The sequence below is a fragment of the Hippoglossus stenolepis genome, chromosome 15 (genome assembly GCF_022539355.2).
Source record: "Hippoglossus stenolepis isolate QCI-W04-F060 chromosome 15, HSTE1.2, whole genome shotgun sequence".
In the NCBI taxonomy this organism is placed as follows: Eukaryota; Metazoa; Chordata; class Actinopteri; order Pleuronectiformes; family Pleuronectidae; genus Hippoglossus; species Hippoglossus stenolepis.
The window spans coordinates 23,211,382-23,355,560 of record NC_061497.1 but is presented as its reverse complement, the minus strand read 5'-3'; the positions used below and the strand labels follow the sequence as shown (position 1 = coordinate 23,355,560).

General features: G+C 43.5%; 1 protein-coding gene across 1 annotated transcript; it reads left to right on the top strand.

The window, feature by feature from the left end:
• Nucleotides 1–35,001: 35,001 nt before the first annotated feature.
• LOC118121717 (polypeptide N-acetylgalactosaminyltransferase 10) lies at nucleotides 35,002–84,723 on the top strand. Its single transcript, XM_035177784.2, is given in 15 exon segments — nucleotides 35,002–35,237; nucleotides 53,136–53,238; nucleotides 56,274–56,384; nucleotides 56,387–56,411; nucleotides 59,011–59,177; nucleotides 69,921–70,106; nucleotides 71,749–71,932; nucleotides 75,311–75,428; nucleotides 78,881–78,988; nucleotides 80,776–80,997; nucleotides 81,852–81,968; nucleotides 82,674–82,823; nucleotides 83,441–83,675; nucleotides 84,076–84,236; nucleotides 84,342–84,723. Coding segments are annotated over 13 exon segments (1,815 nt in total). The 5' UTR covers nucleotides 35,002–35,078; the 3' UTR covers nucleotides 83,606–83,675; nucleotides 84,076–84,236; nucleotides 84,342–84,723.
• Nucleotides 84,724–144,179: the final 59,456 nt, after the last annotated feature.

Here is a 144,179-nt window from a genome sequence, read left to right as displayed (position 1 = left end):
GCTGTGTAGTTACCTCAGTTCCAACCACACGTAGCATCGCCACAAATATATAAATTCTTCTCAAGATAAAACCTAAAAGGAGGTAATACGACTCTTTGGTTTCTCAATTCCCTGTAGTCTAGGATCTGATGCAGCTTCGTTTCGTGCCTCAAGTTGCTTTAAACAGTAAATTGCAATTTAAAACGATGATCTGCATTTGCAACTGCTTGATTCACACAAAAGCCCTTTTCCTCGAACAATAACCTGGAGTTTCCTCGATTGCTAAACACACTCATTTTGGCTTATAACACTTATAACACACTCAGGTGTCTTTAATTATGTTTTTATTGTATATTCGCACGGTGCTTTCTGCAAGATTTAAAAACGCGAGCTGTTTCCACTGCAGTAAGTTCCTGTTGTCTCTGCACCTGAAGTCAGCGTGCACCCTCAAACACACAAAGACCTTTCCCATGTGTTTACTATCTTCTGTTTAAAGTGATCCTGACACGTCCAACCCCTCCACCTCCCATCCTCCCTGACACACATCCTGCTTTATTCAGATTTCCTGACCGACTCTGTCCCGAGGAGTCGGTTAATGGTGCATCGCTAACTCCGGCCCAGTCATCCTTTACATGCCGCTCCCACCAGAACCCCCTCACCCTGAATATCCATCACTGCCTGTGTGGCGGCAGGCCGTGCTCATAACATATTTATGAACGTGGCCTCAGGGAGGCTTGTGCTCCGAATGCTGATGTGACGTTCACGTGTCGCATTGTTATCACTTTTCTTTCCTCCTCAACAATAGTTGGACTGAGATGTTCTACAGACCAGACTGAATCTACTGGATGAATTTCCGTGATATTCCGTCGTTCTCATTAGAAAGTTGCTCCCGGGTTCTTTAATTTTTGTTAAAATGTATCAAGCTATATTTGGTGTTGAGGCTTTTTGAGAGCAGCTGCAGCGAGTGGTACATCTGACCTTCTACAACCTATTTCCTCAAACTAGCTGCTATTACCCGCTGCATCATTTCTCCGTGTGCCGGGAGAGAATCAGTGTTATTTTGTTGGCTTTTAGTTTTGATTTGCTGCCCAGAGGAGGATTCATATGTGAACTGTGTGAGTTGGTATCTTCACTGCTCGAAATGTGTCTGGACATTGTGTAGAAGCTCGAACAACAAGAAATAACTTGTGGTTTGTTAATCAATAGAAACAGAGTAAAGCACAATAACGTTAAATGCTCATATTAGGTTCATCATTTTAATTTATGTATCACTTGAAAAGGTTTACATCAGTATAAACACTTTCAGTACTTGTTTCAAAATAAAAGCACTCCGGAAGATGCACGTCTTCATACCGTAGTGTGCTGGCATATCGTCTTTTAGGAACTTCAGAGGAGAGGAACTCCCTTCACCTCAGACTTTGAGCTTTTTAACTTTGTAGTTAATTAACATTTACATTCACAAAAAAACCTTTATATCACACTATGGGAAGAGACTGAAAAATGTATATCATTAGATAAGAGTACTACTACTACATTAAAGTTAAAAAGAACACAGAATTTACCACACAGATACAACCAGTATATAGATAAATATAGTAAATATAAAGTGCCATTAAGTCATTTGTGCGCACGTCAGCTCGTGCACATCCTGCTCTGCTCGCTGGTTGGCCATTGATAAAGCAGTGAAAAGAAATCACAGGTTTGCACGTTAACTGTTATCAGCAACATTCAGACGTCCACAATCACCACACTGGTTTCACATCTGCTCAACTCGCTCGGTGTGACTAAACGAGAGCAATGTAAATGTAAATTTGAATACAAACATAAATGAAAATGTCTCGCTAGGACACGATTCCTCGGTTAAAGAGCTCGTCGCAGCGTCTTTTAAAACAGCCCGACGGGACGTCGATGAGAACGGAGGCAGATAAGAAAAGCATCGCAGGTGTGGAAATTCCGTTTGCTAAGAAGTGTGCGGTGGAGCTGAGGAGAGATTGGATAGAAAGACGTTAACACAGGCGGAAAATTTCATGGAAAATCATTTGCACCTCATTTAAAAACAGCAGGAAAAGGACCAAAGGGAAGTTTTTCAGTGCTGAGATTATAATTAAGGTTGATTCACCTGCAATAACAAAGAAAAACACAACTAACCTCTATAACACATGATAACAACAGTAGAAAGTGCTCTTCGTTAAACTTTAGATACGATCATTCTGTAAAACTTCCTTTTATTCGTGAAATACTTTCTGGAAGAGGAAAGTCCTGGTGACCTGCTGAGAGATAATCAAGTCTAGAAGCAACTTTTATTCACAACCAATTTGCATGGACTGGATTATGATGGCGTTTACTATTAATGTGAATCGTCTGTCGTTAATTGATCAATCAATCAATCAAACCATCTTTGAAAGCGATCTGCTTGTGTTCTTCAGGGAATCACTTCCAGTTTTGTGTTGACTTTCACGTCAGCCGCATGAAACTGGATCCGTTCATTGTGCTCCTAGAATAAAAAGCTGCCGTTTACCTTTCACCACGTTATGTAGATGTCAACACTATTGAAAGTGGCAGTAATGAGTTGCTGTGTCCTACGTGGATTCTCTCTAATGTTGAACCTGTAAACTGAAGCTCTTTATAAATGAAGGATGAAGTCCTGCACAAAGATGGTGTTTCAAAAGGCTGCCGCTGACCCGCGGATGAAAGAACTACAGGTCTGCCATATTGTTTGACTCCGACCTAATCAAAGGCTGTGAATTCTGCTTTGATCAGAGCATGTGGCTTTTCCTTTCAGATCCACGGCAGATATGTTAATTTAAGCAGCAATCAGACGATGTTGAAGACGGCCGCCCGCCGAACAAGGACAAAATCTTTTTGATGTTACAATCGGCTTTTTTCACAGCCACAGACGAGGCCAACATTTAACCTTGGAAACATCGTCTCTGACGTCTCTTCTGACATGTCTGTCTTCTTTAAAAAGGAGAGACACGTGGTCTCAGAGTGACCATTATCCTCGGGGAGATATTTTATAAAAACTCAGCCACAAGACTTCCCATCACAAACTCCAGTGAATCTCCACTCTGATTCTGAATTGTGAAATTTAATCCTCAAAGATGAAGTAACATGAGGCCACTGGTGCAGTCTGGGATCAGATCTCACAATACATCCTGGCAAAGGCCTGAAAACCAATGACCAACGCATAACCCAGTTTGTTTCTGACCATTGGGAGAAGTTTGACGGTGCATGTTACCAAACTGGCCAAGAGAGTACGGTTATGTTGACGTAGTGATCGGAGCTAATTTGCAGAGACCATGAGGAAGAGCTGAGCAGAAGGAGGGACTGTCATGGTTTAGTATTTTTCAGTGTTTTTCCGCCTCTTTCTTAAGAGTGCTTTCAGTTTAATTATTTCCTCCTCGTGTTTCTTGTAGTCGTCGTTGTCGTCTCTGTGTCAAATGTTTTCCCACTCCCTGTGTTCTGTTTCCTGTTTTATTTTGTAGTCTCTGTTCCTAGTGTGTTTTCTTTCTTCACTTCCTGTCTTTGTGATTGTCTGCACCAGTCCTCATGTGTTCCACCTGTGTTCAATTGCCCCTCCCTTCCCTGTGTGTATATAAGCCTCTGTGCTTCCCTTTGTCCTTGTCGGTTCGTTGTCTAAATGCCTGTCTTAATCTCCTGTGCTTTTTGTCTCCCTTGTCTCCTGTCCTCCCGTCCTCTGCATCTCCTCGTAAGCTTCTGGTGTTTTCCCCCCGTGTGCTTTTAGTTTTTTCAGTTTTGAGATTCCTTTGTTTGTTGTTTTGTTCCTGTTGGACATTTTTCCATTAGACACTTTTTGTTTAAACTCTGCGTCCTGGGTCCATCTGCTTCACCGCTCCTGACAGAGACAATATGATAGTTTCAGTAGAAGGACTTGTCTTATAGACGTTTTCCTGGGCATTTCATTTTTATTGACATGTTGACAGGTCAGAACCGAGCCTCTGTGTGCCGGTGAGCTGGCGGGCGCCACTGAATGACCCTCCTGAGTCAAACTGAATCAGCTGCACACTCTAGAACATTTGATCTGCAACTTACCCATGACTCCGACTGGTTGCTCTCAATCTGAGATGATTTCATTCTTGAATTGTACTAAGACAAACAAGTGGTTGAGCAGAGACATATGTTGAGACTGGTAGAAAACCAGAGCCCGACATTAAGGCAGGAATATCTCTCTTTTAAAGTACAGGTGTGTGATTTGGCCTTAAACCAAAGTCCCTTATCTTAGGTGCTCACTCTTTGTCTCCCAGACATAAACTTGCAGAGAGTGCAACGCTGAAATAAATGAGTGGAAGTGAAATGTCACCGAACGGCACCTGCAGGAAGACACACGGCCGCCTGCTAGCGTTTGTTTACTTCAGCGCCATATGTGCCGAGCGGTGCGTGCAGCTCTCAGCACTCATATTCACACACATATGCTGATGACGTATGGATGCACAGTCACTTTTCCCCGGCGCACAAACACACGAGCAAATACTTCTGCCTCTAAACACAATCACATGCATCAGGTCACACGCTTCATGGCATTTGAAAAAGCAAAGGGAGACGGTTACGTTCTCACCATCGTTTACGCCCCAAATCAGCAGGAAAGGAAATCCGATGAGCACACGGTGGTGGGAGCAGTGATGGATGGCAGCGAGCGGAGCACGTGACGGAGGCGGAGAGGCTCCAGAGATGGAGATGACGAGGCTGCATGTTTGTCTTCCCTGCTCAGAGTTTGTTTTGCACCAGATGCTGCGTGACAGACAGCCCCTGCCTTTCACCGAGATGGCTTTCGTCATTAATTAAACATTAACCGCCGCGGCACCTGAACGTCAGAAAGGAAAAATCTTGGAAGATGCCTCATGACAGATGCCAGAGTTTGTGATGTGCCACGGTTCCATGATGTCACGGCAGGGAGGGAACGAAGCAGCTGTAAGAATATAAAGAGAGAAACTCAGTTGGTTCGATGACGCCTGAGAAACAGATGGCACATGACGGAGAAACACACGAAACCATTCATCCCCTATAGAGCTGAGGAACAAGGGAAATCAGTGTATACGCTGGATTTATCTATTTTATTCCTGTAAACTATAAAACAAACTAAATCAAGCTGTTTTCAGGAACTCGGGGGAATGTTCGCACAATGGGCTCCGTGTCAGCGGGGTGTTCAGGGAAAGGGTGGCGCAGCAAGCTGGAGGTAACGTATTCCACTGCGGAGATCAGGAGTTTTTGTTTACAGCACATCGACACCAGCGTTATCCCCAAAAGCTCTGGAATCTCATCATCTTTCCAAGTTGTCATCTTCAGCTGCGTCTTCCACGTGCACAGCTTTTCTTTTTCATACATTCGGATATTTCAGTTTTACGTCTGTTGCTTATTATTAATGTCGTCAGCTGGCTCGAGGTGAACCCTCCGGAGAATCTCCTGCTGTACTCTCACACGGGCTCATTCGGACTTTACCCAGAGGTTTTACTCGAGGGGGCTGGGGGGAGAAAGTCCACAGCTCAAGATGCATCAACCTGCTTCCCTCAGCCAGGAAGGAGCCATCTTGAGAAATTCAATAATTTCCTTTGAGCTTTTATTCCACTAAAGGAATCAAAGAGTGCGTGCGGCTGCAGGCCTCGATGTGAATGCAATCAAACCCTCTCTCACAATGCCAGTGATCAATCAGAGCAGCACCAGCCATTACCCAAGATGCTTACATGGTGTGAGCACACATTTGTTACACTTTTACAACTATTGCCTGGGCACTGCTGCTTTTATCCTGGACCCTTGCTGCACTGTAGCAAAAAAAAAATAAAAAATCACATTTTCTCTACATCAATGCATTAATGCCTGCAGAGAAGAGTGGTGTTTTCTAACAGAAGGTCTGTGTCTGGAAAGCTCGGATGAAAGCAGAGTGAAAGAAAGAGTCAGAAAGACGGTGCAGCTCCACAGGGACCGTTAGAGGAACGACTGCGTCCTGCTCTCAGAGACCTTGAAAACCTTTCTGTCTAATTGCTGGAGGTTGCTACTGAAGCCTTTATCCTGGAAAAAGAGATGGGATGCTTACAACAGCATACACTGACTATAACATACAGTGGAGAGAAAGATGCAGTGAAACCTTTGGAGACACAATTACAAACAAAAAACACACAAATCATTGCATTGATCTTGTCCAACAGTTTTTCGAAACACAAGAAGCTATAGGTTGGAAAAAGTATGAGAACCTCATCAGCAAAAGCTAATTGGAGTCAGGAGTTCTGAAAACTGGAGTCAGAGACGTGGATTTGAGCTGAGCTCAGCAGGATCTTCACGAGGTCGCACACGTCCAAATGAGTCAGGCTGCAAACGTATTAATAAAGAGAAATTAACATGATTATAACCAAGATTAACAAAGAGCAACACAAGCTAATGGGCCAACACGCTCATTTGAAGCTAGCGGCTCTTTTGCAGCTGGATATCTTTCGACCGCTGCCAAGCAAACTGTTTGGTGTGGTTTCACCGTGATTGCTTTGAAACGTGGCCGTCCCTCCCTTCCACCTCTCCGGTGAGACCGGTGACATCTCATTTTAATTGTGCAGAAGAGGAATAAAAAACCCCAAAACCTACGGAAAGTGTGTTTGTGCGAATCGAGAGCCTTTTAGAAACAGTAGGAGAAAAGATGAAAGGAAGGAAATAATTACTCCAACACAGTTTACAGCCTCACACACTTCTCTCCAGACTTGAATTATCCACATGTACATACAGTTTGTGTGTTTGCAGTGTAAAGACATTACATTTGCATTTTTTTTATCAGCCTGGGAACATGCATATTTATAATTTATCTCCAATACGTGTGAGTACGTGATCCAGAAAGTGACGTGTGTTGTTACTTTGACTGAACTGTTGTAGTGCTTGTTAATGAAATAAAAGGTTCCTCCTCCGCTCTGCTCGACAACAGAGACGGAGCTGATCGCACTGTGAGGTGAGCAGCGAGCCCAACTGCTGATACAACTCATTCAGTGACACCCTCTGCCTTCACGCTGCCATTTAGATGATTGATTCTGCGTATCTCAACCAGCTCAGCGATGCATTAGGGATGAATGGCTGCTGTGACGTAATGCTCCCGCGTGGAGGCTGTTGGCAATCAGCTAATTCTGCAAACAACACAACACCTGTATTCTGCTGGTTCTTCCATCACCAGACAAAATGAAAAAACACCGAACGTCATGTTCATCACGATTTCACGCAGGAATTCGTGCTGTCATGTTTTTGAACATTTCCCCCAACACGTGTCTTGTTCTTCTTGGCGTCGGCCGGGCCTCATCACTTTGTGATTTCCTGCCGTCGTGTGTTACGCAACATTACATTTTATCTGGACCGTCATGGCTGGCTGTCACATGGAATATATTTGTTGAAGTACCTCTCGGTGCGAGGTATTTGTGGGTTAAACGGCTGCACGCTTGAAGGAGATTCCTGTAATCTGCTCGGATATAAATGAGATGCAGGATGAAGCACAGAGCCCCGAGGGGACGATGACATAAATCCTCTGTTGCCGCGGTCACAGTCGAGTGATTTGTAGTTGAACCATCATTGTGTTGCAGGCACTGTCAACATTAGTGTTTGTATCAAAACACATCATTCCTTCGAGCACCGGGGACAAACGGACGTGTCCTATTTTCTCTGTGTTCCGCTCACATGGTTGGAATCCCTGCAGGAGACATTCTGATGAAACTTGAGCATCTGGCGGTGAAGGAGACAGACTCTGAATTAACTGCTGGGCTCAGCAGCCGAGGACCAAGTAACGTCTCAATAGGAAACTGTTGTGCAGGTGTAAAGATACAAAATGTGCACAATCTTTTCGTGTTGGCAGTTTGTTTGGATTTTTCTGAACGTTTCCAGGTATTAAATCTCCTCCTGTGCAGAAAATATGCACCTGCATCTCATCTCATTTGAAGTAGTTAAAGTCATTCAGAACGTCACGGTACAACAACAGAAAGTGATTCTGCAGCAGTGAGGAAGCAGTTGTAAGAAAAGGTCTAAATTTGAGGTGTTATTATTTAGTTGTAACTCTTTCTCACCAAAATTAATGGGTATTCGCAGGTTTTTTAAATTTGGGCGAGATGATATTTTCCTCCTGGAGACCAGTGACACTGTTACGGTGGTTAAAGATTTAAATTTTTTCTTCAGTCCCTCTTTCAAACTCTGAAAGTCTTGTCAGTGTTGCATCTCGCACAACATGGAGAAAAAAGTCGCTGTTGCACGATGTCCCCAAGATTTAAAAAACAATAAAAGAAGAAACGTTCATGGCTAAATGTGCAGCGTCATCGCCTGGAAGTTCAATGTGTGTCATGACGTGGAGCAGGAAGAGGTGCAACGTCAGCATGTAGGCTTCCAAAATAAAGAAGAAAAGGAGGAAGAAGAAATGTGCGTGTTCACTCGATAATTAGCCGATAAAAACCTTTCACCCGGGAGTGAATGTTGACAAAATCCAGATGTCAGAGGGTTTTGTGTGTTGCTTTTGTGTTCGGTTAATTCCTTCCCACTGGATTCGTCCTGAACGTTTCCAGGTATTGAGTTAATCTTCATGCACTTTCTTCTTACGCACATTTAGATTTTCTGCACAACACTGGAAATACAAATAAAACTACAGCAACAGAATTCAGAAACTACATCATCTCTCATATAGAGCACACCTCCGCCACGGCTGATGCTTTATCTCAGCATGTTGAAGTGAAAACCATAAATCCAGGATCTTCACCTTTATCCTGATCCGATACAAAATGAATGGATTCTTCATGGAAATCGTTTTTGTAGTTTTTAATCCCGCAGACAGATGAAAACACAACCTCCTCCTCCTCAGAGGCGACCGCCCTGTTATTCAAAGCTGTATTTTGTATCCGTCATAAAACGTATGTCACACGTCTCACTTCGGCTCCTCAGGCTGTCGCCTCCTGTGACTGAATACATCTGGTGTTCTCCGCCATATAAGTCTGGCATTAATGTCATGATTAGCATTATGCTGAGCCGGTAACACCTGAGCTGGTACAACATTATCAAACAGACTGAGATCACTGATCCTTGCAAGACACAGGCGGGGAGCAAGGTCATTACCAAAGTTATGAGCAGACTTTATTGCCGTTAATTAATGTGACTTTTCAAGCGATCTTTGGCGAGAACACATAAGGGCTCAATCCATTATCCCAGAGGCATTGTGGGAACATATCAGCATATTAAGTGAGTGACATTGTAATTTATCATCAACACTGATGAGCACCTGCATCTCACAAAATATCTGAAAGTCACACGAGAGACATTAAACTACAGTTTGAGGAATTCGTTATTAAATCAGAGAGAAGAGAAGAGGAAGCATCATTAACGTGAAACTCAATGAATCGTCTCGTGCTCCTCCTCAAAGCCTCGTTATTTAAATTTAAACTTCAGTCTGTAGATCACTGCTGAGAAGCCTCCAGGCCCAGATGGAGGCAGGTGACTCAGAAACGTAACAACAACAGGTCTGTGTTATTTCTAATGAGCCGATCGTTGGAATAAAGAATAAACGAGACAATTGTTGAAAAGATGAATCTCCTCCAGTAAAGCTGATGAACAGTAACAGGAGATGAAGTAGTTCCTGGTTCACAGAATGAACATTAATGACATAATTAACAGGTTCTTCATTGATATCATTAATATATAGTTATTAACGTCACAGGAACTTGTACAGTAATTACTGTTTAAACTTTAAACATAATGTTGTCTTCAGGTTAGATAAAAAGTAAAGCACGGAGGAGTCTGACATGAACAAATGTCCCTGAAGACGCACACACTTGTGTTGTTAAGGGCCAAGACGTGTGATACATTCAATATTAATAAACTTTGAATTAACAGGCGACCAGATCTCTGCAGCAGAGGCAGATGGGAGTCGTCAACCTAAGTGACGCTGTGGATCACGATCACAGCAACGATGACCGATTCTCCGGTTCAGGTTCTGTGTCGAGCTTCATCGAACTTTGAGTCCAGCAGCAGATCTTTTATTTAAATTTTTCTCAGATAGAAAGCAGCATCACCGCTGGACACTGAGCTAGTTTCCATTTCAAAACGACAACGCGTTAGTGTGGACGTAACTGTCGGGTCTCAAATGAAACTGAATTGAACTGAGGTGAGGTCACCAGTCACAGTCACACCAGCAAATCTCTCATAGGTTTTCTTTTTCCAGCTGAGGACAATAATATGAGCACAACACCAAATCACACATATAATTCTTAAATTAAAAAACAAATGTGTGGTCTGTTTTCCAACTGATTAGCATTGGAAATCTCTTGCGATGCTTTTTAAACAGTGTTAAATGAAAAGCTCTGCAGCGAGAATCCGAACACGTCCGAAGACTCGAGCATAAAAGGCTGAGTTGACGTTTTTGGAGACAAGAATTTCCCTCCACCACAGCACAGCTCATTTATTCCTGCTGCTGCAGTCACCAGAGTCCCTGCTTATACCTTCCAGTGAATTGACGTACGTATAATAATAAGATAAGTTTTTATTACCTTACTATAAAATGTGTTTAGGGCTTTTTCCCCCTGTTTAACACATTAACACCGTGATGTCTTTAGATGATGGTCTTTGGAGCCTCTGAGGAAGAATGAGTCAAGGATGCAGAGTTTGGCCTTGAAGGCGTCCGAGCAGCAGATAATGGAGGAAGGACGGAGAGGGAGCCGAGGACGCAGTGACAATGTCTTTATGGAGAAGACAAAGGTTTCCTTCAGAGCCGTCGTCACAGCTCAGGAGGCTGTTTGCACACTTTGTTTATACGTCTCTAATGTAATAACTCCCAGCCTGAATCAACACGTATATATATTTCTCACGACGTGTGAGATTAAATCCTCTCGACGACAAACAGCGCCTGGTTTCATTTGTACAGAATCAACAGCACGACAGCGATATGTAAAAATGAAAGAAAGGTAAATCAACAGGTCGCGTCTGGAAATTCAGAGACAAGCAGAGAAGATCAGGCTGATTGGAGGTTCGGGTTAAAGGTCCAGTGTCTAAGATTCAGGTGAAAGAGATTTACTGGAAAAAAATTAATAAGAAATCATCCTAGTAATGTTTTTACTAGTGTGTTTTATCTAAATTATACAAATTGTTGTTTTCTTTACTCTAGAATGGGCCCTTGATATATAAATACTTTATATTTAAATACTTTATGTACATCGGGAGCGGCTCCTCTCTATGGAGGCAGCCATGTTTTTTTCAGTACCCCAGACTGGACAAACTAAACCTTTTGAGTTTGTACAACAGCTGAAGCTTCCACAGGTTCTCTTCCATGTTTGGAAGGTGAGGGTGAGGTGAGCTGCAACATGACACTTCACCTCTAGAGGTCACTAAATCTTACATCCTGAACCTTTAAATAGAGTAAAACGTACAGAGAGACGGATGACGACGTCACCTCGACACAACGCAAGACGTGACGCGCACACTCAGGACATCAGGGATAAAGTGACCGGAACGATCCGGAGTCGTGATCCGACATCATCGATTAATAACTAAATTAATGTGACAGTTTGAGCAACAGACACACACACACACACACACACAGACACACTCCTGCAGACAGAAGTTCTTCCCGCAGATTATGCAGCGCTGTGTTCTAACGGTATTGTTGCAGAACACACTGAAGCTCTCAGAGTTGCTGCTGCTTCTGCTGCTTCAGAAACATCTTCACTCACCTAAGAAAAGCGCACATGAAGACCTGCACTCGTACTGAACACTCTGCAACAATCACCGCTCACATCGCCGCCAATTTTCACCTCTTTCCTCCCCCACATGAATAAATCCGTCGGCCCGTCTCCCTGAAAGTGGCGTCATCATCCGGCTTCCTCCAGATCCGCGGCGGTGGAGCACTTTATCATCCCACACACACACACACACACATTAACTGAGTGAGAGGCCGACAGGGACCAATTACCATCTCTGCGCCAGACCTAAACCCCAGAGAGTCCAGGGCTGTCTCCGGTTCGTCATTATGCACAAGATCTTTTCATCAAACTTGCTTGAGCTCAATTCAAGAAAACTCATAACTTCCTAGAAGCGAGAGGAGGAATCGGGGGGGGACTTCAGCCATTAATCGGCACGAAGCCTGTGGAGCAAAATAGAAGCTTTCAGGTGCAAAGAGAAGGTTTTTCTTCTCAATTAAAAGTGTTGTTGTTGAGTCAGACGCGACTCGAGTGTGAAACCTGCAGTTTTTTCACGATCTCATGTTTCTTTCAATGCTCCTTTCAGACGGGAACAGAAATCTCAAGATCTTTCAAACACAGGAGTTATTGTTGCAAACTGTTTCGTCAAATACTTGTGGGGAATAAAAATCAATGCGCCATCAGTAGACGTCTTCAGTTTGTGAGGCCACGCAAAGAGTTTCACCTGCTGCTTTATGTGTTGCCGTTCAAGGGCTCTGTGCTCGTGGAGGTTTCAAATGGCAAAGAAAACATTATTAATGAAAGAAATTTCCAACAAAAGGGTTGGATTCATTTTGACAGTGTCTGTGTTTATTCGCTCGATATCGAGGTTCAAATTTCAGACGGTGGAAAGACGAAGCTAAATCCTGAATATGAGATGTTGCTCTGTCCTTGGACACGCAGACAAAGAGCCTCCAGGAAACTCTCAATTCTTGCTTATCCACAAATTCATTTTTCATAAAAATTGAAGATCTTCAACCTTTTGACAACAGCGGCCGTCTCAAAGACTGTAAATAAAGACAGATGCCACGTCTCCACTTCAGGTCACTATCCAGAAATGGACGCTGGGCGCCGCCATCTTGCACCAACGTCATTTGGAGCCGGAGGGGCGGAGCCGCAGTGTCAAGGTGCCGTCGATCCGTGATCATGTATTTTTATGGCATCAAATAACAAATTAGAAATGCATTCGAAAGAGCTTTTACCTCAGTCAAGGTCCAACAGCTCCTTAAACCAATGATTTCTCATCTATGTGTGTTTGTACGACTCTTTGTAGACTTTCATTAATAACACAACTTAAAAATGTTCTTCTTAGTGCAGCTTTAGGGGATGACGTCCCCCTCAGCCCTTCACAAAATCTCATGGAAAGCGATTTAGAAGTTTTTGCATAATCCTGCAAACTAAACAAACACATTCCAAAGCAAATAATCTCCTCGTGGGAGGTAATTAAAACCAAATATATCAGAAACATGAACAAATGAACAAACTTTGATTTTTTTAAAGTTTGGTCCTTGTCCCATAATTAACATGGAGGAGGCGGGGTTTATGACCTGTACTGCAGCCAGCCACCAGGGGGCAATCAATATGCTTTGGCTTCACTTTTGGGGGCTGTAATGTCGTCCATCTTTATTTACTAGTTCATAAACTTGATTTAATTTAGTGCTGCTTTTATAAACGTCCTCATCATTCAGACATTGATCAAAAGAAAATGTATCCTTCCTGTTGTCAGGTGGGATTTTGGGATGTGAGGTTCGTGAAACGTTATTTTAAAGGACATCAGCTGCAGGCGACTGTAAAAGCACGACTGCTGTGCTGACACTTCTGGTGTTTCTCGCTGATTGTTCCCACATGAAGCAGAAAGTCATTTCGGAGAAAGCAGGAAGCCGGCAGGTAAAGCAGCTGAAACTCGGCTGCTGGCGACGCTCACAGAGAATTGTTGAAAAGGTCAGAGGCTTGTTTATCAGACGCCCGCTGACTGAAAGTAATCAGTTGATAGTTATGTTGTCGTGAGAATGGACAATTGAAACTGAATATTGGAACCAGAATCAGTATCACAGCATTCGACTCAATTCATCAGTTCATAACTAAAACATTATGTATCACAATATATTTCTCATGGATTCATTCAGTGACATTCCTCCATTACTAGAATGAAAAGAAATCAGGATTTTTGTAAAACTTAAATTTGAAACAGTTTTCTTTCTTTGTTAAACGTGTGCGATGTGTTTTTAAACCTTAAATCTCCTCCATGTTAGCAGATGGGACATGGACCAAATTAAAGTTCGTCTAAGATGGTTCCCTTCATTTTAGGTAGTTCTTACCACACAGATGTATGTTGAAGTGTTTCTGATAAGTTTGATATAGTTAAAAGTTTGTATTAGTACACAAATTAATTTCCTTTATGTTAAGTAGTGTCGTCAGATCAGGAAAAAGATCATTTAAATGGAGTTTGTGTCTCTCACCATTTGGGAAACCGTGACAACGATTATATTTTGTTCAGTTATTTGTGTTGTTAACCTGAATAATTCTGCATATTCAGTGTAAAAACCCCGTAATAATCTTGAATTACATTATTATAACATAGAGTTGCTGATACAGTGAGTAGCTGTGACGTGGAACTGAAGTGAAAACCCGGTCGGTGTTAAAGTTTAGCTCCAGCGCAGACAGTCAGGATCAGATCTGCAGGCAGAGATACAATCACAACTGTACAGAACATTGGCTCCAAACCTGTTGAGCCCGCTGCTGCTCAACTGAACAGAAATAAATTGACAGATTACATCTGTAACGAGATCCGACATTCAAAACCAAAAGCTTTTCATTATCCTCTGATTCTCTTTCAAACTGTGAGGAAAGACAAGAGGAGGAAAGTCTGCGTCAGAGCTAAAAATGGAACATGATTGACACACGTGTGGATGAAGTGAGACAAGATGAAACCCTCACTCCGGAGTAAACAGGAATCTGAATGATCAAGATGAAAGGTGAGCAGATGTTTCTCCCTTTTCACTTTTAGAAATCCTCTCTTCCTCTTCTCTTTTCAAAGTTCCTGTTGCTTCTCTTCCATTCCGACACTTTCCACCATCTTTCACTTTTCCACCTTGTTCTATCTCGATCTCATTCCTGCTTTCCTGTCTTATAGGACATTCACTACGTTTCATCTATTGTCCCCACGAAAACAGCTCCTCCTGACTTTTCAACAAGGTTTTTTCAAATGAAATATATTTGTATGGGCGTCTAATCACAGAAAGAGGGTTTTTGATTTGTACCTTGTGATCCTTGTTCCTTGCGTGTTCTTCCCATCTCTGGGTTTTCATAAGGTTCTCCAGCTTCCTCCCATTGCCTTTAGCTGTGAGTCTGCACATGGATGTTTGTCTTCATCCACACTTATTAGTTTCCATCTTAAAACTAAGATCATCTCCGTCCACACAAGCGTTTTAGCTGCATGTCAGCACACGCTGGACCGGTCACCAGTTCATCACAGGGCCAACATACAGAGAACATAACTCACAATCACATTTACGGTCAAATTTAGAGTTTCCAATTAACAACCATCAACAGTCGGCCTGTCTTCAGACTGTGGGAAATCCACACAGACACGAGGAGAACATGCAAACAAGACCTTTCCCTGCCCTGGTGACAGTTGTAACCGCTGCATCAAACGATATGTCTGTGATTTCTACATGCACGTATTTGGAAGGTGACAGAAAACTTCCCTCTACAGACGACTCTCTCTCGTCTCTTTAAAAGAGAAGTCTGACGGAGGCGGGGACACGTCGAGGGTTTTCCTCAAACTGTCTCTTCCGCCTGTCAACTCTGCCGATTGCATTTTCCTGTCACTAATGCACGAGCAAGCTGCAGCGGGTAGATCCGCTCGTGTAGGTGAACCCAGAGCTGCCTTCCCTCCCACTCTGTAAGCTGCTCTTTCTGTGATGCATGCTGGATGAGCTCCAGAGCTCCAGAGCCTCTATTCCTCTTCCTTCCACCCCCAAACCTCCTCTCTCTCTCTCTCTCTCTCTCTCTCTCTCTCTCTCTCTCTCTCTCTCTCTCTCTGTCTGCCCCCACGTTCCCTCTCTCCATCTGTTAGTCAGATGAAAAATTGGAGAAACACTGTTATCACCATTTCCAATAACCCAAAATAGACCTGGCTTACTAAAGTGACCCCGTCTTCACCTTCCAATCGGAATCAAGCCAGGAAAAATTGAATTGAGTCGAGTATCTCCTTTTCTCTGGTTTTCATTTTTCTTTTATTCCATCTCATTTTTAAAAAGCTTTTACTTAAGATAATGTATTTCAGTGGTAGTGACCTCATGCGGTACCAGGAGGGGCACTTTAAAAGCAAAACCACATTTGTTGTTGCTGTTGTGAAACGGTTCCTTGTCTCTTTTTGAAAAGCTCCTCACCCGCCACATGACGCCATGAATTAAAGATAACTGGACACAGAGATAAGAACATGACACGAAACATCATAACTCAAAGTATCTGTGAAACCACTGCCAACAAAAGATCAGAGCTTCTGCCGTCGAAACAAACTTTAAAACAGGAAGATCGTGAAGTTCAAGAAGCAACTAAATGAAAAACATCACAGGGTCGATACTTGAGCACGAAGCTGAACACACCCCAGTGAAGCAAAGCTCATTTATTCTATATTATAATAATGTCATTTAATAATTATGTCATCATGACTTCATTTATAATATATGATGAGCAATAGGTTTATCTAAATAAGTTGTTCCCTGACTGATTCTGAATGTTTTTGGGGCGTGAAATAACACATTAATACAATGTATGACATCATTATGACATCATAGTGACGTCAGAATGATGTCATCATACATTCTCTTTTGATAAGGTGATGTTTCTGGTGCCGGTTCAGCTCGGGTCTGTGTGGAGAAACACTCCAGGTCATTCAGAAAGTGGATCGAGGATGGATTTCACTTCTTTGTGACGCAATTATATTTTCACATCGAGAAAAGTTCAATTAAATTATTCAGCGCGAACAAAGGCAACGACGTCCTGTTGAAAAGTTAAACTAACTCTGACACACACACACACTGTGTTTACATGCACACTCATACATATTTACCACCTGCAGTCCTCGCACAGAAGCAATGGACCTAATCTCTGCCTCATAGTGTCGGGTGTAACACGGCATGAAAGATGCATGCACGACATTTTGGAGCGAGGTTACACCCCACGAGGGAACGACTTTCATCCTGTGCTGCTCTGATTGGATTGTTGTTCCCCTTTCAGAAGTAGTGGATCTCTCTCTGCAGAGTTTGGACGCGGAGTGAAGGTCGTCCCGTCGCCACCCAGCCGAGCGTCGCACTGTTTTAAAAAGAATTGAGCTCTGATGGGCTTTGGTGCAGAGGGAAGGTTATTTTCTGGTTTCTAAATAGCTTTGCTGAGTAATGAAGGTCATTCGGAATCTTCTCTGTGACAAGGCGCAGGGTTTTATCTCTGAATTGCAAATGGGAATGACTGTGGAATTAAGGTTTCCCCCCGTGGGTCCATTATAATGTAATGCTAGAATAAATGTAATACGCTTCCCGAGCACCTGAATCTATCTGCCGGCTGAATTGAATCCATTTAATTGAAAATGTCTGTTGAAATGTTTTACTGTCTAAATATATATTGAAGTGCTAATGTCTTGTTGTTGGGCCCAAGCAGTTTGTATATTTCTTTATATTTCTGGATCAGAAGAAGAAGAAGAAAACGTCTGCACACAAACTTTATTTACTTATTTAAGAGGAAATGCTTTATTTTTATTTTTAGATATAAAACAGTTAAAATTCATCAGCTCTTCAGCCGCATAGTCACAACACAACTATTTGTATTATGTTTTAAGGAACTGTTGGAGTCAAAGTGCAGAACAACAGGCAAGAGAAACACAAACAATATGTTTATTCATATAGTGTAAATATAACAAACTGAATTATTCACAATGGTCCCAAGAGTGAAGCTGCAATACGTCATAAACCCGGCCTCCTCCATGTTAGCAGATGGGACATAGACCTTCTTAAGTTTGGTTTTAATTACACAAGTACATACGACAAATGATATCTAGACTAATTGTGTGTTCATGTGTTGTCGGATTAATGAGAAACATTTGTTGCTGACTGGGAAAATTCAACAACTTAGAAAGTTGGCAAAATGTTTGGTATAGAGTGTTAGCGGGAGAAGCAGGAATCAGAAAGTACACAGACTCCATCAGATGAAACAAAGGCGAAATCAGAAGTAGAGTGTCATCTGAAACCAGCTCTGTGTAAATTAACCCTTCATTAGCAGCAGATTGGAGAAAATAAACGACCTCATCCTCGGCGCGACCTCGTTTCTGTGTCCATCAGTGAAGTGAAGCTCCTCGAATGGCAGCAAACATCATTCAGAAAGACTCTGCCACTTAAAAACTGCAAACTGGTGACTGTGAAGTGATTCGTCCATTTCATTGCAGCAGAAACCAACAGACACAGACGCCCCCTCATACATCTCTCCATGATGGTCCAATTAAAGTAATGCTTTCTGCCGTAATGTGCTGCTCTTGCTATATTGCAAAATGAAACAATAAAACAAGAATAATGCTTTTTGTCAAACGCAAACAAATCTTTTTCTTGGCCCCAACACTGCCGCGGCTCAGCCAAATACTTGTTGACTGCCAGGGGATCTGCAGCTCGTGGTAAAAATAAAGCTTGAAAAGCGGAACCCAGCGGCTTTGTAACGTTTACAGGCCACTGCCCTCACTCGGAAGGAGAGAAAGATGAAATGAATCATAAATTCTTGGACAGATGAAGCCGTTTTACTGCAAGCTTGCAGAGCTGCGGCTGAACTTTGTGTCAACCCTCAGATGTGAGGCTGGAAATCGAGATGGGTCTCAGATGCCATGACGTTGATTAGATAACAACTGAGCTGGGAAACATTTGTACTCTTTTATAGCGTACTTAGTTTTATGGCACCATTTAATTGTAGTCTGTAGACATTTCCCCTTTTTTTAATATTGTGAATCTGTTCCTGAAACAGAAGTATTTCTTTTGAGCTGCTTTCAATTTGCACCGTTAACGCCAACAGACTTTTACCCTCGTAGATATGGGAAATAAAAAGTAATACTGGCTCAGTCTTTTCTCTTATTCTGCTCTACTCATTTCATTTTACTCCTCTGCCTCATTATGTCCAGCGCCTCCTCTTATATTTGCAGGCTCCAACAGAGAAGACCGACTTTGGCGGTCGTAAAAACGGTCGTAAAAAAACGGCGAATACGAGGTAAATTATTGAGAATAAAAAAAGACGGATAGAACAAAAAGGCGCAGTGCACATGGATATGATCTGTGCATCATCCTCGTTCCTCCGCCTCCTGACTCAGTGGTCAAGGGGATATGGAAGCTTTTCAAGTGGCCGGTGCAGAGCTACAGCACAAAGAGTAATGTGATCATTTCTACTATAGAGTCAGAATAAAGAGATACTGCAGAGACCTGGTAAACAGTGTCCATAGCAACAAGCATCATCATTATCAGCAGCCCCCGTCAACAGGGCAGCTGCAGCATTCTATACTGTACATGTAAAACTATACAATACTATGTAGAAAGACAATATTAACATTTTAAACTGATACTAATTCATGATCGTCCTCTAATAGTCAAAGTGAAAATAGGAAAATGACTTTGTAATTTGAGTCCTGGACCAAAGGATCATTACATGTATTACAGACTAATCAATCTGAGCCAATTGGCTATTGTCTTAATTAGCCTCTGGGAGCAACACCATGGAACCATGGAGATCTGAGCCAGGACTGGTCTTCAGTAAAGTGTTTACGGTCCGACTGGTTTCTGACTGGTTTCTGACTGGTTTCTTTGAACACGCGAGTCGAACGTTTGTCAACACAAAACACAAACGGTGATACTTTTAGGTCCAGATGACACAAATTAAAAAGCAGATAATCAATCGTTTTCCTCTTTTACTCTGAGCTGCTCAAACGCGATTGGTCAAACCAGGAACCAGAAGCGTCCAGCCCCTAAATCGTGCCCCTCCTCCAGAAGCTTTTTGTGTATTCAAATGAAGACACTTCAGTCCCTCTGGTATTATTTAGATTTGCTATGAGAGTGACATTATTATCTTAGACGAAAAGAAAAACAGGACTTAAGCTGCTTTCAAGTGATATTTGTGACGTCATATCATCAATGAAACATGTCAAGTAGATAAAGAGCTTTTACAAATGTCCATTAACGTGTGGGTGGAATAAACAACATGTCAACACCAGGTCACTGTGTCGCTGCTCGTGCAACATCAGGATTATTGGGGACAAATAATCTCCATGGACTCACTCCAGTTTAGCGATTGGTCTTTGAACTGAAGTTGTAAAAATGTTCTTGTAAGCTGAATCATTTCATATCAGCACATGTTCCACTGACGTGACTAAACGTTCACATGGTAAAAGTTGTTTAGTCCCAACACACTTTAAGGATATTTCTCTGGCTCCTTTTATTTCAGCATATTTCTTTTCACATATAATATAAATGTCTGAATAATTGTTCTAAGTCGTGAAATTCACTCTTTCTGAGGTTTTCTGGTTTCACACGCCGGTTTTATATTTTGTTCCCAGGCAGAGAAGTCAAGTTGTGTTTGACCTCGACCCGAGTAGAGAGATTTCATGTTGAGAGGTTCAACAGGTTATTTCTGAGGAGGAATCAGCCTCAGAAACCGTCGGTTTGACTCTAAAAGAATCTGCAGCAAAGTGTTTTCAACTTCTTGTATCACGTCTGCAACTTTCTTGACTTTTCTCTTTGGATCTGGGGCTTGTACGAGTCTTCCCCTCTGTGGTGCTTCAGTCCTTTCATGCACACGCTGTAAAGACCTTTCTGTTTGAGTGTGTCAGTGTGGAGCCACAACGGCACCGGAGCCAATGAGCGGCAGACGTTGCATCAGTTTCCCTCTCTCGTACATCAAAGCTTTCGTTTTGTGCTTTTACTGTAGATGGTTACAGTCGCACTTGTCCTTACCTCAGCCATTTTAAAACAGCTTCAAACTGTTTCCTCTCAGGGAGAAAAAGAAATGTCGGATGTTCACCGTGCACAGTCTGGAGACAGAGAATCAATCCTTCCCTGACGATCTGGTGCATGTCTCATGATTGCTTGCCGTGCTATCACCAGCAATTAGACAACATTGCGTTCTACATGTTGCAGACGTAAACGTGTCAAATGAACATTTGCATGAATCCAGGACTCTGGGGAGAAGCTTGTTATTTACCGTCTCTATATCAATGCGAAATTACATCCTCTCAATGCAGGTTTTCTGACGCAACACAAACCCAATCGCTGTCGGCTGATTACCTCTCCACTCGCACTCCTCTCGTCGGCGGCTGGAGGTTGAGATTCGTCTCTGTGCCCTCGGAGCCGCTCCGGCTTCCAGTTATCAGTCATTTATTCTCTAATCTCTCCATCCAGGAGCAGGAGCAGCCTTGGTCTGGATCCATATTGGCAGAGGGCTGAGGCGGCGGCTGGCGCTTTATCGCAGCGCAGAACGTGGCCAGGTTACACACCAACACTCCAGGAACAACACACACATGCAGCAGCAGGCGCACAGATGTACACACAGCAGCAGCACTGCAGGCCCAGGCCAGATCTCACACTGCGCGACACACTCACACATGCGGTTTGAAAATGTACATGGAGATGAACATGCACACACACGAGTATGTGAGCTCACAGTTTGGCCCAAACACCAGTTGAAGAGATACTGGAGCACAACACAGACCAAAAGGAATTAGATAATAGACTGAGGTTCATGTCAGAATCTGTGCAGGCAAAACAAACAAGATAAGTCAGAACGGGGGGGGGAGACACAGAGACAGAGCCGAACATGTTGAGCACAAAATCCTCATTTCATGCATTTCAAAATCTACCTTCACATATTTTTCTGCATCTCTGTCCTGTGCTATCAAAGCCTTGTGTATTTCCAAGTTCCATTGAAGAGGATGTGAGAAGTGAGGAACCTTGTGTGGCTGCTGCCTCTGTCACTTTGTGAAGCTCCACATTCAAAGTGACACAGTGCTCTTCATGTGTCGGGTTAGAAGTCACTTCCTCTGTCAGATCCACGCAGCTTTCAAGAACATCCAAACAAAGACACATGTCGTCATGGTGACATCTTCCCCAGGATGAAAACACTGATGTTGTGAACTATGAGTTAATGATGTGTGTTGTTGACTGGAAAGACAGAGAAGAATTCAGCACGTGAGGATAAAACAACTGTGTCCAGGTGCAACTATGAGGTTGTGTTGCTTTAAATGTCGCTTCCACTATGAATTGTTAAGATATAGATATTAATTTAGCACTATAAAATATTTATAAGCACATATGAGATAATAAGACTTTGTAATATTGTGTTTAAGCAACGTTGAAGCTTCCAAGTCCGTTTTATTTGAAGAACCTGATTTGCTTATCACTCGTGTTGAGACACTTTATATGAGCAGAATAAAAATAACTTCCTTTACCTTCTTTGTATTCACCTGAGAACCTGACGTGAACATTTCCTCTGACAGGAACATTTCCTCTGATGTGATGATGTTGTGTTGTCCTGGTGTGGTTCTGTCTCCCCGGCTGCTCGGAGTGGATCGGTCAGGATCCGCACCGTCCAGCTCTCTAATGTATTATCAATTACCTGACTCCTGCTCGCTCTCGGCCAGATGAACTGATGGATTGTGGGTTGACGGTGAAAGCTCCATTGTTCAGGCCGTCGATACAGCCCAGCTATAGAGGCCAACCCGGCATCACTGATCTATGTAATGTACAGTGTGTGGTCACTTAGGGCAGAAGACACAGGGTGTAAGGTCGGCTCATTAATCAAGTCCAATAATCTACTGCGTTATCAATACGTGGATTGGTGGCCGGTCGGAGACAAATCTGTCAATGCAGCCGAGGGTTTCTCCTCTAATGGAGAGGTTCCTAAAGTTCTTCATATGTGAAACACAAACTCCAAAAGATGTGCACGTATTTATTCTTAGCTCCAGTCGATTTCCTTTGTTTGCTTCAACCACCTCAGTGGATAATGGAGATTAAACGTCTTTGGCACAATATTTTGAGGGTCAGGAGCTGAAAAGGTTGGGAATCAAACCTTAATTATGGCAGAACATTGACTACGTTGCCTGTGTGACGCGCCCAAAACAAAATGATGAAATAACAGGGGCTTAAACTTCTGGAATCAATTCATGGAGCAAAATTAAACTGTCGATCAGTTAAAAAGAAGACATTTAATAACATCAAACACAGCAAAAACTAGGGCTACGTTGTAGCACTAACGTGCCCGAGCTCGTGCATTTTGAAGCCTGTTGCGGTTAGTGGAGAGAGCGATCAATGACCAAGCACATGTCTCTGCGTTGCAAATGCGTTTTGGGGCTCTGATGTAGCGTGAGCAATTTTGTGTCAATTGGACAATGTTACAACAAATCAATTTTCACACTGATCAATAGGTGGCGCTATGACCCTGCACTGATATTAATATATGGAGCTGTTCAGGTCAGGATTGTGATCATAGGTCAGTAGTTCGGGGCCGGTTGGATAATGCAGAGGGGATTTAGTACTTCCTGTTTCATGGTGAATCAGTAGGTGGCGCTATGACACTGAGGAAATATTGACACATAGAGCTGTTCAGGCTTGGACTATAATCATGTGACAGAAGTTTGGTGGTGATAGGACGATGCACACTGGAGTTATGACAACATCGTCTCCTTTGGCGAAGGATGATCCTTCACCGCACCTCAATGTTTACAGGTTTGAGGAAATGTCACGATTCTGACCATGGTCCAATGACTTGTCTCAGCTCATTTGAGCTGTTTATTGTTAAGCAGCCAGGAGCAGTGCATCAAAGTATAAAACATGTCACTTCCTGTCGCCAGCAGGTGGCGCTGTGACGATGAGTCAATATAGATTACATTTTCACCACTTTTGAGCATGTTGAAGGCTCAAAAAGCCAAATCATTTGGGTTAGAATAATAATAATAATAAGAAGAGCCAACATTAACTTCAATCTAAATTAAATATGTTGTAAGAATTTAGATATTATTGTTATAAATCATTGTTATTATAGTAATTGTTAGAGACAGACTGTTTCTACAGTTTCCGCATTTGTCCACCAGGTGGTAGTGTTGTACTGTTGTTGTACTGATTAGGCCGCGGAGGGGGGGGGGGACCGGGAGAAACGGCTCCGAACCACGGCCACTAATCACGCACTACATTCCACGCCATCACGTGCAGCGCTGTCCGTATCACTACGCACAGACCGATCTGTTCAGGGCAAAAACAAAAAATCTCCATGTTGTTGAGATGACGTCATTTAAAGTTGATATGATCGAACGTGTAACGTCAAAAATAGGCGACTTCCTGTTGCGTTGTTCCATAACGCTCCGCCATAACTTTTGTTTGTATTCAAGAAAAGCGTTCTGTTTGTATTCTAGAAAAAAACATATATATAAAAAAATATACCACTAAAGCCAAAATGGTGGGCTTCCTGTTTGGTCATGTTGTTGTGATGACACTCATCTCAATTGAAGTTGATCAGATGAAAGCCCTGGGACAAGTTCGTCAAAGTAAAAATGTGGAATATGGCCAAAATGGCCACTAAATGCAAAATGGCGGGCTTCCTGTTGCGTTTTTCATAATGCCCCTTGAGACTTTTTTGTTTGTCTGGTCACGATACACCTGGGCTACGATTTTTGTGAAGATTGGTCAAAGAGAAACCTAGGGGCTGCGTTCCAGGGGGCGCTGTTGAGCCATTTTGCCACGCCCATTTCAAATTACTCCAGAATACGTACATTTTCACCACTTTCTAATTTTCTGCAAAGTTTGGTAAGAAGTTGAGCATGTTAAAGCCTCAAAAAGCCAATTCATCTGGGTCACTATAATAAGAATAATCCTTACAATTTCAAGAGGGCCTCCCACCGTGCTGCAACATATATGTATATGGGGACACATATGTAAGAAGAATGTAAGTATTGTGCACAAAGATATGCATTTAAATTTACATTACAGAGGTAAATGTAAATTGTGGCATCGTGCAAATGCCTCCACTAACGTTATCTGCTGAAACTGTAAAGATGCTGGCGTGCACAGGATGAATTACATTAACGTCTTCACTCATCTCAGCCTCTTTCAGTGGAATAAGTATGTAAAGCAGTAAATCTTTCTCTGTCAATCAAAATGGAAACGATCGCTTTGCTCCGCTTTTCATGGAGAAAAGGAAATCGCAGGGGAAATAAAGGCAAAAAGAGGAAAATCCCTCATTCATGAATTCGTTTTGACCATCTCTCTCCCTGCGTCTGAGTCGTTCATATCGCCGCTTAATGTGGTTTCACGCAGGCGAGGATTGGAAGCTGTTAAATCCCAAAGAAGCTTCGCAACGACAGATACTGTGGGAGTCGCTCCCAGCTTCAATCAGTGGGGGGGGGGGAATCTGCAGGTGAAGCAATGATGTGAAATCTTCACCAAAGCAAACTGACACATTTGTGAAATTAAGACGATGATTTTTAGATTTAACTTCTAACTTTTGACTTTAAAATCGTCATATTTCAACACTATACAGAGGAAGTTAAACACATTGGCGTGAATTCAAAAGATCTGGACCCGAAGCTGCGGCTGAATCTCGTGTTTATTATTATTCCAAACGCGTCATTTAATCTGTTTGTCTTTCTCCGAGCTCGTCGGCTCCATCCGCCCGGGGGGAGGGTTCACATCATGTACACAGCTGCCTGTCATGTACGAGCGCCGCCGTCCAAATCATTTAGTCAACAAGGGCGACAGCGGCCGAGCAAACACAGCCGCCGCACACCAGGCACCTGCACCAACCAGAGCTGGACTGAAGTCTAGATGAGAGGGTGAAGAAGTGAGGAAGTTCCTGAGGAGGAGGAGATCAGTGCAGGTCTGCTGCATTATTAGATGGTGGATGGATGGATGCTGGATGGATGGATGGATGGATGGATGCACAACCCTGAGATTCAAAGTAAAAAGTTGGATGATGGATATTTTCCAAAGCTGGTGCCGTCCACGGTGCAGTGGAGGGGAAACGAAGTGCGGCTGAACTTTGAGTCTGAGGAAAGACAAAGAAAGAGAGGGAGGGTTGAAGTGGCAGAATGATGATGACAAAGCAGATTCATGTGAGAAACAGACTCAGACCAGCCTCCTGTTTTTATTTGGCTTTTTTAATATCATGATTATATTCATGCTTCATGACTCAGACAATAAAGAACAAAAATAACATGTCAGGGAGCTTCTGTATCTTTATTTATTTCAGATAAACACGTCTCATTAACACTCACGTTTGATTTATGTTTTACAACATTTCTAAAATTGGTTGGGAATCAACTTGACAGCTGGATGGAAATGTAGCTGCGTTCCTGGCGTTTGGCCCCGAGGGCGTCATGAGTATTGGATGAGATCCTGCATTATTTGAGTTTTATGGATAATAGATTCCAATCTGTAAAACACTCCGCTCGCTCTTTGACTTGAAATATCTGGTGTGTCAAGTTGATTACAAAGACGAGGCTGTCGTAGGAGGTCTGGAGCAGAAAGAGTCACTGGAGCGGAGCTGTGTGATCTTTTCTTTTTATACCGACATTCTGCTCTGCTCTTTTAAATTCAGACTTTATAATGAGACGTTTCCTCCCTGTTCCTCTTCGCCTTCAGCTCTCACGCTGCTGTTTTCATATTTTAAAAGAAGAAACACATGGATGTGTCTCAGAAAAATAATCAGGTTTAAGAATATTTTTGCATTATTACTGAAACAGGTCGGGAGAATGTGACGAGACGACTCCGGATTTCTCTTTCATTCCAGTGTTTGTTGAATTTTCGATTTGGGAGAAATGTTTAGTAGTAGTTTATAGAGTAACACTAAAATGTAAATTTTATTTTAACACATACCAAGAGAAAACTGAGCAGCTTTATCTCTGGATGCTGCTTTTACGACGGAAAATATTTGGCAAACTTTCATTTCCATGGGATAAAAATGTTGGAATCCATCTGCTTGGTCCTTTATCTGCAGCGTTTATTGTCCTTAAAGGTCAACTCGCTAGAAATGATTATTACCCTTCATCTTAGGAGGAATTCACGGTCCCCAAAGTACCAGCACATCAAGGCTGCTGTTTGCTGGGAGGCTGGCGACGGTATTAAAGGAGGAAATGAGCGGAGTGGACAGGCTGGCTGTGTTTATTGGACAGAGAGCAAAGCTTGAGGAAGGAGCTGAGTATATTTGTCCGATAGGAAATCTGCACACCAGTGGTTGAAGAAGCATCAGAACGAGACAGACGGACAAACAGTGGCAGAGTGTGAGCGAGAGGCCGACAAACAGAGCAGGATCAAAGTCTCAGGGTGGGAAACACTGATGTTTTTATGTGTGTGGTCATAACTCTGAAAATGGAGATGGACGGCTGGATGCGGATCAACTTTCAGAGAACAGACAGCAGAGAGAACCAGAGCTGGAAGTGAGGCAGAGACACTCTCTGTCGTTCCTAATGGAGACGGATGAAGACGTTCACATGCAGCTCAAGGTCGGTCAGCGTGGGAGGTGACACTCGGAGTCTCGTTAGGGCCGGTACCACTGAGCTGAAAGCAGGAGACGCTCTCAGTGTGACTGAGAACATGTTGTTTAAGTGCAGAGCTACAACACGACACTGGGAGAGGAGCACATGTGTAGTGATGCTCGTATGTCTCACATCACTGTGAGGGATGGAGACAGTGGTCAGAGCAGCAACACCAGCAGGTAGCTGCGACATGTAGCATCGTGACGGTGAGACCGCTCATTTAAATGCTTCCTATCCCTGAAAAATGATTCCAACAATATTTTATTGTTAGGATGTGTCGAGGTTGGTTTCTTCAAGGTGAAGAAAACACACTAACATGCAATATTAATATCACAACTGCAGTGTGATGACGTTTATTGTCTTGGTGTGGGGAGAAGGTCGCTGAAATCCTGAGGGAACAAGATACTGTTTATGTTATAAAAACTAAAAATGTACTTATTTAGTCGTATTCACCCCTCAGAGGACAATGCCATCGTGTCCGACCTGCGTCTGATCTCGAGCACCACATGGATCTTCGTCTTCTTGTAAAGTTCTTAACTTGAAGTCGCTGTATATTTTCCTGAGGATCAATTAAATGCAGCTCCACAAAAACATTGTGTGAGACGACCCGACGAACGTTTGGTGCCGATGTAAGTTTCTGTCGAACAGTTCAGGTGTTTTGTTGGAAAGTACGAGATCGTCTCTCCTGCACCTGAAGTTTCTGTCTCGATATCATCAGTGTTTCTTCATCTCTGTCTCTGTGAAGAAGTGACACTTTACACCAGTTCACCTTGACAAGCAAGCAGAACCAGTTTGTCACTGATGTTTCTAGTTCTGGGTTTTCGGGGAACGTTGGTGTATGAATCCGAGCTGGTGAGTCAGACTTGTTTTGAGTGATCTCCTCTGCACAGTCATGAAAGTCTAATCACTGGGAGTAAGCGATGCATACTGAATTCTACTTACTGAACAGTACAGGCCAGTATTATGTAGTATTTACATATTTATGCCTTGTGCCGTATAAACATCTTGAACACAACACAAGCGTGTGAGTGTCTAACTGGCTCGAAGCGATAAAAGGAGAATAATGGACTTCACCCAGTTTGGATCATGCAGCCACAAACAAGAATGATAATGTTGCTCCGTGTTTTCATGATGTGTGAAGACTGTTTTCTTTAAAGTTTACAAATCAACATAGAAGGCGAGAATATTTAATCGTTGTTTTTCTGTCTTGTAACCAAGTCGCCATAAAGTCTGCTGTTGCATGTTTAAGGTTTCAGTCCTCGTTAATCTGCCGACCTTCAAACCTTCACTGTCAGGGGTCGTGAGTCCAATTCTGACTGATCATAATGTGACGATCAGTAGTTATCATCTCACATCCACAGGTAACACCCACAATCCAGTTATAACTACTCTGGTCCCGTCTCTGGTGTCGGTCCCAGGACGACAGATCTCTGAAGGATCCGGTATTTCCTTGTTGGAGCGTCACAGAGGTTCCAGGAGTCGCCGGTCGCCAACAACCGACCGTCCGCACTGACTCTTGTTTGTGTTTTTTGTGGAGAGACTTTCGACTCTGTGTGTAAAAAGGCTGAAGCCGGCTCGAGGCAGAACGTAAGATGGAGTCGTGGCCCAGATGTCGTCTGTCTACACCCAAAATATGGAGTAATTCATCAGACCACAGCCGATGGGTCTGGATTGGTTAATCACTAAACTCTGGAGAAGCAGTGAACAGTGAAATACAGGACGAAACTGAAAATCTGTTTCCATTCTGTTGGTGCATCGTTTGGGAGAGAACGTGAATTTAAAGCCACCGGCTGAGCCTTTGATGCACAAACTAAAGGAAACATAAAACAGAGGAAATGGTGACATCACTGCAGAGACGAGCACAGCACCAACTGCTCGAGGGTCCGAACTGACTTCAGAGAGCGACAGAAGCCAACAGGAGGTCGGAGGAAGGCTGAAAATGGGCACAGCAGACTTTAAACTGGGATGATGGGGCCTATCGACTGTCCCGCAGGTGGGATTTGGGCCCAGTCGGGCTTCAGGGCAGCAACAGACGTCACCCAGAGAAAAGTAGAGGTATCACAGACACTGCCAGGTGGTCCTGCACCTCAGGAACGGAGCAGAGCTGCAGCCACAGCGTTCAGTGCAAATACAGAGAGAATAAGGAGTGAATAAAATGCAGAGGAGAAGATTTACAGAGGGCACTGGTCCAGGAACAGCTCTGGGAACGTAACAGGCTAATCCGTCCTTCTCGGCCAGTTACACCACGAGTCTGAGGGAATACTGATGGTGCATAATTAATTCATACACAAAGACAGCGGGCTCCATTATAGTCAACACAGAAGGATCCCTGCACGGAGAAATGTTTGATTTGGCCGGAACACGGCACCAAACACACGTGTGTTCATTACAAAGTCCAGCTGGAAGAGTTCGGTTCATTAACTGAATAAATGAATGAATTCAAGTGACAAATCTGATTCCAGTCTGTGGCTTTCAGAGCTTTCCAGGGTTGAATCTGGCAACGGACAACAACCGGTTCTGTCCAAATAAGTTCATTCATTTACCACAACAACAAAGAGAATTATAAATACATCAAATAAAATGAAACAAATAAGAAAAGAGCCAAAAAATGACTGAACTACAGTGATTAGCATGGATGAATAATTGACTTCCAAGGAGTCCCGGCTACAATAAGATAAAATAATGTATCAATCAATCAAACAATCAATCAAAATGTTCTTTCTACTGCCCATATATATATTACCCAAACACAATTTGCATCATGCAGAATTTGTCATGTGCCGATGGACAATGTCCACAAACACACAAACACACACAGTTGTGTCTCCGTCACTTCGGAGCACTTTACATTGACTTACATTCATTTCCTGTGTGAATCTAAAAGCTTTAAAACAACCCCCCAACTTAAAAGTTCATGATTTACACTTTGGGGACTTGACGTCCTTAAGGAGATGAAGAGAAAGTCCCCAAAACGTGACTGTGTGAACCAGAGACTGAAAATAAAGATGGACGACGCTTCTCCACTTCCTGTAATAATGAACAGGTGAAGCCATCTTTTGGCGTCTCAGCCTGTTTTCATATCAACAAATAACCAATTAAACCCAAACTGATCAGAAACATGAACATTTGAACAAACATCAGTATGATAAGAACTTCCTGAAATGACAGAAAACATCTTTGACAAACATTTAGTTAACAGATACTTTTAGATTTTAGTTTGGTCCATGTCCCATCTGCTAACATGGAGGAGGAGGGGATTATGACCCCCCCCCCGACACACACACACACACATAAGAAAAACATTAAAGTTCCTCCTGTAAGTTCTATAAATGTTTAAAACGTCCTCACTTCCATTCAACTCTTGTCAAAACAAGTCTCTAAAATGAAAAGGCCTCCTGTGACGTGAGGAGAAGTCAGAGCTTTAGAATCCATCAGCGTTCGGCGGGTGTCCGTCAGACCAGCGGCGGCGTCGCTGAAGCTGCGGCTCCGTCGTGACCCTCAACAAACAAATCAAACAATCTCACCACTCGGCTCCGTCTGTCGCTTCCAATCCGTCAATCACACACTTCACTCTGAGAGGATTCTCCCCTGTCGCACGGATTCCAGACTTCTTTTACAGCAGCAGCTCCAGAATAGATATGAAGAGAAAACCAGTTTGTCCTCCTGTGTTTACTCGCGAGCTCGCTGAGCTGAAGCTGAACAATTACAGCCGATAGAAAGTTAGACGACCCAGCTTCACTTCCACTTTCCTCTCAGAAAACCTGCCTGAGATGAATCCGCTCAGTCTGTAGTCGGGGAAACGATCGTTTCTCTGGTGAAGTGTAACCTCTTGACCTTTGGGGACATGAAGAACAGGAGCTTTCACACATCGATGGTGTGGACGGACTGTTCCTCCGGCCACTGTAAAGACAGTAAGAAAGGGCAGCGACTGAGTTTCATTACGTGAGGATCCTGGTTTTCTAAAATGTCTGTTCTGTTACTGATTAAATGCTTTTTCCTCCTCTGTGTTTGATGAAGTGTTAGATTTATGGTCTGTTTGACTCTAAATGATCATAATTCACTAAATGAACATCAGCTGTTTGAAGAAGACTTGAAACTAGAGACTGAGACAGAAACTCCTGAATGTTTACTGACGTTATAAAGTGAGAAGTAGAGTCACTTTCTAGAGACTTCTATAGAAACATCTAACAATATATATTAATACAATATGAAATATTTAATGTCTCTTGAGGTAGAAGCTGGAAATGAAAGGATTTCAAACTATATGTATTCATCGACAGAGTTGAGCAAAGGGCCGAGTCACATCTGAACCTGAACCCGCTACAGAGGAACACGTTTCACAACATTAGAACATATTATCATGAATATCCAAACATAACATAAGTCATTATTTAGTTCATCTGTCTGTTTCTTCTGTCTCGGACACAGAAGGAACATTAGGTTGTTCTTCGTACTTTACTCTGAGGTCATGTGAGCGGAGCCTCGCTCGGTTTCACTCGCTCAGCTCGGGGGTGACAGTTCATGTATTAGTTTTTCCTTTTCATTTCAGATAAATCAAACTTTGTGAAAGTAATTTTCCCAAAGTCTGACTGTCACTTACAGAGAAGGGACCGCTGACCCCCTCGTCTCGACCTCAGACGGCTCCGTGATTCATTACTGTTTCAGGCGCCGGCTGATTCGACCTCTTTCCTGCGACCTCTGACTCGCACAACGAACAAATCCTGATTTCTAAACCAGTCAAGCATCAGACTAATCTCTGCGAATGCTGGACTTTGACAGGCATGCATATACAGAGCAGGAATAATGATTGTGGGTTAACTGAAGATTAGCTGCATTGTTCAACAGAGTGGACTTGAACCCGGGTTGTGTCGCACTCTCCGACTCGCTGCTAATCCTGAGAGAGAGAGAGAGAGAGAGCAGCTCCCTCCATCTGCACCAGCCCGAGTTGTGACAATTCAATCTGTTCTGCGTCTCCCTGCATGAATTATGGATAAACCCTGCAACTTCTGATTGTGTTGGGGATTTACACTTTATAACTCCTCACTGTGGACGTGACAGAGGCTGGAATGAAAAGAGAAATCAAGGTAATTCACGGAGCATAAAGCAGATGAAATGCCAGTATTATTATCATCTGATGGCAGCCGCGCCGATGGACTCTTCTGTGCTGAAAGCCATTAGCAGAGCTCATTCAGAGAGGGCCAGGCCCTGACACCCCCAATAAGCAATTACTGGAGCGTCATTCTGTCTCAGTGAACCGAGCTGGAAAATCTGCTCCTCCAGGTCAAATAAACAGGAAGATGTCACCAAAGACTCTTTAGCTGGCGAAGCAAACACGGGAGAAATACATGCGAGAGCAAAGTTTGCAGAGAACATCTTAATGCACAGCAGTAAAGTTTAACTATGGGGGGGGGCCTTTCTGTGCGGACAGACACACAGACTGAGGTTAATCTCTCTTATTAACTGTATCTGTCCTGAGATCCGGCCGAACACCCAGGATGCACCTTGCCTCTCGCCTCCAGCTCCGATACAGATTACCAACCTTAGCTTTAAACTATGTCTCAAATGATGTATAGTACTAATTAAGACATATATAATTCAATATCTAAATATAGATAGTGGTGAACTTTGCAATAATTTTGTAATTCGCAAAAAACAGATGATTTGTCTTTCTGCAATGTGGAGCCATGGAAACTATCAGTATCAGCACTGAAGAAGCAAAACATAACTTAAATGAAAGAAACCACTGTGGATGTTACTGCTCCAGTCTACTGGTTAAACTGGTGTGTTATGCTCCAGAAGAGTTGGACAAAACTATGGTCTACTGAGAAAAAAGTTCCAATGCTGAGATGCCAAGTTGTGCAGATTAAAACACATAGAGTGAAACAAATTATAGAGTTTTAATCTTTTTTAACGACTCTCATAACCACTATGAATTCTTGTGTTAGGTTATATTCTGTTATTTATACAGAAGAAAGGATGAACTGAGAGACACCAGATTTAAAGCGAGATCATTCGGGGGAAAGAATACTTTCTTTATTTAGCAGAAACCATCCAGTTCTCGGCTGTAATAATATTTAACATCCAGATTCTCCAGTCAAGCACCAGTGTTAATTAAGTGAGAAGAGAAGAGCATGGTGACAATACGCTGTATAATCAAGTCATTATATGTATTTCCTCTGTTTGCCAGTGTAGCCTCGAGGAAAAGCTGCAGAAGTGAGACAACGAGGACGGGAGGCAGCGAGTGAGACGAGGACGGGAGGCAGCGAGTGAGACGAGGACGTGACGCAGACTGAAAAGTAACGTGAACAGAGAAAGACACAACGACGTGAACTAAACCCGCAAAGATGAAAAGCAACATTTTAACTGCAAAGGTCAAAGCTGTAAAAGTGCTGATTGGATTCATTTGTCTCAACTGCTGCACAATAATGTAAAAAATCACGATGTCCTTCTTTAAATCTAATTTAAAGCCTCTTCATTTTGATTTGCACACCTCTTGGACATTAATGGACGGTTCAGAAATAGGACAAAGACAGTTTGAGGTCATTAATAATAAAAGTCCTGAGATCATCAGAAATACAAGTGTCTCAGCAGAAAGTTCTACTTGACTACTTAACCAGAAGAATCAGAGCTTGAAGCATCTCAGTCTGATCATTTCTGGAGCTGATGGACAAAGGACAGAAGCTCAGATATCGTGTGGCCATCACATATCATTTCACATCATCTATTTTAGAGTCTGAATATTGACTCACGAAGTTTCATTTCATATAAACATTGAGACCAGATCCTCTCTATTATCCCGCCAGGTCTCAGTTTAAAATGAAAAACTGCATCAAGCTGCTGTCGAGGAAATCAGAAAACAATAGGAGTGTCAGTGCTTTACCCTTCAAAACAAAAGCATGGAGAGATGGAGAGGAGAGGGGGCAGGAGCTGCACGAGAAGAACATTGTTGACTGAAGAGTTAAAACTGTGAAACAGTTCAAGAGACTTCCAGGTGTCAGAGTCTCTTATGGCCAACGTGATGAAACGTGCACAAACAGAAAGACGACAACAGAAGAACACGATTAACAAATATCATAATGAAGAAAAAATTAAATATGAGCTTTGCAGAGTCTGACACAGTGTGAAATCCTGTTGGTGACTTCCTACAGTGTAATTCAGCACAGGTACACAGTATGAGGCATTTTAAATGATAAGTTCTCATTCATAATTCACTAAATATGAAATTATATTTTACTTTTAAAGATTTAAGAAGATGTATGTCCCCTCTCGAACACTGAGATCTTCTGCAGCAAGTCTGTTAGATCTTCCCAACAACAGCTGGAAGAAAAGGGAGATGCAGCTTTTGTAAATTTCGCTCCAAACTTGTGAAACAAAGTGTTGTTAGATATCAGAGAAGAAAGTTCAGTGAATATCTTTGAAACTAAACATTTCTCTTTGCTTCAGCTTCAGTCACCAGATCGTACACTGACTCCTGCGCTCGGATATTTCTTACCACTTACCACTCTAGAGGTTTCTCTCTTATTGTGGGAACAGTTGGTTTCTCTCTAATGTTTTAGGTCTTTCCCCTATATATAAAGAGCTTTAAGATAATATATATAATGATCTGGCGCTATACAAATAAAATTGAATTGAATTATTCTCTCTCTCTTCCTCTCCAAACTACCCTGTGAGTCCATGTAGTCTTATTTTGAAAGTCCTGCCCGGACGTCGTGTATGATTGTATGTTTCCTGCAGCTTGAACGCAGCCTCCTCCTCCTCCTCCTCCTCCTCCTCCTCCTCCTCCATGTCTACAAGTGGAAGTTGTCTGGACTCGGACTCGTCAGTCTCCTCCGCTGCTGCTGCTGCTCCTGTCGCTGCTCCCTCCCTTGGACATGAGGCGGAAGGAGAAGCGGCTGCTGCAGTTCGCCGGGCTGCTGCTGGCGGCTCTGCTCTTCCTCCCGAACGTGGGGCTGTGGTCTCTGTACCGGGACCGGGTGTCGGACAACTCCCCGGACACGGTGGACGCTCCGGGCGGATTCCCCCCCGTGCAGGTGAGAGGAGCTCGGTTCTGATCCGGTTTCCTGTGACCTTCAGCGGGTCTGGAGAGAAACGCAGATTCTCCAGGTTTCTTCCTCATTGGCTCATTAGTCGATTCCTGCTTAATTCTCCATCACATGGAACAAGGAGCTCATGGATGTGACTGCTCCTGGGTCAGTGTTCACACGGAGACAGTGGCAGAGCGGGTGTGTGAGTTTGATTCCTCCACACACCCACTGTATGTACTGTACAGTTCAGCACCACGGAGAGCTCCTCTGTCCGCTGCTCGGGTTCAGCACCATGGAGAGCGACAGCGCTGCCTTTACAAACCTGCAGGAAGAAGTGAAGAAATATAGATATAGATATAAAGATAGAAATATAGATATAGATATAAAGATAGAAATATAGATATAGATATAGATATAAAGATAGAAATATAGATATAGATATAGATATAGATATAGATATAGATATAGATATAGATATAGATATATAGATAGATATAGATAAAGATGTAGATATATAGATAGAGATAGAGACAGAGACAGAGATATAGATTCAGATACAGAGATAGATATAGAGATATAGATAGATATAGATTTAGATAAAGATGTAGATATATAGATATAGATATAGATATAGAGTAGAGATAGAGATAGAGATAGAGATATAAAGATAGATAGATAGATGTAGATATAGATATAGATATAGAGATAGATATAGATATATAGATATAGATATAGATATAGATATAGAGCTAGATATATAGATAGATATATAGATAGATGGATAGATAGATAGATATATAGATAGATTGTATACATTGATTTTTCTTGGGTGTTGTGTATTTGTAGATTCTTCTTTATAGTAAGAAAACGCAGACGCTCTCATTTAGTGGCCCTGGTTTAATTGATGTTACAGCCCTGATTTGAGGCTGTTGCCATGGGGAACAACTGAGGCTGCCACTGTTCTTTTTGCATTACTGGTAAATGTGGATAAATTCATCATGTGTATGTATGAAAGGTCAAGAATAACGAGAAACAGCGACTGCAGGTTATCGTGGAAGAAAGAAAGTGATGTTAAACTTATTTTGTTTGACACACGGAGCCAATTTTCACACTGAAGCAGCTTCTATCAGCAAATATCTTGTTCCTATAATTCATTTATTATATTGTATGTTAATTAACTGACCATAAGTGACCTTACGGCGATGCCACATAAAGAAAAATGGCTTTTACAAATAGTCAGTCTGCATGTTAATCATTTGCTTTGAACACAAGTCACATCCACAGGAGGAGTGATGTCTGTTCATACTGTACCTGTGAGACTAAACACCACTGAACTGCAAATCTGATTCGCCACCGGAGCGTGAAACAGCCACTTTTCCACTTTAAATGAGCGACGACAAATGATAAAGGTTTCAATTAGTCTGAGGGATTAAATACAGATTCAGCTGCCTGAGGTCAAAATACCAATATTTCAAAGGAAGGTGATTTAGCACAAATTCATGAATATGTGTTGTTGTTCAAATCCTCATCCACCGGCACAAATAGGTCAAATCTTTCCTGTTATGATTTTCCTCTGACTGACTGAATCTAACTTTACCAAATGGTGCAAAGGGTTTTTCTGACCAGTATTTATTCTTCTCAGATTAACTGCATCGGAAATTGTTGATCAATTCTGATGCAACAACTTCTAAAACCAGAAAATCTGAGTTTTTAGATGGAAACATCGACTCTGTCAGAAATTCACCTATTTCTGTTTGTTTGTCGAGAGGAACATGATTCTTTGTGCTTCTCTGAAAATCAGTAAAACGTACGATTCATCTCTGTCGCCCAAAGATCCCTTTGTGGTATTGATTGTTGTTTTTTCTAGAAAATTTGAATAAATCGCTGCTGTGTAGTGACTTGCAGTTGGACTTCGATGCAGAGCAAATTTCATTTGATAATATCCTGAGAGAATATTTTGCATATGTTTCCTTGAAAATATTAACAACAACATAATGGCTGATTGCATAATGTATCTTCAGTACAGAGTTGGTTTGGAGCAGAGTTTTTATGCTCAGGTTTCTGAGTGAGGTCGGATTTATTCAGTTTAAATTGTGGTTTCAAGTGATTCCTGAAGTGATGATTGTTGACGATAGGTTTAAACAGATGATGGATCAGGGTCGGTCTGACAAAGGTTATGTGCAGATGTAGAAAGTCCACAGATGGAAGAGGCCGATGCAGGCGGAGAAGTCGACAAAATGTCAAACCTTATTCAGACGAAACCGTGACCTTTAACCTCACCCTGCATTTCAGGTTAACCGGAGCTCAGCCGTAGCTGTGACACCTGATTTGTAGCTTCTGCAGTACAGACGCCTGCTGTGATCACTGACACAGACGGTTTCATGGCCTGGACACTGATAATTACACCCAGGTGGCATTTTATTGTGACAGTTGTATTTTCATTGAGGGATGATTTGAAGCCGTCTTTCTGAGAGGAGTGATCACAGCGGCCGTTTCTACAAAACGTCCAAAAATCAACGGTGGAGTGAAGAATTAAATCAACATCACTGCAGAGTGGGCGTGTGTTGATGTGTAAACACTGAATGGAGTCGTCTCTTGTTTTCATCCCAGCATGTGCAGTTAAAGGTAGTGGTGACCTATAGATGCATGATTTAAGGTTGGTTGTGTGAAAGAAGATATTGTACTTGATCATTTTAAGCATTGAATTACATTTAACAGCAGGTTTCGTCTGAGAATTACACGTCTATGTTGGGTTGTGTTTTATATATTGAACGTTTTAGAATCACCTGAACACTGTAACGATGTTGTAAAGTTGAAACTGGGTCCTGAAGGGTCTCTCCGGGTGAGACGCCTCCGACGGGTCGTCAGACGTCTAATAAAACACAGGACAGGTTTCTCTACGCTGCTGGAATCTGTGAGCGTTCATCTTCGGTTCTTCTTCTTTCTCGTAAACTTTTATTAGCGAAAGACAAACGGAGAAAAGGACGACGAAGGAACAAGAAAGCAACAATATTTGTGACTCTGTGTTTGAGTGCTCTCTGTGGGCTGTAATAGCTTCTCTGAAGTAGATCAAAATCAATACCCTAATCCTATTCAGCCTTTTCCCACATACGTCTTGTTCAGACATTTGTAGCAGATATTTTCTGCCCCTTGTTGGTTCCTGTCTTTTCCACTTGTAGGAGACACAGTGCTTAAACCGTCAGAATAAGATCAGAGCGGATTAAATACCAACAGGACGAGCTGCAGTCTCATTTATACACAATCTCTCCAACTGATGTTTTAGATAAAATAGAATTTGAGTGAATAACATATTGTTTTGGGGATTTATTTATTTACCCCGGGAGGAGGAGGAGACTTTTCTCAAGCAGCTTCCGTGTTTACACTCGTTTCTTTGCAGATTTCTGTAGATCTTTGCTCTTTGGAGCAGCGGTTAGCAGCTCTTTCTTCTGAGGACTGGTTATAGATCCGTTCACTGCTTTAGAACAGTCGGCAGTATTGGTTTTACTGTCTCGTCAGATCACACCGATCGATAAACAACATGTTGAAAGGATGAGGTTCATCGGAAGAATGGATCCTCTGAGGGCAAAGATGGGGGGGACGAATAATTAGATGAATGAAAAGCACCACATGTTTGATCCCGGTGAACTTGGAAATCTCACGCCTCGGTCACTAATGTGAGACCAGGTGTTTTTGAATGTCTGTGGCTGCAATTTAAATTTTCATGGTTTGGGGACCGACAGAGATGAGCAGCTGCACTTTGTGTTTCCTGAGCGACTCGGGGCTGAGTCTCCATTTCACTATTAGAGCATAAATGTTTCATATTTCCAAACTTTGCAGGACGAAAAAGTGAAGAAGCAAAATGCTGCTCCTCTTTATTTAAAAATAAAATAGTCTTTATGTCCCCCCTGGCAGTGTGTGTGCAGCAGTGTGTGTGTGTGTGCAGCAGTGTGTTGTGTGCAGGAGTGTGTGTGTGTGCAGCAGTGTGTGTGTGTGTGTGTGTGTGTGTGTGTGTGTGTGTGTGCAGCAGTGTGTGTGCAGCAGTGTGTGTGTGCAGCAGTGTGTGTGTGCAGCAGTGTGTGTGCAGTGTGTGTGTGTGCAGCAGCAGCAGTGTGTGTGCAGCAGTGTGTGTGTGCAGCAGTGTGTGTGTGCAGCAGTGTGTGTGTGTGTGTGTGTGTGTGTGTGTGTGTGTGTGTGTGTGTGTGTGTGTGTGTGTGTGTGTGTGTGTGTGTGTGTGTGTGTGTGTGTGTGTGTGTGTGTGTGTGCAGTGTGGCTAAACGCCTTTCACACTGACAGTTCTTTGTGTTAAATCAATCGATCTGCTCCTCTTAACCATATTGAGAATTGATCGCTGGTGGAGGGAAGGAGCCACCTGTCTCACACTGCACGTCGGGGGTCTGGTTATCGACGGGCACATGGACAGTAATGGAGGGAAGCTGGGAGGAGGAGGAGGCGGTGAAAGCCACGTTCCGCCCGCGTCGAACGTAAACCAGGTTCAAGTCCCTCGTCTGCAGCTTCTGCTTTTCAGACTCACACGGAGGGAGAGAGAGACTCACACGGAGGGAGAGAGAGACTCACACGGAGGGAGAGAGACTCACACGGAGGAGAGAGAGAGATTCACACGGAGGGAGAGAGAGAGATTCACACAGAGGGAGAGAGAGACTCACACGGAGGGAGAGAGAGATTCACACAGAGGAGAGAGACACACGGAGGAGAGACTCACACGGAGGGAGAGAGAGACTCACACAGAGGGGAGAGAGACTCACGAGGGAGAGAGAGACTCACACGGAGGGAGAGAGAGACTCACACGGAGGGAGAGAGAGACTCACACGGAGGGAGAGAGAGACTCAACAGGAGAGAGAGACTCACGGAGGGAGAGAGAGAGACTCACACGGAGGAGAGAGAGACTCACACGGAGGGAGAGAGAGACTCACACGGGGGGAGAGAGAGACCCAGGAGGGAGAGAGACTCACACGGAGGGAGAGAGAGACTCACACGGAGGGAGAGAGAGACTCAAACAGAGAGAGAGAGACTCACACGGAGGGAGAGAGAGACTCACACGGAGGAGAGAGACTCACACGGAGGAGAGAGAGACTCACACGGAGGAGAGAGAGACTCACACGGGGGGAGAGAGAGACTCACACGGAGGGAGAGAGAGACTCACACAGAGGGAGAGAGAGACTCACACGGAGGGAGAGAGAGACTCACACGGAGGGAGAGAGAGACTCACACGGAGGGAGAGAGAGACTCAAACAGGGAGAGAGAGAGGACCACAGAGCTGCCGGTCATGTGATCAAGAGCTTCATCTGTAGCTCTGAAACAAACACACAAATACAGTTTGTGGTCACAACGACAGGATCTGTGTTTTTACTCAGATGTGACTCTGTCTGTCCAGAGTGTCCATGTTTCCAATAGAATAATCCACTTTATTCTAAGGGTGGCACAGTGGTACAGCGGTCAGCGCTGTCTGCCCACAGCTAGAAGGTTCCCAGTGTGTTCTGCGTCTCTGAGTCTCTGTCCCTGCGTTTCACTGGCGACATGATTTCATATCGGGCCTCGCTCTCGCTCTGACTGGCTCATGCTCCCCTGTGAGAGGTAATGGATGGATGTTTATTTTTAAGATCTTCACAAAAGAAAGTGCTTCAGGACCAAACGATGTGAAATCAATCACCCGGGTAGTTTTCTCCAAGGAGCGTTTTCTGAACTTCCGCCTCCTTCATTTAATTTTAGACGAATAGGATCCATGGTTAAGGTTATAAAAACATTGTTGTCATGGTTATAAGAAACCAGGAGACATTATCTGAGTCATCGGCTTTGACTCAACCAGTATCCTGACTTCCTTTCTGTTTCTTTACAACCTCTGCTGTTCACACTGGACGGAAATTAAACGCACAAATTGCAGGAGGAAACCTTTCAGGAAAAAGTGAACATGAGTTTTTAAACACTGTTGATTTTCTGGTCTCTCTGTGACAATGAGTTTCATCTAATTAACCGTCATAGGTCGCAAGAGTGAAACTAAATTAGCTTCAATTAATGAGGAAAATGAATATTCTCAATAATCTGTAATGAAGATCCTGCAGTAATTACAAGCGATGACTCAAGGTCTCAGTCTTTTAGTAAATATCTGTTTAACGGGTCGTTTGATGTCTGAAACGTCTCCGAAGTGAAAATCATCGTTCGCACCTCATGGCAAAGCTTTTATTTTGTGTTCTCCACAGTCGACCTACTGAGGCTGATCCTTCGGTCATAAAAAATAAACTAATAGAAGTTACACAGTGATTTACAAATGATTGTCCTTAAATAAAAAACAGCCTATTTGGCTAATCAGCCTTTTTTCACCGGAGCAGATCAGAAAACATTAACTTTGAACAGTCGCACTTCTGTGAGGTCGACGCCTCCAAGCGTGAAACACATGAACCACAGAAGATAATGAAGCAGGTGAGGTGCCAGCAAACAGCAGCTGATATACATGTTCACATATAATGATGATTATAGGTCAGAACCAGAATCAACCACAGAAAACCTTTCAAACAACAAGACAAAATAAAATCAAAGTTAAAATCCCAGGCTGAGACACAGTAAAACCAGCAGACACCAAACTGGAAACCTCTCCCTCTGATCCTGGCACAGGAGATTTCTAAGGATTCTCAGCTCAGGTGAATCTCATGGAAGGTCTGAAGGTCTGGATCAGAGCCGAGCTGCAGCAGAACCAGGAGAGAGGAAACCGGGACAAAGCAGAGACACATCAACACCTTGTAACACTCAGAGGAATCCTTCTGCTGATGAAGCTCAGGTGTTACGGCTGAAAACTCCTGAACAAGAGACTGGATTTTGTTCAGCTCAACCTAAAGTCAAGGTTAAACACACGCAGGATCGTACTCCATGCTTCTGAAAATAGATCTATTGTAATATTCAATATTATACAAAAGTTTTCCCCGTGCAGTGGGAACTGGCAGCAGCCTCGTCTCAGAGTTTTTTATTGTCTTAAAGTATTTTTAGCATCGTCTCAGGAACAGTGGGACCGAACTTCATCTGAACACAGTTGAAGATGAAGTTGTTTCCTGTGCAAGTGGCACAATGTAGAACGAAGCGAGAACCCGTTCTGATCTGGACGTCTTCGACTTGTCTCCACCTCAGCGTGTCTCCACCTCAGCGTGTCTCGGAGACGCCCGTCTGCTCGGCTCTGCCTTCAGCTGGGACGGGACAGGAAGCTACAACTCAGCACTTAATGTCCACGGAGCAGCCTTCCTTCACCGCGGTGTGTCCTCTCCTCCAGACGTGATGATAATAAGAAGCTTATTTGAACAGCTCAGGGGGGGGGGTTGAACCGGAGCCAGCGGAGGCTGCGATTCCAGCAGTTTCAACACAACTATAAATTCCCACAGAAACGTGCAGCAGGTCCACCACACCAGGGTGATGTCCCACTATGTCTCACTTCCTGTTGGCAAGTGGGACATTAGATTCTGCATGTGCAAGATTCCTTAAAGGTTCATTCACCCAAATTACAAATATCTATTTTCTTATTTACCCCAGTTTGCATCTGGATATTCTCTTCTTGTTCTGGGCTTTGAGATGTTTCTCGATAAGGTGCAGGGTGTGTACAGATATAGAATAACCTCAATTCAATGGAGGTGAATTTATTGTAAGGCTGATTACATTGCATCTTAAAATCTCTGTGTGTTTTTTCTCCAAAACAACATCCTGGTTCCTCTGGGTAATACAACTGAATGTTAATAAGTCCCAGGAGTTTTCATAAAGGGAATATTTCTTATTATAGTAAACATGATAGCTATTTACACAAAAGCAGGACGATGCCAGAATCAGGACGTGGGAGTTTCTTTGCTCCATCACGTCTCGTCAGGATCGATTCATGTCGCTTAATTTGCACGTTTGCATCTCGGCTCCGTCCTCTCATCAAAGAGAACTGACATTTCCTGTATCTGCACCTGCAACTTTGACATTTGAGCAAAGCAGCATCGAGTCTGATCCCTGTGCTTCATGGTGATTACGGTGGGAGCCATAAATCAGGTGTAAATATCGATTTATTTACTGAACCAGCTTTTTAAAAACAAAACTCTGCTCAGCGGTTGTGTTTGCATGTGCATCAAAGTGTTGAGCATCGGTAATATGGGTTTAAAAGCCATATCTGCATGTTTCCTGCTGTATCCATCAATTTATATCCCTCGGCTGCTGGGGAGTCTCTGTAGTCGGCTGCAAGCGGCTGATAGCAGGATTGCTTTTAGCTGGAGGTGTGTTTGTGTACCGCTGTGCTGTTTGCCCTCCTCCCTGTGTGTTAGTGAAGGTCTTTTCTTTTTATTTGTGTACACACACACACAGGCGTGAGTGCATCTGTCCTGCCGGTGTGTTCCTCTTAGTGTTAGTTTGTTTACAGTGTGTGAACGTACACAAACCCTGGAAGCTACAAAAGAGACGTAAAGTGCTGCAGAGAGCTTGAAAATAAGCTGACACACTCGAACTACACCTGAACATATCGCTCAAACACATTTTCACTCGTCAGCTGCCGCATCAGCCTCCAGTCCTCCGGCTGCAGGGTTTGCACTCGACTCTGGAAGCTGGCAGCAGAGCTTCTTCTTCTCTTTGAGCCACTGGAGAACCAGTGAGGTCGGTGAAGGATGCAGGCAGAGGAGGCCTGGCTCCCAGTCAGCGGTCCAGCTCGTCCCAGAGGTTTGAGGTCAGGGCTCCGGGAAGCAACTTCTCCCAAACCAAACTTTGAAAACAATGTCATTACTTGAGGCAAATGGTCATGAACTGTATTTATATGGATTCTTATTGACCACTCCAAGTTCTTTACAGTACAAGTTGCATTCACCCACTCATGCACCCACTCATGCACACACTCATGCAGCTCTTCTACCCGTCAGGGGAAATGTGGAGTTCAGCATCTTGCTCAAAGACACGGGAGGATTCAGGGCTTGAACCAGCAACCTTCTGGTCTGTGGATAACTCTCTCTACTTTTTTATGGACCTGGTTTTGTGCATTGGGACATTTTCATGTTGAACGAATATTCCACCAAAGTTTTACCACATAGTTCTAAATTCTAAAATAGCACTTTATTCTCCGACTAAAACATTATGTGATATTATTTATTTGTGTGTGTCCCTTGTTTTTGTGTGTTTTATTAATCCACAAATTCCACCTGGAAACAGAACCTTGCCCTATTTTATTAAGCTTTATTTACAATAATGAAATCATTAATTAAACAGTTAAAACCCTTACGATCATATTTACTGAGCCATTTACTCATCACATAAATTTATATGTAAAATTCTTCAACACAGCATTTTTTTCACCTTCTTGTCTGTGTAGATATTTGACAGTTTTCCCACAAACTAAACAATAACTAGAAAGTGTGAATAAGGTCAGTGTGTTGAAAGTAAATGTCGGAACAATGTTCCTCTCACTTGCTGAGGAGTCAAATGATTTATAAATGACGCGATGAGAAAAGGTGGAGCTGGATTCAGCAGCTTCAAAAGCAGCAGCTGCACTTTGAGCCTCTCGTGACTTCTCATGTCTCTCAGCGCAGTTAGAGGAGAGAACAATCTAAAAACACATTCAATCAGAATCCATCCCATAATGTTTTCATGTGTCTGTCCTCCTCCGTCTTTTGATTCAACAGTTCAAATCAAAAAGGTGCGAGAGTCTGGATTCATGTTCTCTGTCTGTTTCTTGAAAACAGCAGGTGGTCTCCACTTCCTCCAAGCAGTCACATCAAAAGCCATCGATATCGGGGGCAGTAAGTCGGATCCTTCAGGAGGCAGAAGACTCCACGAGTCCTCTCTCTGCTCCTCGCTCTGCTCCTCTCTCTGCTCCTCGCTCTGCCCCTCGCTCTGCTCCTCTCTCTGCTCCTCTCTCTGCACTCTCCCTCTCAGCAGGACTCTGGATAATGACTCCTTTTGGGAGATAATGGTCTGTGCCGTGGCCTCGCTCGGCTCCTGGGGTTTAGAGTGCCTCTCTGCTCCTCTCTCTGCTCCTCTCTCTGCTGGGGCCCTCGCCTGGAGATCCTGCTCCTCCAGCTCGTGTCTGGCTTGGGGGGGATTAACATGAATATCACAACAGAGCAGCTCAGCACATGCTGCACATGCTGAGGAGCAGCTTCCTCGACCCGGAAACAGACACTTTCTCAGTTTTTTGGATTGTGTGTCTCATGACTTCAGAGCGATGAGCTGATCTGTGTCTGCTGGCTGGTTACAGGTGAATAATCTGCTGCCACAGCGTCAAAGGTGGATGTGTCGGGACTTTCTACAAAACTATCAAGCTGATAACACTCGTGTCACATGGGAACGGACAACAAAGGATTTATCAATCTTCTAATTCCAGAAATGTCTGAGGGACACATATCTCGTGAACCGTTCATGTTATCAGCTTCACACTTGTTGTATTTATTCTTAACGACCAGAGGAAGTGCAGAGTTAAATTCTGTGTGATTTGGACATTTGGTACGTTCAATGTTAATACAATTTGAATAAACAGGCTTAAGGGATCGTCTGCAGACCGAGATGTTGTCTTGTCTTGTGTTTTACGTCCTTGGGAAAACAACTTCTGTGATCAGCAACTGGGCGACAATTTGATACATTTTAATTTCCCCATATTGGACACGTTGGATCTCTGTCATGGGAACAACATTCATAGAATCACTTCCTCTTTCGCAATTTGCCTACAAAGTAAAAGCACAACATTGGGCTAGTTGCTGTGATGTCTTATATTTTAAGCTGAGTTACAGAGCTTTCATTTTGAAAAGTTGTAAACCTGAGAATGTGTCGATTGATTAACAGACCTCTGAAGACGTGTTGTGTCTTTACTCACCGCGAGTCAATCACTGCAGGTCACTTTTACAGCTTCAATAGAAAAGTGCACCGAGCGTTGACACACGCAAACAGACTGAGAACAGCCTCCGTCTGCGCTCGTCTTTCTCGACCTCTGCAGCAGGAGTCAGGCAGTGCTCAGGAAAGCTTAGTGCTGTTGGAAGCGGGAGCAGGAGGTTGGTGAGCCTCCGGTACAGATTGACTCGTGTGTGAAGTGGCTGGAGATGGAGGAGGAGGAGCAGAGGCTGAGGTAGAACAGGAAAGGTAATTGTGTCTCAGGGGTTCGGAGGTGGATCTCTCTGTGATCTGAGAGAACAGGAAGGGGAAGAAAAGAAGAAAGAGGAGAAAAGCTTCCTCTCCTCACTCCCAGCTCCTGTCGCCTCTCAGCAGGAGGAGAGGAAACAGAAAAGGGAAGTATTGGTCTGATTCATCCTCCTCAGAGAATGAATGGGGAGCTGTGTTCTCATCGCTGATACCAGCTGTTCTCTGTGCTCCTCTTTGTTCTGCACAACAGATCTGAGAGCAGCTGGAAATGACCAAAGTGTTAGAAAGAGGAAAGTGAGAATGTCGAGTTCAACAAGTCTCACTGCTGATGTTGAAAACAACCAAATTAACTCCTGAACTCCTGAAGATCTGAAAGTCGATCTGGATTTTAATCTTCAAGGTGATCAGAAGTGTTTTGGCCTCATATTCCTGAGTGAGCTTTAAACCAGGAAACCAGTCCACCCAGCTGGAGATCAGCTGGTGAGTGGGTTCCTCTGAACCTTGTGTGGACATGAAACCTCTAATTCCTGCTCTTTGCTGCTGAAACTCACAACTGAGGCGATTAAGACAGATTTCCACCTTCCGTTGTCTTTATAGCTCTGACATTAAGCTGAACGTGATCTGTTGCCAAATACGATGATTGATTTGTTTGTATTTACTTGAATGAAGGAGATTTTATTGCCTCTAGCTTTAAACTTGTTCTCAGCACAGATAGATTTCACTCTATGAGACGGTAGCGATTTGGAGAAAGAGTAAATCTTAGTGTCGTCTGTGGAGCTGAGATAATCAACATTATTGTCAGACTTACTGTCTCTGATCTTTAATCAATCAGATCGATAACAGTTCCTTCTTCACATTTCAAGGTCACGTCGAGCTAATTCCCCCACAGAGAGATTTCCAAGTTAGACGTTTGAATCTAATCTCAGAGTATCACCAATGTCATCATATTTCATCACGTGTCGATAATGAATATCGACCAAATGTGACGTGAATCCATCCAATTACTCAACCTGATTATATGAAATAATAACTTTGCATTAGTCTGGAAGTAAAACAACTGAATACAAACAATGTGCAGTGTTGCATGGTTTTATTTAATTTAGCCAAGAAACACCTGATAAGCTTTTACAGTAAATCATCGACTTGGCAGTTTGGTTATTCTCTTCTCATGTCGCTGTAATACATAGAAATATGGTAAATAATAAACTGAGGATGATAAAACGATGCAGTGATATTTATTCAGTGACGACGTGCAACAAGAAGCATTCGGAGGAGAAACGTGACTTTCTAAAACTCTTGGGTCTAACTCGTCTGCAAAGTTTTTCATTGCTCTTTAATGGAAAGTTCAGGAGCAGCAGGTGAGACCTGGGAGGTCGCGGCTGCTTTGTTCTGGGTTCGCTGTCGTTCTCAGGAGAAACGTTTCCTCCCGTCCCACAATGCAATTCAAGGAAGAATAGAGCCACTGCCACACAACATGATGAGGGAACGCTTTGCTGAAAAGGTGATGCCTCAGAGGTTAGCATGACATTTTCACCCACTGCGCTCTTTATGTCATTGTTGGGTGTTTTTTGGCGTCGACGACCTTTTCAAGCTGCGACATGTTGGAACTCGTGTGTTTCAGGAACTCGTGTGAGATGGAGCCAAATGGTTTGTAGATATTTAAAGAATAAAAAGGACAAAGCTGTAAGGAGGAGGGTGGATTTTCTATTTTCCTTCTCCACTGATAACAGAACACATCTGCTCATCGCTCTTCTTTGTAATGTTCCACAATGGGTCTTTTATCAGAGTGAATGAAAAGCAGCTTTTTTCTTTTCTCTGCCGTCAGTTTTTCTGCTGAAAAAGCTGAAACCGTTGTTGCCTGATGTTATCAGCAGTCGCTGGCCACAGCTAATTAAACAAATGAAGCCAATTAAGCCATTTAACCGATGGCTGCGCACGTGATGGTGGAAAGACTGCGGTGTCAGGAAAAAAGCAACAGTCCTGAACAATTAGAGGTTTGTGGTCGAGGACAGAAATAAAGTCTGCGTTGTTCTTGCATCTCAGTGGAGGAGTGAGGCTCTTTAACCTGAGACTCCACGTGATGATGGAGTTAGCTAACGAGCTGCTCCTCGGCTTTGGAATCAGTTACTACATTATAACAACTAGTTAGAGTTTGAAGTTCCCATCAAATAAGAAACACAGGTATAAATACATCTCTTTCACTATTATTCTTGTAATTTCCCCTTTTTAAATATAATTTTAACAAAATGGTATGACCCACAGAAATGAGCAGTCCCAAGCTCTAAAGCCTCCCATGTAAAGCTACAGTTGCTAAGCTAAGATTAGCTATGTTGGCTAAGTCTGGCTTTTAGGCGTCTGTCTAAATGAATGAGAACTGGGAGCTGCAGCTTCTCTTTCACTGGTTTCCAGGACATGAAACTGGATGTTGTCAGATGTGATTGAACATTGTTTGCGCTGCAGGATTTGAACCAGCAGCTGCAGCATTAGAGTCTGAAGTGAACTCACCGTGGGTCTCTTTGCATTCAGAGCTGCTCAGTCTTCACTTCTGCTGTTGGAACTAAATTCACTGAGCCACATGAGGATCGAACCCACATCCTCCATGAAACACCTGGTTACTTGGCCGGAGACGCCGGAGCTTCATGTCTCCGTCCTCACGTCTTTCATCAGGTCAAAATTCACCAAAGACTAAACCGACAAACTCAGAACTTCAGAGAAACTTCCTGAAAGATTTGGTCGGACTCCTCTGAGCGGTACTTTGAGTCGGACTTCAAAAATCCCTCAGCCTCATAAAAACTGAAGCACGGAACTTCAAGCAGCTTCTAAAATACTGTTTTTTCCTCGACTCTGTCTTCAGGGTTTTGTCCAAAGCAGAAGTTGGGACGACCTTTGGAAGTTAATGTAGGTTAAATGAAACATTCAGACATTTAGAGGTTAACACTGAACAACTCGTTGAACTTTGGAGTCCGACACTGAGAGGAAAGAGTCAAAGGCTGCCCCCCCCCTCCTCCTGACTTCCAGAAGTGATCGTAGGACTTTGTCCAGTGAAGAAGAGGAAGTCCACACACACACTGCACAGAACTCGTATGTTTATCCCCGCCCAGCGACACAGACCCTTTAGCAAACATTAGATGAACAGACCATTAGAAGGAAGCATGAAAGTTGATTAGTGATTCATTTACTCGTCCTCTGTCTCTCGCTCAGTTTGCTCCACGAAGTATGAATTTCCATATTTGTCACTCGTCAGACGCGGAGCTCTGTAATTAATGATTGCACAGTTGATGGAGATACAAACAGGAGCATCACGGCTGCTGGTGCAGCTCCCGTGATGCTCCTGCTCGTCTGTGCTGCACCTTGAATATTGATTCAGTCCAGAAGGGCCCGGGGCAGAAATGTATTTGTGGCAGCGTGAAGCCTCGTCTCTGTTATGATGGCCATTAGGAAGGAGCCCGCAGCGGGGGGGGCAGAGAAACTACCACAACCAGCAGAATGAAAATGACTGGTTTTATTTTTCCTTTTGTAAAACGAGATCACCACTTACATTAGCTTTTCCTGAGATGGGACGCTGCAGGTCCACAGCTGTGCAGATTCACCCCTTCATCTGAAACCCTGCACCTCCTGCCTGGCAGTGGAATTGGATCTTTTTCCAGATGCAGCAGGAGGAGACGGGGTCGGTTCCCCTCAGGGTCTGTGTTCATCCAGGCAGCCGCAGGTGAAGCTTGACTGTGTGTTTGGAATGAAAGTGTTTAAATGAACTCTCCACTAATAGTGAGATCAAATATCCTGAATATTAACGTGACATCGACGCAGCTCTTATCATCAAACTCTTGAAATCCTCGTCTGCGTCTCAGCTTTTCCATCCTGAGATATTTGTTTTGTTTGTTTGTATCCGATGAATATCAGACTTTTGATGAAAATGATGTAGCGATAATTATTGGCATTGTTTTATTAATCTGTACCGACTTTAATAATTAGGAAATGATCTACGTGTTGGACACTGTCGTTGATGTTGTTCCCAGAAACAATAGATTTTCCCCCATGAGCTTCTCTTCTGGTGCGGGTCTGCACAGTTTCCATCCAAGTGCAGTAACACGATTGGGTTTGTACGCTTCCAGTTGGGATGTTATAAACCAGACGAGTCCTGGAACGTGTGTCGTCCAAACCTCGTCTTGGGTTTGACAGACTTTATGGACACTTGGTCCTCAGCTGTGATGCAGAACGACAGCAAATCGAAAAGTGAATTGAGTTGAACTCAAACGATCTGGATGAGAATGAACGTGCATCTACGGAAAGTTCCACTAGAATTGATTACGGAAGCTTTTCTGGGAGTTAATTCCCGTGTGTGTGTGTGTGTGTGTGTGTGTGTGCGTGTGTGTGCATGTGTGTGCATGTGTGTGTGTGTGTGCGCGTGCGTGCGTGTGCATGTGGGAGGGGGTTGGAAACAGAGGAGAAATATTTTCAGTTTTCGTCTCCTCCTCATTCTGCTTCATCTCAACGTTTCTCACCCACTTCTTTTTCCATTTTGATCATTTATACTTCTCTGTCATCCACACACACACACACACACACACACACACACACACACACACACACACACACACACACACACACACACACACACACACACACACACACACACACACACACACACACACACACACACACATACACACAAACAAAATAATACCATATACAAAAATAACATCTTGGCAAAGTCCCAGTGAAATACTCGCAGCGGCTCGTGATGTAAAAGTTTCTCTTTCTCCTTGTCTTGCTCTTCCAGGTCTTGTTAGAGCAGCAGCCCTGGTGGAGTATCATGGTGATGTGCGCTGAAAATTTAATCAAACGAAATGGTGCGGCGCAGTGTCGCCTCCTTTATTCCGAGACACTGAGGGAATCTCATTGCACGTCAGGTACGACCACGACGCACTGAGAGGAAATGGGAATCTGTAAAAGAGGAGACTGGAGTTTTACTGGAATAAAATAAAGATAACGTAAAAGAGAAAATGGTTCAATCTCAAACTGCATCTTGTTAGAAAGTAAAAGTAAAGTTAGCTGACGCGACCTCAGCCTCCTCCTCGTTCATCTGAGCTGTGCAGCATCGAATCAGTGGCTGTTTCCCTTCAGTGGCCTCGTCATGCTAATCAGTCAGAATTGACCTCGTCACCGACACCGTCAATCTGAGTAATTAGAAGCTGATTATTACTGAGAGAATTGGTGCTGAACAATCGAGACGATCAATGACAGATGAACGGGTGTTGAAGTGTGCTGTGTTGTTTCCAAAGACACACAGGCACACACAGTTTTTTGCGTGTAATTAAATTTCCATTGGATTAAAGGAATAGTTCATCCAGAAATGAAAGTTCACCCATTACCTACTCACCACTCTGCCGATGTTTCTTCTGTTGTTTTATTACGTCTGAAGCTAAGTCACTAATATCTTCAGTTGAATCGGCTGCAGCACTGTTTACGCCTGAAACTGCAAAAGTGTTCTGTGGACTCATAAACTCATAATAAGACGCTTAAACGACCAAAACATCTTCTCACTTTTTACCTTTACTTGGTAAATGTGGAGTTGGTGGGTGTTTTGGCCTGTATACTGCAGCCAGCCAGCAGGGGGCGATCCAGATGTTTTACCTTTTTGGACCGGTCATGTTCTCCATCTTTATCCGCAGCCTACATCATAATGACCTGCTGGTATGAAACGTGTGTGGATTTGTCGTGCACTAACTCTGCCTCCCGTTAGCATCAGTGTGCAGCACGCGGTGAAAGTGCAGTTTGATATCGACACAGTGTTCCTGCTCTTGTTTTTGTTCGTCGCCCGATCGGCTCGGCCGTCTCCGAAATGTCAAGCAGACTGAGAGCAAACAGAACAGCTGCTGCAGGCACTTTACACATGAACACACACACAGACACACACAGACACACACTGCTCGCCACAGCGGTTTGTTTAACTGCGCTGTGGTATCAGCTAACAGCCTGGTTAATAGTATTCCTTGCAGTCAGACGTGTCGCTTGTGTTAACAACATTTCACTAATTGCATCCTCCCATGGAACTAATTAATTTACCGTTGTGCTGTGATCCTATAATATCTTGAGTCACTAAAAGTAATTTCTGAAGCAGCGAGAATTTCATAAACGGCTGCTTTTGCATTTTTAAGCTGTGGAGAGAATAATAGCTCATGGTGATGAGTGTGTGTGCGCGTGTGCGTGTGCGCGTGTGCGTGTGTGTGTGTGCGCGTGTGTGCGTGTGTGTGTGTGTGTGAAATTGAATGTAGATTTTCAGGATCCTTTCGGAATAATTCATATTTTTTTCCGAACCCAGCTGTCAGCAGCACATTTCAGGAAAGTGAAAAAAGAAAACTCAGGTTTTGGCCGACTGCCACGAGGAAGATTGAAGTGGATATAAAATTTCCTTCCACAAATGTGTGTGTCTGTTGTCATTTTCCAGCACCAGTTCCATCTGCGAATGGACCATGTAGTCGATTACGGATCAATATTATTTAGTCTCTCACGTTCTCCTCCTCATCCTCTTCCTCCTCATCCTCTTCCTCCTCATCCTCGTCCTCATCCTCCTCATCCTCATCCTCGTCCTCCTCAGTGTTTCCAAGTATCATTTCTGTTTCTGAGGAAAAATCTCATTACTCTAAAAAGACATGAAAGCATCATTTCCTTTATTTGCTCGACACTCAAGGTCGTCACCTGCTCCTTCTGAATAAACTCAACCTGGAGATTGTGGTATTTTGTACCTGGTGTATTTTCATCAACTGTTAAACCTGAAAAGACGGAAGCATTGATGTGCTTTTCTTTGTGCTCCTGCAGGAGGTGAACCAGAGGAGGAAGGTGGCTCAGGTGGGACTCGATGGCGTGCGGCGGACAGACTGGCACGACTACGAGGGGATCAGGAGAGACGCCGCCCGCGTCGGTAGGTCCAACGACTTTACTCAGAACATCTGCTCCGTCTTCGTCATTGTGATAAGAAGCTAAAATGACAACATCTGCTCACCGTGTACTTTGACTTTTGAGTGTGGTAAATGTAGAGAAGGTTCAGTTTTGCCTTTTGCCTTTACTTTTCTGGAGCTGTCATCCTCATACCCAGCCGATAATAATGACCTGCTGGTATAAAACGTGTGTTGATTTATTGTGAACTAACTCTGACTCCTGTTAGCGTCAGAGTGTGTAGTTTGAATACTGACACAGTGTTTCTGGTCTTGTTTCGTACGCGTCGGTACGTCCAACGTGTTCGGTTGATTTTACTGAGAACATCTGCTCAGTTATAGCATAAGACCACACACAGACACACACACAAACACACAAACACACACACACACACAGCAGCTCCACAGTTGAACTCTTGTCTCCTTTTCTCCGTCTCTTAATTCCCTCCGAGTGGATTTCTCTCCCTCAGTAGAATCTGTACAGTTCATTATTAAACACAGTTAATCTTCAACAATATGCATCGATCCAGCCTCCGGCCGACAGAGCGAAACGTAGCTTTGTCTCTTTATTACAAACCTAACAGATTTAACCGGCTTTTATATCGTATCAGCTGAATCTGTGAGAGGGTGTGAAGTTATTTGAGACAAAAAAAACAATGAATGATGAAGAAATGTCCCATAATTCACTTGTTTCCTCTCATGATGGGTCAGAAGTTTCTGATTTAGCCTTGTGAGTATGAAAAGTGATGTTAGGTGACGGTCACTTCCACAGTTTGGAAACTTTTCTGATGAATTATTGGTACATTAAATAAACTACGACTCCCAAGGTGCATTTGGGATAAACAGGCTTAGAATAATAGAAAATAAAATAATATAAACAAAATGAAAATATACATAAATGTGCCGGTATCAGTGGGAGAATATGAAAAGGATCAGATTCAGCTCTGGTCAAGCAAATAAAGGGGGTTGTCATGGCTACAATAATAAAGCCCCAGTGGTGAGACGGTTATGAATAAAAGAAACTATCATGGTCATGATCGGTTTGAAAAGAGAAGGAACCCGACCGTCCTGAAGGTTGTTGAGCTCTAACATGTAACTATGGGATGTATTAAGCTGATTGCACATACATCCTATAGGGTCATGGGGACCGCCTCCATTTCCCACACATGTCATACTACATGTTATACTACATGTCATACTACATGTCATACTACATGTCATACTACATGTTATACTACATGTCATATCATCCTCCCACTCAGACATATATTTGTGTGTTTTTAACATTCATGATGAATTTAGATATATAGATACAGGGCCTCATTATGTTTTTCAAATCAAATCAAATATAATTTGTCTTGGGCCAAAATGCTACAGCAGCTGTACATTGTACAACACACAACAAACAACAACAACAACAACAACAACAACAACACTATAGTAGGACATATCATGCAAGACCCAGATTAATAAAGCAGAATAAAAGTGAGTTGAATATTGCACCTGCCCTAAAAACACTTCAAATGATAAAACAGTAAAAGGATGTAAGAAGATAAACAAAATGAAAAACAGAACCTGGCGTTAAAACTTAAAAACCAAAGGTTATGGAGTTACATGACGGAATCAACACGTGTCCTTGCTGAGTGACAGACGTCGGGATGAACGAGATCCGGAGGATGTTAGTTTTATACTTTCAGGCTCTGTCACGTCTGCCTGATGCTAACGAGGGATTTGAGATGATATTCACTCACAGACAGAAGCTGGCAAACCGTTCTTACTGCCTTCAAAATAAAAATAAAAAAGTTTAGAGAGAGTGGCTGATGTCACCGAACTGATTTTCTTTGCAAAAACTTTAAAAAAAAGCACAAAACTCGCAGACGTGCTTCAACTTAAAAGATCTCACCGATAAAAAAATTCTAATTAAGAAAACCATCAAAAGTTGGAGTGGATATTTGTGAAAGCACCAGATTAAAGCGTCTCTTGTGTTTTTTCAGAGAAGTGACAGATCACTTGCAGGAGCTGTCAGTGAGTCGTGGTTCAGTCTGACAGCAAAATAACGTTGAAAATGAAAGATAACAAAAGTGATTCACCCGGAATTAAACTTGACTGAGAGGGAAATTTATCTGAAAGTGAATTTTTCAAAAATGATTCTCAGACTTTTGCCTGGAAGACGAAGTGATCGAGGGAGTTTATTAAAAACAGAAAAGAGCACATTGAGGAGTCGGAGAGTTTATCTCTGAAATGAGGCGTTAACCTGAGGAGTTATTTTCCACACTCGTTACCTTCAGGAGTAGCGACAGATCGTCTCTGCCTAATGGAACAAGGAGCGCTGGCGTTAATTTGACGCCCCGCTCTGACTCCAGATCAGCCTCCGTGCACGTGTGTGTGTGTGTGTGTGTGTGTGTGTGTGTGTGTGTGTGTGTGTGTGTGTGTGTGAGAGCATTGATGAGCGGCTAATGAAACATGCAGCTCGGAGTAATTTGATGCACTCCTGAAATGAGCTCAGATTTCATAAAGTCACTGTTTGGGAACCGGTTGTCAGGGAGTGATGAGGTTCGTGCTCCTCTTGTGAAGCCGTATATGAGACTTCAATCAATGAATCAACCAATTAATCATCAGGAAATTATATTTTGAATGGAAGGGATTGATTGTTTCTGACTCCTCCCTCCCAGCAGCTTCTTAAAAGGGATTATTTTCAGAGTTTCCTCGTTTTGTGATGAATTTTTCACTTAAAATCCACTTGTAATAAATCAGTGTCGTCTATAAACAGTAGAAACTCAACAGAGAGAGGAACAGAAGAGAAAGTGAATCTACTGGATATGTAAAGTATAAAATACGAATGAATTAGGGAATAAACGGAAAAGTAGGAAATACGACAACCAAGGTGTTGATGTACAAATCGATGTAGGAATTTATATTAATTCCCTTGTGTGTGTTGTGTGTGTGTGTGTGTGTGTGTGTGTGTGTGTGTGTGTGTGTGTGTGTGTGTGTGTGTGTGTGTGTGTGTGTGTGTGCGCTGCAGGTAACGGTGAACAGGGGAAACCGTTCCCTCTGTCAGAAACCGACCAGGTCGACCAGGCGTACAGAGAGAACGGCTTCAACATCTACGTCAGCGACCGGATCTCCCTCAACCGCTGCTGCCAGACATCCGCTCCTCAAAGTGAGTCCTGTGTGTGTGTGTGTGTGTGTGCGTGTGCGTGTGCGTGTGTGTGTGCGTGTGTGTGTGTGTGTGTGTGTGTGTGTGTGTGCTGTTAAAGTTTAGCTGTATAGAAATGTCTAAACAACATGGTTGGTTCAGAGGCCTCAGCTGCATCAGGTAATAAAACGTAATATGTCTAACATGACAGAATCCAGAACCTGTGCAGACATCGACCTGTGCGCTCCGTCTCTTTCCCAGAATGCCACAGTGAAAGGTCTTTAATCACAGCTTTTCTTTTTGCCTCACAACAACTTGACCCTCCCTCATCTTTCATAGTGGAAAACAGCTTTGAACGATTCTTCTCTCCCAGCTCCCTCAGGAGGACTGTTGTTTAATGAAAGCAGGACCTGCTCGTCCTCCTCGTCCTCCTCGTCCTCCTCGTCCTCCTCGTCCTCCTCGTCCTCCTCGTGCTTCTCTTCACACGTCTGTGTTCTCAGAATAAACACAGCATCTCTACACTGATACACGAGATGAGCTTCTTGTGCAGACCTGCAATTTACCTCTAAACACGACTCTTACAAATACATGAAGATATGAATCCTGGTTTTTGGACATTTGTGCTAAGAAGGTAGCTGGGGCTTGTGCACATGTCGAGCACTCAAACATGCTGCTTTAAAACAGTACGTGTTACTGTTAATGCAGCTGCTGATAAAGAAGGAAAAGGAAATAGCTGTTTTATCAGATCAGTATCATAGATTTGCAAACATGCTGATGCCCGACCCGGCATTATTTGAAGTATCTCAGGCATGTCCAGGGCTGGGATCGGTATCAGAACATGTCTCGTTAGGCCCCGATGTAAAAAGTGAAGTTTTCATTACCAGAAGTCAAGTTAATCTTCTGCCAGGTCTCCAAACACTGATCTGAACAAAACACCGACTGTATTTGAATGTTTTGAGACCAAGTCCTTTTAATACCAAGGCCTGATATGGAGGATTTGAGCAGGTCAGAAGTTCCTGGAGAACTGGAGACGACCTCGCAGACAGAGGGACTGTACGTCCCCGTCAGACACTCGTCGCTCCCTCATGGTTACCCGGTCGCTGCCCCCTCACCTCGTCCCCCCCGCCGGCCGTCTGCCCCCCCGCCAGCGTCTGGCTCCTGGTGATTGGCGTGTTGTCCGTGCCTCGGAGGCAGCCGGTTCCCAGACCAGCAACTGACACATTCGATTTCTGCACGCTGGTGAAATTTAATTGAAGCGCACACACACTCACCTCCGTCCCCGGAGGGACTCGGACGGGGGTTTGTTAAGATTCACCGGTCGGCCGCCTGTCAATCACCGGGCCGGCCTGTCGGCCTGCGTTCATATTTGAATGAATAACACGCAGGCTGATGTTCAACACGGACATTGATCGACTGACACAGTTCACTACACACTTTCTCTCTCTCTCCATCAGCGAGGGAACAGAACTCTCTTCCCCTGATTAGCTCCTCTGCAGGGGCCCCCCCGCTCGCTGCGATGAGAGCGAGCGACACGATCGCTGTAGCTCGTCCCCCGAGCGCGTGTGAGCGGCTGATAACAGCTGCATGTGCTGCACATAATAAAATTAGAGCTGTTTCAGATGCAGGGGGAACGTGTCAGAGCTGCACTGAGCTGCAATCAGCCGCCTGTCTGAAGGACTTTACATCGCTAAAGGTCAAACTGTGGTGGTCTTACACTCAGTTCAGGGGTTTTATCAGATTCCTGTTTATTTCCCAGACAAATTCAACACTTTAAATGCATAAAGAACCCGAAAAATAGTTTTTTTTCCAGTTTTAATGTCACTGTCTTGTTTTTGTCATTATTATATATGGTCATAAATGATCAAAGTTTATTCTTGTGTCGTATAAAAAAGCACTTCCAGCTTTGGACCTTGTCTTGAGTTCTACTCCAATCTGTGTCCAGTTCATTGCTTGAACCTGCAGACGTAAGAGAAGAGGAGGTGGTGACGAAGACGTCCTCGACAACGGGGAGCAGGCGTCATGTCATGTTGATGTCGAGCTACTAGCTTCGGTCAAATGATCAAATCTGACACATTCAACATGATTTTACTGGAAACTTCTTGTTGTTTCCTCAGGATCATCTGTTTTTTTTTTAATTGACCAACGTGGCAGGAAACAGTCCACACTAAACCCATGTGTGTATCAAAAGGAGTCCCGTAGAAATTGCTTTTCCATATTCTCTCTCCGAGACGTGAACAAATGCAATTTCCACTGAAACGACAAATGATAGAAAATGGATTGAAAAGTGGTTTGGAAGAAGATTGCACCTGGATCTGAGCGTCTGTCCGCCGCCCGGCTCAAACACATCCATTAGTGCAGTGAATCCATCTGTCACCTCGGCGACCGGAGATCCGCTGAGGAGGCGAGTGTGTGAGCAGGAGAACAGCTGCTGGATCAGGGGACGTGGATGAGATGTTCTCTCTCATCCCAAAAGCAATGACAGGATTGTAAAATGACAACATCCAACTACTACATCCGTGTATTCATTGTGTGTGTGTGTGTGTGTGTGTGTGTGTGTGTGTGTGTGTGTGTGTGTGTGTGTGTGTGTGTGTGTGTGTGTGTGTGTGTGTGTGTGTGTGTGTAGCTGCAAACAGAAGCTGTATGCGGAGAAGCTGCCCAACACCAGCATCATCATCCCGTTCCATAACGAGGGCTGGTCGTCGCTGCTGAGGACCGTTCACAGCATCCTGAACCGCTCGCCTCCACAGCTCATCGCCGAGGTCATCCTGGTCGACGACTTCAGCGACAAAGGTACAGACACACACACACACACACACACACACACACACACACACACACACACACACACACACACACACTGATGAGAAAAGCAGTGTTTGGTGTGTGTGACTGATTTTTGTGAATGTATTTGTCCGTTTAGCTCGAAACCCAATTTCTTTAATTGGGTAATTTTACTCGTGTTTCCAAACGTCTCCACTTCTTCCACTCGTCTGAAAATGAAGCTTTAATGTTTGCTAATATCCTGACGTCACATGGCGCCAGGGGCTGCACAGTGTTGGTCGTGTAACGGAGCCGCGGTATCGAGGTCCTGCTCGACCAATCACGAGTCAGTCTCAGCTGTCAATCATGAAGTTCTCATATCTTCAAATAACTCATTAAAACCAAAGTTATCAAAATAATGATCTTCACCGAAGACTTTTCCTTAAAATATGCAGGAAATGAAGCAGAATGTACATTTGTGTTTGCAGAGAGGGGCTTGATTCTATATTCAACCAATATCTAACTTTTATATTGTGCAGTTTAAATTGGTTTTCAGTTCTCCCAGTTTGGACAGAGACAGAAAACTAAACCCTGCAAAGTGAACAACAATCAGCAGCAAGCAGCAGCTTCAGCGTCTCGGTGGTTCAGCAGCGTGTGTCTCTTTGTAACTGGGGGCGTCAGTAATTGGTCGTTTGAAGATGTCCGCCCTCTTTCCACGAGAATGATGACAGTGTAATAACATCTGAAAACAAAGTGTCTCTGCTGCAGCGTTTGTGTGGATTTGTTTGTGTGTCTCTGCCGTCGCTCCTCAGCCACCAACATGTCTCTGGCATTGTTGTGTGGTTGTGTACGTGTGTGCGTTGTTTCCGCTCTCTTCCGTCAGCAGCTACGTTAAGAAGACAGTGTTTAGTTCCTTGTTAATTAGTGCTCTTTGTCACAGTCCCTCGTTGACGGGTGTGTTTACCTCTCGTCTCCACGGTAATGAGACTTTTCTCTGCCTGAGACTTCACACCGATCAAAGCTCGGAGGCAGAACCCAGAAGCTCTGACCTGAGAGTCTGAAGCCTCATGTTTGTTCCATAGTTTCATTTGATCTGTTAGTTTTGGTTTCACGTTGTAATTTAGGGACTAAAGAATTTGGTGAAGAGGTGAAGACTGCAGCTGCTTCCTCTTCCTCTTCCTCTTCTTCTTCATCTTTCGTTTAATGCTGTCTCTACTTCCTGTGATTGGTCCAAAGGTCTGGTCTTTCCAGGGATGATGCAAACAGATATAAATCCCATTTCTCGACTCGGCGTTGACTTTTCATTATTTCAGGATCTACTACAATCTCTACCTGAACTTAGAAGCCGTGCACACATTACAGTGTACATAACCAGTGACATCATCATCATCTTATCATATTTAAATGTGCAGAAATATAGATTCATTTGAAGGGGTAAAAAAATGACTATTGTTGGGCACACACGTGGAGGCAGAGGTTATTCATGTCAAACCATAATAATTATAATTTCACATAAAGATTCAGACGAAGAGGATTTTAAACCTTCTTCTCCTGCGGCATCACACCCCCCCACCAGATCCCTGTGGACAGGAAGCACAGAACTAGTCCCTGAACCTGGAACCTGTTTGGTCCTGGTCCCTCTGTGGTCAGGACGGATGGAGGAGCAGGAGCTGCAGGGAGGAGGTCTGACCTCTGCAGGCCGTGCGCTCTCACGTTCCCTCTCACCATCACCGGCCTTTGATAAGAAATGAGTCGGGCTGTAATTAAGGCTTAAGAGACACAAGGACAAAGTGAACTTCAATCGGTTCTGCTCTGTGGTTCGAGGAGCTGCTGGAACAATGCTGGAGAAAATAATCCCTCCACAGAATGTACCACAAATCAATGCTGGGCTTTGAACCCCTGCATAATGGATCAGTGGGGGAGTGTGTGATACAGGAGAGAGAAAAGTGATTAATCATAAAGTGTGTTCAACACTGAGGTTCCTCATTTGTGGTTCACACACTAATTCACCAAGACGCTGTTTAATTGTCTGTGATGGTGAGAGGCTAACGATTCACATGTGAACTTCCAGAAGAACTTCTGACTCCTTTTCCTCTTTTACAGATTGTAGTTTTACTAGAATAATAAAGAATATATGATAATAACCACATTTTTAATGATAACAATAATATTATGATGGAAATTCAAATAAAGCAAGAACAGACAAGAAAAAAACTTGAACAATAAAACAGTAATGTCAGAAAAATCCACCAAAACCAGAATATCTCGTATATTTTACCTCATGTGGGGAAAGTGGAGTGAATACAGTTTAAATACTTTACATCCAGTTCGCAGTTTTTTGAAGAATGTAATTAAAATGCATCGATCAAAACTAGGTGGCAGCCAAGCTCACACACACACACACACACACACACACACACACACACACACACACACACACACACAGGTGGTGGGAAACCCTCCCAGTCACTTCTGCTGACGCTGACTTACCTGCTCTCCGTTAAACAGCAGCCGTGGAGCCTGAAGTCTTTTTACTGTTATATTTATAACACTTCATTATTCACCAGAACCCGGAACAGTTTTCCCGAAGCACAATGAATCACGACGAGACAGTTTCTCCTCCCAGAGAAGTGAAGTCCGCCTGTGAGGGGCGTCAGATTACACATGTTGTAATTAAAAGAATGACCTGCAGGTTTATTAATGCGGCCGTTAAAGGATCGCTCCAGTGTGGGAGGAAATCAGCCTCATTTCACACGTCAGCCTCTCTCTCTTATCAACCCGCTGAGTTAATACACATCCACGTGTGTCGTCAGGATTTAAAATATCTAAACTTCAGACGTGTCGCAATGTGGAAGAAATGTAATAGTTAGAATAGAACAGCTGTAAGTGTGACATACAATATACGTAGTTAATAGTTAATAGTTGGAGATGTAAGAACAGTTCATATCTTGTTTAATTACAGAGGAGAGAGAGAGAGAGAGAGAGAGAGAGAGAGAGAGAGAGAGAGAGAGAGAGAGAGAGAGAGACACGCCCACCGTTTGGCCTCTCTCTCTCTCAGTTTATCTCTCGCCCTCGCTCCTCCTCCTCGTCCGACCAGCGGGCAGCTCTGATTTACAGCCAGCGACCGAGCGTGACACAGAGTGAGCAAGTGTTTCTGTCAGAGCCGACGGTGGCACCTCCATATCTCTCGTTTCTTCACCGCTCAGCAGGAGAAACGACACAATATCTTATATTAAACACCTATATGTAAAGTACAATATTCTCAGATTTAATATCATGACATAAAGAAAACCACTAATATGGTTTTATGTATAAATCTCACTGTGCTCGTCTTTGTGGGGAAATGGTGAATGGATTAACTACTCTGCAAAGTCACAAGTGACATCATGACTTTATCAATAGAGGTTCAACAGCACAGGTGCTGCATTAAGTTGATATCATTTTGACCCGATTCTACCTCTGTGTAACTCGGCTGCAGTGATTCTAACACGAGTGTGATTCCCCCCCCGCTCCCTCTCTGCAGGGTAAACGGTCGCATGTGTGTCTGGCAGCTTTAGCATTTGTAGCTGAGCGTGAGCGATGAATTCTGCCGGTGGAGCCCGAGTCATTTCACGGATTTATGGCCAGACGGCGCCGAGAAAGTAGCTGTGACTTGTCACTTGCAGAAACTGAAAAGAGCAGAAAAAGCTGCCTCCTCGCTCTCCTCGCCGTCAGGGAGGAGGAAAGTGTGTTATTAGGAGGAGAGGAGAGGGAACCATGAACATAAGAGTGTCTGCGTTGCTGAATGTAACCTGCTGGAGTCTTACATGTTCCAACAAATCAGGATTACTTGGGATTCCAATAAGAAAAGGTCTCATATGGTCAAACCTCACCTCTGCTGCTAGTCCGCACTGACTTGGAAAAGGTCAACCTGTGATATAAAGGAATCCTAGTTTCAAATATCTCACACTGTAGCTCCTTCAAATATAAACATGATTCATTTAAGCATTTAGAGTTTTTTCCTCTTAGTTTAGTGAAAACTAATGGGGGAGTTTCTGGCCATGTTCCCGACACATTGGCAGTGAACCTATATTTACTTTTTCAACGAGTCAGAAGATGCTGAGAGAAGCTCATCTTCTCCTTCTTTATTACTGCTACGGTGATATACAGAGCTGCGATCAGAGAGCAGCTCTGTGCCAAGCGCTCGGCGCCGGCCGTTAGATTCCGGTGCAGCCTGTAAAACGGAGTCCTGTTGTTTTGTTCTGCTCTCGAACACAACACATTCATTTTCATTTAGAATGAAACTCGTGTCACGTAATCACAGCCGGCAGCAGAGCTTGTATTTATTCCGTGGGCCTGCGGCGGTGCCACACTGCACCATCAGCTCCTCTGTGATGGAAACCTGCCACTGGCAGATTGATCATTCAATTACCCAACCCTCCAACCCCCCCCCCACACTCCCCCTCTGCTCCCCCATGGGATCAGTTGAGCAAATGGCTGCAATGCTTCATTTCTTGTGAGGAGTGGCCTGCTCCTATGCAGAGTGTCTGTTGATGCAGTTCCAGTTGGTGGTCAGACGGCCGGCGTCAGCACAGCCTCCGACCTGCAGCCCCCAGAGACCTGACGGCTGCTAACTGTGAAGAAATACATCTCCAGATTCGGTGGAAAACATTTTCTCTCTTTGTGTTCGTAAAGAAAATAGCTGTAACCTTTGGAAGTGTGGGAGCACGGAGCTGCCGACAACAGCTGCCTGTGAAATGAAAGCACGGACATTTCTGCACCGAGGCTACATCCACGCTTTAACATTGTTAACACTTAACTGTTGCTACCTTCACTTCTGACGTCTGGAGGTTTTGAAAACCTGAAAGAGAGAAGTTTGGAAATGTTGTTGCATCATTTAATTTTGAAAACTCCGGATCTGCGTTACAGTCTGAACGGGCAAAAATGTGTCTGGAAATGATGTTGTTTATTTCTTTGTAGCCTCGGATGAATTTTTCCTTGAGTTTTGAGGAAGTTTCAAAAAGTGTCTTTCTTTTCACCGATGCTGTTCTGTTACTAAGCAACCAGCTGCAGATTAGACTTCCTGTTTACACCGGCACACACGTGACCGGGGCGCATGGTCACGTGATGTGTTTTCAGGTGTGTTAGTGTGGACAGGGATTATCACTGATACCGAGCTGGAATGCGTCTGGAAGAAGTTGGTGTTGCCCGAGTTTCGCCCAAACGATCAGACTTGTAAAAGGTGATGTTCATGGAAAGGCCCTTTCGTGCACTGGAGGGAATCTGCAAATCGAGGGTTCGTCCTCTGGGGAGCATAAACGTGCTCAGTTAATTACACGGCACTCCGTCTAATAGATTCAGAAATGTTGGCTTGACGTCGGCCCGGGCACTTAATGAACTGATTACATTTCTGGACGGTTTTATTAATTATTGAGTTGCTTTGGCCGCCTGAGAAAGCTGCTGTCAGCAGAGCGCCGCTACTTTGAACGCTCTTATCAACGCCGGCAGCTTTGCCATCTGCGTGATGGAGAGGTGAGGTGAGGAGAGGAGAGGGAGCGGCGGCGATGAGGAGATAGGAGGCGAGAGAGAGAGAGAGAGAGAGAGAGAGAGAGAGAGAGAGAGAGAGGAAGCAATGCAGAACGACTGATCAAAGTTCAGCATGTTTATTCATTCATGCCAGCGTCTGTGTGTCTGTGTGTGTCTGTGTGTGTGTGTGTGTGTGTGTGTGTGTGTGTGTGTGTGTGTGTGTGTGTGTGGGGGGATAATGGGGTAATGGCGCTCAGTGAAGTGTGACAGAGACGAGGGAGAGAGTGATATGAAGAGGGAGGTTGAGAGGGAGACAGGCGACAGAGGACAAAAGGAGCTAATTGAGTGTTGCCATTTAGAGACGTGGAGTCATCAGTGGGAACTGATCGATTCCCACGTGTCCCTGAGAGGAGACGATCAGATGAGTCACGTCCACTGGGCCGCTGCTCTGGTCCGGGGATGTAGATTTGGCCTCAGCGTTGAGTCATAACCTTGAAAAATGGGTTCACGAGACTCGAGAAGCAGCAAATTCCCTTCAGACCGACATTCCTCAGCTGTTTGGTCCTTTTAATCACTTTATTCTCCTGAACCAAAAAAAAGCTCTTCAGTAAAACATCTTTTAAATTTTCAGTGAATTTGAAGCAGAAAACATATTCAAAGATAAATGTTCATGAACGGATATTTAATAAAAGAGCTACAGATAATTCAAACTGCTGTATTTCCTCCTGTGCTTCTGTGGGGTTTTGTGAGTCAGGATTTTATTCATCACTTTACATCAGTTCTGGTGCAGTGGGTCGGATGAATGGAGCAAAAATACATCAGGAAAAATGTGTTAAGATGAAGATTGAAGAACAGATGCTGGTGTTCTCGAAGAAAAGCATTATGCATAAATGATCATTAATTTAAAAGTTAAACCTACAGTGTCTAAACTCGAAGAACTTTCTACAAGTTGAATGGAAAAACAGGAATTTGTTGATTTGCAGAATTTGATTTTTAAAATCCCCATGTGGAACTGATGTAGTGCAAGACCTGAAAGTATAGAGCTAAAATAGAGTAGAACTTCAGGGACAGTAACTTCAGGGTTTCCAGTCTGATACATTTTTATTCTCTAATACATAATACATATGTTTTTAAAGGTGCAGATTTGAGCAGCGGTCTCCACAGTCTTTAAAATCCTGAGTTACGTCGACCCCTCACCTTCACGACCCAACTCCCGTCATAATTACTACGACCACTAGAGGTCGCCGACAAATATAAACCTAACTGTGGCTTGTAATAACCTTCTTGCCCCGCGGGGTCGTTTCTTTTAAGGGAGGGCGATCTCAGTTGTACTCGCTTCATCGACTCATAACCTCCAGCACACACCGAGGGGGGGTCTACAGCCGAGTGTAAGAGGAGGAGATGTAAAGAGTTAAGAGCCGAACTCTCACAAGCGGCGCGTCACAGTAAAGATGGAGGAAAGATCCGCCAGTGAGACGGATGCAAAGTTTCTGGGCTGTTAATAAGCAGGTTTGCTGAATCATGGCATCATCGCTTTTTCCTGCGTCTCCTTAAATTCCTTCTACCTCCTGTCCCACAACACGCTCAGTCAATTCCTCCATAAACAGGTTTATTTTATTTAAATGACGGTGGCAGAAGAAATCAGGCCGGCACATGGAAAAAGGAAACTGACAGAGTGTAATAGAGTTCACGAGGGCACTGGGATGTGTTTGCAGAGGGAAAGTGAGTCGCCATGTTGGATCCACTCTGTCTCACAGCTAATTGAATTTTAAGAAATGACCCAGGGCCGATTCGCTGCTGGTATTTGGGGAGAAGAGTTTATTGTGTATTTGTGTTCATGTAATACAGGAACCACACTTTCAGCAGGAGCTCTTTTCTAATTGACATCGATTGAAGCATTGAATGATGCAGATTTCACTTTTTTTAAATCAAGTTTTTCTCCATGAATTTCAAATGTATTTATGTACAAAAAAGCTGATGATGGATTGGAATATGAATTTTGTGTCGAATCATAGTTAAAATAATGAAGGCAGGTTTGACTCCAGTGTCTAAAAGTCAGAATGACATCAAGGACTCAATCTTTGGAAAAACATAATTTGACCCCGATGGTCCAATTACAACAAACTTTAATTTGCTTTTGGAGCTTTCGACCTTTTGAATGTGAAAATGTATTTTTGAGTTTGAATTATAGCTCCACTGAGGAGGCTGTGGTTTTATTGACTTTTTCTCTCTGTCTGATATAGTTATTGCAGAATCATGATAAAACTACTGAACTGATTTCCATGATATTTCATCGGGGGATACGACAGAAGAATCCAATATTGGACTGGATCCATTTTTAGTTTTGTAAAAACTCATCATTTTTCGATTGATTTATTTCACACATTTTGGCTTTAACACATTTAATATATAAATATTAAGACTCTGCTCCAAAGAAAATCTGTTGCTTGTTTTTTTATAACCACAAAGATGAACCATCCAGGATTATAACCAAATACTTCTACTGTCATATTCACATGTAGAATCTGTTTATAGAGATCAACCTGAAAAACATTATCCTTTTTCACTCTGGTTCCATTTGGAAGTTATTAAGGGTTTGTAATTTAGTACGAGAATTAATTCTACAGACACACACCTGGATTCCTTTCAGAGACGTCTTCATTGAGCTCAATCGTTAATATTAATCGTGTGTTAATGCAAGGGGGTTGCAGTTTGCCTGATTGAGACGTAGTGAAAGAGCTGAAGTGAGAAACAGCTTCTTTCACACACTCAGGTGCAGGTTCAACTCGCCGAAGTGAGACGAGCGTAACACACGTACATTTTCATCAATGACATATTAAATGTGCACAGACACTTTGACAGGAGCCTGAGGCCGACCGCCGAGCCTTTCATCTGCTAACCGCTAATTCGTGTTTGAGTGCGGCCCCCTGTGAGCACATGAAAGAGGCGCCGGCCGCCCTCAGTCCACCGGAGAGCCCGAGAGCGACAGGCGGCGAGCAGGCCGACGGGCAGAGAGGGATGCTCGGTGCAGCCGGGACCAGGTGGAGTCTTCGGTGGATAAGTGGCCTGGATTTCTATCACCAGCCCGGTGTCTGACTAATTCATTCCTCGGCTCCACGCTGCGAAACGACCCCGACATCCACGACACCGCAGCACCCCCGATCTCCTCGGCTTCACATTCTAATAAAGACTAATGTGTTTGCCGACATCAGCCCGCGCTCATTAGCATGATTAATTGCCTCCTTGCTTTCTGGTAAACAGTGTGAGCTGTATTCCAATTTATTCAGCGTAAAATGAACCAATCATAATGAAACACTCTGATCTTCCTCTCCCTTACCTCCCCCCCACACAGGTTCTCTCCACGCACGGGGGCAAATGCTCGTTGATTCATTTCGCCTCACTGCCCGTCATTAGCAGGATGATGTGAGATTTGCTTTGTGTAGAATGAGCCTCGTAACGCTCAGACTTTAATGGGTTGATTTATCACGGAGGCCGACAGGAAGGACAGCTCGCCGTTCCCTCACAGTTTGATGCTGACCTCGCAGAGCCCCCCCGCCCTTGTTGCAATGTCACGCTTTACAGCGTGTAGGTCGGCCACCACCAAACACAATAAACACCACAGCAGAACGTAGATATGGCTGACCTTCAAGATTCAAGAGACAAAACCTCTGCGCTCGCTATGAAGGCAGCGGCGGAGCGATTAGTATTTGATGAAGTGAGACGGCCAGAGATAAAATAAAAGAGACGGACGGCTGTAAACTGCATCACAAACACGCAGCTTGAGGGATTAGGTTGAGGAGAGTTTTGCTACTTGCAGAACTGATCGCTGTATTAACGGCCTTGTCTCAGAGTTCAGCTGCTCGTGGACACAGATTTCAAACTGAGGCTGAGAGAGAGACTTGTTGCACATCTCCTGTTTTGGTCATTAACTGTCTTCACGTACGTTAAAGTGATGTAATCAGTGCACACATGCTTCCTTTCCTTTCCTGCCCCGTGTCCCATCCTTCCATCCTGCAGACAAACAAACAAACCAACAATCAAACAGACAGAGGCCTCATCTGTTCAGGGCGACGTTGAACCGACCTGCTTCTGTAGCAAATGGTCTCTGAACTCCGCACACACATATCAGTGATGGATGGAGTTTCACAGGCACAGGGCCCATGGTGGTCTGACAGAGTGAAATCCATCCGCCTGACGATAGGTCCAACAAAGCTTCGGGTTCAAATGTGCTGTCGAGCTTTTGTTTACTCGTCCTGCAGCAGGATGAGATCGTTGTTATCACAATTACACTGCGAGGCCAAGGTTTTGTTCCAAGGACCAACAAACTAATAAAGTTCATGTACATCATAAGAACATCTGTAATCAGCTGGTGTGAGACTCATGTTTTGAGGACATTTGTCTGCGTAATTCATTGAAATCAGAAGGAAAGTTATTTGTTACAAAGTTTTCTGATTCAGAGGCTGAGAGAACTTCGCAGCTTTTTATAAAAATGCCCTTCACTTCTCCTGCTGCAAACATCCGAAGCAATTTTCAAAACTGCTGAGCATGTGTCAGGTTGCAGGCAGCTGGAGTCGGTCCCAGCTCCCAGCATGCAACTGGACAAGAAGCAAGAAACACTGGGTAGTCTGCAGTTCACCAGTCGATCCCAGAGCACTGCAGCGTAAACTCTACACTGTGAATGCAACTGGACAGAGTCAAGAAAATATATCTTTAACTGTTCGTCCGTCGATGCTGCAACGAATTGCATTCGCTGGAAAAGCTTCATGTTTGTACAAAGGTGAAACAAGCTACTTTTACAGATTTAGTTTCTAAATATTCACAACACATCCTAAACTCAACAAACCCACAAACTGAATTCTGAGTGTAGGAGGCAGAGAAACCAGTGTGGCTATTTGTACTAAGAAAAAAGCAACATAGACAGTTTCTTGTTATGTGGTCAACAGTCCCAGAATCAGAATCAGAATCAGAATCAGAATCAGGATTATTTCTCATGTGTGTGTTCACATACTAGGAATGTGACTCCGGTGTTAATTGTGTACAAATGAACATACAGTAAATACTACAAAAAATACATATACTATACAAAATAAACACAACTTCTATGTGCAAATACAAGAGGAAGAAGATATTCTGTGAATAAACACATGTGTCACGATGAGAGAAAACCAAAACAGCAGCTGGAGGAAAAATGAAACCATTTCCCCAAATAATTTGGCAGCAGCCATGATGTCATCGTCTGCCTCCATCTTCCCTTGTTCCTCTGAGCAGAGCACCTGAAGGCTCCGCTGGAGGAGTACATGTCCCGGGTGCCCAAGGTTCAAATCCTGCGGACGAAGAAGAGGGAGGGGCTGATCAGGACTCGCCTGTTGGGGGCCGCGGCTGCTCGAGGAGAAGTCATCACCTTCCTGGACTCTCACTGCGAAGCTAATGTCAACTGGCTGCCGCCGCTGCTGGGTGAGACACGCACACGCACACACACACACACACACACACACACACACACACACACACAAACAGACACACACACCCCCCTGCTGGGAGTCTGAGTGCTTCTTTTATAGCTGGACCTGCTCACCACCAGTCCCACGTTCCCATTTACCATTTTTCCATTAAGGCCTCGTGTCGAGCTGTTTCTCAGCGCGACTCCATCCTGCACGGACGCATTACTCAACAAACCTTATGACCCATATTACCTTAATGTCAAGCTGTTTACACAGAACACGTCTGTATATGAACACGTGTCACTGTGCCCTCCTGCTGCTGCTGCTGCACCATATTATTCATAATGGAGACGATATGGAGTGATGGAATGATGAGTGAAGTTACGACTTGTTTTTTACCATCGTGTTTGATGTGCGGCACTCGTGTTTATAATAAACTATAATTTCCAATTTAAAAGTGAAGAGGAGAAAACACTCACGCACTTAAATGACCTCCAGTAGATATTCTGAATTCTATCTGTCAAAGAAACGTAAATCTGGATGTTACCTTGTAAACAAATGTACTAACTTGCTTTAAGAAACAAATTGACATTAAAGCAACATTACGTAACTTTTACTGAGCAACAGTTCCGCCCTGCACTTTGTCCTGCGCCCACAAAGTGATTTATTCTCTTGTTCTTAAAGTCTATCGCTGTGTTGAGTGGGGCTCTGACTGCGTCGTCCCACTGAACTGAAACACAACTAAATGGTGGATATTACCCATAATCCTCTGCTTCCTGAACCAGAAGAGCTGCTGCTGGAACAAATCCACCGAACTCTGCTTAGAATTCTTCATATTTTTAAAAGTGTCCTGATGAATATCGGGAATAAACTCAGTTTTTTAAAGGTTCAGTGTGTAGGATTTAGTGACATCTAGTGGTGAAGTGTCATGTTGCAGCTGAACACCCCTCAGTTCACCATCACCTTCCAAACATGAGAGAGAACCTGTGGTAGCTTCAGTTGTCATAAAAGCCTCCGTAGAGAGGACCAGCTCCCGATGTAAATATAAAGTATTTAAATATAAAGTATTTAAACACAAAGGGCCCATTCGGGGGTTAAGAAAACAACAATCTGTACAATTTAGATGAAACACAGTAGTAAAAACATCTCTAGGATGATTTTACATTCAGTTTCTACCGTTAGATCCTTTCCACCTGAACCCGACTCACTGGACCTGTGACAGTTTTGCTTGATGTTGCTGTCTCAGTCCGTCGTCCTGTTGTCTGGGCTTCACTGGGCTTCACTGGGCCGTCGAGTCAAACAGCAGAGAAACGGTTCCTATAGATGCTGAGAGAGGAAAAGACCTGAGCACTTTCCGATGCCGAGCAGCGGAGATGACAGCTGGAGTCGCGACTTTCCTCGTGAAAACCCCTTTTTTTCGCTGAGTGACCCACGTCAACCTTTTCTGTGCAGTGCTCGATGTGTTTCTGACACGCACTGAGGGCTCAGTGGGAAAAGGGCAACGCACACAAACACACACACACACAAACTCACACATTCTGTCGTCCTTTACTGCTGCAAATGGTGGATATGTTGATACAATATTTTGCCGTGATTCTACTTTTTCTGTACCGGATGAAACACCAACCATGTTTTCCTTCCTCTCCGTCTCTCAGACCGAATCGCCCAGAACAGGAAGACCATCGTGTGCCCGATGATCGACGTGATCGACCACGACAACTTCGGCTACGACACGCAGGCGGGCGACGCCATGCGAGGAGCGTTCGACTGGGAGATGTACTACAAACGGATCCCCATCCCCCCGGAGCTGCAGAGGGACGAGCCCAGTGAACCCTTCGAGTGAGTAGAGACACGGAAGCAGCACTTTGTACAGTCGACAGTTTCCATGAATCACCGCTGAGCTTTTCTGAGGCTTCACACAAACTGACTGAACGACTCATCATCACTTATCAACTTCTCTGGTTTGGGATGGAAGCGAACGACACTTGTCAAAGTGACGTTGGGTTTAATGATGTGTCTGTAGTTTCATAGTTCTCCAGCAGGGTTTGATTTAGCATCATCTCCCCCTCAGCCCAGTTGATTCTGTCTGGAAAGGCAACACACGTCAGGTCAGGATGACATTGGACTGAGGTGATGCTACTTCCTGATCTGATGCTACTTCGTGAGGCTAATTCATCGCACAGGCGGCATCACGTAGTGTCGCTGAATGAACACGTAGGCAAACTTGTGTCGTAAGTTGAAGACAGAGGGTTTTGTTGGCTGTTATGTTGAAGAGCAGGAACTTTGTCACTTGGACGAGCTGGACGACTTCTGTCTGAGCTTGACGGCATCAGGACGGACACGAGTTGTATGAATCCATGTTAAACCGTAGCCTCTGATCCCAGGTCGCCTGGTGTGTTGATCTGTGCTTCGTCAGTCAGAGCGTTTGATGATGACGAGTCGGCTGTTACTTCCAGCTGAGGTGAGAAAGACACATCTGTGTTAAAAATCCAGTTAAAATGTGATTTCCTCCCTGCTCAACAGACAGCAATATAATTTCTGAAGGTAATTAAGGCTGCACACAGAGTTGTGTTACTGCAACACAAACACAAACCGAAATTCATACAGCTCCATCTTTGCCTCGCTGCGTCTCGGCGGTAATGACGTTTATGTCTCCGCAATCAATCAGGTGTTTTTAGAGTAAAGGTTTTTTACTCAAAGCAAAGTCAAACACTTCACGGTAAAAGCCTCTCAGCGTGTGGGTATCGAGCAGTTGACTAAACAGAAGGTTGTATTTCCTTGTGCGTCACAGTAACTGACTGTGTGTTGGACTACTGGTGTAAACAGGGACGTGAGACTGCAGCTGCTGTTCCTGTGCAGGGAAAACAAACACAGCAGGAAACAGGCAAACATCTGGGTTCCAGTCAGGAGGGAATAATAACATGTCACTAAATGGACAGAAGGACGTGCAGAGACACCATTGTCATTATTCTTTGGGGGCAAATGTTGGAGGAGACTTGTGCAACCTGCACAAATCCAGGTCCGTAAAAACATCAATTCAACCCGTGTCCAGCAGCTTGGGGAATTAAACATCAGGTTTAGTCCCCGACATCCGAGAAGCCTGAGGGAGATTACTGCCCGTGTTTTTATTTTATTAAAAATCCTGTACATTCATGATCATTACAAACAAAGCGATAGAGATTTGTTGAAATAAATTAAAAACAAAAAAATGGAGCGAGGAACCGAGTCTTTTTTCATTATCACTGCTCATTTCATTTCATCCTCTCCCCCCTCGGCGGAGACTAAAGCTGCAGTAACTCTTATCTCCACTGGACTCTGTGCTCAGTGCTCACGAGGCTGTGAAGCCCCCGAGTGTTTCTCACTGCTGACACAACAGTCGCTGCCCTGTTTCCCTGTAATTGATCCTCCTCATGGACGACTGTGGCGAGGGCAGACTACCTGCTGGCTGCCTGCCGTCGACTCCTACCTGATGAAAAGCCTGTAACTATGACAACCTGGTGTACCTGCGAGTGCGTGGATGAGAGATGTCTGCGATGAAGAGGGCCACAGTTCTTACAGGTTCTAATGGGAGTGGTGTCTCTTTGAAGGGAGCTCGGTGCCTCTCGGAGAGATGCATCATCCTCTGTTGTTCTGGATTGTTGTTGCTGTGTTTGCTGTCTTTGGCCTGATGTGTGGGGGGGGGGGGCTCTCAATCAGTCGAATACAACTATCGTTCGAAAACAAAGAGTCCTTCAAAAGAATCGTTTGTTGAATTTCTAATTGACTGTGCAGATCAGCGTTACGTTAACTGGGTTAAAGTCTAAAAGGTCCTGTGGTGTAGAGAGTCCGTGATGAAGATGGGATCCAGTTGATGAAGTTTGCACGAGCTGCTCCTCCTTCGAGCGAGCCGGTCGCAGCAGACAGAGATCCGTGGAGGCTGATTGGTGCTGCGTTGTCCTGCTCAGAGGACGACAGCTGCGAGTAGAGACAGAGAAGAAGACAGGAACACAGACACCTCTCACACCATCGCCTCTCAGGTCAACTCTGCTTGTTACCTCCAGAGAGGAGGTTAGGTTTTCACCCCTGTACAGATTCCAACACGGATCTGGACGAAGGTGCAGATTCAGTGGCATTTTTTCGTGGACTGATATTCACGAGTGTGTGCAATCAGGGGACGATTGATTTGAATTTGAGGGCTTCGGGTGGAGGTTTGCATGTTATCAGCAGCTTTCAGCACTGAACTCTGGGGAATCTGCTGACGTTAATCAGGGCGACTGTACACGAGGATTCAAACGTCTGAGTCAGAGGTTTTGGAGTTTTTCCTGTCGGCTACGAAAGTAAAAACTCTACTTTCAAGTTTTGTTTCTTTTCCCCTAAAGATGCTTTTAGCTTTGTGATGCACATATTGAACATTATTTACGACATTTTAATTCTGTTTTACTGTGACTCCTTCAAAGCGAAGATAATTCTCAGTCACATAATCCTTTCCTGTTTCCTTTAGTTGTTAAAGATACGATGAAAAAAGCCTCAGCGTTAATCCTCTCTCTCTTCTCATGAAAGTAAAATAACATAATAATTTGTTATTTCAATATATGTAAAAGAAACAATTTTTATTCCTCCTCTTGCAAAATATGTTTTAAGGATTAACCAGTTTTGTTTTTAATTGTTTTACTATGAGCAAACCCAGCAATAAATATTGAATCAATAGCTTCTTAGAATTGTATGATACCTGAATATTTAATCTTCAGTATACGACACGTTATGGAAACTACAGATTGTTTCTTTAAGAACACACATTTCATTTTAAAGATTTTTTGAAGCTTTAGTTCACTAAATCCAATTTGCACACATCATATTTAATCTTATGACACTTGTTCTCTTGCACACAAACATTATGTGAAGAAAGTTTAAAGGATAAAGTTTCTAAATGCTTCACTGATCAATATCCTTGATGTCGGCAATTGTCTCCGTCTCTAATAAAAAGAAGCTGCTGCAGACGTTTCACTTGATAATGAATCTTCTGATCTCTTTATTTCTTTTCAGTCTCATAAAGTGATGAGATGAAAGATTTTTATTTAGTTTGCTGCCGTTATTTTTGAAGAGAGAACGTGAAAAAGTCTTTCATCTTTTTTCTTCGCGTGTTGAATGGAAGAAAAGTGGAATAATAATTGTTCGTATGTAGATGTGGAGGTTTGGAGAACCGCTGCTGTATGAACTGTGACCATGTGCGTCCTGCAGGTCTCCAGTGATGGCCGGCGGACTCTTCTCTGTGGACAGGAAGTGGTTCTGGGAGCTCGGAGGATACGATACGGGTCTGGAGATCTGGGGAGGAGAACAGTACGAGATCTCCTTCAAGGTACAAATCTTTGATTTCTCTTTATTTTGTCCAGTTCATCCATTTCATTTGATTTGATTTGGTTCCACATGCAATCTGGTAACATAATTCATGCATCAGAAGCATCTATCGCTGCACGGCTGTATTCTGTGATGAAGAAGTTCACCTCGTCCTTAACCCTGGAACTTAAAGGGTGAATATGCACCTGAGTGTTATTTGAATCCGTGTGAAAGAGGCGAGTATTTCTCACATTTAAAGCTGTCAGTGTGAAATGACGGATGGAACCTTGACACCAGTCGTGACCTCTGGGTCGAGCCTGCTGTGAAAAGCTCTTATGTTTTAATGCTGTTTTGAAGCTTTTCATTTTATTTAAGTACCGACTGAGATAATATCCCCAAACCGAGGTTATTATTTTGGCCAAGATTATCATACTATTAAACTTTGCCATCAGCGCATGTCTAGCTGTGCCTCCATAAGTCTGCTTTATGCCCTCACATATTCAATTTGGTTCCTTTTTATTAAGATCCCCATTAGCTGATACAGCGCAGACAGCCAGTCTCCTGAGGTGAGAAGATTAACAGGCTCTCATACTAATCCTTACAACCAAACTGCTGCTCCCACAGACAGCCAGGCCCTGCTCGCATGTGAAACACAATCACTTCTTTCAGCCGCACAGTTAATCTAAAGCTCCGTCCTGGTGACGCGGCTGTGGGAACACTGAGCGTTTGCAGCTCACACAGAGAGATAATGTCACAACCTACAGCCTCGCGGAGCGCGGGGGGGGAAATATGACCTTTACGCACAGATGACGCCATCAAAGCGACTGTGGCTTCTCGGTTGGAGCGTCACTCGTTCTCTCGGAGACAGAGCTGCTCTGCAGAAATAATGAAACCTCTGGATGCAGCCAAAAATAAGTTATTCAGAGTGGGAGCTAACTGGGAAGGAGTTGGGAGAAGGAACCTTTTCTGAATGCATACATTAACGAAAAGGACGGATGGATGGTTTACAGATGGGTGATTTGGTTTCCCTGATGGGGCCGTTGTGTTGTCACCACCTACTACAGTTTCCACAATCATGTTGCCCTGGCTCCCTCTGCTTCTTGTTTCCATGACAACCCCATCAAACCGTCTCTCCCTGCCTCAGAAAACAAACTTCATGGTTAAAGATGCAGAATTTCTTTCTTGCCAACTTTCTGCGTTGTCGTCAAATCCAGGAGTCAAATCACGAAGCATCAACACAAACAAACCATCGGTTGTTTAGAAGAGCGCAGGGTCGGTTCAGTATTAAGAAGTCACCCTTTCAGTATTAAAGTCATGTACTCGACATGTTGTTGTTGGCAGCCTTTGCAAATAGTCATTATTATTCATGTAGCTGGAACAAACACGTGACCACAGCACTGAAATCCTGACCCGTGTGTGTGTGTGTGTTAATGTTTTATTTATTCTCAAGTTTTTGTTGCACTTTATTCAATTCTGGATTTTGTCTGGCAGCGATATGTTTTATTTATCCGTCAGCCGGAGTGAACTGTGGTGTTGTGAAGTTTCTCCCTATGAGCCGTGTCGCCTCCTCCTCCTCGTCGGTGTGTTGGTGGTAGAAGGTGAAACTGACCTGAGAGACCGTGGCTGAGCTGCCGGGACGATGGTGGTCAACACGCGGTCGTGACGACTCGCTGCTCGTCACGGTGGAAAAGCTCCGTGTGAGCTGGTGCTTGAAATTACTCCCACGAAGCCAGTTTCTCTGGAGCAGTGAACCAAGTCCACCGGAGCGAGAGAGAAAGTTTTAAATACAAGTGAAATGAGAAACAAAGGTTGGATCAGTAGCTCTGGTATTTTAATTTGAAGTGTTTTTAGCTGATTTAAAGTGTTTTTACTGAAGGTAAATAGTTCGTCCAAACAATTTACTGTAGCTCCTCTTACAGGTAATTCTGTTTGTCACCAAAAGTTAGAATAATATAATATGCAGTTGACCATAGAAGTGATGCACCTGCTGTAGTTCAATGCTTTGTGAAGTTAGTGAAGTCTGCTGCTCGTCAGTGGGGATGGAACTTCTCTCAGACACCGTAGTTTATGGTTCTTTGGGGAACTGATTTCAAAAGAAAAGTTCAAAACCCAACTTATTCTGCTTTGAAGAACCTGTTCTTGTTAAATCGTCTTTTTTTGAGTTGGGTCCCTTTAGAGAAATGAATGTGATTGTAAGTTATGTAAATTAATTTGCAACTTTAATCAATTGCTTAAAAACCCTACAGAATGACACTCTATTTGAAAGGACCCTGACCCTAAGAAAGGTACTTGAACCAAACGTTACGATGGACCTGATGTATCTTCTGGATTTCCTTCCCGGGACATTTTACATTTTCTGTAATTGCATCACGGGTCCCGGTCATGGACAAGCGGTCGACCGCAGCCTTTACACCCTTGAACTCTGTGTCAAACTCAATGAGGTCATATGTAGAACGTTCATATTTCACGATCCATTATATTTCTGCCCGCGAGCTCAAACTCCCCTCAGCGTCGACTTGCCTCCAACCTTCAAACAGCATCCAGTAAATCCTATCTGCATATTCAAGGCCTCTGGTCCGCAGCAGCAAATTGGCTGCACCGTCTCCCTGTCTGTACCTTCCTCGTTTGTTGTCATGTCTAAATCCAGCTTTTCATTTCCCCCACTTTCATTTTGCTATTGTCTCCAAAACAAAACCCCCTTCTTTCAGTTTTTCGCCCTCCGTCTCTAAGTCGCTCTTTCTTCTTCCTCCTCCTCATTGTCTCCCCTCTCTGTCTCAAGGTTTATTTTCAACATTGCCAGCCGAGCAAAAGAATCATCACTCTTGTATTCATTATAGTCGGGGGATTAAAATGAGGAGCTTCGGCTGGATGTCTGTGTTGTGTGAGATAGACGAGCGGAGGCAGAGGAAATGGGCAGAATTGCTGAAAAGGAAGGTTTGTTTTAACTTGAGACGAGAACATTAGGACGCTTAGAACCTATTGAAACCTCATTGTGGAATTAAAAGAGGAAATTCAGACTGTGTGGCGTGTTTTCCTGAAAAGCTTTTGCAAAACTGCAGCAGTGACTTAACCCAGCGACTCGTTCTTTCTCTTATTTGACCCTCAGGGGAAGTCAGGTCACCATCATATCATAATCTGGCTCTGGCATCTCCTCCTCCTCCTCCTCCTCCTCCTCGTCTTCCTCCTGCACCACCCTGCACATCTCATCTTTATTTCCTCTTCCTCTGCCTTCACTCCTCTCTCCTCTGAGTCTCATGGGATTTATAAGCCTGTTAGAGCCGCTGCACTTCATGTCTCTTCCTCTTGAGCCGTCTGTCTCCTGCTCATCTCCCTCATCATCCTCTTCCTTCACCTCTCAGCAGCTCTGTGTCTCTGGGTCTCACGGTGGAAAAGACAGATGATCCAGCTGATGAAAGTGGTTTCTCTCTCTCTCTCTCTCTCTCTCTCTCTCTCTCTCCTTCTCTGTCCCTGCAGGTGTGGATGTGTGGTGGTCGGATGGAGGACATCCCCTGCTCCAGGGTGGGACACATCTATAGGAAGTACGTCCCCTACAAGGTCCCTGGAGGGATCAGCCTGGCAAAGGTAATCCTGTCCTGATAAAATACAATACGGCAGAACACTGACAGATTTTCCAATGAGGGTACACACTGCAGATGGATTATGTGAATATCACTTGCAGAAGAAAGTCAGCATTAGTTGATGTTAAATTACTTAACTGCACGATTTGTAGTTTCCTGCCATCAGGGGTTCTCCATCGAAACCACTAGAGAAGATTATGGGAGTTTTCTCAGCATCTCCTGGTTATGATTCCGGCAGTCTTGATGGTCCAGGAGGTTTTTAGCAGGAGCTGAATTCTCCTCCTCTCCAAAACTAACATGATTAAACCCTGAATAAAGCAGCTTCATGTTAAAGATCAGTGTTTCTCCAATGTGGTTGACACAGGACGTCTCCGAGGGGCCGAGCTGCCGCCAACGTTTTCTCAGATTGTTTCTCCGATAACTTCAGATCCATCGACTAAAATCCTTCATCTGGTTTAAAAACCACCAAGTTGTAAAAACACCTCATGAGGGACAGATTACAAGTTTGTCTTTACTTTATATTAATGTAACAAACTGTTCATTTAAACTGTGCGACTGGTTCATGTTGATATTATTAAATCCATCATGTCTGGTGTTTTGAAGATTTGAAAGATTTTTTTAGTCTCACATTTAATGCATCTCTTTGTTTTGTTCTCATTTCTTAAAAAAAAAAAACTCATTAATTGCTATGATCAAACAAAGAAGGAATTAGGCTGAATCCGATTTTACTCTTATAGTGACAGCTCATCAACGTTGTTCTTTTCAGCTTTTAAATTAACTTTTGTTTAAAAACAACAGAAAATTAACTTTCAGCAGGACTGAAATATGTGAAACCAAATATATTTCAGCTCAGGAGATGATTTTCCATGCAAACACGCACACACACACACACACACACACACCCACACACACACACACACACACACACTCAACCTGTCAAAACAACATCTGTCCCTGAACTTCACCAAACAGAATTCAAATCGGTGTAAAATGGGATTAATGAATCTTCAGATGAAGCTCAGATTCACAAACATGTACCGTGCACATACATGCACATCAGCCTACAGTGGGAGCCAGTCACTGACATAATGCAGCAGTGGGTTTGTTCTCCACCTCCTTCATGAAGAACTCTCCACCTCCTCCTCCACGTCGAAGAGCACTTTACAGTCTGCTCAGCGTCTGCCCACAAAAGGCCGGCAGCCGTCTGCAGAGTTACAGCTTTTACAGGAGCTACTGAGCAGATTGACCTTAAGTTTCTTTGTTCCTTGTATTCTTCAAAGTACCTGCACAGAAAAGGGAAATTGTGTAAAAGTGCGAAATCATCTGGGGTGCAGCCGAGCACCATTTATTATGTATGCCTCTCCGGTGCCGCAGCCTGGAACTTGGCTCGGTTTGACTCAGTATGCAACTGAAAGGCTCTGGCCTTTGTTCTGCTTTTTTATTCCCACCAACAATATTTAAACTGGACTTCAGAGGAATGCTGATCACACTGGTTCAGCCCAACGCTGCACATACAGACAAATATTTACTGGAAGTGAACTCTTACGTCTTTGCACAGATTTCACCATCCAGGGTTTTACCACTTTTCTTTCTATCACTTTCCAAAGTTTCTCTTTGTCAGTTTTGAGCATTTTCCAGAACTTTGCTCTCATGTTGTTTCATTCTGAGTCAGAGTCAAGAACTAAATGCCACAGACTCAAAACCAATCTACCGTAGAACCATAAGTCTACGTAAACAACGTGGTTCTTGCAAAGTAATCGATCCACTTGTTGGTTTTTGTTTTGACTGCAGAACCTGAAGCGCGTGGCCGAGGTGTGGATGGACGAATACGCAGAATACGTCTATCAACGCCGGCCCGAGTACCGCCACCTGTCGGCGGGAGACATGACGGCGCAGAAGGAGCTGAGGAACCGGCTGAACTGCAAGAGCTTCAAGTGGTTCATGAGCGAGGTGGCGTGGGACCTGCCCAAGCACTACCCACCGGTGGAGCCCCCTGCTGCTGCCTGGGGGGAGGTGAGAGCACATCTTTGATTCTGATTGGTTAATGGGAAAACCACTAAAACAATTATTTAAGTTTTCTTCATGACTAATCTGGATCCTCTACTTTCTCTGTATTTAAGGTAGAAAGAAAAACATTAGACCGAAAAGTTAAGAGGAAAAACAAATTAATATAAAGAAAAGCTTTTGATTTGAAAAGTTACTGCTCCTACAAAACCTTTTCCACTCAGAAAGTTAGTAATAGTTTGAAAGGACGAGTATAAAGTCACAAGGCTGCAAAGGCAGAATAGTAAATAATTAATATTCATCGTGATGACATTGAAAGTCTCATTTAGCCACTTGATATAATCTCTTTTTTAAAGACAAATAGAAGCTTAATAAATCACTAGTGGCGTATTTACAGATCTATTTTATGTAATTTTACCAATTTAAGAAATATGAAAATGTGTTGAGCTCGTGTTAACCATAGACGTTTCCGCGAGCATCTAACCAACAACCTTTGACTTTGGGATGAGAGAACCAGAAGTGCCAACATACATATTGGGGGGTTTTGGGACTTATTGCCTCGCGGCTCCTTCCCTGAGAGCAGAGGGCTGTGCATCCAGCTGGAGATCGTGATAAGAGAAACTCTCAGCGGCACCGACAGACAAGATGAAATATTTCTGCAGTCAGACACAATTTCTGCGGCTCCTCCTGTGAGCACCAGACTATGACCACGCACGGCTGGAGGTCGTAACGGAAAGTGCACAGAAAGAAGGACTTTTATAAAGTTAATTTGAATTCAGTAGATCCTGTTATCTATGCATTGATTGACCAGATGTGGATCTGTCCTCTTGACTCCATGTGTTTCCACGTGTGTCTTTCTCCAGATCCGAAACATGGGCAGCGACATGTGCATGGAGATCAAGCACTTTGTGTCGGGGAGCCCGATCCGCCTGGAGAGCTGCGTGAAGAGTCGTGGAGAGGTGGGCTGGAGTCACGGACAGGTCAGAGTTCAGAGCGTCTCCACAGGGACACAGCTTCCTGCTCACGTTGCCCGGCTGCGGCTCCACACTGCAAATACTGAACGTGACATGAGGATTTTAAAGGATTGATGCTTATTGGTTCGGCCGCGGAGCAATTATTTTAATGGTCCGATCATCGGGAGCCAAAGTGGTTCAGCTTGTTCGGTAGTTTCACTCGACTGGCAACAGTTGATCCACCACTTTTGGCTCAGCGTGTTTATTTCAATAAATATTACTTTTATCACCCAAAAATGTGAAAAGGATATTTATGACCCCGAGATGATGAATCCAGTTAAATTCTTTTAATGATGCTCTCACTTTTGGCGGTTTTCCCTTCAGTTTAATTTCTAAAACCAATATTGAAAATCCCCCCCCCAATAGCTTCAGAAGTACTTGGAAATCTGAAGTGATGTTTTTGAGCCAAAACTCTCACATGTGCAAAGACAGTTTTTAATCCACAGCTTGAAACACGTCTTGTTTCCAGACAGTCGAGGTTTCACCGTCTCACCCTCGTGGACATGAGCAGATTGAAGCTTGAAGCTAAACATGCTAAGCTAACAAGCTAGCATCAGTATTCAAATGCAAAACGTTTGCATGCTCATGAGCTAAATGTTCGAATTGCATATCAAATCACACTGATTGCAGCTGATTGCGTGGGAAACCCATTTCCCGACATCTCCCCTCCAGGTGTTGACCTTTGGCTGGAGGGAGGACATCCGGGTGGGCGACCCCATTCACACCAGGAAGGTCTGCTTCGACGCCGTCTCCCACAACAGCCCCGTCACCCTGTACGACTGCCACGGCATGAAGGGCAACCAGCTGTGGCGCTACAGGAAGGTACGACACGGGGGAAGTGACCCGCTGTCAGATTTTATGTCGTTCTTTAAGGTCGAACTATGAAGTTGGGCTTTTTTTTGTGATTTAAAGACATTTTCAAATTTGCCCTTTGTACAATTATATATAGTGTGAAAAAAACTTCGAAAGGTCAAGGCTGGGAAACAGAAACCTAATCCCTTCATTTATAATTTTATACCTCAGCAGAATTTTATACCTCAGCACAACTCATGACACATATTTAATTAGAATTTTGAGTTTCAGTGAAAAGGGACTTTAGAAACTGGTTTCCAGCCGATTGGTTTCGATTGGAACTGGTTTCCTGATGTCCCACACTGAGCTAACAAAATTACACTGAGACAAAGAAATGCAGCGAACAATGAAGTCAGACAAAAGATTGTTCACGGACGAAGACGAAGTGAATCAATAAACCTGATTTTAATTAGAAATTATTCAGAATTCAACAGAACAGCACAAAAATACGAGTTTAATCCGAGCAAACGTTCGAAGCAGTTACATAAATATTGTCTCAAATCAAGTTGGGAAGGAAATGAATCTCAAATCAAACTTTTACTTCACGTAACTCACGATGTTTTTCTGTATCTCTGTCGTTCCCCCAGGACAAGAGTCTGTATCACCCCGTCAGTAACAGCTGCATCGACAGCAGCCCCAACGAGCGGCGCGTCTTCATGAGCTCGTGCGACTCGTCCTCGCCGAGCCAGCAGTGGCTGTTCGAGAGAACCAACGCCACCGTGCTGGAGCATTTCAACCAGGACGCCAACTGAGGGAACCGGGCAGTGAGATGAAGCCTCTTCCAGAGAAAAGGATCATGGAGCAAAGGGCTGCTTTGACCAGGTGACTAACACAACCAGGTACAGTTCTCACCTGGCATCGCTCTGCAGACGTGGAGAAATATTTCTGATTCAGATGACGACAGCTGAGTAGATGGTCCTGGTGGTAATTCCTGGCCTGAAGATAATAGATCCTAGATAATAACTTGATGTTGTGTTCTTCAGGATTAGATAATATTGTATATTTTGTTATCATCAACTAAATTTCTTCAGTATTCATTATTGCACATATTTTTGAGGTTTACTTCTTCAGTAGGAACCAATGGACACAGTCAGATTAGTTTATTATGGGAACATATTCATCAACCAGTTTAGAGAAAAGGCCTTTTATACACATAGAGGTATAAATGTCCTGAGAACACACGGTCTGAACTAACAACTCCTCCTTGTTCCCTGTTGTCCAGACGAGAAACGAAGCTACGAAATGAAAAGATGCGGCTTTAGAAACATTCCCTGTGGTGGAGCAGTGATCCAGACACCGGCTCGGAGCTCAGACAGCCGCTCGGACCACACACATCCAGAATCCAATAATACAGCGGGAGCTGGTGGGTGGGGGGGGAAGGAGGTAAGAGCAAGAAACACTTGGCTGAGCACAGACGGCACCGACACTCGATGTGTTACCATCTGAAGTTCGTGTTCCTGTAGAAGTAACTGTTGTGTTGTTCCGCAGGACGGGAGAACCAGTGGATCCTGAGCGTCCGGTGGAAACACTGTGGAATTTACAAACCTCTGCAGAGACGCTCCTTTCTTTCATCGCTGGTTTGAATCTGCCGGACACAGACTCTGCTGGATTAAATGGATGATATCGTCTTTTGCCTTTTTTTCTATTGTTGCCTTAAACATTCAAACGGGGGGGATATCCCTGCACCTTGTTTTCACTCGTGGCTTCAGAAGACTTCTGGAAAGACGTGACTCTGTGGAAACTGAGGAGGATGAATACATATTCAGTGAAGTTTGTCTTTTATTACAGAGGAACAATCTTGTACAGACTCGTTTTGAAAGTGAAAGTATTTTTCTACTGTCTAATAAAGCAACAAAATGACTTAAGTGCCGATGATGTTTTCTTCTTTGTGTTTCTTTTAGGTTAATGATGTCGATTCCTTAGAGGCCTGAGGTCCATATTCATAACTTACATTAAATAAACAACAAGGGCACTTGGAGAGAAAACACCTCCTCCAGGGCTGATTGAACACATCATCACCATAATGCATATAATTGTATTAAGATCAGATACATGTACAATCTACATTCATATTTTCTACAAACTGCTCACATTAAAAGCAGAATATCCAATATCTGATACAGTTGAAAGGAACATTAGTTGCCGAACAGAATCAACTCCCTAAAAAATACTTATTTTGATTAAGAAAATGCAGATTATTGTCCAGATCAGCACCAAATTTTCATATGCATCAATATTCTACATAGACCTGATAAAATATCTGCAATATTTCTTGAGACATTTTTTAAAAATGCCAGAAAACAATCCTGGGTCTGCTGGAATCTGCTCCAAAAGACGAAAAGATAAAAATTCCCCCAAAAGAAGGAACCGGACACAGTTCAGAAACAAAAAGAAATTATATAATTCGGTTTAGGAACTGCACCTATAATGGGAGGAAAAACAACATCAAATAACTGATTATGAACATTTGCAAAAGATCAGAACGGCGTCAGCAGAGTTGAAGGTGGATGTCAACACTCGATTTACATGATAATGAAACCAACCTTGAGGTTTTGTATTAATCATCATCCAGTCTCTGCCTCGGCCACACTGAGCCCACTCCGGCAGTGTCTGACCGCTCGGGTCCTTGACTCACCATCTATATATGAGCTCAGACATCTTATTGGAAAAGTGATAAAACCGAGGTCACCCAAACTCATCATCTCGGCTCAGGCTGCAGACGAAACCTGCACAGCAAGCTAACGCTTCCTCACAAAGGGACGGCAGCTGCCGGGGCCCGGAGTTCATTTCCCTCTTCCACTTTTTTTATTGACGGAGTGAGTCATCAAACCCAGAGTCAAATCCAATACCCCAGAGTGAGGCTGGGGATCGTATCGGCCGTCCAAAGCCGCCAAGGTCAAACAAACAAAACACTGCATAACTTGCCCTCACCTTTCCACACGCAGTCGGGGTGGAGGAGTATTGACGTATGATAAAACTGAGATCCAGTCACTGCCCTTCATATAAGTGTGAATTCTCAAAGATGAAAAATGAGCTTGAAGACCCAGAACTGAACACAGCAGCATAAATAACATCCTCGGTGAAGCATATCAGAAATACACCCCCCAGCCAATAGGTACATGATATATCGTTCTTTTTTTGCAGACCATAAAGTTTTAGCATATCCCCCGATGCAGGATCGTAGTTGGTCCCCAGGAGCCTCGTTGTTTCGAAGTTACCCCGACTACGAACGATTGGGCCCTCAGGTCAATGTGGCTTGTATTTTTACAGCCGCCCATTTCTGCAGCATCCAACACGTTGAAAACTGACTCACTTTCCCTCCTGTCGAAAATATCAAACATCTGGATATGTTGCAACAAGATAATTCATTTTGTTTGTTTGACTCGTGAGTGATCATAGTGTGTATCTGTAGTTTAGCTCTAGTTTAGCCCTAAATGGTGAAGTCCACCTCTGTGAGGAAATGTCAAGGCTCGAGTGAAACTATCTGTAGCCAGAGAATCATCGGAGTTTATCTAGTTTTCTCTCCATTGTGTTTTTTACTCAACCCAACATGAAGCGAATTAAACCTCCTTCACCAGATGTGTTTTAAAAAAAACCTAAAGCAACAAACTGTTTTCATGGCCGAACCGAGACGAACCAAACTTGACAGAAACAAAATGAAGAACTCAAAGCTTCAACAGCAGCTCACAAACAGGTGAATTCACCACAAACTGTATTTACTTTTTAATAAATCTTCCTGCTGCTCTTTCTGCAGTTTGCTGTATTGCTTTGCTTTGATGGAAAATCACGTCTTTGAACACTAAAGACACCGCGTGTATTTTCATTCTGCCTCCAGCCTGGCCTGGGATTGAAATCTCATCATGGCTTCTACTTTTGTTTAGCAGATATAAAAGTGAAGAAATATCAGGGACTTTATAAAAGACTGAGGATAAACATCAATGGGAGGCGTCCTTGAATTTCTTTATAAATCTGAAAAGCTGCGTGTGCTTTAATGATCTCTGAACGACGACAACGAAACTAATTCAAGTTTTGAAAAGAAAAACCGTAGACGTGACAACTGGTTTGAAAAGTGACTGAATATTTGATATCTGGGTATTTTCACTCTTCTTCACGGTGAGAGACATTTGAAAAGACATGTTTGAAACTTCGACCACTTGAGGAGGAGCGATGTCATTTCAATTCCATTGTTTTCCACTTTTCCATCATGTTCTGACCTTGCAAATCGCTCCCAGTGGTTTTGAAGATGTGTGACATGAAGATCAGAAAGAACAAAAACCTGAAACAAAGAATAAATGCTAATTGAATCCAGCCCCGACTAAAAAAATTAAACCATTATTCCTTCATTTCTGCAAAACATGATTTCAGAAATAGCTCAGAATTAAAAGCAGCTTATTAGCATGGGTGCTAAGCAAGTTAATGAAAGTATTAGTTAGAGATAAGAGTCCTCGAATGAAAATGAAAGTTTCTCTCTTCTGGGGGGACACAGCGTGACTGATACCCGGCCCCTCCTCGAGGCTCCTGATTGGCTCAGACCAGGGCGCCAGGAGAGGTGTGACAGTCCTGCTCCGCTCATAACCCATCAGCTGAATAATTACAGCTAACCTTCTTCTCCACAGGGCTTTGCTGCTCCAAACGGCGCTGCTGTCACACTCTGATGGAAAGAACCGCGGCAGCAGCAGTGTCTCCGCGGCGGGCTCGGGTCACGGGGGACCCGGGTGGACGTATTCGGGTCAAATCCTTTAACACGAGTTGCTGTTGGAGCTGCTCAGCTATTTTTTTTCATCCATCCATATCAGAGCGTTTGTCGATTACCTTCCTCAAGCTGCTCGTAAAGAAAGAAACTATCGAACCAAAAGGAAGGAATTAATGTCATTAGTCGTAGCCACCAAACTCCAGCTGTTCGTGCTCATTGTATCTGGGACATAAAGACGTATTACGTCCCTGATACGGTTTGTACGAGACTATTTTTAAATACACTTTTCCAATTCCAGTCAAGATGTCATTGCTTTTCTGTAAAACTAAATAAATCACCTCCTTCCTGTTGTTTTCTCTGCTTCATCACTTCACTCTGCATATTCGTTATCATCGTCCGTCTGCCTGTGGATGTGACTTCATCATTTATTTACTTTGTGTGAGGCTCTGTCACGTAGTTCTACCTGATGTCATATTTACATAAACCCACTCAGCCTGAGTGAATCCAAACTGGAGCTGCAGGAAAACAACAGAGTCGCTTTCTCCCTCGTTTCCTGGCGACACACACACACACACACGTGCTGCTGTCACTTGTGTCTATGGACGGACTCGTACAGTAGATTCTGTTCCTTCTGCTCGGCACGTGTCCAGCAGCTGCTCGTCCACCGGAGCCAAGCTTCTCCTGAAAGCCACAAAAACTGAAATTACAGTCTGTGTTTCATAACGAGGAGCAAACTGGTGCTTCAGCATTTTTATTGCTGTAATCTAGGTTTGTGTACTGCAGCCTCCGGGCTTCTTCTTCTACATCTTTCACTGCGGTGTGGAAATCAACCTGCAGTGAAACAGGAGCTGGGGCCCACGAGCGGATTCTTCAGGGAGATCAGGTGTCATTTAACTTCCTCGTTACTTGTCAGCCAGGCGATGAAAACAGTTGTGTTGTTGTTGTGTCTCCATAAAGATCTCCACAGTAACACAACTACAGGAAAACAGTCACATTTATTCACATTTATTTATTTTGAATCCAAATATACGATGTACCTGAACATGGACGACAGGACCGTTCCCCAAAAGTGAAGCCAAATCACCGTAATAGCCCCCGAGTGGCTTTTTCCAGTGTTGGTCATAAACCCTGCCTCCTCCATGTTAGCAGATAGGACGTGGACCAAACTTAAAAGTCAACGAACAACAAATAAGTTTGGTTTTAACTTAGTTTTTTGACCCTAAGATGGCAGAGCTCCTATCCAGAATATTCTGGCATCACTTTTCTACAATGGGAGAAGGTGCAAATGTGTTCTCCAACTTTATTTACAATAATTTATACAAGTTTTTTACCTTTTGGACAAATTCAAACAAATTGATTTATTCCCCTAAATACATTTGACTTGACTAAATGATTTTCCCGAAGAGGAAATTGAGAGTCTGACTCTCCAGTGAAGTGATATCTGCTCATTTCAGTTCCACTCTTTAGAGAGAAGCCGCCCATTCTTCCGCTAAGTGACAGGTTTGAATAAGAAGGGGCGGAGCTGAGACGGATGCCGGGTTTCTGAGATCACACACAAATGCTCACTCGAAAGCCAGAGAGCTGAAAAGGAAACACTTTTCTCTCCGCACCCCCGAGATGGCCGATCACTTTAATTCCATTTCATCTCGTTTAAAGTCACATCTCACGGCGTGCGGCGGCGGCGGCGTGCTCGATCCTAAACTCGAGTCATTTATCGAGGACGCTCTCGGGGGTTTCTGTGATAGAATGATGGCAACTAAAGAATCCACCATCTTCACGTTGTTGTGTATCATCACCCGGCGACGCTCACCGCGCTCCAGGAGGTATTTTTGTGATGGAGTGGTGTAATTTACTCATCTGCTTCTACTTCAGCTGGTAATTTCCTACATGTCCCACAGTGCCTTTCAATGATCTCCATTCACTTGGCGTGTTAATGCTGTTAGCAACATGTCGCTAAATAAATCAGTGCTGATAGAAAGAGGCTAAATATGAATGCTCTTTCTTTTCCACGACCGTGGGTGGAAAGTTGATGTCTGTGCTTTTTAAGCAGTTGATTTATAACGGTTGTTGGACATCGGTACAAAATGGCAGCTCATTGTTCACTTTCCTTTTTTTTGTCCTTCAAAATCATTTCTTTACTCGGCTGTTTGTCTGCACTCTGAGTTCTTTGTTTCTTGTTTTATTTTGAAACTTCTTTCCTCCTGTGTCTCTTCCTGTCTCCACCTGATCCTCATGTGTTTCACCTGTTTTGAATCATCCTCCTCGTGTTTATAAGTCTCTGTGTTTCTCTTTGTCTTCTGCAGTTTGTCTGTCCTCATGTGGATTTTCCCTGTGTGTATTAACCCCATGTTTCTGTGTTGTTTGCTTCCTCCCCCCCCATTGATGTCCTCTTACAGCTAAACTTGACGTCTCACAATGTTAAAGATAGTGAAAACTATTTCCTGGATCCACCACCGGAGACGCATCAAGTTTCATGATCGTCTGTCCAGTAGTTTTTGCATCATCCTACTAGTCTCTATAGAAACCTGTATATAAATCTGTCTTTTACTAAAACCTCGTCATGAACCAAAGTGTTGGTCAATAGTCACTTTTGTTGCAAGGTCATGGATTCACCAGGTTCATCTTCATGACACCACAGATATCTATTTATATATATATATATAATATCGCTCAGATAACAGCATCAGATTGAAAAAGCGATATTGTATATAAAAGCCACATATAGAAAAGCTTCCTGCTGAACAAGAGGAATCGTGAGGGGAAACAATCACAGCCTGCGTTTTCAAATGAGTTCTGGCAAGGATGAAGTGACCATTTCATCTGGCGTAACGGCTTTGCTTTATTGTTTTCTCCTTAAACTAAACGCAGCCGCAGGAATAAAAAAACACATTTACTAGTTTATGCACAAACCTATTCACAGCAGACGCCTGTGAGCCGAGGGCTTTCAGAAGAACTCATCGTCTGGGCGCGTATCCAAGGGAAATCTCCACGAGGGAAAACCAGTGTGTAAATAAAAAGCTTCTCTCCGACACACACCCTCCCTCTGGACACGTCCCTGGATGTATCTCATGCAGAGAGAGAGAACATATCATTTTAATTTAGTAAACGATGATCGATAATTGGACTGAAGATGATTTTCTTGTGGTAAATATTGTGTCTCAGTTACAGAGAACGGTCGGATATTTTACTCTAAATCCTCATTATCTCCTTTTCACTCAAAAACATTATAATTAATAATTGAAAATGGCTCTAATTAAATGTTTGGGTGGGTTTTAAATGACAGGTTGCCCCTGACACGACCCTGCACGCAGGATTCTCTGAACATCCAAAGTGTTGCTCCCTGGCTTGGTGTGTTCTTGGACAGCCGAGGGCTTCAGTGGATTCTCTCCTCTCTGTTCTGCTGGAGCTGTTCAAAATTAAAGCTGCGTGATTTGACACCGAGAAGCTTCATCATTCATTTGTAGTCGTGTAACGAGCTGATGAATCTGTGTTAACTCCCATTTTTTTTAGCTCTGCTTTGGTCTCCAACCCACTTTCCTCATTAGCCAATTTAGGACACTTTCACATCCACTGTATTTTGTTTGTTTGGATCGGACCCTCGTACTTTCGGGTTTAGTCTGAACCAACACACCAGATGTGAGAGGTTCCTCGGACCAATGGACAAAACTGAAACTCAGAATACTTTTTGGACGAGTGTGGAGTACTGCATGATGTTGACAGTAAAACCATAACGATGTTGCAATGGTAATAAAACAAACTGGTTCTTTAATTTTCTCCATTCAGTGACTTCTACCGGCCTCACTGACAAAACTGCTGACGTTGGACGCACGTCTGTCTACAAACCAATCAGAGTCAAGTACAGGTGGACTCCGCCCACGTAGGTGATGCAACAGGACGTACGTATGTAAGACAAAATCCTTTAGTCCCCAAATTACAAAGTGAAACCAGAACCAACCAGATCGAATGGAACTGAAGCTTGGTTCAGACCTTTAAGGTGTGAAACCTCTCTGAGGCTGATGCGACTCATCTATACTGGAAATGTATATAAATGTAAAACTAGGAGCTGAAAGAGACTAAAACTCTTTGAACTGGGAGAAGTAGGTCATAGTTCTTTAAAGTTGCCCAAGCTGAGCCAAAGTCATTACCAACACATGTGGATCCCACTTGGAAATGCTGGCGGTGTGTTTGAGTCCTCTTAGACTTTATACTGTAAACATGACCTACTTAGTTCAGCTTCATCCGGCCCATAAAATTCATTAATCCTTCATGGAGGAATTTCATAGCAGACATTAAATCAAACCGTAAAAAAACCACACACACACACACACACACACACACACACACACACACACACAGAGGGAGGGGGAGTGCAACCTTCAGGAAGCTTCTCCCCGTGTGCAGCAGCATGACTCTGTCACACGAGGAAGCGTGAGGAGTGAGCAGCTTCTCTAATACGCCTCCCTTGCCTCCGTTTAGTGTCCCGGAAACCATCTTAACTTGTCAGAGTAATTTTCTTCACTTGAAATTAGCTGCTTCTAATAAAACTTTAATTCAGTTATTACAAGCATAGTAACGCCTGGAGTGCTGCCCCTAAGCCCCGTCTGGTTTGTGGGAATGTATCCGCCACATGCACTTAAGCCTCGTGCAAATTCATTTTAATTTGGTGGGAATTGGTTGGGTTCATTAATGCGACGTCACCGAGGCTAGAAATGGTTTCTGAGCATTTGTCTCCACGCGCACTGGCGTCAGCTCAAATTGGCTGAAGGAGCATTTTGCAGACGGACACGACAGCACGCTGGGGGGGGGTCCATGATGTCAGCTACTGCATTTACACCAAATGACTTTGTGAGAGGAAATACTTGGTGCAATTCCCCCTGTTCCAGCCGCCCCAGTGAAGGTCTGACATCAGATTGAGGACGGAGATAAACTGCGACTGAGGGAAGATAAATTTCCCCGGAGAAAACAGGACAACCTGTGAAAGGAACCTGTTTCAGGATGCATCTGATGCATTGTTGTGCAGACAGTCGTGCGTCTCAGAGTGGTTTAGTCGTCCTCAGGGTGAAAATGCACACCCAAGTGGAAATAGATGCATCTCATGACAGCCCGACATCTTTTTAATAATCTGTCACGTCGAGGTTTTTCTCTGTGTTTACAAATACACAAACAGCTCGCAGCACAAGCTGTGTTCTGTTTTTACTCCCTGAAATATTAAATATTAGCAGTAGTCCTCATGAATTTAAGATGGATTCTTACAAGAGCCTTGCTTCTGCAGAAGCTGTCAGCGTGTGCAGGGAGGACGGGCCTCCGCGGCCCAGCGAGGGATCATTACTGTAACCTGATTCCGTCGATGCGTGTGTTCTGTTCAAACGCACTTGAGCAAGGCACCAGCCCCGTGATGATATTAAAACAGGGAGTTTCTTCAATGCTACTCTCAAAGTCTCAGAAACTTTGTCACACGTCCAACAGCGTCTCCTGGAAAATGTGTTTGTGTCAAAACATTTCAGCAAAATTATATTCGTGGCCGAGTATTGATGAAGTGTCGTGTTACACAAACTCTCCTCAGAGAAGAAGTGACATTGAAATTTGAATTTAAATCTGTCTAAGAGTAGTTTTCCTCAACATTTGATCACACGTCATAGATCTGTGGTCTAAGGGTACAAATGTGTTTTTATTTTTATTACGATGACACTAATAAAGAAATCTATTGGTCTTAATGAAGGACGACTCTGATGAAGGACGATAAGCTGTGTCCTTGTGTGTCACAGTATCAGACGATGTTATTAACTCAGATGCTCGTGTACGTGAAATCCCTGTTTGTCGTGATGATTTTTCCAAACCCCACCAGAGCAAGTAGCCACATGTTGCAGCGAGGACGGGTCAGAAAGATGAATGTGTGCATGTAAACTGGAAACACCTTCATTTGCTTAACGTCTAACTGGTGTTGACAAATGCAGTCGACCAAATGGCTGAGCTCAACACTAATTCATTAGTCAGCGTGGGGAGAAAACTAGGAGCTGGAACTGCACCTGATGGATGGTTTCTTGCTGAAATAATTGTGGCGTTGTTTAAATACACTAACATAAAGTTACTTGTCGACGGCCTTTATGAATCTGCAGACCGTGCAGAGTGTAATTATAAAGTGCAGGTTTGCTGTGCTGCTGCTTTGGGCTTTTTAAGGTCAAGTGGCCTGGAATGATCCGGAGGGAGGTTGTTCCCTGAACCTCGGCTGAGGTGCCGCGTCTGAAGCAGGAAAATGGGTTTTTGCACAAGCTAATAAATTATATCTTGATGTGTCCTTGAGGAACGTTTATTATTTTATTGATTCTATTAAACCGAGTGAAAACTGTTTGCAACCCGTCTCTGAGCTCCAGTCTAGTTCAGTGGATCAATGAATGTTCCTCCGTGACTCCAGTGGACGACAAGTGGAGGTAGAGGACGGTACTGACTCAACCCTGGAAGCAGCATCTCTATCTTCAGACCAGTTCGGTCTCAGGATGGCCCCCCCGACCCAGTGGAGGTGGTGAGGGAGAGGAGGAGGAGGATGATGGCTGACCTCTCCTCTCTGATGTACAACCAGTCCCACCTCCTGCAGGACACCATCACCTGAGAGGGCAGCTCCTTCAGTGACAGACTGATTTCACCCAGAGTGTCTGACGGAGAGGTATCGCAGGTGGCTCCTTCCTGCTGCTGTCACACTTTATATCTGCTCCCAGTCGACCACCTGCACCACAACTCTGACACTAGACTCACCAATCTTCCAGGGTGGTGACATTTCAATTGCCCTCCATGTGTGACCTGTGTGTTGGAAAAGGAATTCGTCTTTTAAGTCAGTTGTTTAGCTTTTTAGGCCGATAGAAGATGACAAGAAACCGACTTCCTGTTTGTATTTGTTGTGTATTTCTTGAGTCTTTCTCGTTTCAAGCTCTCACTATGTGACTGTTTGCGATCTTGTAGCCACGCAGGTTCTTTCCCATCCTCTCGGAGTCTGTTGGATCCCAAACTAACGTTCCACGCCACCAGGTGCACTGGAAGCGTCTCGTTTGAGGCTTCACTTTGGGCGTCTGACTTCCTAATTCCCGGACTTCACATCCTCAGAACCTCTGAGCAGTTCTCCTCCTCACGTACTGAATTATTTGGCCAAGAGACACTTGAGGTCCTTTTCTAAGAGTCCTTAGGTTTTTCATGTGTGTGTGTGTGTGTGTGTGTGTGTGTGTGTGTGTGTGTGTGTGTGTGTGTGACTTTCCACCAATGATTGAACACACACCTTCAGAACTTCAGTCTTCCAACACCCTCAGGCTTTTCCTCTGACACTTCTGACGCCCCTCTCGGACGAACTTAAAGCAAATTGATCAGAGGGCTTTGGACATTATCATAATAATATATAATAATATCATTATAATGAATTCCCTCGTCTCTTACCATAACCTTATCCATCATAAACAACTTAACCCATAAAAATGAGTCCCACAGGGCCGTCACGTTGTGTCCCCACAGTGACACACGTCCACATTGGGTAGGTGTGTGTTCAGGTTGAAGTCCCCACTGGGGATAAGCCCCCTCACACACAAAACACCGCACATAAGCCAAAGTTGACGTGTGTTTATAGATCTCAACCAAACACAAAAGCATTCACACACACACACACACACACACATGATACAGTAAATGCACACTGTATTGTGTTGACACCACCCGCCCACTCACAGCGATGCATATCTTGAATAAATAAGAGACTGGAGCTCAACATAAACACAGGCTGCCAGTTTTGCTGAACTTGAAAAGAAGCCGCGTGTGAGGAGAGAATGAATAAATAATAAATGAGGAGCAGCTTCTTGTTTTTCAGCTTGGGTTTTATGGAAGCTTCACAATCCTGGAGCCAGACATCTGGAGTCTGATCTCACACAGGTAGACAACACGGAGGGAAACATCTGCAATAACCTTCTGTCTTATATAAAATCATTTATATTTGGTAATTTCACATCGTTCACTTCCTCGACTGGTAACTTCACCACGACAGTTCATTCCCAATACGAACTGCAGCTTGCACAGCTGATGGACTCTGAACATTCACCTGGTGCGAAGTGAACGAACTGAGCAGAGTGAAGAGCCGTGATTAGTGTGAACGAGGACGAGGAGGCAACTCATCAACCTCCAACAGAGCTGTCAATCATCCTTTGTTGTGGAAATGCCACCTATCCCCAGAGAAGTTATAACAATGACGTTTTGTTACCGTGGAGACAATAAGCAACACATAGGATTTTATGATTTTTAACCCACAGCGGATGATTTGTACAGAACCGAGATGATGGAGGGATGTTGACGTCGAGCTGGAGGCATCACTCACACAACTGGAGAGAGACAGGACTGACTGTGATAGGCTGAAGCACCTGTCACTCAAACTCACATCCCCTGATCTCAAATGGAAAAATACTTATAATTTATTTATAACGAGAAAACACTGATTTAAATACTACGACCAAAATACATGTTGACATATATCAGACATATCAGACCGTCAAAACCTGTTGTCCAATCTGTCATGGTTTTGTCTTGAGTGTTTAGTTTCCGAGTGTTTTCAGTTTATTAGTATATCCTTGTGTTTATGTTTGTATGTGTTCTGGTTTCTGTGTCTCTGGTTTTCCCCACTCCCCGTGTTCTGTTTCCTGCTTTATTTTGTAGGCCCCGCTCCTAGTGTGTTTTCTTTTCTTCACTTCCTGTCTTTGTGATTGTCCTCAGTGTCCTCATGTGTTCCACCTGTGTTCAATTGCCCCTCCCTTCCCTGTGTGTGTATAAGCCTCTGTGCTTCCCTTTGTTGGTTCGTTGTCTAAATGTCGTAATGTTTGTCGTGATATCTGTCACAGTCCCTGTCGTTATGCTTCACCTCCTGTGCTCGCGTCCCCTGCTTCTTCTTGTCTTCTCGTAAGCTTCCAGTGTTTTCCCCTGTGTGCTTTTAGTTTTTTTCAGTTGTGTCCTTGTTCCGATCACACATACACAACCACTGTTCCATTCATACTGAAATTAGGATCCGTGTTGATTCCACGCTTGCAGACCTGATCCCACCTTCCATTCTCTTCCAGTAGTTTGTGGAAACTATGAATTCTCCTTTACTTCAGTTGACATGAAATCATCTCTGCAGCACATTCACTGTGCATTAGTCTGAATTTATCATCATATAACCTGCGGAAAATTTAGATTTCCCATCGCTCTCCGCATCGGATATGCCTAAAGAAACGTATAGATGTCACCAACAACCCAATCATAACTCAAAATGGATTTTTGCCTGCTTGGAAGAATTATTGATACAGGATCTAAAATCCAGGAGTTGACCAGGATGAAGGAAAACCAAGGAGCAATTCAAAGATCGTCCAAAATGTGTTTTCCCGTCCCACTCTCCCCTTTACGCCCGATTTACACTGAAGATCGTTTTGTCCTGGAAAGTCTTGTGATGTCAGAGTTCGATCCAGGAAAGGTCACACAGCTGACCGGCTGCAGACGGAGATGAATTCAAGATTCCTCCACACGACTTCTCCTCTGTCACTGCTTTTCTGGCTCATTACACCCCCCCCCCCCCCCCACCTCTCAGCCTCACAGCTCACAGGCCGCCTGACAGATGCGCTCAGCTTCGACTCCATTAGAGCAGGACGACTGAGAGGGTCCCGACGCGAGGTCACCGAGCAGCGGGGGTGTGACGGGGGGGTTCACTCCTCCTGCTGTGATGGTGACAGAGTTCACACGGGCAGGTGCGACAGAATGACGGCTTGTCACCTTCTGCACTAATAACTCAGGGATGTCACGCGAGGATAAATGTGACGTGTGTGAGTAGAAAACAATTCTTATAAATTATTTCCATGTGTAATTTAAAATCATCCAAACTGTCTATTTCTTCTTATTTCATTTAAAAACTTTCTGGATGAGTCCAGTGAAATTACAGAGAACATGAACATTGAATTCCATCTGCTCCACTAACCTGCCTCATTTCACACGTGTTGATGGAGTCGACTGGAAACCGAACTGCTCAGCATCTGTTTGCTCTGATTCAAACACAACCAGGTCCTCACCACTGCTCCGGGTGCCTTAAGATATATTACATTTGGATCAAATAACTTTTAATGAAAAAAGATTCAAATGGAAAAATGAAATTGTACATACGCACAAACACAAAGTAATAATGCTTAATACTGCTTATTAAATGAGGATGTTCTAAATGCACCAGATACATAAGTAGAAGAAGATGCATCAGTCATAAAGCAGCTGGAATCAACTTCTACTGAAACTGTCGGTTCATTGAGACATAATCTCGTCTGCTGATTTAATTTAATTTAATCCGTCTGCTTTGAAACTGCTGCCTAATCCTCTGGCTGCACCTGTGTAATATAATAATAATAACTTGATTTGTATAGCACTTATTTAAACAAGGTTACAAAGTGCGTCACAAAATCCATGGCAAAAAATTAATGAACTAAAATATTGTTACGAAAGGTATTCAGTTCAGTTTTAAGCACCAAATACATAACATAATAAGGTCAAGAACTTAAAATCTAAATAGAAACTCAGCAGTTTCAACAGTAGTTTGTTATTATAATAAACTCAGTGACCTGACGACAAACTGGCAGAAAGAAACTCAAAACTCTTTCTGCTCAGCGTTGGTTTTTAAATTGATGAGGAGATTTAACTCAGGAGAAAGACGGCGACGTTATCATTTCATTAGAGTTCCATTTGCCATTTTCTCTCCTGCTTTGGTCTCCACCAGCTCCTGAGTAACATCTTTTTCTCACCTGTGACTCTCAGCCACAAAAAATAAGCACAGATCCAGTGTTATTTTTTAAATTATTCCATAATTTGGGTCTAATTTCATTCAGTAAAATAAAAAAATAAATCAATGTTATATATCTGCAGAAGAGCAGAGCTTGCAAATCTTGATCCCTAATGTATTCAGTTTTCTCCCGAATGCAGCGAGCAATCCATCATTAAAACAACAGGACCCATAGAGCAGTCACTTGTTGTGCCGGAGGAACAACGTCACAGTGGAAATCTGATTATCTCGTCAGAATTCTGGGAGAATAACCGTCCTGAAGAGACGAGGCACATTAATCAACAGCAGGACCATAATGAGACGGGGGTCTCCGCCCTCAGCGCCGCTCGTCCCACCACAGACGTCCTCCTCGTTCAGCAAGTGCCTTCATAACGACGTTTTAAAGAGAGTCTGGACAATTCAATAATGCTTTAGATTCATCTATTCCTATTTCATTATATGCCTCCTGACGGCTGGCTGCACTATAAATATGAAACCCCGCCTCCTCCATGTTAGCAGATGGGACGTGATGAAAAGTACATGTTTACAGCACAAAGGGTGGAGTGGAAACACGTCGTCCATCTTTATTTATGGTCAGAACCTAACTAGGCCTGAAACAAAGTGTCTCAGTCTCTCTTTATTTCATCAGTGATAAAGTTTCTATGTTTTCAAATATTAAAAAAGCTCACGTCCGATAACGGGACCCAAAGAAAGTGGACGACAAACTGACGAGGAGTCGCTAGCGCTGTATTTACTTGACGTCACTGTGGAGGAAATGCAGCTCGGCTCTGAGTTACTTCCTCTTCCTTCAGAGCTTTTGCCAACACTTCCTCCTGTCGAGGAAGAAAAGGGTCCGATCCCCCCGGTGTAGCTTGTAGCAATTTATTTACCTTTTATTTATTTATTTATTTAAGATGACTAAACCTTCCTAACAAGCCAAAAGAAGAAGGTCTTTATTTTATTAATACAGCGAGTGTGTGTAGTGGTTCAAACACAGCAGCTGTGTGCAGGGCTGGATCTCTTTACGGATGTTTTTATCCTTGTGCTACAGTTACTGCAGTTTGTGAGAAGACAGCACGTCCTGTCTTTGTTTGTTCTTTCTTTGTTCCAGTGGGTGATTTCTTTCTGACTCCAGCTCTGAAGCAACTCGTTCGACGAGGCTGAAGGAAATGAGCAGACACACGGCCGAGCAAAGATCTGTGAACGTGGACGGAGCTGACGGGAAGATCATCATCATCATCATCATCATCATCTGACGATATCTGCTTCAGTCCCAGTTTGTCATCTGCACGGCTCAGTGTTCAATCTCTCACACACACACACACACACACACACACACACACACACACACACACACACACACCACACACGGTCTGGCTCTGATCGTGGGAATCTGTGCGTCCATCTGTCCGTCAGGACGGAGACGAGGAAGAATCAAATTAGCAGCAGTGATTTATAGATTAGATGACAAAGAACAAGACAGAAACATCAACTGAGGATCAATCGTTTTTTTTCAGGCAGTGAAGATTTTATTTAGCGAAAAACTTCAAGAAAAAGTTTGCTTCTTTAACTGTGGCCTGTAAAAGTCAATCTGCGTCGTTATCTCCACAGTTTGTTGCCAAAAAGCTGCCGACTTTACTTACTAACTTTTCTTGTAGCGTGAAGTTTGTGTTTAACACTGATAATTGATGTCGTCCTGCAGATGGTGGCGATTAAAGCATTTTCGGAACAAAGCATTTATGAGCACTAGTGGGCACAGAAAGTTGTGTAACTTAACATGCGTGATAGAAAAAAGAAAATCTAAAAACAGCTTTAGAGACAGGGCCGGTGTTGGAGACAGAGACAGAAGATAACAAGGTAGTGATGAGTGGAGCCTGAGGCCTGCAGGGACCGGCTCTCACATGCAGGTCACACTGTCCAATCGGCTTGTAGAGATGCATCGTGCTCATCTAGACGTTAGAAAGGGAAGTGGTGCAGGGGCCCTAATTGGTGGTAAACTACTCCAGCAGCATGCCAGGACTTCTAATAAAACCCCCTGGATTCAATCAGCTGAGCTGCAGAGCACATGGAAGACACCTCGTTTTGTCTCGACCCGGCTTCTATCAGGTTATTGATTCCTCTCCCGGCTGCGTGAGGCTTATTAACCCTGCGGATTTAACCACAGAGAAACAAGTGAGGCTCGGAGTGGAGATGCTTCGAGGCTTCGTGTCAGAGCCGAGCGGAGGAACAGGAAAACAGGGAACACAGAGGAATCTTTGTTTTACATATATTTGAGTTATTTCCTCTAACACGTCTCATCTTTACATTAATTCATTAATTCCATCGATATAACTTGAAGAGGCTGGAAACTTGTTTTGAATTATCTTTAAAACCATGGATCTGTGTCTCAGAGCTTGTTAGTCTCCTGTGCGTCAAACAGAGACGCTGTCAGAGCTCTGATCATTTCAGCAAGACTGTAAAAAAATGTGAATGTAGAATATAATAAATATAAAAATGATATCAACATTTTATAAAAATAGCATTTGCAGCAGAAACACTGTTTGAACAGGACGTCTAAAAACAGGATTCACTTCCTCCCCTGTAGCTCAACTCCCAATTGCACAGATGTGTTCATCTGCTGTTGCTAGGCAACGTAGCACCGCTGTCAATCACTTGTGAGCAAACGAGCGATACACAGCGATTGTTCAGCATTAGAAATATTCAGATGATTAAAATGGTAAATGGATTTCTCTGAAATGAAACAGATTCAGGCTGATGATTTGAATCAGTGGTATTCCTGTTAAAATGCTGTGCTCTGCTGTGATTGGCCAGATGCTCCTCTCTTTGTTCGGGGTCGGGCCAGACGAGGTGTGTCAGGTGCTCCAGTGTTTCCTGGGGTGGGGGAATTATTTATTACACAGACATTTTGTGTCTTTAACTTTGCAAAAACTTCTACGTTCACAAAATAAACCTATAAAACAAAGTGTAAGAAAGAAACAGCCTGTGTCTCCTGTGAGTCGAGACTTGAGGACAAAACACTTTACAATTTGCTCTTCATATGCAATCAAGATTATAAAGGCTAATTAACATTTTAAACTTTTAAAATGTGCTGAGAAATTAACGCTCCATCACTTAACGTCAGCAGAGCACAGTCCCCATCTGACGTACAGGTGGTCAAACGGGCAGAAAAAGTAGATGGTACTCAAAAAATGCCACTTTTATCCGTTTTAAATTAGGTCTGCTTCAAAATAAAGTGCACACAAAGTGACGGAGGTCTGAATCCTTTCTAAAACTACTGCAGCAGCCTTGTGTCATTCAAAAATGTTCTTGGAATTGTCCTGGAAAACGAACTGAACAGAACAGATACAGAAGAAGTTTGTTTCCTGCAGATTTCATTGTGTGGAGGATTTAAACTCAGGTAGATAATAGTTTTAAATGGATCCTCACTTAAAGAAAATTGGAGTTTAACAGTGAAAATCGTTATTTCTTCAGAAAAACGATCACGGACAAAGTAAACATTCATCATGCAAATGTTCTGAATCCCTGGAGAACCGGATGGGAGGGGGGGGGAGAGTTTTAATTCCACAGCTTCCCAGTGCCAACAAAGAGCAATCCTCAGAATTTGCATTTAAAATGGTCTCACCGTGGGCTGTATCAACATGCACATCGGTTTTTACGCATCGTCTCGTTGAGTATTGATTCATGCACACCGAGCGCAGACACGTTCCCCTAAGTGATGCAGAGTGAACGAGCGGAAGTATCTTCAAAGGCTCGGTGAGCGTCTCCAGAGGCTCCTCCACCTGAGCTCGCTCCGAACGAACCTGCTCATCTCCAACATCTAACGCACTCACACATAGACAAGATGACCCCGTGCAACTTGATGAGACTTTAATTTAATATTCCACTTATAGGACAGGGCCGCCGCGCCGCAGGGGAACCATCAGCTGCCGCCGCCGCCGCTTCAGGCTCCAGATTTAATTCTTCTTCTTTTTCTCTGATGCTTTGTAGTTTTTCCCGATACCTCCAGAAAACACAAAGAAATCCCTGGAAAACAGATTTGAACACCTGCTCGGAGAGTTTCCCTCGTGTCCTCTGAGATTATGACAAGGTTTCAGTAATGAGGAAAGAAAAACTTCCTCTGCCGAGCGTGAACGTGCTCTGAACTTAACGTCTCTGCAGAATATTTAAATTTCAGGAAAGTTGAAGAGGAGAAATGTTTTCCAGACTTCAGGTTTCCACTTGTTTCCAGAATGATGTGTTTCCTCCATGAGCAGTTTGAAGTTGATGGTTTCACTCGGCCTCGTGGTTGGTTGTATTCGCTTGGTCCACTCACATCCCCAGAGGATGAACCCCAGTATCTTCTGTAACGTCCTCAGGTTTTTGTGGTTAAGATTGATCCATAATTTAATTGTTTCATCAATTAGAAAACTTTAAAAAATAAGAATTGATAATGTTTTTAAGATTTCAGTCCGGGTTCGTGTACATACAGACTTTTACCGACTTTTACATCTTCTACCACAGACAATAAAATATGAAACAAACAGAAAAAAACAAACAAGTTATTAATAAGCTTCATTCTTGAGTTGTAATTATAGCTTAAATGATCAGTTTTACAGTATTTTATTCTTATATTTATTTGTTTTGTCATTAGCTCACTGTGATGAACATTAAACAGCACAAACCTGTATAAAAATGTGCTATAAAAATTAAGTTAGATTTTGTTGTTGTTTTATATTAATAGAATTTGGGGATTTTTAGACTCTGGGAACTTGTGGTTTTGACTTCTTCTCATATATCACACAGTCCAGGATAATTGGAGGAAGAACCGCGTGTGTGTGATGGCATTAATCATCTGCTCCCTGTGAGGTTATATCAGAATCAGTCTCACACCTTTGGAATAAGTGCGGTGCCGTCAGAGACACAGCGAGCTGCAGCCCACGTCTCCCTCACGGGGTGACGCTCCGCCGGCAGCTCTCTGCTTTTACCTAATTTCATTCCAGGCCAGAAGCTGCAGCTATTACAGAGATGTCAGACGCGGCGCGCGGTGAAACGAGGCATCATATCCCAGCGTGCCAGAGATCAGGCCTCCAAACAGACACCTACACCTCCGGCCTGAGGGAGGTAGGTGGGGGTGGGGTGGGGGGGGGCCCGGCAGATCGCGACCTCACAGTGTGTTTACCAGATAAACACTGATTGGAGGAGAGAAGTGAGTCACTGGAGGTTGGCTGTGATTTGATGGAAACATGTTTCTCATCCAGAGCGTGAAAAATACATTTTGAATAGAAAACATCATCTGAAGCATTTTGCTTTTCAAACAGACACAAGTTGCTTTTTGCTGCTTGTCTCTAAATATTGAAAATATTAAAAAAACACACCATTCAGTCCCAGGTCGGCTCTGCAGCAGACACAGGTTTTATCAGCTCCACTCGGCAGTGATGGAAACTTAACACCCGGGTGAACATGTTCATCTCTTCATCGTTTTGTCCATCTACATGCTGATGCTGCTCCAGACAACATGACGGGCACCGAACGTCTGAGCACCGGAGCGTGAACAGCCATTGTTTTATAACATCTCGGGAACAACGTGCGACAGCAATGTTTTCTTCTTCGTCTTGTTTCAAGATGCAACTCTGACAGGGAGGTGTGAGAGCTTCTCAGTTTCCTGCGAGTCCGTGAAGTTGAACAGGAAAAATAAAAACCTTGAAAATGAGTCCATCAGCTTTTTTGTTTAGCAGGTTTACCCACGTTTAAAAACACCTGCGTTCACCTGCTCATGCTGGTCAAACGATGAAATGTGACAAGTCCTAAATGTTCCCTCCTGCAGCTTTAAGAGAATCCATGTGGTTTATTTTCTTCACTGTGAGAGAAGTTTGCGTTGATCATTATTTGTACCATCATAGAATAAGACTAACCACTAAGTCCAGAGGTTCCTAATGAGTTTGGCTGAATTGAACAGTGTCGTTAGATATGAAAATCTTAAGGATTATATCTTTAATGAAGAACCTAATCAAAGTGGTGTCTTTAATCAGTGCTGGTTGAGCTTTAATGAGATCTCTGTTGTTGGTGCAGATCGCTTGAGGCCGGGGAGGACGCTGCCGATCACTGATCAATAAACAGATGGTGAATTATCTGCTCCAGACACAGACACACACACACACACACACACGCACACACACGAGTGTGACTGTGGCAGCTCAGACACACAAACCCCTGCTGACAGCTTGACTTTGTTGTGTGGCGTCCTGACATGAAGTTGTGTCATCGAGTTGTTCCTGAACACGTCAATCAAGCCTCATGTGCGTTCAGCCGTTCAACACAACTTCAGATTTACACAATGTTTCTGATTCATTCATTCATTTTCTGAAACTTTTACAAGACTCCAGGGTAAAAAACAGTATTTGTTTTATTTTCCTCACTAAAGATTCGTTCAAACTAACATCCTGCGTTGTGTTTTATTGTTTTTTAGAACAACAGCTTTACAGCAAAGGATCCAGACGTCTTCTCTGGGTGGAACATGTACAAACAGGCTCCACAGTCAAAAATATAAAACATTCTTACTTCTATTTCATGGGAATTCCCTTGGAGGATGTGACGAGCCGAGAGGAAACCGTCTAATTTGACCTGTGCACGTCGCTGAAGGGATTAAACATCGCGGATTCTTCTCTGCGGAGACACAGCTCCATATTACACCGAGCTGGAGAGAAGCATCACGATGACGTGCTGTGAACATCCTGCTCTGTCCTGCGTGCTGCGTGTTCCACAGACGTTTCTAAAGGCCGTCTCCTCGTGTTTGAGAGTTAAAGCCTCCGTGCCCACAGACTGGGTCCAGTCTGTGGGAACACTGGGAGCACTCCAGTTCTTCTCTGTGGTTTGAAGGCTGTGAGATTCTTCTGGCTCACACATCGTGCCTCACGTGTTTCGTGTTGTTTTGTCGGAACCAAGTCCCCCCCCGTGGCTAATGAGCATCTGTTTGCATGGATAAGATATGAGCGCCGAGCAACAGTCAGCAGTGCTCAAGGAATCATTTCACATTGGCGTCGTTGGAGACGACAGCCGGAGGACGGCCGCGGCCCACGAGCTGCACCACCGAGCCCTGAGAGGCCCGGCAGCAGCCCGGCAGCAGCCCGGCTCTCCACCAGACGGGAAACGACAACTGCACATTTGAAGACTGTTGATTTGGGCTTTTAATTTGTCTATTTATGTGACGGAAGAATGAAATAAAAACACTAAACACAAGGTTTCGTAATGAGAATTCACTGTCACCCTTTTATTATTGCTTTTATTAGTTACAGTTCGTTATTATCTCCATCGAGGACGTTTTGTTTTCATCCCTGTACGTTTATTTGTTGGCTGCATTTGTTACTGAGCAAGATGACAAAGAAAACTACGGATTATCACAACAACTCGGTGGAAGGTTTCAGTATGAGTCAGGGAAGAACCTTTTGAAATGTCACTCTCGTGTTTCTCTTATTCTCTTTTTCTTCTGTCGACTCGGTTCTTTCTCGGTTTCTATCTCCGCCTCGTGTTTTTCTCCTCCTCCTTTTCCTCTCATTTCCTCCCTCAGGTGAACGTGATGACTGTGGTTACAGAGGCTGATTTAAAGGGAGGATGGAGGAGACGCTCTCTGCTGAGCTGCAGCAGTTCTCTGTGCCACAGCTCATCTTGTTCCTATTTATTTGTTCGCTTTCGGTTTTTGTTCGTAGTTAGTTTTCCACTCAGGTAGTCGAGGGGGGGGGAGTTTCTGGGTCCGACTGGCTGCTCCAGATCTTCTCAGTTCAACCTCCACAATTCCAGAGTTAACTTCTTCAAGCCAAGTGAATTTCTGAGATTGTTGCCACAACGATACGTTTTAAAAATACGTCAGGATATTAAAACTTTTTTACGATGTGTTTCCAACGTAAAGACGGAAACACACAGACACTGAAACGTACAGAGACTCAGGAGTAACAGGTTCTGGCAGAGAAACGGATTCCGATCATAAACACCTGCGAGCCGCGTGAGGACGTAACACGAGTTAACAAGTTTAGCGGCCTCGTTAGGTAATTATGACAAGTAATGGAGATAGATGTTCGAGGAACAAAAACAGGGATTTGCATTAAATTAACGAGGAGCCTAAGTATGCAGAATGAGCAAAAGACAATTACCCAAATATATATGCTAATTGTACAAATGTAGGAAGCTGCAAATCATCTGGCAAAGTGCAGCAGCAGCACCTGTTGTTGCAGACTCTCAAAATGCTAAACAGTGAAAAACACACACGTGGTTTATTTCTTCTCAAAGATGTTGAAGCTTAGAATTAAAACGTAAAGAAAATAAAACGTGTAAATATAGTGTTTGCTCTTCGAAGTGCAAAACCATTTGTCTTTATTATTAAAGCAACATGCAGCACGTGCATGGAGGGGGGGGGGGGTTTGCCACCACTGCAGCCGCTGACATCTCGCCTCAAATTTTGATTGAGCACCAAATTACCCGGTCGCTGTAGCATGAGCGGCTGACAAATGTCTCTGCAGAAAGACAAGGCTGAGTGAGACGGTTTTTAATTTTGAGCTCTCACATTCGCTTCCTTCAGACAAATACTGCAGAGCCGCCGCAGAAATTGCTTTTTCGCTCTCGTTCTGCTTTCCCAAGAAAATGGTATGGCCGTCTGGGGAGTTCTCTGGTGAGAGCGTCATTTTAAAGTTTGAGGCGGGGAAGCATTAAAAAGTGACGCAGGGCGCAGGTTAGGAGATGGATTCTGAGGAAACTGAGGAAAAGTATGAAAAGGTTTTCAACAACACAAACAGAAACCTGAAAAGATCAAATCCCTTCATTTCCCAAGACTCTTGGTGCAGATGTTCAGTTGAACTGACTTAAAGTGAATAGACAGATTATTATTGTTCCGTCTGGAAGATGAAGAGGATCATCTTCAAGACATCTTTTATTCCATCTTTTGTCAACTAAACAAACTACAATCACACTCATAGCCTATTCACAGTTCCCTTAAAATGAATGAAGCTACACCAAGTGGCTCACGGAAACAAGTTCCCTGAAATGTGACTGATTCTTTTTTCAAGATTCATAAATGATTATCTGGGAAAAACAATGTAAATGTTGAAAAATGCTCCAGATCCAGCTCCCTGATCCAGATCTGCACCAAAATGTAATGAGACTCAAACCAGCTCCTTCCACCAAGTTTCATTGAAATCCCTTCAGTTGTTTTTGTGAAATCTTGCTTAAAAACATATAAATCCACCAACAATCAAAGGGACAGGGGGGGGGGGACATAACCTCTGTGTCATAGGTCATAATTAATGTTGTTAATATTCAAGGACTTTTGCCTCAAATGTTCACGACAGGGTTTCCTCTATATTCCTCACATTTATGGTTTTAACCTCATGTGTTCTAGCTCATTGTAGAAGAATGTCATGTATATATATATACGACCTGTTTGCCTTGTGCATTGGTTCTTTTTACCTTCTATATTAAACCATATGAACGAAACATGGACGACGATTTGTCTTTTCTTCGTTGCAGTTCTTTAGGAAACAGAAATCTCTCTTCAACATCCATCAGCTCCAACTCCAACAACATCTGCTTAGTGACACTCGTCGTTGTGCTGAAGTGAACAGAAGCTTTCTTGTGGAAAGAGGCAGAAAATGTCCTCCTATGCTACATTTGTCTTTTTTGTATTTCTAAATTACACGCGATGCAAAAACCGTCAAGTAAATCTAACGAGTCGCTGGACCAGTACGTCACCTCTTTATGTGCCAAAGTGTTTGAATCCCAAAACCCTCCAATCACTGAGCCGAGTGTGGTGAGAGGATGGAGCCTGAAAGCTGCGGTTTATAAACTTTCCTGCCTCTGCACAGTGGAAATCTCTCAGTAGCAAGCTGTGATACTTGTGTCATTGAGATTCAATATTCCTGTGTGTAGAAAACTCATTGAACCCACGCACGCTGCTCGGTTTCCAGCAGAAACTGCTGACAGAGAGCGACTAAGAGCCGCCGCACTTCTCCCACATCAGCCCGAACTGCAAAGTTTCCTCTGCCTCTGTTGAAGAGTCGAGTTCAGATGACACCGTTCACTTCTGCACAAACTTTCCCAAAGGAGAGAAAGTTTTTTTCAACGTGGGATTTCACTAACAAGAGCGGAACAACAGTCAGAAAGTTGAAAGTTTAAGGAAGCGGAAAAAAGGTGGCGTCAGAGCGACGGCATCAATCCACCGAGCAGTGCCTCCTGCAGCGCCGGAGGAAGACTGCTGCAGCTCTGCAGCTCGCACGTGTGTTTCTCCGTCACTGCTAATGAGGAAGACTGGCTGACAGGCCTCGCTGCTGCAGCGCCAGCACAATCGCACGGCGCCCATACATATTCAACAGCCTCGCTTCGTTTGTGCAGCATTAACCCTGCGCTCACCCTCCGCCTGGCAACGCTGGCAGAGCCGCGCAGCGTTTGTGGGAAAGGTTAAAACCCGGGTTTGTTTTGTGTTTTGCGGTTTCTCGCCCGGAGGCGGAGAGCTGGAGGTGGAGACACTGTACAGAAATTGGCAAGAAAAAGTGCGTGAACCCTTCAGAGGGAAACTGGTGTTCTGCAGTACGAGGTTGTAAAATGTAAACCTCTTCATCTGAGTATGAATAAGAATGTGTTTACATTAATAAAACACTTACCATCTGAATAATTTGTGTCTTTAATGACCTCAGACGTTCACAGTTCTGGTGGTAGAAGTAAGCGAGTTCAAAATCAGGCCTGTGTTCAGTTGTATTATGTAGATTTTGGATCCTTCCTCACAGAACTGATTGAGCTCGGACGGACTGAACGTCTCTCTGGAGCTAACCCCACAGCTTCTGGGTTTCAGAATCAGTGACGTCTTTCAGAACCACCTCAAAACACAACTTCTTACAAGAACCTGTGTCTCATTTTCTGTTATTGAGCATTTATATTCACTGTTTTATTCAGTTTCAAATGTCCACTCGGATCTTCCTCTGATAAAAATGTTTAAGTGAGCAAATCTAATCCAAGTGGAAGCTGAGATGAGACATAATTCATTTCCAATCTGTCTGCTCTTTTATTAAATAGTATTATTTACTGGGTATCATGCATTGTACCCTGTAAACCAACCATGACAATGCATCCATGATAGAAGTCTGTAATAAAAATGAAAGATAGCGTTCAGATTTCTGTGTGGGAATCAAAAGCAGCATTTCCAGCTCCATTAACTCTGTTGATTATTATTTTTACTGTATAAATATCTCATGCTACACACAGTAAAACACAGTGTGAAATATAAATGAAGAGATGAACTCTAAAGCAGATAACAGATCGACTGCAGGATTATTGTTTCATAACCGGAAGCTGATGAACCACATCTTTCTGTTTCAGTCTATTATAAATCTGACACATTTTACAATGCTGGAGATTTTATGATTCCAGAATTCCCACATAGGTTTGAAGTTTTTCTTTGTTAAGGTCACGAGTTTGAGTCTTTTTAAATCAACATTTTCACAAATTTTCCCAGGGAATAAATATTGTTTGGATATTGAGAAAATCCGACTTGGTACAGATCCAGATAAAAACCTGGATGGAGTGATTTAAAATGTGTTTTCACGAGGGGGAAGGTTATTTTCAGCCGCTTCATTACGGTTTATGTATCTTTAATAGTTTTATGATTACGTCCAAACGAACATGACGGATCTGGTGCAGGGTTGAAGGGACTGTCGGGCCTCGGTGGATGAATCAGCGTCGCTCTGGTTTAAATGATGCTTTACAAAATGCTTGAGACAAACTGGCATCAATCTGTGATCAAACACTTTCAGTTTACACATTATTGTTTAATCAGTCTCCGGGGGGAACACGGAGAAAAGTATTTATCCCGTTCATTGAGTCATTATCTGCATTGATGAGTCGATGTTCCGCTGCCATGAAACTCTCGTCTCTCTCACTCCCTCTCGTTCATTTCGTCTCTTGATCCTCGTCTTCCTCCTCACAGCAGTAATCCTGTTTTCTGTTTCTCGTTGTAACCTCGCACGGGATCAATATCCAATCCTGCTCCCTGCTACACGAAGATGGTCTTTAACCCTGCTCCCGCCACGGCAGAGCTGATTTGATTCTTTGGTTATTTCTTCATACTCGTGTCACCTTATTACCCGGACCGCTGCTTTTTCAAATCCTGCCCCTGAGTCTCCTGGACGAGACCTTCGATCATCTGTGATAAGTGTAACATCACACTCTGGCAGCGGGTCGGCTTGTTTCAGTTTCACTGCTTCACAGTCACAGAAAAGAAGATTAATAGCCAATTTTCCCGCTCAAGGGAAGGTGACAGGGTTCCTCAGCTATTTCTGGTAACCGCCCCTGCTTCACACCACAGGCTATAATCCTTATTATTCATTTTTTTCTATGTGAAAATTGTGTAAATCAGCACAAATCTTTAGAATAAACACAATTTTGTTTTAAATCAGGCTCTTTCTTCAGACTTTACTCTTTTAGAAACACGAGACGACTTCTACTTGTTAAAAGGTAAAAACCAGACAAAAGCCCATTTCTCTCAACTTCCACTAAACCCTGAATAATGATTTATTCATGACTTGGTTTAATGCACATCTCCCCTCCTCCAGGTTCACGTGTCAGGAGGCGGTTTAAAGCGGCTCCTGGGACTCTACTCGGCGCCGGCTGAATGCAGAGGAAGCAGGACACTGCTTGTTGTCCGCTGGCCTGTTGGGAGCGTGGCAGGGAAAGTGCAGGCCGGGCTCTGGGGATGTGCTGGAGTGCTGCATGTGGAGAAGTCTGGTTTGTATGAGTGCGACACACCGGAAGTCCTGCAGAGTTTGTAAATGTCACAGAGCGTTCATGTGATATTGATGAGTTGATATATTCATTTCTTAGACCTGCTATTGGGAAACTTACAGCAGCAAAGGGGACGAATCAGTAGAAAGTATATAAATATGATTAATTATACAAACAGCCGTTCACACCTACGGTCAATTTGAGTCTGTGGGAGGAAGCCGGAGAATCCTCGATCCCACGTCGCCACACTCATTTAGAGTAATGTGTCCTGGACAGGTCAGGTTACTGCACCGGCACGTAGATGCACAATAGAGAGCGGCACAGGACGTCATTTTCTGACTGAGCCCGGGTGAATATTATCTGATTCTGACCCCACAAGATAGTTTTGTGTCCGAGCTCGATGTTTTTCCCCGATTACAGACACGTGCAGACAAGTTGACCGACCTCGGCCCAAAACCAAATTCTTTGTCCGAAACTGGCCCGGCTCCTGACAGGCTCTGGTCGGCCATCCACCCTCTGTTACCAAACCATTATAACACAGAGTTTTAATTCTCACCAGTGTCATTTAGTATAAGTTAATATGTGGAGTATGTTCTGATACGTTCTGGTTTGGCTGTCGCCTGTCTCCATCGATCACATGTTTCCAGCTGCAGGCTGATTCTCGTCATATGTGCCCGTGTGTTTCTCCTCGGAGTCATCAGCCCTGATTGATTGCATTTAATTACCAGGTAGGATTTATGGCATTATTTAGTTAATAGCTAAGCTATTGCTTTTCCCTCTCATTATCCTTATGAAATTAAACAAGATGTCTGCTCTACAAAGCTATTAGTGCGGGGTAATGGTTTTTGGTCACACAGAAAAAAGATTGTGCTGTTCCCTGTTGTACGGTGATTAAGTCATTAATCTCTGGAATGTAAAGCACAACACTGGGACTGGTACTATTCTGTATATTTCTTATTGTGCACGAATGTGACAAAACGACAACAATGAAGTGATTCTATTAATCCTGTTAAGTATTAACTTCTCCACTCATCGCACTGGCTACCTGTCTTTACTTTTAAATATATTACTGACCTTCTAATTTAATACCACGGACGTCTAACGATGATGTCGTCGCTCACGTTCTTCACCTGATTGGTTCTTGTCAGTTACACGACTCAGAGGTGAAGGCGAAGCGTTGCTAACACTCGCTGACGGTAACTGTTCAACCTTCGCAGAGTTGAAGATCTACTTCCTGTTCACACCACATGACCAGCGTCACGTGATGAGAGTATTCAGGTTTGTTAGTATTGAGGGTGACTATTTCAGATATGGATGTTTTAGCATAGTCGGAGTCTATAGAGGCTAAAGAGGTGAAGAGTATGAATCTGAAATAGATTTAAATCCTATTTGAATGTTCACTAAACTAAATAAGTCCAGTCTTATCTTTCAAAGCTGCAGTCGGTGGGTTGAAAAGAGAGGAAGTGCAGAAGTCCTATTTTCTCCCAGATCACTTGATTTACATTATGACCAAAGGTTATTATGGGATTATTGCTCGATACCACCAGAGATAAGTTGCCTCCTCCGGCTTTACGAAGCTGTGATGGAGGACGTCACGCAGCAGCAGACATTACATCACCACTGCAGATACACAGATTCCAGGGCTCTGGGAAAAGGGAGGAGGGGACACGAGGCTTTACATCATCTTACCTGGCTTTTTATACACACACACACACACACACACACACACACACACACACACACACACACACACACACACACACACACACACACACAAACATATATACCGTCGGTTTGGCCCTACAGGCACAAAGAGAGGAGGATCTACATCCCTTGGCTTTGATGAATAAAAGATGAAAGCTCAGTTTATGCCGCTTTCTATTTGACTTGAAATATTTATACCTTTTCCTACTGTAAAGACGAGCAGGTACCACAGGAGATTCAGGTCAAGGAGACTTCGGAGTCTAATCTGTAAGATCTCTCTCTCTCTCTCTCTCTCTCTCTCTCTCTCTCCTGCCCGGCATAATTAATCACCTCAGACGGATGTTTACACAGTTTGATAGCCAGAGGAAAAGTCTCAGAGGGAAACTCAGATTCCCTGCCTCAGCACAAACAGAGAGGATCATGGGAGATGTGAAGTTGGAGTTTAACTCAGGCTGTGTGGGGGGGTGTGTGTTGTGTGTGGGGTCTTTCCTACATGTTTTATCCACTTTCAACCCCATTCACAAAATTTGACGGCATCCAACAGGCTGAGATGTTCCAGCTCTAAGTATCTAAAGATTAAACGCAGTGATTCCCACGGCTGAAGTTTCCCACGAGCCAAACAAGACTAAAAATACACGTTAAGGAGACTTTGAGTTACACAATCTATTTTGTAACACTTAGTTGTATCATATTTAGACTAGAAGAAGAAGAAGAAGAAGAAGAAGAAGAAGAAGAAGAAGAAGAAGAAGAAGAAGCTGCAGCAGTCTTCACCTCCGACGATTTAATGTTTGAACCACGAGGACGTTCATTATACTGGAAGTAAAACCATACAACCGACCTTCTATGTAAAGTGTCATAAGATAATGTATATTAGGACAGACAATCGCCGTCTACAAACCAATCAGAGTCAAGTATAGGTAGACTCCGCCCTGACGTCCTGACGACAGGACGTACGTACGTCAGACTAAATTCCTTAGTCCCTAAATTACAATGTAAAACCAAAACTAACCAGATCAAACTATTTAACCAAACGGCGCCAGCACAGTTTCCAAACTTCTCAGTTTCAGGCGATTTGTGTGAGCGTAGCAGCAGGAGTGAGTTTTCAAAGTCAGGGCTCAGACACACAACACAGCACCGTCTCATCCGCTGGTGAACGGATCAATCACAAGTCTGCAAAGCACCAATTCCTGGTAGATTACTCTGTAAAAATGATTGACGCCTTCCACCTCTACGGTGAAATGAAAACAAAATAATAAAATCCCTTCTCTCGGTAATAGAAACCAATGTGCGGTGTTTCCTTAATAAGTCCTGAAAGTCACAGATGAATGAAACTCGACTTCCTGTCAGAGCACCTGAAGCTTTACTCCCACACAGACTCGCTCGGCTCCACATGCAGCTGCTCCCAGTTACAGGCTTGACACAGTTCTGCCTCTGCTGAATTTCGTTTTCAATAAAATGGCTGCAAAAAGGATTATTTTCATTCGATACATGATTCCCCCCCCCCCCGTAGAAGGTTTGTGCACTTCGAGAGGAACAAACTTTAAATCCTACATCAACCTTAACATCTGGAAGTTTGACTTTTTTCTAACTTCTACATTAAAAACAAGCAGATTTTAATGAACTGCAACGAGGAATCTAAAAAATGCTGCGTTTAGTTGCGACCACACCACAAACATTATGAAGGAATAATACTGAAATGTTTAATTACTTAAATGAATCTCTGTAGCCGAGCTTCTGCTGCAGGTCGTGCTCGACTCAAACCGTGGCATGAAAATGGTAAAAGTTTGTTTTTTGCTCTCCTTCCTGTCAACGTTAAAATCTCAGTGGGATCAGAGAGAATTATTAATCACATGCAACTCTACTGGTTTATTTTAATCTTTCTATCTTGTTGCTGCACATTAAGCAGCTTGTGTTGCCTGGTAATGAAGGTCCCCGAGTCATGTTTACACAAAAACAGCAAATACACACTGGTTTTAATTACATGTTTGTTTTACGTATCTAGATGAATATCGCCTGTTACTAATGACATTCATGAAGAGTCTGTGTCTCAGCTCAGGGGATGCATCCTTTGGAGGCTGCATTTTAAGACCGATTGTGTCACAGCGGCAGGACTAGATTGTCCCATTTCCAAACACTCGTTCAGAAGTGGACGACAAAAGTGTCCTTTCGTCTCTCAGGGAAACGAAAAGCTCGAAAAATGGTGGATCCATCCCCGCCCAACCTTTCCCAGGATTCATTGCGCTTCAATGATAAATTTGAGGAGACGTTTGCTGCTTGAGTGTCACGCTTCAACTCAACTGAACAGCGAACGTTTCACACGTTAAAAAAATGAACTGTAAAAGACTTTCTTGTCGAGTAGAACTGCAGCTCTGTTGCTAGGCGACAAGGCGACAACGATCACAGAAATCCTTCGTAGACCAGACGTCTCATTTCGGTTCGGCCGTCCAGAAAGTCCCCTGAAGGGCCTGGACCCTGAATCAGGGCACAACCGAAACCAGTCAATGGTTACACACGTGTTTACCGATGTTTTTATGTGAAAATGGCCGCCGTAAATGAAGCTCCCACATACAAAGTGGTTTCTCTCCAGAGACTAAAACCAACAGCACAGTGTTTACTTTGTGTGTCTGTCCTCTGGAGAAATGAGACAAAAAACTGCGTTGTCCTGAAAGTACATTGTTGGTGAAACCACCAAACGCAGCATCATTAGAAGATCCCACCTCCCAGCACATCTCCACTCACGTTCCATTGCCAGCAGCGGAGGAAGGTTCAGGATTCCTTCTTCACGGCTGATGAGAAATGATCCGTGACGACTTCTGGCAGCGACGTCGTGTTTGCAGGATTCATGAAAAACTGCCACTTTCCAACTCGCGGTGTGAAACTTGGCAGCTTCGCCTTTTTTGCTCAAACATGTTGGAATAAAAAAAAAAAGAAAAAACCTTAAGTGACACGACCCCTGCTTGTCAAGTGTGACAGTTAAAGTGCAGGAAGCGACTTATCCACCAGTTGGAGCATGTGTTCATTTTAACAGGCTTTAATGAGACCGGGTCGGAGCCAGAGAGGAAGGGGGTTAGGAGCCTGGCTAGCAGCGGGGGAGCTCTCTGGCTGAAATCACTCCGCCTCTGATTGCTGCCGTGGAGCGATGCTGCCGGAGGATCACAGGCGCAGCGAGGGGCCGCTCGCTCCCGACTGGCAGTGATGAACAGAAGGTGCCACTTACCTGCTCCTATCTGACCGGCGTGCTGTCAGGCTCAAGAGCACTTTGTCTGTGGGACTGTCAACCTGGGGAGAAAAGGCTTTCCACGGGGCCGGCTACAGTAAAGAGACGGGAACAGATAGGGCGCTGAATGATGGACGGATGTGTGGTGGGGCGGACAGAGATTAAACCGGGGGATGGATGGGTGGGTGGGCGAAGAGCGTGGTGGGTGTTTACCAGGATGAGGTATAGCCTGACAGCTGGGGCGGGGGAGTTGGTGAAGCTTTTAAGACTTCACTGATGAGGAGATGCAAACTAGTCAAGGTCAAATCTATAGACTTTTTAATGAAGATGGACGACACGTCAAAATGTGCAAGACGGCAGCGTTCGTATCCCAGTGGTTCTCAGGGGGTGGAGCCACGGGTCCTGCCAATCAATGCACTTGACCAATCATGTGTCAGTCTCGGCTGAATGGCGGACCACCATCTTTACATACAAACGTACTATACTGTGCTATATCCAGCCTGTAGGTGGTAATTGGAACTTTGATGTGATGTGATTCTATAATATATGTGTGTGTAATGTGCTGCTCTGCGACAACACCACCCTCTTCTTCTTCATCCCCTCCACAGCTGCTGACTTTTAGCTTCTCTACAGCTCAGCCTATGAATCAGTCCATTAAGGTTCAGGGGACCTTCGGTGAACAACCACCGTCTTATGAGAACAGAAGGAGACCTGAACCCGAAGGACAGAAGCCGGAGGAGATAAAGTTTTACAATTCTGATAAAAACGAAGCCTCGGGAAACGTTGAGCTCAGTCTGTAAAATATCTGTGAAGAAAAGCTGCCTCGACAACTTCGACATGAATTCACTTGTCCCCTGAATAACATGTAAAACAGCAGGAAAGGCAACGCAGCTAAAGATCCAGAGAAAAGAAAAGGTACATCTGGATATGTAAAAACAAACATATCACTGAAACCAGTTGTGTATTTGCTGCTTTTGACTCCAGGTCTTGGTGTTTTTGTGTAAACATCACTCGGGGATCTTCATTACCAGGCAACACAAGCTGATTAATGTGCAGCAATATGAAAAAACAGTGGAGCTGCATGTGATTAATAATTCTCTCTGATTTTACCGTTGACAGGAAAGAGGGCAAAAACAAACTTTTACCATTTTTGTGCCACAGTTTGAGTTTGACGGAGCAGAAAACTCCCACCAGGTTGAAAGAGAACACGAGGGAAGAACACAACCTGTGGCACAAAATAAACTTCACAAAAAGTAAAGTGCAGTGAGTCTTCTTCTCACCTGAAAAACACATTCACACCACATCTCTAAAACACAAATCTGTCCGACGCATTAACCTTCGCTGTTTCTTGCAGAAAACTCTGCGTTCTGCTCTTCAACATGTAAAATGTTTGGTTGAAACAGAGACGTGGCCAGTTAGAGAGCACTTCCTACTTAATTCCCATCCCCGTGTCTACGTGCATTTCCCTGCATGTGGATTAAAGATTCCTCAGCACAGATGTAATAAAAGCTTTTGTTTCATGGGGCACATTATCTGTTAAGAGCCCCTCAAGGCTTCAGCACAGCCAGAGCACATTTAAAGGGCCGTGGAGCCTCGATGGAGATATGCAGGGATGAGGCTTACGCACGACTCCCACCTTGTTCCGGGGAAACGTCAGTCAGAGGACAAAATAATCATCCACACACTGAAAACGTCCTTGTCGTCTTTATTAAATGCAGCGTCTCAGGGAGCGCAGGGAAAAAATGCTAAATGAAACACGAGGGAGAGGGAGGGAGAGAGGGAGGGAGCACATTGTGAGCAGTAATGGATACTGAATATATACATATACCTGATACGTGTACAGAGTGGGTTGTGCACTCATCGCTGGTTTGATCCCCTTCAGTCCTTGGCCAAGACACTGGACCCCAGATTGCCCCTGATGGCTGCAGTGTGTATTGTGTGTTAGAAAACCCTCTGCTCAGAGAAGCTTTGTATGAATGTGTGTGTGCTTTGAGTGGTGGATAAGACAGAAGTGCTGAAGAACGTCTCCACCGCTGAGCCCTGCAGATCCCCGCCGGTCAGTCTCAGGTCACACGCGTGACACGGGTTCATCGAGCTTTAGAGTCGGCACAGTTTGAAACTCTCCGTCCACTGAACTCAGAGAAACAACCTTTCTGAAGTCGTTCAAATCTCGGCTCCAAACATTTGTCCTCCTGAAAAGCTCTTGGAGATGTTCGATCAGCCTTTATTTAAATATTATATATAGTTTTATGCATTTTTACTGCTTTATCTCTTTCAGTGTGTGGCCATCGTCAGAGTCTCATTAATCACTTTGAGACATTGTGTAGAAAGTGCTCTATAAATAAATGTATTTCAGATTTCACCATGATCTCAATCAGCCAATCATGTTGTTGCCCTCAAACTTTTAATCCGCTCTCCTCTGTGATGCTGTCAGATGTTCAGTGATTCGCTGCGACCCTCCTCCTCCTCCTCCTCCTCCTCCTCCTCCTCCTCCTCCTCCTCCTCCTCCTGTCTCCCTGTTCCTGTGACCTCACCTCCCTTCCAGAGATGATGACATCTCCAGGGATCTCAGCACCGAACCGACTCTCATTTATTTCACATCACTTTCATCTCTGATTGCACAGGGGAATAAATTGGTTCACTTTTCGAATGAAGCCTTCCTTGATTGAAAGATTTGTTTAATTGAAAATGATTTAACATCTCGAGCAGATCGGGATGGTTCTGTGGTCGCTACGTCAGAGCCCCCCCCAAAGAAATAGCTGCTCGGTGATTGTGCACTTGAGCTCCACACAGGGGGCTGCACAGAGACGTGGCTGAAGTGCAGCGTGGAGCACACTCCTTCTCTCATGTGAACTGCCGAGGCTTAAGCCTTTCAGCTGAACTTTGCTCGTCATAATCTAATAACTGTAATTTCTAAAACCCTCCGCAGCTTTACTTTGCTCCAGTGCAAGTGTGTAATTGGAAAGAAAACTCTGGCTTTGCATTCAAATGAGCTGATTTAGGAGGGAAATCACTGCAATATGAGTAACTGTGTGTGTGTGTGTGTGTGTGTGTGTGTGTGTGTGTGTGTGTGTGTGTGTGTGAGAGAACAGGCATGTATTAATCAAGACGTATATATAAAACAGAGGTGATAAGCACATCTGCTAATAGGAAGAGACGGGCTCACAACTCCTAAGTGATCCAAAGGAGCTTGAAGAGCTTTTTAAAATACTTCTGACAATATTTCCAAATATTAATTGAATGGATTTTTAAGAGGTTTGGTTTTCCGCGACACCCTCGCGTAACCGTTGAGCTCTTCAGCTGCCAGATGTTCCATTTTGTCTTTCTGCCAACTGCTGCAGCGAAGGTATTTTACAAGGTTTCGTACGACAGCCGAACGCTTTCACGTTTGTCTTTTTGTCAGCCGCATCGCTGTTGATAAAGAAAGAGAAATGAAGGTCAGATAAATAGAGTGGAACTGAAGTGTTCCACTTTAGTTGGATTAGACCTTTTCACAGGGACGTTGCATCAAAACTGAGCGTTTAAATTCTAAGAGCTTGAGTTCTTTGATATCCGAAAGATAAAGCAGCAGAGTGGAGGCATCTGAAGAGAAGCAGGAAATTGCAGGTTGCTAGATCTGTCTCTTATCTGCTGTACGATGAGAGGAGCAGAGACTCCAGGAGCCATAAATACAGACAGTTCTCCACGGTCCGACCTGCTGAAGGTTCTGCCCAGGGGTCTCTAAAGGAGGGAGCTGGTACCAACATGAGGAACCATCGCTTCCACCAGTGGGACAGACATTTCATCCAGGACAGTTCAAGCACCAGTTCAGAGCCTGATATCGAACGATTTATTTGTGTTAGAAGCAGCCAAAGAACTGGCTCTCGGGCAGAAAACACCCAACACTTTTCTGGTTTAGAACAAAGAACTGTTTCTATCAGGGGCTGGAGGTGGAAATATCACTGCCAACAAGACAACAAGGGACAAATAACAAAACACAGCTTGTGTCGTGTGAAGAATATATTTTAAATAAAACTGAAAAGAGACTGTTGCTGGTGTTGAGCTTGAGGTTTGCACAAGTGGGAAATCAGAAACGTACAAAGTCTCTTTGGTGCCTCTAGCCTGTGGTGAAGCAGACCCATGGCCCCAGGTTCACCTCCATCTAACAGGGGTGGGACAGACTCAGGACCAGGCTGAGGACGAGCAGGACCAACTCCCAGCATGACATGGAAGTAAAGTTTACCAGGAGAATCCTGAGAAGCTCCGATCTATGACCCTGAGAGCAGGAGCAGACGATGATCATCTCAATGAACAGAAGATTTTCTTTTTCTTTTCAACCCCTTGATAAATCACATTCATATTGATGCATTATAATCCCAACAAGTTGAGTGTAATTTATTGGTAGAAGTTTTTCTCGCGCGAGGCCCAAAGTTTTCTTGTTATTTGGCTCATTTGGAGCCGTGAGTCACCCTCTGGATAAACAACAGCAGCTACTCTGCGCTCGATATCAACTTTAAACTGGAGACGGAGGAGGAAGAAAATACCACACCTGCAGCATTTAAAGTCTGAAAGCACCGATTCATCCCAGTGAGCCTCTGCAATTACTTCCATGTCACTTTAATGGCCTCTCAAAAGGCCGAGCGGCTCGGTGCCTGACGCCAATTTCACCCTGTCTGCTTCCTGTTGTCGCCTTTTCTAACTTTACACACATTTACACCATCACTTATATTCACATTTGTCAAGACCGCACACACGCACGCACACACACACACACAGAGTTTTTTTTCAATAAAAACACTCTGCACCTACATTTTCTACCTTCACCAAGTATGTTCTCACCCTTTGTCCATTTGTTTGTTTGTGGATTGTGCAAAAACTACTGAGCATATTTCCACTAAAGTTACTGGAAGGATGAGACAAGAAGGAGCTCATTGCATTTCGGTGCAGATCCAGAAACATCGTGAGAACATCTTCAGGCGTTTTGTGACATTTTCAGTGATTTTGGATCTTGATTTCAAACAATCGAGCATATTTATTAGACTGATATCTGAGTGTGTGCAGCTTTATTGAGTTAAAGGGACTTTTTGGGCCTTTGGAAAACACGAGCTTCACTGTGTGTGATTCTGGTTCAGGTCTTGAGGAGAATCCTCAGTATTTGCTTCCCTTCACATGTCAATAAAAACACTTAAGCTCGTACGCCAATGATCAACGAGCCTGTAATCAAAGGTGTGAATGTTCTATAGTGTCGGCAAAGAGTTGACCTCAGTTTTAAAAGAGTTTAGAAATGGATTTTTATTGTTTTTCAAGAGTTACTTTGGAGAAGAAACCACAGAAACACGTTGTTGATCTATGACTCTGCAGCAGCCTCCATTCCCTCTGTTCAATATAATCCTGTTGACTATTAGTTAACACTTGTTGCTCTCTTTAATTCTCTGTAACACAAAACTAAAATCAATAGTTCCTTTATTCATGCGCCTACATTCTGTTTCCAAACCCCCCCGGGCTCATAAATATCTGACTTACGTGACTGCTGCTGTACGCTTGTGTGTGTGTTTTCTGCTTCTTCTTCTTCTTCTTCTTCTTCCTCCCTGCACAGTGAGTACGGCCTTTCAGATGTTACCGAGTCCTGATTGTGTTGCTTGTTAGTTTGTTTTGAAGTCGGGGGTTAATGGGCGATCTGTTCGGCTTCACACTGGGCTTTTGACATCCTCCACTGACCAAAGACTGAGATAACAAGACTCTGGAGGAGATGGGGAGCGACAGACGGAGACAGAAATAAAGAGAGACGAGCTTTGAAGAACCACAGCGATCTCACTTCAGTCTTTTTAATGCCATATTGACACCGTGTGTGTGTGTCTGTGTCTGTGTGTGTGTGTCTGTGTCTGTGTCTGTGTGTGTGTGTCTGTTGCATGCTATGACAGCACAGATGTTTCAGATGTGCAGCAAACCATTTCAAAGTAAAAGCTGCACAAGATAAACACCATCTTTTGTTGTAACTGTCCATTGTTATAAATGTTTTCAACGTGTACTTTCACTTTTTAGTTTGGTTCATGTTCCATCTACTAACATGGAGGAGGTGGAGGTTTAAGACCTAACCTGCAGCCAGCCACTAGGGGGCGATCAAGGTGATTTGGCTTCACTTTCTGTCGGCTGTCATGTCGTTGCATATTTATATAAAGTCTATAGCGCAGACCTTCAGTGAGGTTACACATGAATTACACAAGTTCACAATATGTTTTATTAAATACATGAAAACTGACATTAACATAAGTATTTTTTAACTGAACTCAATTAACAGACCGGTAAGTAATATGGGATCAAATCTTGCATAAATGTTTTTGAAAAATAATCAATAAGAGCAGGAGTCTTTATTTATTTTGCATAACTTCAACATTTTATTCAGACAACACGTCCAAATTTTAAAATGAAGCCGTTTCTGCAGAACTGTGTCATGTTGTTGAGGAGAGTTTGGGCAGAAGTTGTTATTGAGGCAGAAATTGTACAAACCTGCTGTTGTTTCCATCCAGTAAACTTCTTGACATTATAATACTTTTTAAAACAGCAACACTTCCCGGCTCTGCCACCGCGTCTCACTTCACAGCAGCAGGAAACTCATGTGATGACAGAGCTGCTTATCTGTCACGTTGGCCTCCAGCTGCGATGGGACCAGTTGAGCTGAGCCTCAGAACTCCCAAACCCCGTCACACACTTATTACTCTGCTGCTATTCTCTCTCTCTCCCACAGAAACCTGGAATGAGATTATATAAAACCAGAAGTTTGTAAAAAAAAAGAAAAAGAAAAGCCCAGTTTTTATTACAACCTCTATTTAACCTGGACATCCCTTCAGATTAAACTTTCTCTTTTCAAGATTTATATCTGTTGTGCTCACCAGGGGAGCAGGCAGAGCTGGCAATGTCTCGGGTCATTGAGCGGAGAGGGCCCCCGAGATCAGCTTATTATATTGAGAACCCCCTTAAATTCAAATTGTTCAGGAGACTGAAACGAGACGAGAGCCGGAAACTAACGAGGCTCCAGAAGTTTGGTTGAAGACTAAAATGTCTAAATGTGTGAATGACGTGTCTGTGACTTTGGTTTAAACTTACATTTGTTAATATTACTATTATTTATCTGTTTGTACAGTCATGACCTTTGTTAATAAGTTTAATACTAAAGAAACAATTAGGGGGGGGGGATGCCCGCTGGCTCACCAGGAGATACTGCTGCCCAGCATGTGGAGACTTGGTTCCTCCTTTGCTTTGCTCAAACTGTCTGTAATGGCAAGAATACCCAGAAAATATAAGAATATCTGTAAATCAATCGATGTGGTTTGGTATCATGTGTTTTTAGTTGTTTTGGGGGGCGTGGGTTAGGTTTGGTCCGATGTTGGTTCCCCCCTGGTCCCTTCGGCATGGGCCCTCAAAGTCCCCTGAAACACTCCTGGTACTCCTGGTTACACAAAGCAGTTTCACTCACACATAACTGATTAAGCTTGTGCAAGCCTGATAATATTGTGGTTATGGTCACTAATCGTCCTGATGGCACAAACCAAACCCTCGTCTTTCACAGAGGTCCACTACTAATCTGTATTGTAATTGCGATTCCACTTCATACAACCGGGACCTGATGACTTGTTGTGCACTAACCCACCGTGCTCTGATTCCTCGGCGTGACTTCACAGGTCACTCTCCTCTCCTCGAACACAGACTTCTGGCTGGAAACAATTCCCCTGGCTTCCCCCCCCGAACAAAGAGAATCCAATAACATCTCACCTGGTCCCTGTCCCCCCCTCGCTCTGCCTCCATTCAGCCGCTGCAGCTCAGTGAGTCAATCCACTGAGGGATCCGTGGCTCACACACAAACCATTAATTACAGCCGGCCTCCCAACAACTTTCCTCAGTTCAATGGATCTGACAAATCCTGTCAGTCGTCCTTCCACCAGATCTGCCAGGAGTTGTCTGGTTCACACGTATATCCTTTACCTTAGAGACTGCACTACAGGGAGCTTTATAATAACATACTCATTATATACATGGGTTTCTATCGTGCATGTGACAATTAATAGTGACCATCAATCCTCCAGCGCTGAGCGACTCTAGCACAGATTGTTCTAATTGATCATTTCTGGTCACTGGAGCTGACGAGGTTTTGGGGGATTCAGTCCGTCTGCTACACAATCGATTTATCTTCTGAAGGGGGTCAAACATTATGAGGGTCAAACATTATGAGGTTCAAACATCATGATACAAAAGTCACAGCGACAAGCCCCAATCTTCAGTAAGATGTGTTTCCTGCTACTTGTGAGCATCAGGTTGATAAACAACATCGTTTGTGTGGTTCTTCACATCCTCTGGTTCCCTGCTGGAGTGTTTGTGCTGAGTTGAATACAAAGAGAATGGAAGAGAGCCCAGAGTGGAAAGATTTTGTGCCTCGGTCTTCACTGGAGCACCAGACCATGGATGTGATTATACCCCCCCAAAGAAACTGTAGCGGCCGTGTTCCCTGTGCTGCAGGAGCTTTGTGCTCCCAGTGTTTATAGGAGAACTGATGAAACCCTGTTTATTAGCAGTGATGTGCTCTGCTGCTCTTGGCCAGCACGATGCAGCTCTGTCAGTGAACCACCACCAGGAGTCGGTCGTGTTATCACACCGGGAAGATGCAGAGGAACGTCTCAATAACGGGAATCATCAATTTAGACTCATTGCTGGACTTGCATGTTGCAAATGACATAACGATGCAGAAGGTCCAGACCAGTGAAGGGACATTTCAGAAATATTAGTGTTTTCTGAGGTTGAGAGGAGTTCTGTTGTCTGTTTGCTGCAGGATCATTTGTGTTTAGTAGCATAACTTGTAAATACAACCGAGAATATTTGCTAAATTCATAGTAAAGTGTGAATAACTTGAGTCAAGAAACAGATTTTCAGAACTTGGCTGGTGGTCCAACTTCCTCGCTCACTTTCTGCCAAGTCCTCGTCTTCCTCGTCACTGTTTGTTATTCTAGTCGTACAAAAGACTTTAAGTGTTTTACATAATGTATAAAAGGCATCTTCAAATATCATAAAAACAACATGAGACAATAAACAAAGAAGCGTTTGGAAAGGAGGGTTTAAAAAATCAAAAAAACAAATGAAAGTACCAGTGCAGTTTATGAAAACCATAATTTTTGGATTTAATAAAAAAGCAGCATTAAGCAGAAAGAACCAATGCAGAATATATTCCCAGTTTGTTTTTCTTTGCATGTTTCTTATAGTTGAACGAATGATCTCCCCTCGAGAAGCTGGTAGAGAAATATCATGAAAACACTGAATACATGAATCATTCAAAGATTCTCCATAAGGAGAAAAGGTGTGAGCCTGGATGTGTGTGTGTGTGTGTGTGTGTGTGTGTGTGTGTCTGTCAGAGTCAATCTGGGCCATAATCAGTCTGCGTTTCATCAACACACACTCCACTGTATTCGTGCAGCAGCTGGCTTTGTTATTTAATGTCTCAGTTGCATCAGCCAACAGCTTGATTAATAATTAATGGACTCAATGCAATTACTCCTGCCATTTCTATTTATATGGTTCCAATCGGGCAGATTAAGAGTTTAAGCAGATTTCAATCTCTTCAGTTCCACTAATTGCATCCTTTCACATAGCAGGTAATTATTTCTGCATTGTGCTCGAGCCGCTGAAACTCATTTCTGCATTGTGGAGCCATTTGTCGGAGTAAATGACTGAATGTGCGGTTTGCTGCGCGGCGGCTCAGAAGAAGGACGGCGCGAGAAGCCTGTGTACCTGTGGAAAAGAGGCCTGGGCACTTTGTTGCAGGATTGATATTCTCCTCACAGAGCCATCAGGCATGAAATGGAAGAGTACATTTTCTTTGTGTAAACCTGCAGCTCTCAGCAGCGCACAGAGGAAAAGTCCTGTGAGAAGGAGCTTGGCTGAAAACCAGGAAATGGATTGAATTGAATTTTAGATCTATATTATTCTTTTAATGTGAAATCTCTGGATAGAATAAGAAATAAGGACTGTGTGTGTGTGTGTGTGTGTGTGTGTGTGTGTGTGTGTGTGTGTGTGTGTGTGTGTGTGTGTGCAGACACGTATTCAGACAGGCCCATATAATGTAGTTTTACAGTGAAACAACTAATAATTAATCCAGTGCCAACTGTGCCGTTACAATAAAAACCTAAAGATAAAACCCGGCAAGAAATCACACGCACTGTATTATTAAATGTACATTTCTTGTCAGTTTTGCATTTTGGCATTTACATAGATTCACGAGTGAATTTCACGCTCCAGAGGCTCGAGCAGGTCCAGCAAACAGAACCTGAGCAAAGTGAATAAGAAGCTGCAGCGTGAGCAGCAGCAGCAGCTCAGTGATCTGTGTGTGTCTGTGTGTGTGTGTGTGTGTGTGTGTGTGTGTGTGTGTGTGTCTGTGTGTGTGTGTGTGTGTGTGTGTGTGTGTGTGTGTCTGTGTGTGTGTGTGTGTCTGCACGGGAGCAGTTCAGGGACTGTAATCAGTCGCAGGTCGTCCACGTTGTGAATACAGAGTCACTGCAGCTGTGCACGGCTCAGGGGAACAGACTTCAGGAAAGAAATGTGTGAAATCAACAAACAGACAGACTTCGTTTACAAGATCAAGACACAATAAAGGTATTTAATCTACATCAGACGTTAAAATGAGCCTCATATATCCAGATGATTTCATTTACAACTAATATGTGTCTCCTGCGTCCTGGTTTAGATCTGATAGATTCAACCCTGTGCAGCTCACGTCACATCCTCCCTCATAGAAGAAAATGACGGCTTCTCTAAAGCTGAGAGATCTTCTTTCTTTTCAATTGGTCTTCACTTCATCCACAAGTGTGTTAACTGGCTGCTTCCTGTGTTAACTGGCTGCTTCCTTGGCTTCTTCCTGTGTTAACTGGCTGCTTCCTGTGTTAACTGGCTGCTTCCTGTTCCTCTCTGGATTGTCTTCAGGTCATGTGCAGTGACATGTTCCTGCGAATGCTCCTGTGTAACTGCACAGGCACCAGGAGTAATTGTTGGTGGAGCAACGTTGATCACCTCATTCTGTTCTCAATTCTCCAGTCCGCCGTGTTCGTTTGATTAGAGGGAAGTCACACACATACAAGGTAGTTATCAGACAAAAATGTTTTATTGTAAATCATGATACTTACAGAGTCTCTGGGCTCAGTTCCTCTGTTCACCAACCCCGAGGATGGATCATGAGGAAATCAGCCCCGGACAACATCGTCCGCTGATTTTTATACACATACAATCTGGGTGGAACCTATATCTCCTGTCCCACAGCCTTGGACTGTGACCTTGGGCTGTGAGTTATGTTTTCGTCGGTATTCCCCTACTCAGTCACATGTTCCTCAGTACTTTTCTACTTATGAGGCATGAATATCTAACATTATCTCCTGTTCTCCCTGACTGCTCCTCACTGAAACGTCTGTGAGCACAACCCGTGTCGTCGCTGGCCTTTCACTACACCCGTCACTTCTCCGTGTGCCTGGTGGAAGCTAAGTGATGTTCACTGCTCCACAGGGAGCCGGATGTAACTCAGCTTCTTTCCTCCTGGTGGTTTCTGATCGCACTGATTCCTTAAAGACATTTCAGCTGGACTCCTGCTGTTCTCCTCACAATCCTAAACGAGACTCGGGGAGAGATCGCTTACCTAATTTTACACACTTTGTGTGCCTACTTGTTTTCTCATAATGGAGACACAGAGGACGGAGCTTTAGGAGACATGATAATCTCCTTGTTGGTCAATTACAAAGCTCCTTTGAAAAGTGCTGACCGTGCTCTTTTTTATTTTTTATCTATATAATTGTCTTGTTCTGTCACTTAGCTTCAATCTCCTCACATAGAAAAACAAGGCTAAGTACAAGTATAGATAATTTGTGCTGATCAAGGTTGTTGACTTTGTGAAGAATTCTACTTTTTTGAGTCTAGAAGAGTCAACTTTCCTTGATTCCCAAACGAAGCTTTAATCCGCTGTCTCTTCCAAAATTGGAAATATTGTCATATCTGCTGTGTGCTTCGATGTAGAGACTGAAAGAACTGGAGAACAGACAGAACACTGGAGGCTGAATCTGTTCATCTGGAAAGATCACAAAATCATAGATTGTTTTACATCACAACGGTTTTTCCTTCTGTCAATACTCCTTGAGTCTGTCCTCCCTTCTCTAAGGCCCCTTCATGGGCTCAACAATGTCTTACTGCGGATGTTGATACTATAGCAGAGACAATATTTGGCTTTTTTAAAGTTATTTTTTGCTGTATTTTACCTTTTATTTGACAGGTCACTGCAGGGACGCACTCAGACCAGCTCCAGCAACATGTAATTCAAACATACATACACCTTCATACATCTTGCACCATCAGCGTGAAGAGATTTCATTTTCCTCTCTAGCTCGGTCAATGCCGTGTATGAATTGTATGAATTGTTTGGATGGATGAACTTCGTCTTACACAATTTCTACCACAACCGGAGCAACGGCACCAGAAGTGCAGCGCAGCGTTTGAACCGCCGGTTGCATCATGGCTTCAGTTGGCAACAGAGCAACCAGCCAAAGGCAGCGGGCACATGGGGACGGACCAGGAAACTTTGAGGTCTATTTGAAAGAAGGTAAAAATATTCCCGTAACAGCTCCTTCTTTGGACCTTTTATATGAAAAATCTGATTAGGTTCAATCTTGACTCTCACACGAGGCACCACCAGTGCACGAGGATCACTGCTAAAGGATTTACGGCCTTGAAAAACTGTGTTCGCCGCTCGGGTCGTCAGCGTGATCGCTGCCCGAGGCGCTGCGACTCCTCAAAGCTCGGAACAGCTGGAGCTGCCCTCAGCTAAACAGCCCTTTATTCTTCACTCTCGGCTTGATCGCTCCCCTCTTTTATTCTGTTTATCGATACTTTCAATGCTGCAGCTTTTACAGGCCCGACACTCGATGTGTTCCCGAGGCAAACTACAGTGGTTTAGACTGTGTTAATAATGAACCTCCGCTTGTAGCGAGTCTACCAGAGCTGGAAACGACTCCTGGAACAAATGAATAATATCCATGACAGCAGAGCCTCGGATCAGCGTGTTACCGTGGTTTTACTGGGCCCTCGAGAGTTATTGGTGGCCTTGGTAAAGATTAGCTCATTACTTTTACAGCGTTTTGGCTCATCTTCACCGAGGGTGCCAATAATTCTGGAGGGTGGAATATATATCTCTCCCTCCTACAACTCCATCCCTTCCTCTTTCCCTTTTCTCAACGTGCAGCCTTATCTCACTTTTTAAGCTCATGCATAATTCACGGACCTTTTTCTCCTGTTAGTGGGAAGTTGTATTTCGAAAGCAAACAACAGGGGTTTGATTATCCGAACAGGACTGAGCTCCACTGAGCAGCAGTTAAATTTGATCAGTGCATGCAGAGTGAGAGCTCTGCCAACCGTCGTTAAAATGGAAACTTGCAGAAGGAAAATGGCTGAGACAGTCACATTTTTTAGCTGTGTTCATTTCGTCCTGTTAAGCTTGTCGGAGGATGGTTCTTCAGACGGGGACACGGATCACGATTCTAACATCTTTGAAGCTGGATCTGGGTTTGTTGTTTTTGAATTACTTGACATTACATCCGTTGGTTTATGACATTTTAAAACAGATGATCCTAAGAGGGCTTCTGTCCTGCAAAGTTAATTCTAAAACAGGAATTTGTGTTCTTGTAGGATTGTTGGTTTTAATATTTTAAATGTTGTACAGTTACGTGTTTCTGTTCTGTCTGATTTATATGTGCATCAGTGTCCAAACGTCAGAGAACACTTTATCCCAGAATGTGAAAATGGCTAATTTCCCATCTTTATGTCCCTGGAACAAACTAAAAGAATTATCCTTAACGAAGTCCTACACACAGACTGAAAAAGCGGCCATCTTCCGCATTTGGACCAAGACCAATCTCCAGTCAGTCTCAGCTGTCAATCATGGCGTTGTTATAAGACCAAATAACTAATTAAAAATCTGAAACACAAAAATACAAGTGTAATGAGAACTACCTAAAATGACAGAAACCATCTTTGAGAGAAAACCTTATTTGACTTTTTAGTTTGGCCCAGGTCTGATCTGCTAACTCGGAGGAGGCGGGATTTAAAGAAACCTCGATGATAGACGGAATACTAAATTTTAAACTTTCAGCCATTTCTCAGACGTTAAATATTTGGGAGAAGGTGAACGGCATTTATTACAATAAGTGATCTGAGACTCACAGTTTCCTCAGACACAAAATAAACTGTTCTGGAGCCGAGAGAGTAAAAAGCAGCCGCAGGGCACAGAGGTACACGCACGCCCTCATATATGCAGTGTACGGTCTCATTTCTTTCTCTTCCTCTCTCCATATACTTTTAGTGCATTATTTAACACCTCGGGACATGAAAATGTGAACAGGAGATTATGCATCACACAGAGGTTCAGGCGCACACTTTATGATAAATCTCCTCTTCCTCCCGCCTCTTAAATCCCAGTGATAATATTGCACTTGTCCCCTGATTTATTATGTGAGGGTCCAAAGTCGTGCATTGACTCCATAGTTCAGCGTGATTAAGCTGCTTGTGTGAGGACACAGAGACACGCAGAGACTCGTTTACATAATTCTCCGTATTATTCCTTCTGCAGCACAAGGAGAAGCAATCAGCTTCCGCCGGTTTGTCTCATTGTATCTGTGGATTTAGAATCGATTGTGTCTGTTGCCATGAAAACAAACACGTCCGGGGGGGGGGGTAAATGTTGATTTCATAAATAAAGGGATTACAGGAAGTTTAAAGCTCCACCGAATTAATATTGTTTATATTAAGGTGATTTAATGGACCTGTATATTGCACCGGAGATAGAAACACAGAATTATAACCAGAATCTGCATCACATGAAGGTTTTAAACACTGAATCGAGTTTATGACAACAACACACACGACGACTGTGATAATGCGATAACGATAACGATGATACATCTCTTAAGAACAGAGGCAAAAGCCTTACCGATCAATTTGCAAAGTCTAAAGTCCAAAAGATCGAAATTTCTTCTACATGTCCAATGATCATCATGCTAGTTTTAAGTGTTTTAAGTCTTTGGTGCTGGACTGGCAGCTTATCGTTGGCTTGTCAGAGCTTTTTTATTTAATACATCTGCTGAATGATGCCGTTAATATACTAAAAGAGGCTAAAACGTTTACAAGTGTGTTATTCACTGCAGTCGCCTGGTGTCACATCACAGTTGTTCCATTGACGTATTCATATATTTACCAGTAAAGACCTGAGGATTTCAGGAACTGTAATTACACAGGAACTTAATTTATTGCTGTTAAAGTTACTGGGAACATCTCGCCCCCTCGTGTCCGTTGCCTTTTTAAATATTTCCACCACCTCAACCTCTTCCCATTCAGAAATAATAAAACCTAAACCGACACCTTTGGCAATTGATTTCTTCCCCTATTCACTCTGTTCTCCTCTCGGCCCGAGGGAGGCGGAGGCAATCAGGGGCTTCAGGCTCCTCAACGTGGCAGATATGGATTGTGGTAGAGTTTCATTTTAAAAATACCTCAGTTTTTTTATAAATGTAATTTCTTCTCCCAGCTCAAGGTTTACATTGTGAGGAAAAGGTTAATCAAAGTTTGGTTATATTTCAATCTTATTTAATTATTGATAACTCTCTGTCATTTGTCAGGTTCCATCTGCAAAACCAAACCCAAGTAAGAATCCACAACAGTACAAACAGGTGCAAGCCACTGTGGTGTCCCAGGAGCAGATGGGGGTCATGGTCCTTTAGAGCTTCAGCCCATTGAAGGACACTATGTTATGATACAAGCTTTCGGTCAGACGCCTCCTTTAAACACGAAAGTCTTCACTGACCATCTCGTCAATGTCTTGCAGCCATGAATCCTCACGACTGGATGACTCAGCCTTTTGTTCATGATATCGAGATATTATCCGTCGTCCCCTGAATAGCTAGAGGTGAAGGTCGGGGTCGAACACGGATGGGTAAGTGCTCGCAGCTGCTCGCCAAACCATTAACTCTGATTTCTTGACATTTCTCAATGACACGGTGTCAGAGCGACGGACAATGCTTGTTTTATATCCAATGAAAAATCCATAGAGCTATACAACGTATACCAATAATATCCAACTAAATAACCAATCGATGTTGTGATGCAGAGCTTGTGTGGTTTGTCCACGTATATATATATATAAATATACATATATACTATATTCTACTGCCATTCTGCAAAACATCATGTTTGCCTTTTGTTAGAATTGCTAACATGCACTAATAACATGCCACTAAACGCGGGTTACAGCTACCGGTGGGAATCTGAATTATGCAGTTTATTATATACAAACCAATGTTTTTGACTAAATAAATATTAATTCAAAACCCAGTGCCCACCCGCCTACAAGCTGATTATCCATTAATGCATCAGTTTAACACTGAGTGCTAATGTCCCCTCATCATCACTTTGCTCGTGCACTTTATTCTTCCTGTGCAAAGCGAAACCTGCATGTCGATCCGACGAGCTCCAGTTAACAATCGTGTTGAAAGCAGGACCTGTCTTTGTCCTTTGTTCGTCTCTGGACCTCTTCCTCTTTCCATTTGTCCACGTCTCCTCTCATCATCCTCTCATCCTCGCCCCTTCCTCGTTTTCTTCACCCTCTCTCATCTCTCCGCTGCGCTCCTTCCCTCTTTTCCTCGGTTGAACAGGAAATGGTCCCTGTAGCCCTCAGGGGGAAAGCTATTAAAACATAATAATGTGCCTTTACTCACCTCCTCTCTCTCTCTGCTGGCGTCTCTCCCTCTGTCGCCCCTTCACAGGTGATAAATGATCAGTTATGAGATGGTGATGATGATGATGCTGTTTATAATGACAATGTTAACAATGACCTTATTAACGCAAAGCTTCAACATTTGTTCGTTCTGTTACGCATGCTAATGAGGCCGTGTTCTTCGGGGGGGACGGGGGACGTCGCAGTCTCCAAAAATGATGTCCGATTAAAGAGAAAAGATAATAACCGCCACTTTGTCTTCGGGAGACAAAAACCCAGAGAAGCACTTATTTCTGTGAAGCGTCTCGTGTCCAACTATCAGTGAGAAATACAGAGTTGAAGTTTGTAATGACAGGCTTTTCCAAAAGAGTGATCGTAATATGCGTTGTGGGATTGTGCTGCAGTAGCCATGACGACTTCTTCCTCCGCTGCAGTGGGTACAGATGGCGTGCATGCATTCGTAAACAGCACCTCGTACCCCGCGGCCCCATAAAGGAAAACACAAAAGGTAATGAGCTACCTCCACCTTCATTTAAATCAAGGGTGGAGGTAATGATGCCGAACCCTCAGCCCGCATCCGTCCCAACGATAATTAATCAAGTCGTGTTAATGTGAATTTGAACATGACATCAGGGTCTAGCACAAACACACACACACACACACACACATGGAGTGTTTGTGTGTTGACGTCGGACCAATCGAGTCCTTCTCAACGAAACTGGGGAAACCAAAGTGATGCCAAGATGGATCCACAGTTAACAGAGGTATGTTGAGCTTAACCATGGAGTGGTGCTCAGGAGAGGGGCTACCTTCGATAAGGGACGTTTCTCGCAGAGTTAACGAAAGTGATGAAAAAGATTCTGGTTCGCTCCTTCATCCGGATTCCTGCAAAAATGTTTAACCATAAAACAGGTAAAAAGCCTGAATACCCTCTAAAAACAAAGGTCTGTCCTGGCACATGTTGAATTCTTCCACAAAGTCTTTTGGTAAATTTGTTTAGGAGTTTTTTTTTTGTGTGTAATCCTGCTGACAAACAGAAAAACAAACCAACCAATCAACAAACAGACAGGATGACGACGAGGTAACGAACAGACACATGACTTCTGCAGAATTTTGTCACGAAAATCCAATGAATAAATTGAGTAAATTTTACGTTGCAACCTTTTGAAAACAGGTAAGTCTCTTTCTCAAACACCTCACATTACCTCCCCACCTCATTTCCTTCCATCCTTCCCTTCCTCCCTCCCACCTCTCCTTCCATCACCTAACTAACCATTAGCTGAGACCAGCTTCACATCACAACGCAGGTTTTTATCCAGATTGGCGCCTCCCCTCCCACGTGAAGTCACCTCACCCCACCTCCGTCTCCCCCTCCGTCTCCCCCTCCGTCTTCTCCCTCCCCTAACTAAGCCTCATCATTAGCTGGAGCCTGCCACACATCAGACACAACCGGCTTCGTTAAGACCAGAGATTGGCATTTGCTGTCCACAGGGCATCTCTCCTTTTCTATTCCTCTGCCTCCTTACATTTGATTTTTTTGAACTACGAGCGACTAAACCTCGGCCTCACAGCAGCGCCTGATGAATAGATTCAACCCAAAACATGGCCGCATACAGATGCAGCCGCTATAATCACCGTTTCCTCTGCTTTGCTTACTTCCTGAGCTTTGGCTGCATCGTGGCTCCAGAAGACATTGTTGGACATCAGTCAGGCTTCAGTGTTTTAGATGTCTCAGTCAGAGATGATGAGTAGATGTTACGTTCTGGAATCCAAATTTCACACTGGTTGTTTTCATGAGACTAAACAATAACAGTTTAAAAGTTTTATAACACAAAGTTTTCAGTCTGCTGCCCTATTAAATTTTGTAAATGTAAAAAAAAAACTGCTCTACCTTGAAGGAAATATGTTTCATATTTCCATCATTATTTTTCGGCCTATGTCGGTGCTCAGTGCAGAAAGATGGAAAGATGGTTGAGGTCATGACACTTCCTGAAGAACAGGGTTTGCATCCTGCCACAGATTATATACATGATTGTGGTTAACAGACAAAAAAAACCAAAAACTCCAAGTGAAGTTATTTGTTTTTCTCCAGAACTTTTGAACAGATAAAGTTTGGTGTTGTGTTCCTGTCACGTGATAAACACCTGCTCTGTTTCAGGATGATGACACAATAAGGACTCAACAAACTTTACTGTTTGCAGAGATTTAAAAAGAAATAGTCTAAACGTGGTAAACTGTAAATACAGCCCGATGTTTAAACTGTGGAAAATGGGATTAAAATTTGTAAAGAAACCAAAACATTTAAACTTTAAGTATGAGACGAGAACAGTAAGTGGGCTGAGCTGACGAGATGAAAGGAAGTGAGGCTGTCAGAATCAGCAGGACACATCTGGACGGACATGTGCATCAGATACTGTTCCAGCAGTGAGCGGGCGTTCAGACAGGTGACAGCCTGTGTGGGTTTCTGTTTACACAATTAAAGCGTGACGGGGAGCGGCTGCTTGATTTAGCATAAAGTGTCTAATTTGCTGCAGGGTGAAATTAAGCAGCTTAAAAGCACATGGAGTTGCACTCTGTCTGACGGCTCTGTGTTATTTGTCGGCAGGCTGTAATTACTCTGTCTCGACTTTATTGCACCGTGGCTTCGGAGATGAAAAGGGACGTTGGAGGAGTGGAGGCGGGGAGCAGATGGAATGAATGGACGAATATGGAGCCGGAGCTGGAGAGATGTTACGTGTCAGACCTGTTTACATCAGGGATCCGGGGCGAAAACGCCGCCACACGTGCGTCAAGTGAACCTGAGACCTCGTTATCAGCAAACAGCAACATGCAAACGCACCAGGTGATATGAATAAATCATAGAAGAAGGTAAAAAAACGACATAATTAGAAATGTAACAGAAACACGAGCCGTTGTCTTGTTTACGTTATCAAACAGCTAATATAGTTCGTTCACTCGGACATAGCACACCTAGCTTGTAATGCTAAAAATGAAAAGACCCGATTCTGTTGACCAGCTCTGACTTAACTTAGCTGGTAAAACTTACAAGGTGTTGTTAACGTTAGATAAATGTTCGTCCTGTTATAAAAAAACATTTCGGTCCTGATCACAAGCTCTGTCTTAGCTAACTTAGCTTGTAAATCTATAAGTAGCTGTGTCTCATTTCAGGAGACGCATCCTTCGTCGGCTGCATTCGTAGAGCGATTGCGTGACTAGACTTTCCCAATTGGAAGGCTCCGACAATTGCAACAACATCTTTTAAACACATTTTTAAACAACCAAAGCACATTTTTGTCTGTAGCTTTGTTGCTAGGCGATGGTTGTAATGTCGGGAGAAGCTGATGACGCATTTGGAAAACCAGAACGTCTCATTTCAGTTCGGCCAGCGGTGTACGCGGCCGTTGGAGGATGCAGCCTCTTTCCGCTCGATCCGCCCGCTGAAATGAGACGTCGCTAATGTCTTGCTAACATTTGATAAACCTTGGTCCTGAAAACAAGTTCTGATTTAGCTACGTTAGCTAACTTTAAGAAACAGATAAATCTACATATGGTTTCTCTGATACCTGCTGTAAAGAAGAACAACATGGAACGTTCCACCTCGCTGAGACATGTGATTCATACACTTGACTGTCCGAATCTGTTTCCGTTGAAACTCAGTTCCCAGGTGGAAACACTCACCCGTGACGCTGACAGTTAATTCCTCATCATATATCTTGTATCGTTTAAAAAAATAATCCTATTAGCGCATATTACCAAGGTTAAAAAGGTGTTTTTCATTGGAGGAGGTCGTTAACCTCAAAATAAAGTGTTGAAATAATCAGCCTACACTTTTGGCTTGGTTACAAGCGGTCTGATCACGTGACCACATTAATTCACTGTCACATTAATCCTATTTTTAGCAGCGTCACAGCTCTCTCCGACATCTCGGCAATTACTTTGGGTAGTACAGTGTAATTATAAACCATAAAACCAACGGCCAGAACTATGAAAATAAAACTTTACGGTGTAATGAACCATAGTTTCCCTTTAAGGTTTCTTCAGCTGTAAATTTGTAAGAGGGAATTCTAAAGTCAATATTAATTGAATTTAACCTTGACAGAGATTGTTCTCAAACCAAAACCAAGTAGTTTTAGTTTAATCATAGATCTGACGGAGCAGAAAACCCAAATACATTAATATGGAGTTCTTAGATTATCAGGAATGAGGGTGAGTGTGATTTTACTTTCGCTCTTACACAACTGGTCACGTACAACATGTAGTTTCTGACGTGATGAAGACAAAATGACTCAAAACCTTTCTGAATAAAGTATTTGTGGATAAACGCTGTGCAACCAGAGGAAAGTCAGAAAGATTAATAAGCCAATGTTCTTTTGTATTATTTGAAAATCAATACAGAGTAATGGAAAGTTCCTGATGACACTTAGGAAAGACAGATGCTTTTACCTTAAGATGATATAAAGAGTAAAAAGCTCGCAGCTTGTGAAGGCTGATGCTCCCTGCGGTCATTGCAATGACATTATTATTCTGTGTACTTAAGCCATTTATCCGTCTTCCTGACATATTTCTTCCACCTTCATAAATCATCGCTCTCGTTTTGCCGAGCGATTCTTCGTTTCGTCACCTCCACCCGTTCCAGGCCCCCCCCCACCTCGTCGATTTCCTCCCCTGGACTCCCAGACGTTCTTCTCCGAAAGAAACGATGATTACTTTTCATTTGCTTCAATTTCCCTGAATCTCTTTGAAGGACCTTTAAGAGCTCTAATCACTGTGGTTCAGCTGCCTCCCTCGATGCGCTATTCACTCACTCGCTGACGGCCGCATTCAAACATTTCATAAGAAACGGGTCAGTGGAGCTTTGTGCCTCCTCCACGTGAGGCGCTGGGATCTGACCGAGGACATGTGGATTCCTCTCGGCAGATAATGGATTCCTGGTCATTGTGCTGTGAACACTTGGAGCCTGGCAGCCGATGATTTTGTGAACTGCAAATACATAAATCTTTTTATGTCTTAGACAGAATAGAAAAACACATTTGCAGATCAACCTCACATTAGTCTCAACTCAGCTGACAGACGTCGACGTTTAGCAGAACACGTTTTAGGCAAAGTGAAAACAGCACGCGACACGAAACCAACATCAATAATTTAAAGTGTAACTCCTCCCTCTTCAGAATTTAGAAAATGCTTATTTAAAGAGTGTGTGTGCAGAAGAGGATGGGGGGGGCAGTGTCTGTGTGGTATCTGAATGTTAGTTAAAAGCCTAATGTTTGACTTGTAAAGCTGTGTAATTACCATGAATATATTTGTAGCTAGAACATAAAATGTCCACCGAAGACACAGGGTCGTCCCGATGGATAATGTCCCCACCAGGCGAACGTGGGGACACTTGAATCGTCTCTGTCTCCCTCGGAGAACTCGTGTTATAAGAAGGTGACACAGACAAAGCTTTGACCTCTGGAACGAGACCAGATGAGAGTTTTTTTCTATAAACACAATTTCTCAGGCTGATAATTGTCCACATTTGATAAGAGGGTGTTACCGTGAATATAGATTTCATGACGTGGAGACATTCCAAACAAGGTCCTTGGCCTTATGACCCTGGAAATGTTGAAAATGTGATATTAAAACCACCACTTTGTTTATTACAGTACGAACAAAATAACTCTGTAGCATTATATGACTTGTTATTGGTGCTGCTTAGGGGCTAAGAGCTGGTACAGGTATTTAACCATCATTGTAAATGACAGGTAGCGACAGAACAGGGTTGCAAATTATATCTCGGTCTGTTTTTACTCTTGTTTCTTCTTTGCTAACACCCCCTCGTGTTTAGAGGCCCTATGTCCCCAGGAGGTCTTTCTTTAAAGTGAATCTGCAGTTTGTTCCACTTTCATCTTTATTCTCAGCAGAAAGGATGCGCTGTTCTAAGCCGCTAATGTTTTCCAGAGCTTAACATGTTTACCCAAGCGCCAAGCATTGAATATTTGTTCACCTTTAAACAGAGTGCCACCCTTCAAACGGATTACAAAGGCCTGTGTGAGAACAGCAGTGGCTCTTCAGAGCATCGAGCTGAATCAACAGGTCTCGCAGGCTTTTGGGGATGAATGAGAAACTGAACATGCAGATTAGGCTTTTGAGCGTCTTCAACACGGTCTTTCTTGCATACAACCGAACGGAGTGATTTGCTGTTGCTGCCTGGTCAAAATGCTCCTTTTCTTATATATTCCCCCTATAAACCTAGACTGAGCCACCTGCAGCTGAACGACGAGTTATTCATTGTCGTGCTCTGAAAACCGACTTGACTAAAACCTGACAGGAAAAGAATGCAGGGTTGCAAAAAGCTAATGCACACGAGGCATCACTCATCTCTCTTTTTAAAAGTACAAAGCTATTCCTTACAGTACTTGCATATCTTCTGAATGGTTGCATTGTCCTTGTTTAGGCTGCCTTTAATTAGGAACTAGACTCATTTAGGAATTGGTTTTATGCAAAAGCAATGACACAAAATATTAAACTGAAGGTTTCACGTTGTCCCCATCCCTCAGCAGGGGGAACAATCTGTCCTCTGCGTCTCCAGCTGCACAGTTTGATTCCCTCAGCTCCGCCTGCACCCCGAGCCGAGGACCATCCTGCACCGCCCGGCTCCTCACACAAGTCGGAGCCCCGGTGCAGATGGGTTAATTGGTTCGAGGCCCTACGGAGCACCTTCAGGTTCAAGTACAGGAGAAGAGACAGGAAGACAAGGAGAGAGAGGAGCTGGATGCAGTAAGACTCTCAGACATAAACACCATATGAAGGCACTGCACTTCAGTGAAGCATTTTATTTAAATTTGAAGTCCCTATTAATACATCTTCTTATCTGCCCTGGAAATGTTAATGGAACATTGAGATAGAGTCACAATTTTATCTCAAATCCTTCCCTCCTCGTGTGATAGTGGGAATATTCTTAGTCGGTTATATAAGCAGCCATTCTTCTCTTATCGTGCCCCTCCGGTACTTTAAGGAAACAGCTGGCAGCACTGCAGCAAAAGCCAGATTTAAAAGTTCTGTGCCACATTTCAGCTAATGAGCTTGATTTAAAAAGTCCAGATAACTGACGAGCTACTTCCAATCTGTTCCTTGCTCGGGCTTAACCCAGAAGGTTTATGAGAACTTCCTTGCTGTTGAGTTCATCCCTGCTCTGCATCTAGAAATCTGGACAGCAGACAAACTGCCCTTCTGAGCTTTAAGCATGTGCTGGGCAAAGGGGACATTAATAGAAAATATCTGCAGAAAGATGAGATGAAGATTTATTTGAGCTCAGAGGATGACACACAAGCAGAGGCCAGACACCGAAGTACATGCTGGCTTTTTCCTTCTGTTCCTTTAGAATTGATTGCTTTATAAATGCTAAACTGTGGATTAGTCTAAGAAGTAACCAGAGTGAATTCAAGTGAAAGGAAAATAATTAGGAAAAAAAAGCCGAGAGCTAAATCGTGACCTAAAATAAACTATGCAAAACAAGCCCACTTCTAAACTCTCTTCTTGGGGCCTGCAGGTCTGAGTTAAAACTATTAAGACAAACACAACAGACACGACCTCCAGTCGGAGCAAAGTGACTGTAATGGGAGCGCCTCTAAATGCACAGCGGCAAAAACCCGACCTGTCGTGCGATAACCACGCGACAAAGCTGAAGTTATTGTGTGGAGATGAAATGACTAAAAGGCTTTCAGAGTAATCCCTGTGGCTCGGAGCTCAGACGTCAGATTTTTAAGAACAGCCGGTTCCCGCAGCCGGAGAGCTCAACCGGCGGAGTGGAGAGGATGAAGGGTGTGAAATGTTTGGCAAGCCGGTGGGAAGACAGGGTCTCTGGTTCGGTACCTAGAGGAGAGGATGAAGGATGATGCTACGGAGACGGAAACGGAGCAAACTCAGTTTTGTTGTTGCAAAAGGGGGGGAAACGATAAAGTTCAGAGGGGCAAAGTGGTCGTTATCCTCGTAACGCAGATATTCTGTTGACTTTAAAATCCTCTTAGGTCTGCAGAAGTTTATTTTTAAAACGTTGCCTTTACGAACAAAAACAGACGAGTTTCAAACAACGTGAATTCAACAGCAGACTTCGCGACGCTGGAGGAGGTTGTGATAACGTACATTTTAAGAAAGAGGCAACTTACCACCTCGAGCAAACTTTCTTCCTCGTGTCCTGTGGTCGCATCACCCCCCCCCCCCATGGTTTCCAGTGGTACTGCTCCATTTCGTCTGTTTCTTCCGTATATCTCAGCGTTCAGCAGACTTCCATTTTTCTCATTTATACAATTCAAAGTGTATAGAACTAGGTTTCAAATGATTATCAAACAGTTTAGATACACAGAGTTACTGTTTGACATCTGGGCTCTGACCTCTTCTCTCACTGGAAACATACGCCAACCTCAGCGCTCGGGAGAATACGGAGTGGTGGTAATTAGTTCCCTGAGGGCTTGAACTTGGGTTCACAGCTCACAGGTGGATATCAGGGTGGAGGTGAAGCTCATGAAGTGATGTAAAACCACCGGCAGCTGCAGCAACAGCGAGAAACCGCAGCGGGAACAACGGAGCTTTCAGGTGAGAAAGTACTTTTTATCAATACGCTTGTATCTGCAGGAGGCTAACTCATTATTGGAGGCCAACGTGGTTGAATTTACTTTCTAGATCTTTTCCTTGAGAACCAAAATGAACCCACCTGGTCTTCAGGGAACTCAACTTTAACTTTGTAAAGCTTCCTCCTAAATCCACCAGAGTATCCGCCCTGGGGGAAGATAACACTGAGACGTGTCAAACCCGCTGCTGTGTGCCTGGAGCACTACCCCCCCCCCCCGACATGCTCGAGTTTCTATTCTGTCATAATTTAAATGTTTTGACACGAGGCTAAGAGTTACACGGCTCCTCAGAGTTGGGATGCAGCTCCGAGTCCCCAGGTGCAGTCGGCTGTTGGGCTTGACGTGGACGGCCGAGGTGTTTGATTTCATCTCACAGTGGGAACAGAGAAGAGAGGGAATCCAACAGGTTCTCACAGGGAAGGTCACACAGCTGAAATAAAAAAGGTTTCAAACGGAATTGGAAAATGATGTTGTTCACTCACTACGTCATGATGTTATGAGGATAATCGTTTTAGGGTATGTGTCATTTTACAGGAAGGATTTCAGAAGCTGTGTTAGAATGAGGAGTCTGGAGCATCTTGTTAAATTACACTGTCGTATAAGTTTTACAGTGTAATGAAATACGTTATCTTTCGTCTCGTCAGCATCACATAATCTAATGGTGCGCGATTTCATTACAGTCACAGTCAATGCAAAGACGCGAACAGCACATCACTCGTGTCAGATTACGCAAATAGTGCAAATGAAGCATTAATAACTTCACCCACGCATGTTGAAATATTTGAGCTCATCTCCTGTTTTCTGGAGGAAAATGCTAATATTTACAGGTTGAGTTTACTCACGCTGCTCATGCAAGGACCTGGGTAGAGTTAACTGGAGTACAACTCCCACAAGGAATGTGACGCAGAAATTCAAATCACGTTTGGTGTGAACTCAGCTTATCGTCAATTTTAAAAGACTGTCAGAGAAACTGTGTATTCTGAAGAAAGAACCACGGACGTGGAGCAAATTGTCTCTTAAGTGGAGGTAGAAACATCACAATTATATTTTCTTCCTAAAAATACAAACAAGTTGAAAGTGCTCCGCTTATAATTAAACGAAGCCCTGTTCACGTATTTAAAGTTTCAAGAAAACTAATTTGTATTCAGAGAGACGTAGCAAAAAACAAACAGACACTGACACGTACACACACAATCGACTTTGTCAGGAACATTGTGCGACATAACGGAAAACTACACACGTTCAGCTTGTCAACACAACGCAGCCTCCTGAAAACCCACAGTCACGTTCTCTCAAAGACATCTGATCAAACGCGTCAACAACGAGTCGTCCGCTGAAACGTTGTCCTTGACTGAGTGTGTGTGTGTGTGTGTGTGTGTGTGTGACTCACACCTTCCTCCTCGACACAATGCCTCCAGTTGTAATGTATATTTCATGCTTTGTTGGCCCTCGCTGCACGTCGAGCCTCGGCAGCCATCAAACATTCATACTGCAGAACACATTTACATATCAAGGGACCCTGCACAGCCAAATCGAGCTTGAGCGAGTACCTCTGCCTCTCCGTCCCGTTATCGCTCGCTCCGTATGTTCCACGTCTTAGTTTTGCTTTTCAGCTGCCCGCCCCAACACCCACCGCTTTATTCTAATCCTCTTTTGTTAAAAGCCTCTTTGTCTTTTCCTTTTCACGTTCATTATTCATCCCTCCTCTGATTCCTGTGCATCCTGGAGAAGAGGCTGAGGACACACGCTGCTCTGAATAGACTCAGACCTAAATATGCTTATTAATCAAATACCTGCAGAACCTGAATTATTTCTAAGAAGAAGAAAAATCAGGAACTTTAAACAGCTGATGGTGCAACATTTAGACAGAGGGCGGTGAACAGTAATAGAGGATGTTACACATTTAGGCAAATTGTGTGTACTAATTATTATATTCATATACTTACAACACCATAATATTACAACGAGAACAAATGATTTGACAAATAACCTTCGAGTTTAAACCAAAAATACTTACTTTACTGTATATGTATGTATACTGTATTAAGAGTATTCTACTAATATGTAATGTCTCTGAATATATAATAATAATAATGTGGCTGTGAAGGAGCAGTTTTTCTTCGAAGGCGTCGTCTGTCTCTGAAAACATTCTTGCAACATTAAGTTTAAATTATGTTTTGGGTATTTTCGAATCAGAACTGTGGTTTTCAAGTTTTTCCAGTCGCGAAGCAAAACCAGAGTCAGGCCGGTGCAAACAACACATGACTCCTGAACACCTGATTTAAAAATGAAGTATGAAAAAGGACATATGAAAGCTCTGTGTGGAGCGTGGAGCCAGATTCACAGAATATAACCATACAGACTTCAATTCTGTCGGAGATCGTATTAATAGTACAGACGATTTAATGTAAAAACAATTCCCAGTCTTAAATACGTACTTGTACTCTGATTATAAATATTATATTATATTTTCTTCACCTCCATCCGGTGACCCTCATGTGATCTTGTGACCCCTGTGGGAGTCGGGATCCTCAGTCTGACAATCACTGAGTTACAGGATGAGAATATATAATCATAATCATTATTTATGTTTAGTTTGAATATCACCAGCACTTTGGTGTTTTCTGTCCAACTCACTGGTTTAATGCAGGAAAGTGTTTCACAGTAAAGTGGCAGCACATCGATTGGCAGCTGGAAAACAAGAGTCCCATTTTATATTTCTCCAGTTTGCACTAACGCAACAAACCGATTCTATAACACAGTGACCTTTTAAAGCTACAGTGGTTTGTAGCATGTTTCATCAATAGACGTCTGCGT